General features: G+C 34.7%; 1 protein-coding gene across 2 annotated transcripts; it reads left to right on the top strand.

Moving 5' to 3' along the window:
• The first annotated feature begins 24,172 nt into the window (after positions 1–24,172).
• Positions 24,173–87,172, top strand: LOC149537468 (homeobox protein knotted-1-like 7). 2 transcript variants are annotated; one of them, XM_089798901.1, is made up of 7 exons: positions 24,173–24,296; positions 24,418–25,399; positions 58,880–59,000; positions 84,926–85,119; positions 85,330–85,461; positions 85,990–86,126; positions 86,283–87,172. In XM_089798901.1, exons 2-7 carry the CDS (start codon positions 24,542–24,544, stop codon positions 86,284–86,286), a joined length of 1,446 nt encoding a protein of 481 aa, XP_089655027.1. In that variant the 5' UTR covers positions 24,173–24,296; positions 24,418–24,541; the 3' UTR covers positions 86,287–87,172. The 2 variants fall into 2 exon arrangements, with proteins under 2 accessions (XP_089655027.1, XP_089655026.1); XM_089798900.1 differs by lacking the exon at positions 24,173–24,296 and having other exon boundaries at positions 24,385–25,399.
• Positions 87,173–142,433: the final 55,261 nt, after the last annotated feature.

Genomic DNA, 142,433 nt, shown 5'->3' with positions numbered 1-142,433 from the left:
TTGTGATATATATTTAGATATACATGTAACAATATTGATATATATATAATTTTATTCATATACATAAAAGTAACCATAACATATATATATATATATATATATATATATATATATATATATATATATACGTCTACACATGTATATATGTATATTTATATGTATATACAGATATATATGTATATATACATTATTATTCATATATACATGTATATATGTATATACACATACATACACGTATAGACATGTATATATACATTTTTATATATTAATCTTTTTTCTATTTTTTCCTTTTTTGTTTTGTTTTTTAGTGTTGTATTTTCTTTCTTTATATGTATGAGTGTTTGGGTTCTCAGTTCTCCCCCCTTATTCATTGTCATGCTCGGTGGATTTTATATATTTCTTTCTTCTTTTATGGCTTAGTCCCCTTTGATTTTTTGACTTTTCTGTAATTTTACATTTCTTGAGCTTCTCTTTTTTGCTCGCTTGGTTTTATTCAAGTTGATGCACTTTTATTTCGTCTGTGCGTGTATGTTCTCTCATCGATCCTTTTCCTTCGATTTTCTCTTCTTAAGTTAATTTTTGTGCTTGGTGGCTTCCTCTGATTGGTGTCTTTCTTTCCCCCTTCTATTCCCCCCTTGGATTATTTTTATTTTTAATTCATTTTTCTCCTTATGAGTTAGGTGGCATGTCTCATCAACTAACTCTCTCTCCTCCCCTTCCCCCTCCCTTCTATTTCTTCAGCTGGTTGGATCTGCATTCTAATTTTTCATGTTCTCTTTTCTCTCTAGCATCTTGATGATGGATCATGTAGTATGATCCGAAACGTTGATGTAAAAAAATTATACACAATCAAATATATGTGTATCTTGTTCTTTTTCTTCTTGGGCTTACTTTAAGGTTCCCTAAATCTTTCTATACCTTGGGCTACTAGTTACCAATACTTTTGGAAGAACTAATGAGACCCATTTAAAATAATTTTGATTCCTCTTTGATTAGAAGACCTGAAATGACATCAAAACTAGGATAAATAAATGCAGATTCCACAAAATATCAATGAGCATGAAAGCTAGAAACCAACACTAAATACTTAGACCAAACATGGATAACCCATTTAAACTCAATTATAAAACCTCCTTAATAATTGTGTGATTCTTTAGCTATGTTAGTTTCTTATTCTCCAAAATATAATATTGGAAATGGTCAAAAAATTTAATTTTGAGATTTATCAAATCATTATCAATCTAATATCTCCTAATTTTCTTAGTTTTGCTTTTATCTTATAATTATTTAAGATCTCCTTGAATATTTAGTATAGTTGATAAGTAGGAGATATTTTCCGCAACAAATCAAATTGTGATATTGCTATCAGGATTTAACTATGTAGTTTTTGAGTCAAACTCATTGACCCATGTATCATTAGTGATTCACACATGAATCCATCTCTCATGAGAATAAATGGAACACTCAAAACTCATTGGATCTAGATGATGTTCACAAAGGTGAAGCACCAAGACTTCCCAGGAAGTCACCCATCCTAGTACTACTCCAACTTGAGTGTGCTTAATTACAGAGTTCCCTCCATGGTTAAACCCACTCTTCTTGCGACCCCATTTACAAAACCTTCGCCAAGTGTTGTGCCTTATGAACCATTCATTAGAAAGCCCCTTAAGGTCATCAGATGATAAGTAGGAGATATTTTCCACAACACGTCAAATTGTGATATTGCTATCAAGATCTAACTATGTAGTTTTTGAGTCAACCTCATTGACCCATGTATCATGAGTAGTGATTCACAAATGAATCCATCTCTCATGGGAATAAATGGAACACTCAGCACTCATTGGATCTAGGTGATGCTCACCAAGGTGAAGCACCAAGACTTCCCAGGAGGTCACCCATCCCAGTACTACTTCAGCTCAAGCACGCTTAACTACAGAGTTTCCTCCATGGTTAAACACACTCTTCTTGCAACCCCATTTGCAAAACCTTCACCAATGTTGTGCCTTATGAACCATTCATTAGAAAGCCCCTTAAGCTCATAAGATGATCAGTCTAGGAGATATTTGCCATAGAAAGTCAAATTGTGATATTGCTATCACAATTTAACTATGTGGTTTTTGAGTCAAACTCATTGACCCATGTATCATGAGTAGTTATTCACTCACGAATCCATCTCTCATGAAATTAAATAGAACATTCAGCACTCATTGGATCTAGGTGATGCTCACAGAGGTGAAGCATTGAGACTTCTCAGGAGGTCACCCATCCCAGTACTACTCCAGCTCAAGCATGCTTAACTATAGAGTTTCCTTCGTGGTTAAAACCACTATGCTTGCAACCCTATTTACAAAACCTACACCAAGTGTTGTGCCTTATGAACCATTAATTAGAAAGCCCCTTAAGTTCATCATATGATAAGTAGGAGATATTTTCCACAATAAGAAATTGTGATATTTCTATCAGGATTTAACTGTGTAGTTTTTGAGTCAAACTCATTGACCCACATGTCATGAGTAGTGATTCACACATGAATCCATCTCTCATGAGAATAAACAAAACGCTTAGCACTCATTGGATCTAGGTGATGTTCATAGAGGTGAAGCACCAAGACTTCTCAGGAGGTCACCCATCCCAGTACTACTCTAGCTTGTATGTGCTTAACAATGGAGTTTCCTCCATGGTTAAACCCACTATACTTGCAACCACATTTGCAAAACCTTCATCAAGTGTTGTGCCTTATGAACCATTCATTAGAAAGCCCTATAAGCTCATCAGATGATAAGTAGGAGATATTTTCCACATCAAGTCAAATTGTGATATTACTATCAGGATTTAACCATGTAATTTTTGAGTCAAACTCATTGACCCATGTATCATGAGTAGTGATTTACACATGAATCCATCTATCATGAGAATAAATGGAACACTCAACACTTGGTGAAGGTTTTGCAAATGGGGTTGCAAGTAGAGTGGGTTTAACAATGGAGGAAACTTCGTAGCTAAGTGCGCTCAAGATGGAATAGCACTAAGATGAGTGACCTCCCGAGAAGTCTCGGTGCTTCACCTCTGTGAGCATCACCTAGATCTAATGAGTGCTAAGTGTTCCATTTATTCTCATGAGAGATGGATTCATGTGTGAATCATGATACATGGGTCAATGAGTTTGACTCAAAAACTACACAGCTAAATCTTGATAGCAATATCACAAATTGACTTGCTGTGGAAAATATCTCCTACTTATCATCTAATGAGCTTAAGGGGCTTTCTAATAATGGTTCAAAGGGCGCAACACTTGGTGAAGGTTTTGCAAATGGGGTTGTGGAGGAAACTCTATAGTTAAGTGCGCTCGAGCTGGAGTAGTATTGGGATGGGTGACCTCTCGGGAAGTCTTGGTGCTTCACCTCTATGAGCATCACCTAGGTCCAATGAGTGTTGAGTGTTCCATTTATTTTCAATAGAGATGGATTCATGTGTGGGTCACTACTCATGATACATGGGTCAATGAGTTTGACTCAAAAACTGCACAGCTAAATCTTGATAGCAATATCCATTAGTATAGTTCAAAATAAAATTGTAAATGAAAAGAAAATAATAAATAAATATATTTTAATATTTTAATTAGACTTTTAGAAAGTTTCATTTAGACACCTTAAGTAACCTTTTCCCATATATGAAATTGGGAGTTCAATTTGACATTTTTCCATAACAAGAAATTACAAAAGAAATGAAAGCAAACAAGACACGATGGAATTAAAAATTTAAAAAAAAAAAAAAATTATTAATATTTTAGACAGACCTTCGTCAGCCGTCATTCCCATTTAGAGCGTATGTTTTATTAGTAATATATTAAATTTGTCGGTTAAACATCTTTCCACCGCCACTTGATGGATTAACAAGGGAGACACCGATTTACTTGTGGTCGCTTTTAAATGATGGGATGTCATTGATTTATAAAGAAATGGGCCTTCTCATTTAAATATTTTAGTATTATTATTTTTATTGGGTAAAACATTTGTCCATGAATTATATCGTTGACTAGAAATTAAGTACAAGTAATTTTTAAAATTTTACCCTTTGTAGTACAATTTCAATGCTAATAGTTATATTCAGCTCGACGCTTCCCGTACCCAAGCTAGGCATGCTATTATGATTTATTCCATGTCAAATGAGATTTAAAATGTAATTGGACAGTTTTCCTTTTTCGGCTTGTCATGTATTTCTTAATTTGATGTTTACTTGATTACGGATCTTTTGTAGTTTAATTGATTGATTTCATCTTTTTATCGTTTTGTAATGATAATATTTTGTTATTCATTTTGATGCCGAGCTTTATAACTTTTCAACTTCGTTTTCATTAAATTTTGAAAAGAAAGAGGATTGAGTGTTTGCATATCTAACTCATTTGTCATCGGAAGTTTTCAACTCCGAAGTAAAATGCTTCTCTGTCTCGATCATTCCAAATAAGCAAAGGACATTTATCCCTTTTCCTAATTCTTCTTTTGGTCGTTTTAATTCATCTATTTCACACTGAAATTGGGTATAATACTTTTTAATCGATATCTCTAAGATATTTCATAATAATAGAGTTTAAAAAAATAAAAATTGAAACATAATGGGAATTGAATGTTTAATTAAATGTTATGTAAAATAATGATTTGTGATCTTTTTGATCAAATTGACATTTTATGATGACTAAAATATCATGAATAACACTTAACGTATGAGATGATTATGCGCACACATACATAAACACACACACAGTAAGTCAAAAGTTAAGATAATTAAAACTAACAATTTTAAGTTATTTTAAAGTAATTATGTATGAGAAGGGTTTGTCATATAGTGTGTTGGTTAAGTGGTGGTGTTTTTGTCCCGTCCAAGTTCAAACCTTGGCAGGCCATTGTGATTCTAGGCTTGTGTCTTTGCCAATTCAATGTGTTTGCAAAGTTTGGACCTAGTAAAGAGATGAGGCCCTCCATTTGTGGCCTAGCTAGTTCACATTTCTAGGTGAAAAGTGTTTAATGTGGACCCACATGTCGTACTATGCTAGTGTTATTAATTGTGTTAAAAAGTTTTGTAGACATCTATTATTTTTATAATTCAAATTATTGATTTTTTAATGACAATATAAAATTTTCAATTATCCTTTTATAATTCATTATTAAATTAGCATGTTAATTTTTATTAGGCATGAGACTTTGTAATGTTGTATACAAGAATACTGACTCTATAATATGGTGTATGACAATATAGGCCACACAACAACCAAATACCTCTCATCTAGTTCTTTGACTTCCACCCAATCACACTCTTGACACTTCACCATACAATTAATAAGGTCTTATGTGTGATGGTGTTCCTTCCTTCTCCATATGGCAAGATGGTTGGGTAACACATATGTAATGGTGTTGGAAGTTGCAAACTGCCTCTGTACAATGCACTTCTTAGACCACACACTAGCAATAGAAGTTGCAACAACCTGCAATCATTTAGGACACACATAGGCAATGGAAGTTGTTGCCACCTCAAGCTATGCCCTCCTTTAGGTCATAAAGTAACAATAGAAGTTATAACCACCTTCGTATAATGCACTCCTTTAGGTCATATGCTAGGTCATTTATGTAGTCTAATGATATTGTTTTAGTGTTGTATCTTATGTGGCAATGATGATTTCTTGTCCAATACATCGTTGTTGCAAGTATGATGAACTAGTCAAGAACCTTGAATGTTCAATTACAATCCATAGCAATGCTAAATAATATATAACACCAGAGCATATGGAAAAAACATAAATAATTTTCTAGTATTTTGAGACTTGTATTCTCATATAATATTTATATGCACAAATTTACATATTTGAAAGACTTCACAAATTTGGAGCCCAATGTAAGATATTGTAATCATATTTCCAGTAATAGACTAAGGTGAGGGATGACTCTCATTGAAAGTACAAATATGCACTAGAGAGGATTTTCCACCTCTGAAGCTACATACAACCAAACTACCTTCAACCTCCATCTTTTTGCAATAAATAGAAGAGTTCAAATACCATGATTCTTTATAAAGTCAAGCCATCCACTTATAATAGGCTTCTAAGAGATGTCTAAAAAGTTACAATAGGTCATAGGTCGACATTATTTTATTATTCATATCCCTTTATTCAATAATTAATTAATTAAGTCCTTATGATGTTATTTAAATTTTAGGACTACTGAATTGATTAACTTACTTAAAACACTTTATAAAAATTGGGAACACTACAGACTTGTAGGTAGAAGACGCCCAAGAAAACTTGGGAAGAAAGAACCTACATGTTCTACAATAAGGTAGGGGTAGAAACAAAATTACACTTCATCATAAAATGCACAATTAATGAGGATATATGTATTCGATATGCATTAAAAGGTTGGCAACATGCATCATTTATTTGAGGAAAAAAAAGATGAACCAAATGATCAACTTCCTTGGGAAGATCAATAATAGAAGGCCTACCATGAAAAGAATATATTATTAAATCAAACTTCTTTTTCTCTGCTCCATAAATTGTTTGGTCTAATGAATATTTTGACAATCTTTCTTTCATTGCTTCATTATATAAAATTATAGAGATGGTAACTTTTTGATATCTAGTAAATCTCTTATTTGTATATAAAATTAGGCCGTCCATCACATGTACCAATTAAATGTTGGTCACAATTGAAAATACAATAAAATAACCATTTTTTATTATAATAATAAATGGAAAATCAACTCCTCCTAAAGGAAACATCTCATCCCAACATGAAAGACATGTTATGATTAAGATAAGAAGCGAATACATCATAAAAGAGTAATATCACACTTGTGTCATATCATTTCCATGTCAAAATGAAAGAAGACACTAAACGAGTCATGATAACATTCTTTCCCCCAAAACAAAAAGGAGAGCCCAAAGCATACAAAGCTAGTAAATCCATGTATCATGTTTGCCTAGGAGCACGAGTGTGAATGAAATTTATTTCTTGATTTGGACTTGTTTCGAACAAATAATGATATTCAAGTAGAAGAAGTCCCAAAGATGGAGAACAAATGAGTCAATGTGTAATATGTGAAGGGACCGCATTAAGGACTTGTGTGACACCCGTGGTTTATAATATTAATGTACATCACGCGGTGCGTCAATTCGCTGTTGAAAATTGGAAACAATCCTTGTCCCGTTCAAGACCTTCAGCGGCTCCACGTCGCGTCATCAATATTTCTTTTTCACCTCCGTCACTTGATTTGACGGGTAGTAGGCGTCGATGTAGCGTTTAAAAGAGGGAAGGAAAATTAGGGTACTTTTGTAAAAAGATATGTACCTAGAGAAGAGCTTGGGATAGAGTGAAAAGAAAAGAAGTGTGTAACGTCGAGTAGTTGTTTTCGGTGTGTGGGGCAATCATTGAGAGCAGCACAAGCAATGTGTGGGATGACGGGCGGGCGGTCGAGAGGTCGAATCGCGGCCCCGCCGTGACATTTAGAGGGGAATGATTCGTTGGGGAGGACCAGTCGCTGTCTCCCAACTGCTTACAGGTCCTCCTAACATACCTGCTCCTGCGTCACTGTCCACATCATCTGCCCGGCTGTGTACCGGCGGATTAAAAAGTTCCTTCATGTTTTCATTGTTTTAGACGTCAAATGCTTCTGGGGCTTTGTATTGGCTCGGCTGTCTGCCGAACGACCAATTTCACTGCAATACCTATCTGCAGTATCTGTTATTTATGTACGTTTGTTTTTACTTTCTTTTTTTCCACTGAACAATTTACAGTTGATTGAGACTCTTTCCATTCTTTTGAACTTTATATGATTGATTGTTAGGGTGGGGTCCCATGGAAGGGGCTTTCTATAAGATAGAGGGGAAGCTTGCTTGCTAATTTTTAGGGAATATTTTAAAGCTAGCAGTCCATGACTTATGTTGTGTATTCAAGTTCAAAATTTTGAATCCAAAATTTGAGGAAGTATTCATTAAGAGAAGTTAAAATTTTCATTTTCTTCCAAAACTATATTTTAATTAAAAATCTAAAGTTTAGATGCTTTGACAAGTGGAAAAAAACATTCCTAAGCTGGTGGGGCTATTTCCAGCCCTACCCTTTTTTCACCCGCTTCCTAAAAATTAGAGGCTTCTACCTTTTAGGAGAAGATTCTAAATAAGTTTGGAGCAAAATATAATCTTGCTCATGAGACCACCCGCTTCCTAAAAAACAGAGCTTAAGCTCCCCTCATGGGACCACAATCCACCTTAATATAATGTCAAAGTTTTTAAATTTCCTTAATGGGTTTTTTGTATATTATTTTATCTAGCCAAAAATAATGTCTTAATTATAAAGAAAATAGAATGATATATTTACTGTGATTATGTGTAGTTTTTGGCTCGTGCTTCATCAGTAGCGGTTCACAAGACCCTAGCTTTCGTGAAAATAAATGGAACACTTAGCACTCATTGTATCTAGGTGATGTTCATAAGGTGAAGCACTAACGACTCTCCGAGAGGTCACCCATCTAAGTTTTATTTATGTTAACTAGAATAATTGGGTGTGGGTGGTCAATGTGGTTGCTATTCTTTTGATCGCAATCATATTTAGAAGCATTAAGCAACATTACATGGATTATGGAAATATGTTATCATTAATAGTCATTGATGTTCTTCTTGTGTTATTTGATAATGGTCCGTAAGGGTTCGTTTGGATCACGGATTTGAGTGGGAATTAGAATTTTGAATTCTAAAAAATTCCTAATCCACTATTTGGGTTTGCAAAATGGGAATTAGAATTTGGAGAAGTGCGGATTTGGTATCCCCATTTGACCCCCAAAACAAGAATTTTGTCTCCCTCAAAATACTTGTTATTTGGAATTCCCATTTTTTTGAAAATGAGGATTTCAACTAAAGTAAAAATTAATTGGGTTTGACATCTGGATGCCTATTTGGGAGCACCTATTTTTGCATGTATTTTTGAAATTTAATTGAGTTGAAACTGAGAGAGTGAGGTGTTTCAATAAATGATACCCTTTGCATCTACTTCGGGCACCATTTGAACACCATTTTGTAAAAATTAGCATGTCTCACTTGAAGAAATTAGAAAGATTATTGCGAAAATTCGTACAAATATAATTTTAATAAATTGGGGGAAAATTTTAGGCTATTGTTTTTTATTAAGCAAAACATATTGTTTTATAGGGTTTCCTTGTAATGTCCCCATCTTTTTAGCAACTCAATGAAGTTCTTAGCCTTTACATTCTTCGAAGGCTAAGTGAAGAAATAAGGAGAAATTGATTAAATTAATTTCTTATAAAGTCATTAAAATAAAATAAAATAAAAGGTGACTTTATATTTAATTAATTCAATTTTCTAGAAGCACGATTAATTATTGTATTGCAAGGGAGAAGCTTCTAAAGGGTGCATTTTCTAGAAATACAATTAATTATTGTATTGGAAAGGGGGAAGCTTCTAGAGAATGCAATTAAATAATATTTTATTTCCTTCTAGAAGGGTGAAGGAAAAGAATAAATAGAGGTGAGAGCTTCATTGTTAATCATCCAATTATTGTGAATTGCATTTAATATAAACTTGGGAGAAGAAACTAAGGTTTTTGATTTCAGTCAGTTATTGGAGAAAGTCAACTCTTCAGTGTTACAACCATTTGAGGTGGTGAAATATCCACTGAATTTGGTATTAAGGAGAACTTCAATTCAAGAGTTATGTTTGTGCTTAAATTGGAGAATACAATTATTGTTGGCTACTACAATACACAAGAAAAATGTCACACTATAATACTTATGCTTGATTCATCTCCATCCTTGGGCATCACTATTATTAGGTTCCTTTTCCAACTATTAGTAGTTAGCATTGTAAATTTTTAGGCATAAGATTTTGCTGTGATAATTCAGAATCAGATTTTGGCATTATTGTAGTCATTATTGTAAGCCCATTTGTCTTGGCAAACTCATAGAAACATTGTACATGAGAATGAATTCAATAAAGGAGATACATGTTGCATACCATTTGTTTGACGAAATGTCCATCTAATAGCATATATGATCAACATAATAGTTGTATGTCAATTGTTTGTCAAAATGTTAGTTGGCTGTAGTTATGCATTCCATATCTAGTTTCCAAAAGAATTGCACATTAAAAGGCAACATACAAGTGTTTGACAATATTCTTTGAGCTAAAATCAATCAGTTTGGGCAAGTGATATTGCATTCCTGAAACCCACCAGTTAATAACAAAAAAATTACTAAAAGTTTAGGTCTAGCAACTAAGCATCATAAAAACAATAGGCCTAAACTAGCCAACATACGAAAGCAAAAAAAAAAAGGCCAAAAGCCAAGAAACAAGCAAAAACTAGGAGAAATGATCATGGCACTAACTCTTTAGCCAGCTCCACTTTCTTGAGCTTCATCTCTTCCTTTGTCTCAGCCTCATCAGTCTTCGATTGGCTATCATCCTATGAAGCCTCATCTTCCCTTTTCCTCTTTTCCAGTCTCCTTTTCTTGCTCGAGCTCTCCCCCTACAAAGATGCATCCTCATCAGTCACCCTGGTTTCCTCAGTGTTCTTATCCTCATTCCCTTTTTATTTTCCTCTATCATCCTATGTAGATGAATGATGTTATCGTTAAGACCTTTAATAATGTTAAGGCTCTGATTATCTGAGCTATGGAGCATGGTCTCCATCCTTTCCACCCTTTTTTCAATATCTAAAACCCTAAGCTTGCCAATTATAACATTCTCATCCACCCCTTGTGGCCTTTCCTACCCCTACAGCCTGAACTTGATCTCTTCAATTTCATGGAAGATCCATTTAATGGACCAAAAATTGTCCACCAAACTGTTACAGGTGTTATTAAGGAGGTTCATACCCATTTCCTCAATACTGTCACTAAGAATCACCAAAGCTAGGTCAATAAGCTCTTCCAACTAAATTTTTCCATCCCTTCCCTCTAGCACCTCTGGGTTGATGTGTTCTCTAACAAGACCCATTTTTGTTGTACTGGCATGAAAGTTCCTCCATGCAAATTTCCTTCCCTTAACATCCAGAGAAATTGTAGTATTAACCAAGCCCTCTACCTCCTTCCTCTCTTCCAGTACCTCATAAGTGCTCTCCTTGCCTTTTTCGTGAGCCCTCTTAGCTTCCTTCTCCCCTCCTCTTTTCTTTTTGACGAAGCTATCCACCTTCCTGCTTCAAAAATTTGGGGGAAAAGTCCAATCCTATACCCCAAACCAATGGAGTAGGTATCTTGGCATGAAAGTCCAGTCCTATACCCCAAACCAATGGAGTAGGTACTTGGCATGAAAGTCCGGTAAGGGAAATTGGCCTACAACCATTCTCCATTGTGAAGGGGAGTCAAACCTGTGACATCAAGGAAGTAAACCTTAAGGCATAAACCAACTCACCTACAAGTGGCGACCAATTTTTTTTTGGCTATTGTTACACCTTCTCATATGTTTGGATTAAATAAAATAACTAGTACTACACATATCTAGCTTTCATCTTTCTTTTAGCTTTTTCTTGAATTTGTGTTTTGCAATGAACATCAACATTTTTGGCATGTGTGGAATTCAAAGCACCATGAATAGGTCCTTGAACAAATTAGAGATATGAATCTCCTTTTTCACTGTAACTTTTATATTTGTATTTTGAACCAAATAGTCTTGGAATAACAAATTCCATTCCAAATATCAAATATTTTTGGGTTTGAACCAAACAATCCTTAAATAAATTCTAGAAACCGTAATATGAATTTCAAGTTCTAGAATCCCAAATCAAGGATTTTAGATTCCAATTCCTAAATCATATTCCAACAACCAAATGAGCCCTAAGATTGAACTATTTTGTGTTCCTCTTATCAGACAACTATTTTTTTTTTAATGTATTTATAGTTTGTTGTTGTCCTTTAAAAGAAAATTGAAATCATAGTGTGGGGATTATATGTATAATCCTATGGAGTCTATTCATAGGGGGATTTGGGGATGAGAGATGGATTTTGATGACAATGAGACCAAAACAATAATGGTGGATGATGAAAAGAGATAGTGCAAAAAGACATATGGTACTTGCAAATATAATTACATTAAGACGTTTAAGGAATTGCATATGAAACTTTGGCAAATTAGAAAATTTAAATACTACTAAACTTTGAAGTGAACATTAACATTAATGAATGGAAATTAAAAATATTGAATTAAATTTTTTATATTGTATTCAAGATTTTATAATGAGTATAATAAAGTCAAAATATCAAAAATGATTGAAGTGGGGCCTTTGAATGTCCCTCTAGAAACTCCTTGCCATTGGACCAACTATAGAAGACCCATGGTGATCTGAAAACTCCTACAAAACCATATCAACTATCCCTATGTGTAACTATAACATCCTCGTCAATCTATGTTTGTTGGAATCTAGATGTACACATCCGACCATGTCATTGGGCTCTCTTTGTACAAAAGTGTCTTTTGCAATCAATAAGGTATAACACACTACATATAGCCACAAGATTCTTTTCTCTCCTAAAGGTAAGCATATTCATCTTAAGAAAGTGGATGAAGTTATTACAAATAGTTCCTTTCAATGATAGAAGAATTAAAAACTCAAGAGATAACAATCAAATGGCTAGAGTGGTAGTCAAAGAATTTTCCCATGTTAATTCCATAAAAAATTGGGTCATTGTGCACCATAGTTGCCCTATCCATCTTGGCCATATCAAATATCCCCTAAGAGTGGCAAATTTTGTCCACTTGATATGATTGTTATTAGCCTCTAGAAGATCATACATAATTTTATGGCCCTCATAAGCCCTAACTATTCTCAACTTCCTTTATGGGTATAATTCTGCTAGGCCTTTAGTTGTACATGTTGGGTTTCAATGCACATGCAACCATGTGTAGGGAATATTGAACTTTTCACATCTCTAATGAATGATTAGTTAAGTGTGGTCATTACAATATGCTAATTTAGAGTTCTTACATTGTCTTGGTCATTACAATATGCTAATTTAGAGTTCTTCCATTGTCTTACAACCCTCATTTGGTCTACCATGCAATCAATGTACTCATACACCTCTCCAAGCTTAGGTGCATTGGCATTCACATATTTAATAACCTAGAAATGTGGAGTAATTATGGACATCGTATAGTTTTTATTTACCCAAAGAATACCACTCTTTCCCACATCTTGCATTCTCTTGCTTCTGTTTGTCTTTGAATTAAACCACTAGTTTAATTATATTTTTATAACCATTTATTTTAATACCTCTTGAGACTCAATTATTCTCTTTGAGAGAATTCAATAGGATGCATATCTAGCATCAACATGTTGCATAAGTTACTTTTTAGAGAAGAGCTTAAAGAGTGCATGTTAACTGTGGTGGTTGCAAATAAAAAATTAATCATCTCTAGCATCATTGGTCATTGCTTTGATTCAATCAATATTTCACATGTTCTTGAGTGTATTATTCATGGCATTGGCATAAAAAAGATTCCATTGTATATGTATAAGTTTACTCAATTATTTCCTTGCAACATTGTGCACATTAGCCACATTTATTATTACTTGAACCACATTTTGTGGTCCACCCTCCTCTATAGTATTCTTGAGGATTTAAAATTTAAAATAAGCATCTTTGTAACACTTTAGATACTGATTTGCCTTAAGAAAGCATGGGCCCTCTAAACATCTAATAGTTGTATTGATGAGAGGACAATGTCTAATGTCTACCCACCCATCCAAGGCTACAATAAATCCTTTTGCCACCCAAAATCCTTCATTTTCTCTATTTACATATTTATCTTGGAGCATTTCTCATCCAAGATTACAATCCTCAATTTTGTCTTTCCTAGTGGCATGTATGATCTTATCCTACCCTATCCATTGACATTTTGTCCTTATAATAAGCAGATTGAGCCACAGAAAATCAAATATCATTAGAAAAGAAGAATTTGTTAATGATGCCATCTAAATAATTCAACTAACACATTAAGAGCATCAATTATCAACATTTTCCCTTCCCTAGTCTCTATCACATAGCACCTTAAAGTAGAAGAAGTTAGTGCATACATGTGAATTTCCTTATGAAGCAAAAGTAAAGTCATGCCCAACTAGAGTTGTAATAGAGATAAATGCTTATGCATTTGTAAGTATACCAAGAGTTAATCATATACATGTAGTGTCATATATTATATCCCTCTATAATTTCATGCTCTATTTAGGCCCAAGGGTAGCTTTAATATGTTTCTCTTTAGTTGAATTTCAAGCCTATTTGGGATTTATCACATCCCATTGTTGTCATATGTCAAGTTTGAGACCATATCCTATGTATTAGGTCCTAACACTCCCCACTAATATTTCTAGTGTCCTTTTGAGTGTAGTATGACACCTAACACTGTAGTCCTTCAAAAAAAGGCACAAATTTGAAAGTGCGCAAGTGTCAATTCCTTCCATTTAGGATATGATCCTAATATTTTTATTTGACCATTAAAAAATGGCCTAAATTAGGAGAAACTTGAGAATGCTATATAAGGCAATCATTTTTCACTCACAAATCCTAATCCACAAGTCACAAGGTACAAATATAACATTTCCAATTCTATCACTAAGAGTAAAACTAAGCACAAGGAGCAACCCACTAAAATAACCTAGCTTCAATTATGATTTCATGATAGATTATATTATGTTTTTCTATGTTATTTCATCAACAGTTGGAGGAGTTGTCTAAAGAGACTTGCATCATTAACATTATCAATCCTAAGGTATAATTTCTTTCCAATTACATATTTCATTTATTATTTTTCATATGTACTACTAGGGAAAGATCTCTCTCTTTTATCACCATTATTATTGTGAAGGTTGCAACACCAACACAAAGTCTAACTTCATAAGACAGTATACAAAAAAAAAAACTATTTTCATTGTTCTTGTGTATCCAACTATAGATTTGATAGTTAAAATTTATAAATTTGCATATATAGAAGATTGAGAGGGATAATCCAAGACTTTGATCATGCAAAAACCCCTAGATTATGTCAGTTACCTCACTCTTCAAACAATTTTAGGTTGATTATTAGTAAGGAAGATCTACAAATCCTTCCAATTAAAAACTTGAGGATCGAGCTATTAACAAGGTCACCCTTGGGATTCTGGTATCTATCTCCATAACGAGCGATACATTTAACTTTAAATTTTAGCTACATGCTCCTCTCTAAAATCATTTCTAAATTTTAGCTTCTATATTGGTTTACTATTTTGTATCTTTTCATTCATGCTAAACCTTACAAAAAAAAAAGTGGACTTCTTAACATAGACATTGCATATTCATATGAATCCCATATCAAACATCTCCTTCAAAAAAGGGGACAATTAACCAAATTGTTCAACTCTTCTTTGAATTGAAGTTGAAGCTTGTTGGTTTGTCTCCAATGAGGAATCAATTCATGTGGAAACAATAAATAAAATTATTTAATTTTTTAAACTCCCAAACTAAGACTCCTATAATTTACAACATTACAAACAAGACTTTGCATTATATTTCACTTTGCAAAAAATAAAACATGATTATAGAAAAGAGTATGTTGAAATTGTTCATCTCCTTTTCACAACCCCTACACACCCATTGTAAAGAGTACCTCATTTTCCTAGATATTATACAAAACTACAATCCACTACATAACATCCCAACTCCACTAACCAACATTGTTCGTAAATGGGCACAACAAAAAATAGCCTAAAATAGACAATTTACAAACAATATGAAATTGGCCTAGGGAAATATCAATCATGATATTTTTTAGTTGCATTCTATTTTCCATTCTTGAGAATTTTGAACCTCTTGACTTAAAAGAACCAAACAACATTATCACCAATGCAAGGGGACGTGCCTATTAGTGTGTCGATCAACAAGGTAGTCTCTTGGGATTTTTTGACATAATTTTTAGTCATTACTAGAGTCTCCATCTCTAGTCTACTTAGAGTGTGAGTTTTGATGTTGATTCCACTATCTAGTTGTGCTAATAAAACTATACAAGTTCGTTAATCTACAAACCAAAGAATAATCATTAGAGACTTGAAATCTTTCCTTGCTCCCCAATAATACTTGACATCATTGTTCTCATACTAAATTAGGAAGTTAATTTTATCCATATTTCTTAATCGCATCGGTGGAGGATACTTTATGATTATGTACTTACTCCACAATTCACTATTCCCTTCAACCCAATTGTAGTCAACTAAAACTTCAAAAACAACCTTTTGAGGTTCACCTATGATCTTGTAAATTGAACCTAGAAATGTAGATCCCCATTAGATCTTTATTGTACCTTTGTTTTCAAATCATTCAACTCTTTGGCTCTTAAATTTTCATTCATATTATTTCTTAGCTAATCTAGAATTCCATTTTTCTCGTCAAGCTCAAACCCTATTTCCACTCAAAGTAACAACTCGATATTAGTTCAAACTATTGCTCAACTATTTTTCTTCTACTTATGTTTGCTTTTTCTTTTTAAATTTGGTATGTTTTCTCATGTAAATTTGCATGCACCTCAAAATAGGAACAATAGGTAAGAGTGAAAAGTACACACCCTTAATACATTTTCTTCTTGAAAGTTTTGAACCACCATGGGTAAATGTTCACAACTTTAAGGGGGTCCTTCTAAAATTCATTGGTGTAGACACATGTTTATTTTCTTTAGTTGTAGGGGCCTTCAAGAATAGAATAATATCCACATGTATATTCATTTTCTTAAAAGAGTCCTTAATAAACAATAGGTTGTGTATTTAAAGGAGTCACCTCTAGGTCATATTAAAGAATAAGGAGAATAATGCATACAGTAGTCATTATTAGGAAAATCCTATCACACTTATCTATCACAAGAGACTATTTCACCTTCATTATTTAACATTTTGTACCAACCACATCAACATCTAAATCACCACATGGTCAAAACTTATCTCTTGCACTAGTTCATTCCAATATTTGTTGCATTGTATTCGATTACATTGTCTCAAGCGTCCCTCACCCAACATCATTGTATCCACAATGTTGGTAATATCTTCCACCTCTTTTTAAAATTGTAAAATTGATCACAAAGTTTGTCTAAGATAAAGATCTTCACACCAGAAGTTACTAATAATATTCTTAAGTACTATTTGATTTTTAAATTATGATACAAGAACGTGATAAAATGCATTTACAAGTAAAATGGAGAGTTCCATCTAAATATGAATCTACTTATAATAAAATATAATTTTGCATTACAAAAATGTCAAACTCCTTAAAATTAACCATACACAAATTAAGAAATCCATCTAATCTAGATTTTTTAATTTTATTTCTCTAAAATATTGACTAAATGCTGTCAATCACAATTAAAAAGTTATACAATATTGACCATCAAAATATGTTCAATATTTTCAATACTAAGTTGTTAAATTCTATCATATAATTGAAAACAATCCAAATTGAGTTCACCTCAACCTAAACCTAATTCTAATTATAAACCAAACAAGTGTTTTACTGTTTAGCTTGGTATAGACCGTTGCGGGAAATAGCTGTGGAATATTAAGTACGCGCAGATCCAGCTTAACCGGAAGAATAATTGGAGAGGGCCAAGGTCTGACGTCTTTGGACTCTACATAAAATACCAAATGGTGGATTGGGGGATTTTCTTATACAATAAAGTATCGAAGAGAAAATTTTATAATCACAAATGTTAGGACAAATTATGGGCCACACGCTCAAGATAAGGATGCCAGTTAAATCATGGGATGCGTTCTTCATAAAACGAATCGTACAGATATCACACACAATAATAAAAGTTTTTATTTAAGCATTGTCGTGGTATTGTCCATTATTTTTAAGTATTTACTATAACGGTGGTTTTCGGCAAACCATTTAAATTGCTAGGTTTCTTTTTAACATTTTTTTTGAAAAGTAATATAAAATATTAATTATGTCATGGGATTTATAGCTGTGTCTCTATCTTCTATAAAGACATGTACTTGTTTAAAAGGTTATGATGTAGGTCAAATTAGTGTTTAATTATTAAGTGCTCGGAAATTAAAAAATGTTGATTGTGAAATATGAAAAGAGAAAGAATAAATAAACAAGTAGAGTGATTTTTTAAAATTTAATGGTAATTAATATTTAATATAGTAAATTATATATATAGTAAATTTTATTTATATTATAAATTTGTTGGAAAAATGGATTTTTAAGATTTAAATAAATTAGGATTTTACAATGCAATTATGTTTTATATTATATATGTATGTATTGATCTATTTTGATATGGATTTTTTAAATAAAAATATTTATTTTTTCATTATCTTATTTAACATTTTAATTGAATGTATTTATTTTGTAAATACATTTCTTCTTCGATACAAATGAATGATTAAAATACATAAAATTGGAAAGAATTATTTATGTATTAATTTTATTTCTTTTCATCATTACAATAATGAAAATTTTCATTGACAAATCTGTAAGCGACAAATTTAACTATTCAATAATATAATGGTAGAATCATAATCAAAATCTTGTGGGGCCCACTTCTTCCTATGACTTGATTCACGCTGACTAGGTTATAAAGCTACAATAAACATCTTATTTGCATGATTCACTCAAATTTTCACATTGCCTATTGTTAATTTTATGTGCACTGAACATCATTTTTTTAAATAATTACATTGTTTTGTCAACATTTAATTGACTTAAACATAGATAATATCATTATTTAAATTTTATTTGCTCCTAAGCCACAATTTGCATAACAATTCATGAAATATGCACAATTATAAATTATCCTTTCAAGATCAATTTATCTCTACAAATATCCAACTTCAAAATGAATTTAAATATTAATATAAAAATATTATAACTAATAAACCATGTTTATATTATACTAAATATTATTCTATAATCCACAATTGAATGAGAATTTATATCATCATATACACATGATTTTTGCTACACAAACATTTGTACTAATAAAATAAAATGAGAGAGAGAGTGAGAGTGAGAGTGTGTGTGTGACAGAGAGAGAGATAATACATTTGTACTTTTTCTAGTTGAGAGATAATTGACATTAATAAACAATTATACAAATTTATATATAATGAATAACTCCTCATTTTAGGTTTAAGACTAGCTAAAAGTCATATTTACAAACATACAAGTATGTATGTATGCTACCTAATAATTACTTATATTGAACAACTTTGACAAAAACTATTCCATTTCTATTTAGATGCAATCAACATTTGGAAAGATTGCAATGTCTCTAATTATTTGATGAAATGAGTAATCTTTATTTACTTCATACATGATATTTTAAGATAATAATTATAAAAGAATAAATATTTATTACAAAATAACTTGGACCAAAACAAATATATTTAATTTAATATTCACAATCCAAAAAAAGATACCATAAAGAAACATGTAACAACCTAGGTTGCAATGGTAATTTGTGAGCCTTTCATTTAGGAGGTCTTGAGTTTGAGTCTTCTTGAACTTAATAAATGATAATAACAATTAATCTCTTCTTCAAACCATTAGCAATAAAATCATCTCTTTTTTGTTATAGCTTAAAAAACATATAATCAAAATTTACTCTCATTTTTGTTCTAGCTTAGAAAACATATAATTAAAAATTATTTTTACTAGAAATATTAATTTTATTTGTTCAAATTGATTAAACATTTTATATTGCTATTAAGATTCAATTTTATACCTTTTTTTAGTCAAACTCATTTAATCATATTTTCTATTTATTGATTAAATTTTTAATATTATATTTTAATTTACACAAAATTATTATTTTTACAATTATTTAGATTCAAGTCAATATTCTTTTATTTTATTAATTTAAATTAAATATATTTATATTAAAATATATATTTTAAATAATATGCCATATTATAAACTACTCAAGTGTTATCTTAGTAATATATATGATAACTATTATTTAAGATTACCAAAATAATAATTAAAAATTTAGTATTAATTTGTTACATGATATTCATCATTTTACAAATGTACATGTATTATCATTAACAAAACTTCTAAGAATTGTGCTAGAAATATTTTCCTTTATTAGATTTATATTTTAAAAATAAGTTCTTCTCAAAAAGTCAATAATTTATGGTCTATCATAAGACTCAGCAAAAAAATTGTTGAATATGAGAATAACCATTAATTGGAATAGTTTGGTAGTCATTTATAGAGATATATGGTTGTAGACCAATACATAAATTATTATTATTATTTTGATAGTAAAAGGAAATAGTCAAATAATTTTATTAATCTTAAACCTATATTATAATTTGACTCACTGGAGGCAATGGTAGAGAAGAGTTGAGTGGAGGAAACATCTAGTATTGCCCCATAAAAGAAAAAGACATTAGAAAGCTATTCTTATAATCATATCGATTTATGTAACCATGCTATTTGAGGTAGAGTCCTCATTACATACAATTTCACTTTTAGAAGGAGATTGCATTACACTTTAGATTGATAATTAGATAGAGATACACTTTAGCTATAAATTTACGCTAACTAATAGAAAAATAACTAATGACCATTTTAAATAAAGCTAAATTGCAATGTTCATGTTTGACTCCAAGACTTTATATTTTTGTTTGATCTAGTTTCTTGAGTCTTGTATAAGCTGCAAAATATTAACCTTTCCTCGCCATATGATTAGTAGCCACAAAATCTCCATTTTGTAAGATTTCTTCATTTTTGTAGATAAAATTAATCTCCTCCAATGACAATACATTTTAAGAAAAAACCTCAAGAAAACAGAATGGACATTCTTCTATTGTAACCAAATAAGTATAAAATTCCTCCATTCAACATTATATTTCATAATATAAGTTAACATGACAATAATACACATATAATACATAATGCAAAGGTTTCCTTTGCATTGTCATTGAATCGTAATGACATAAAACATAAATAAATGCTTGAACTTTGAAGTATACTAATTAAAAAATAAAATGATAATTTATTTAACAATTACAAGTATCTTGAGAAATGTATTAAAGATGGAATATCGATCTCTATTAGAACAAATCAAACCTTTGAAAGACACAAGTAATATTCTATGTTATTTATTATATCAAATGAGTCATTCATGTAATAAACAAGAATAATTTGGCTTTCATATAGTAAACAAGATAAATCAAGATAATAAAAATGAAAACAAACAATAATATCTTGATGGGGGAAAGAGATGGATTAGTTGTTTAATAAATGAAATTACATTTCCAAAAATGAGTGTGCTTATATTTTGTTATTTATGTAGATTTAATTATATGAGAGATTTTGTATCAACATTTTGAATGTGTGATCTAACATTACCATTTTCACCTCCCCTTATTCAATTCATCTCAAAAACAAATCATGAATGCACTCCAAAATATTAATAGAAAAACTCTCACACAATCTAATCCACAAGAACAAGAACATCAAAACATCACTTAGTTTCCTTAGTCCTTGGCTCTAAGCCAAAGAGGTTTCAGGCACGAGTGGGCCCGTATCGGGTTCCTAAAATGTCTAGGTGGCCTTCGTTGGTTGGTAGCTCGTAGGCTTCGTGTTTCGCTGGGCTGCCTTGCAGAAGTGAACCCTACATCAATTTTATTTTTTTAATATCAAAACTTTTGTATCTTATAACCTTACTGAACTTTAATGGACAAAGCATGTGTTTTTTTCTAAAATAATTTGTCCTTGAGTGTTATTTAATATTATCAAATGTGGAAAGCGTGGAAAGCCTCAAATCTCTTGCAATTATAGAATGCGTTAGTTGTAACTTGAGGAAATATCCCGAGCTTTAATTACCAATCTTTTACGCAATCGCTTTCAGCATTACGACCATGATTGGCGACGACAGGTTCCAAACTTTAGAATATCGAATTAATGGTTACATTATCCAATCTGCATTATTATTATATTAAACCGCATCGCGAAATTGAAGGCCGCAAGACGACAAAAACTAAGACGCCCGGTCGAGCGGAACGCCCATAAACCCCCGGAGTAAAAAAGAGCATCAGGTCTGGAATCCGTTCCGTTTCGCTTTCAGACGAGGGGGACCATTTTGCGCGGGAAGGACAAAGGAAACGGGAGCATTTAATTTCTGATGTTAAAAGTTTTGAAGCCGTGCTGCGTGGGAAACGAGAAGACCGTGGTCCCAGAATACATTACATTACAATACGAACGAGCGATTGCCTCCATAATGGCGCCGGCCATGCCAGAGCTGACCTGTCGCCGTCAATAGTTAGCCGCCGGCGGGTCTGTCAGACAAAATAGGAACGGCGGGCTCAACTGCGCCGACAGTGGCGTGTCTGATCCTGGACAAGTCAAACCGGACAACGCAGCTGCCGGCTCTTCTCCAAAGATGCTCCCCCTCCACGTGTCCTGCCCACCAGAAGGCGTGCTCGTTAAAAGTGCTGTCTCTGTAAAACACTCTCTTAATTCCTGCCTTCCAGATGGTCCATACCTTCTCCTTGCGACTCGTGGCGCTTCTGCCGCGTGACTGCCGGAGATTTGTCTGCGCTATGTAACTATAACTAGAGGCGGAGGTTTGTCTCTATATATATACCTAAAGATAAAGATGTGGCTGCGCTGCTGCTTGCGCCCTACTATAATATCAATTGTAAATGTATCCACTTCCACCTTCACATTCGCTTCTACCCTCTGATAAAGTTAGTCTAGCTGTCATATGTGACCTAACTTTTGCGGTCGGCTGTCAAAATTATAGCGATTTGCTTCGTTTAGAAAATTATTTTCATACCTTTAAATACTGATTTCTTAATTTTATTTTTATGTTTGAAAGTTAGTTTCTTTCTTTATTTTTTTGGGGAAGAGTACATTAGGTGTTATGGCTAATTTAGTATATTTTAGGTTTTAAAGGTGTATATCAAATATCTATGACTTTTTGTGGTTGTCTATTTATATTAGTTTCTTTATTTTATTTTTTGAGGGAAGAGTACATTAGGTGTTATGGCTAATTTAGTGTATTTTAGGTTTTAAAGGTGTATATCAAATATCTATGACTTTTTGTGGTTGTCTATCTATGTGACTTAAATGCTTATAGCTATTATTTTGACTTGTGTGTGATAAAGACAAATGTTATTTGTATGTGTAAGGATTAAAAAGTGGTCATTTCAAAGTATCAATATGAAATATCCTCTATTGTCTCATTATTTGTTTGCCTTCATAGCACAATTTTTTTACATAATTGATATACTCATGCATGAATGCTCCAATAATCTTCTATTCTTTGTGCAAAATTGGCTGTGTATTATTTGAGAAGAAGGGGTGGCAATTGACCCATTAGATAATTTGTTAGTAGCCTTTTAATTAGCAAAATCCAATGATGATAATTGGTTCATTGGGTGGCTATCAGTGCTTCTCCCTCTTATCTTGAAAGGATTTTATGTTCATATTTGTGATAGGATTCTAACTCCATTTTTTGTAAAAGGAAAAGACTGGAGTTTTGTAGTCCACAATACAAATCATTTGACTTGAGTTCATATATAGTTACACTAATGTTAGACTATTCCATTCTTGTGAAAGAAACCTAACTTTAATACAAACAAGACATACATACCTTGCCCTACCAAATTTAAACTTATGACATTACTTCCAAAAAAAACTAAATTAACCCATACTTTACATACTTGTAAAGTTAATATTTTAATAAATTATATATTATAAAACATAACTTTTATTGTGCTCATCACTTGAAGTGCAATCAACATGATACAAAACCAATAGATCAACCTAATATTTAAAGTTGCCGATTAGGAATCGGTTGCAAATTCCATACATTACAAGATTCCATCAAATATACTTCATTGGACTCGAGTTTGTTATTGTGTCTTAAATTGTTTGCTTCGAAAAAAGACGCCTCTAAATACATCGACAAATAGGCGCCAGACCGTCAATATGAAAAAACTAGTTTAAAAAACAATCGAGAAACAGGCCCCAGACCGTCAACTTCGACGCCGACGTATTTAACTAAAAGTGGAGGATGTATTGGGAAGTGGAATTTCTGGTGGTTTGGCTCAAATAATTTAATTAATCAGACGATCGCCAAGGGTTAGAGTTAGTTAGTTAGTTTGTTGCGGATGCTTGCTTAGTTATTTGGTTAAGTTAGATGGTGAAGTGAAAGGAGAGTTGGTGGAGCGTATTCATGAGCGGTAATTGAGGTGTAGTGTGGTCCCGAAGTGAGGCCAAAGGCGGTTTGTTTGCGCAGTGGCAGTGAAGAAGCGGAAGCCACAAAGGTAAAAATGGCATTGGCGGTTTTCATTTCCATTTTCCGCCCCCTCCTTCTGCTGAATAAATCCGCTCTCGTCCTTTCATTTATGGTTTGCTTACGGCATGCCTTTCCGAAGATTTTTGCAGGCGGAAAGGGGAAGTTGCGGCGCTGAGGAATTCGGCGCCTGAGAGAGAGGTACAAAAAACCTAGTGGCGGTGCGTGTTAAATTACTAGTGTTATACCTAGAATAGGCGTAGGAAGACGGATTTGATGGCATTCCACAGCCTCTCTCACAAGATGTCCGTGCCGCAGCATTCTTCAGAGCCCACTCCGCAGCATTTGGAGCGAGGCAGCCATGAACAGTTTCTCTTCCGGCAGAGGGAGAAGGAGGACGAGAAAGAAGACGTCTGCGGGTCGAATCTGAGAAGCCTTGTGCAAAGCGGTAAAGAATTGGGCGGAGGAGGAGGAGAAGGGAAGAATGGAGCTCCCACTTGGCTGAGCAGCGCTATTTTGCGGCAGCAGAACCAGCAGTATGCTGCGGAAGGCGGAGGAAGAGAAGAAGGCAGGAAATGGTGCGGATGCTGTGAGCCTGGCTCTCGCGGTTGCGTACAGTGCAGCTTTCTGAATCTTACCGCTGCGCCTTCAAATTCCGCCGCCGTGCCCGCTCAATGGCTTCCCAGGGCCTTTAGGCGTGGCTCCGAGGTTCTTGGAGAGGATGTGACCCCGGCAGAATCCATGATGGCGCTCTCTCACGGCTCCGCAGATGTGAAGAATCAGTCTGCAAGAGCAGGTCTTGTGGATCTTCAGTCGTCTGATACGGCTAACAGCGGAGATCTTCCAGTCGACAGTGGCGGAGGAGGGGGAGAAAGGGAGGCGGACGATGGAAATGATAATCACGCGGCCGGGTTATGGCAGAACGCTAAATTTAAAGCCGACATTCTCTCGCATCCTCTTTACGAGCAATTGTTGTCCGCTCATGTGGCTTGCCTGCGCATAGCGACGCCGGTGGATCAGCTCCCCAGGATCGACGCTCAGCTGGCGCAGTCGCAGCATGTCGTCTCCAAATATTCGCTTCTCGCCAGCAATAATAACCTTCTCGCCGACGAAAAGGAGCTCGATCAGTTCATGGTTAGCTTTCTGCCTTTCCTGCTTAAATTGCCTCTGGAAACCGATCCGTTTGCTTAGCTTTGATTTGTGACGTTTATCTAGCTTTCATTTGCACTGTTTTGGTAGAAATTTCTCTGCGTTGTCTTATTTTTATTGTTTTTCCTTTTAGCAATCTTACTTCAAATTGTGTTTTTCGAGAAAAAGCTGGTAATTTGGACTAATAATATGCACCGGATAAATCTCTGAAGGAAAATAATTTATTGGCGTAGACTCTAGGTTTAAGCCTCGGATAATTGATTCTCAATAAGGAAGAAGAAGAAAGATTAATTTTTGCCAGTATTTACCTTGAAAGTCTGAGAAAATCGATCATTGATGCATCTGGGAAGCTACAAATCTTCTACTTAAATTATGACCTGCAATTCCTGCCTTTCTGCTATGAAATTCTGGTTAAGGACTAGCAATCTTTTCTTCTAAATTGCGTGATTCATTCCAATTACCTACTGAATCGAAATTGTCTTCCTATTCTACGAATAAATCGATCTTGTCGAACGAGGTTACGATGCATTTGATTTCTAGGTAAGAATAGCTAAGGTTGCCAGTCTAGCGTACAAGGATTGATCTCTGGAAAAGGCTCGTGATCAATTTTGAAAACTTATACCAGTCAACATCATCATCTGGTGCTCTTTTATCAAATAAATAGAAATAATTTGCTGTCAAATTTCAATATTTCCTTGCCCGGGAATCCATTATCATGATTTAGTGCGATCGCAATCGTCAACAGGTTTTGAAGCTTAATCAGTCATGGAATGCTTACCTAATGAAGGGTTCTATAGAAAGACCGAAAAAGGCATCGGAATATTTAATTATTTGGAATACTAACCTGTTGATAATTTCCGCTGATAGTCCAAAAACATTCGAACATTTAAGTATATTCAGAAGATATACAAAGCAAAACTATCTGAACTGACGGTCAAAAAACAAAAGCTCTTATTGCTCTATTCCGGGCTGATCTGATGTGTGAACCTAGTTAACCTGGCCCGCTCTCTCGTCTAAGTTTGCAGCGTTTAGTTATCAAACCTTTAAAGTTTCTATGATCTAGAGAATAGCTTGGTTAATTGGGTGGATAAATTGATATTTTTGCCACGAATTTATTGAAATCCTGTTGTAAAATAAAAATATAATCGTAAGCTTCTCGAAGGAAGGTTGGTAGTTTTCTGAACAATCTGCTTTTTTCGTTTCGTCCAAATATCTTAACTTTGCCTAATATCCAGGGATGCGTTTTTTTCACCATTTCAGGATAGAGCACCTTAAGAGTAGTAGTTAAATTGTCTTATACTGAAGCTCATCATCAAAAATCTGAGTTGCAAGGAGAAATTGTTATCTTTTCCAAATTTGATTCGGGTTTTTTAATCCGGTTGTTCAACAATTAGCTTTATACTCCCCAAAATTACAAATCCTACTATATTTCAGAAATTTCTGGGATTCAATTGTTTCTTCATCTCCGATATGTTAAATTATAGATTGATTAAATTAGTGCCTTCAGCCCAACAATGGGTATTCCGACCTCTTCTTTGATTCGCATCAAAAGACCAAAGCTTGAAGGAAATTCTTTTTTTGAAACCGCATAATGGTGTTTTTAATGTTGACCTACAATGCGCTTAAGCTACATTTTCTACGATTAAATTTTCTCTCCTGTTTAAACGCTTCGAAAATCTCAACTCTTTCACTACAATCAAATATTCCTCGTGATTCTTAAAAATATTATCTTGTTGGGCTGAGATTTGTTTTACTTGTCATTTACAATAAGTTCGGTCCTTCGAATTTTAGGCGGTAGTTTCCATGGAGATTATCTTAACCCTTCACTACAGTATGCCTAATTTATTCATGAAAAAACGACGTCGAGGCTAACTTCTTGGGAGGCATGGCGTAAATCCTCACGTACAAATTTGTGGCTGCTTTTGGGCTTTTCTGTCGTTCCTTGTTTTCATAATTTTTATGTCGCCGCTTGTCATCATCGTTTTTTTTCTGTCGTCTTCAAAACTGATGAGTGTATTTGTTTATGGAGAGCCGAGCTCATGGACGGGCTTAAAATGTAATCAAAATCAAAGCGAAAAGTAGAAAACCATAAGTCAAAACTTGGTGGCCCAATTTTGATGAAAGAATAAAGATCAACTTACCTGTTTAAACTTATAAATTGCAGTTAACTAAATAATAATCGTTTTCATTTTTCTTTTGAAACCAAATTATATTGAGTAGCCTAAACTTGGTAGTAAGGTTTTAATATTGAATGAATTTGTACGAGTCAAACGTCTTTTCAAGAAGCTATAGATCGAAAGATTAAATTTATGTTATTACCTCCCCGTTTCTCCGCATTTTGCCTTAACAGAAGCAAATATTTTTAAAACTAATCAATTTCAATAAAAAATCTTCCAAATCATCGTTGGCTTTTCCCCAATATATATCAAATAAAATTCAAATGCAATGAGACGATTTGTAACAATTAGTTTCCTCTTCGAAGCGCAGCTACCACTACTGAAATCAAGTGGGTGAAGCTTTACGTCGAGATGCTCAGTCACTTCTGTATCTGATTTATATCCAGTTCGTCAGCTTCGTCATATATATTTTTCTACAACAGAGACGCATTTCCAATTATTCAGAACCATTTGAATACGTACGATCTCAATAGTTGTTTGCACAGACACTGTCAATTGCAAAGAGAAACGGCCAACAACTGCTTAGACTAATAGATCGAGCCGTATCTTTCTTTAAAAAATTGCCACTTTCTCCTTAGCTGGCCTGTAACGTTAAATTATAATATCATTTTAAGGCTAACCTATTTTAAATATTAATAACATCAATGTTAAATTGAACTTACGGAGTGCTGAAAACAATTTTGAATTATTGACCTTATCAAGCAACAAATGCCAGGTTATGAACCGATTCTAAAATCCATGATTAGAACAATTTACAAACTACAAACAGTTGTGGCTCACTTTAGACTTTCCTTGTAAGTTTCGAAAAGCTAAATGTAGTATTCAAACCGTTGATTCAACTCCAAACCTACACTCGGGCCTATTTGGCTGTAGGAATAGGAATACATATTCTGGGTTTGTTATTTGAGGAATAGAAAATAGGAATATGTATTCCTATTTTCTAATTGATAACACTTCTGATAACTCCATCTCGGGGAATGGAAGAAGTGAGTGCATGACCGAAGAGCAAGTGGTATGTCTTGAAGGAGCAGAGCATTGAACTTGAATGTGGTAAATCGAAATGGAATTGAATGTATAGCTCTTATAACACACCCTGTGGGTGGGAGTATAAGGGCGTAAATACACTACTCATTTCGCGGAGGTGGAACCAGATGAGGTTAAGTGAGTCAGAGGATAGAAGTTGTAGATTACCATAGTGTGTTTGGATATGTGGAGACCGAGTGGATTGGTTAGAGCCAACAAAGATTACAGTAGCACAATGTTACTTCACATTCACGGACCTTGGTAGACAATGACAAATGAAACCCTGGTAGATAATGGAGTTTGCAGATGAGCGTCAATATTTGGGCACCAAAAATTCATGGACCGAACAATTTCTTTTTGTTGTTGGAAAAGTTAAACATTGGAATAGGGTTATGTATTCCAATTCCACCTATTTTGGTGGAATAGAAAAATGCCAATTTTTGGGTAAAATTGACATACATATTCCTATTCTAAGTTCTCATTTGACGTATCCAAACAAAGCATTCAATTTTTTTGGAATTTATGAATGCCAATTCTGCCCGTATTTCGATTGCCAAAAAGATTATTGAAATTTTTTATCAAAAAGAATGGAGATTTGATATATAATATGTTATTTTGTGGTAGGTTAGTATTATTGTATTCACTTGTTGGTGATTAGAATTAATTTATACCAAATAACTATAATTATTTTTTTGCAACTTAAATTTCTATAAAGTTTAGCTATTTACTTATGATTATCATATGTTATAGAATTTTTTTTTAGGAAAATAAAAATACAAAAGGATATATAATAAATATTTTCAACACATTAAAACCAATCAAAACATTCAATAACCAATCAAATTTTAAATAAATAATTTTTATTATAAAATAAAAAATAAAAAATTTGCAAACTAAAGTATTATCAATTTAAAAACTAATTCATTAATTACCAAAGCATATTATTAGTTCTTGTCATAGACTATAGAACTACAAGCAACAACATGAATCTAACTACTAATTAAGATTCAGAGTTTAAACCAATCAAACTTCATCAATATTTTGAAAAAAATATGTTTTAAGTATTTAATAAAATTAGATGCAACATATTAACTTTATTCATTTGCAAAATTATTTCTCAAACATCTCATTGGTTTAAAAGAATAGAGTGATAAGGATGGATATTTGGAAAATGTCCACTACATTATACTTAAGGATAAAGTTTAACTATTACAAATATGTTTGAATTGAAATAATATAGTTGTGGTGGCCTTTTATATATATATATATATATATAGAAGTTCCTATTGAAGTAAAAATTATTTGATGAGTTTATTTAAATTATGATAAGTTTAAATTTTTTTTTTTTTTTTAAATATTAATATTTAATAATTTTAAGGTAGAAGTCTACAACACAATGGTAACTTGTGAGCCTCTCATGTGGGAGGTCTTGGATTCTAATCTACCCTTTCTTAACAAATAATAATAATTAATTTTAATAAATAATAATAATTAATCTAAGCTTCGACCGTTTACCAATAATTTATTTTTTTGCCATGGTGTATCTTTTCTATATTTAATATTCATTTTAAGTAAATATAATTTTATTATATATATATATATATATATATATATATATATATATAAATTTTCATGTAGATTTTAAATCATTAAATACACTTATTATTTTTATAATAAAAATTAATTGTCCCATACAATTTATAAATAAAATTATATTTATATATTAAGTAAGAGCCTACAATACAATGGTAAAATTGTGAGTCTCTTACCTAGGAGGTTTTGGGTTCGAATCTACTTGAGATGAATAATTTAAAATAATTAATAAAAACACGTAATATGATATTAATTTTTTAAAATATTTATATAAAATTATTTATCTATAATTATAAAATTTGAAAGTAACTATACAAACAAATAAGTGTAGATACAAGTAAATATTTAATTATAATTTAAAGTAAATGTAATTTTATAATATATATCAATTTTTCATAAAGGTATTGAATCATTAAATACATTAATAATGTTAATAATAAAAAGGAATTGTTCTATACAAATTATAAATAAAATTGTATTCATATAAAATTATTTATCTATAATTATAAATATCAAAAGTAAACTATACAAATAAATAAGTGTAAATAAAAATAATTATTTAGTTTTAATTTAAAGTAAATTTAACTGCTTAATATATATTATTTTTTACCATTTGATACAATAATAATTTTTATAATAAATAATAATTGTTCTATACAAAGACAAATACTTTCTCAGTAAACATATTAATGATAAAAATATCATTATTGATATTTACATTATTTATGTTTTATAAAATAATTTTATTATAAAAACTTACAATCCATATGGCTTATGGCATACGTTTTAAGTTGTTGTTTAGACAATGCCCCATTGCTTTTAGAAAAAAGCCACCAGAGGTATAATAATTGATTGGATGTTTAAACTTGTTTTTCACGATCAAAATTTTTAAGTGTGCTTTATAGTACAAATTACATGTGTATTTAATGCATAAACTTAATTTCATTTAATAAACTTAAGACAATCTATTAGTTTTGGGACAATTATATGTTAGCTATAAATATATGACAATTTCCTTTAATAAACTCGTTGATCCATATTTCATGAGTACCAATTCACATGAACCCATCTCTCATAAGAATAAATGAGACACTTAGCAATCATTAGATCTAGGTGATGCTCATAGAGTTGAAGCATCGAGACTTCTTGAGAGGTCACCCATCCTAGTACTAGTCCAGCTCAAGTGTGCTTAACTATGAAGTTTGCTCCATGGTTAAACCCACTCTACTTGGAACACCATTTGCAAAACCTTTACCAAGTGTTGTGCCTTATGAACTATTCATTAGAAAGCCCCTTAATCTCATCAATTGATAAGTCTAAGATATTTTCCATACCAAGTCTAATTTTTGATATTGCTATCAGGATTTAACTGTGTAGTTTTCAAGTCAAACTCCTTGACCCATATTTCATGAGTAGCGATTCACATGAACCCATTTCTCATGAGAATGAATGAGCCACTTAGCATTCATTGGATCTAGGTGATGCTCACAAAGTTGAAACATTGAGACTTCCTGGGAGGTCACCCAATTTTAGTACTACTCTAGCTTGAGTGCACTTAACTATAGAGTTTCCTCCATGCTTAAACCCACTCTTCTTGCAACCTCATTTTGGTGTCTTATAGGTCATTTTGAACTTGAGGTCATTTGTCTCATAATGATTAGATATCCCTCGTAAATGTATTATGCATAGTATTTTGGTTTTGACAATGCAAAGTTTTATCCTTGTCATTTTGAATCAAATTTTATGTTCCTTCATCAAAAAGAAGGCTAGACGCGAGAATAATGTAAGATTGTTATTACACCAAGCACAATACGTTGATGGAGCTTGAATAATATTCAAATGAAGGATATAATAGTTAAATGTTGAGATTGATTCTACAAAAAGTAAAATTATTATAGTTGAAGTTGAAGTGTTTTGATAATAATAAAGGTTCAAGTATTAAGTCATAACCAACTAAAACTTAGTAAGACTCAAGAGTGATCATGCTTGTGTAACAAATGATGATCCATACAAGTACACAAATGACATGTAAAAGAAGTAAACATCATAGTGATTAAAGAAGCAATTATCATATGATAATAACTAAGAGTATTAATATACTCATTAAATTAAAAAACAAAATGCTACAAACTATTATATATAAACTTGTAAAAAAAAGATAGTTTGAACTTGAGAATAGTATCATCTATGTTAGTGCTCATGGAAAAATGTTACATGTCATAGTAGGATAAAAATCAAATAGGCACTTCAGAGTAAGATACACAAGGATGTAAAAGTGGCATGGGTTTGGTTTTGGGTGTTGATTTGGTACTCATGAAAAACCAAAGTTTAATTAACTAAAAATGACAAAGCCATGTTAAAATGATGCAAGAATGTGTAAATACATTATTTGCCTTGTCACCATCTAAGGTTTTAGTTGAGTTGTATGTATATAGCTAAACATATATATTAATCAATTTTCAACATTATTTGAGAATTAAATAACCTTTTATTTGAAAAACTAATACCGTTATATTTGAAATTAATGTTTTAATTAAATACTCTTTAAAGTGAGTTACATCAAGAAAATAAGAAATTGTGTGCTTGGTGTTGGTTTAATACACAATGTAAGGGATTTCATAAATATGCTTTGGAAGTGGTTTTGGAGAAACTAAGTCACATTTTAAAGGGATTTTTTCCTCGTAAATCTCTTATGTGCAATGAGCAAATAGAACAAGAACTAGAGAATAATAAAATACAAACTACAATATTACCCTTGACCAATGCATGTTCTATGACATTGGAGATTGAACTATAGAAGGAGGTTGGCCGTAATGTAGTTATCTTTTAAAACTAGGTCTGATCGATCAATTTAGGGGATTTTGATATAGGTGATTGATCTTCATAAATGGATTTCAGAAATTTGGGAGCCAATTCTTGAAGGTTGTGTTTAGATTTACCCCACAACTAGGGGTTTCTTTATTTTTGTTTTGAGAATGTATATGATATAAATACGATCCCATTTGATTATCAATGGTTTAAGGAGAACAAATTTGCTTTGATGTTAAAGCCTTAACATTTAGACTTCAACCCTAATAAAATTTTCAATAAGATTTTGGCATGGGTGAGACTTTCCAACTTGCCTATGCACATTTGGTTTGATTGTTGCTTTGAAGCTATAGGTAATGCTCTAGAGAACTTTTTGATCATTGGTGAAGGATCTCAAATCTGCCCCACTCAATGTTTGTTAGTGTTTAGGTGGAAATGAACATTGCTAAGGGGTTACCTATACAAATTATGATCAAAACCTTAAGGGCAATTGGATTTAGTCTCTAGATTATGAAGGGATTGTTTTTAGACATAGGATTTGTTCTCGAACTAGGCATATGGTGGCTAAGTGTGACAAAAGAAGAATGATCAAACTAAAATTCATCGTGTAAGGATGCTTCTATGAAACATTGTACAATTAAGAAAAAGGTAGAACAATAAGAGAGTATTTCTCAATAAGTATCTAGGGGTTGGATGTAGAAGCCTCCAAAGGAGAAGGTGAAATGGAGGTTGTCGGTTTTGAAAGGGAGGACTTGTAGGGTAATGGGGCTTTTATAAGTCGAAAGAGAAAAAATTCAAGTGGGGGCTCAAGATATGGAGGATGACCTAGTTACCGGGTCAATCCCAACAAGAGGAGGGATGCTGCAATGATTAGACACAAGCTTCACTGGTTTGTTCAATAGATTGGCAAAATGAAGTCACTAGACTAGAAGAGGGTTGACATATTGTTAAGATAAGAAGTGCAAGAAAGCGAGTTGGGATTCTTTGACATGATTTTGTACTCTTATACAAAGGGAGACAAATACAGTAAATCTTGATTCTAGTATGTTTATAGATCCTTTTTATTGATCTTTTGTCTAGGAAGGTGGATTGCCTTGATGTATCCATCCTTGGTTTGGGCTAAGTTCAATTAATCTATACTAAATAAAATCATATCTATTATCGATATATATTAAATAGCCTTCAACTTAACATAAATACTTGAAATAAAAATATTTTTATCAATTATTTTATTAAAAAAATAATTAATGTAATTCCAAATAAATTTAACTAAACCACTATGATAGAGTGGACCAAACTAAACCACTATGATAGAGTGGACCAATATTAAATATTTTCCCCAAATAAAATTCATAATTTACTTCTTTATAATATAGTGAATTATTTTATTTCAAAAATATGTTATGTTTAATTTTGAAAGATCAAGACTTGTTAGTTGTACCTCTACTAATAGTAACATCTAAAGATGATTTTTTTAACATAATCAAAGAAATTCAAAAGCATACAAAGATAGAAGGGAGCAAATCAAAGTCATACTAAATATCATGCAAAATGGATATAAATGTGCAATTTTTTGTTCTAATTTTGAGGACAAAAGAAAGAAATAACATATAAAAGAAATTAAAAATATGAATAATCAATTGTGCAAATCATTGCGCAACTACTATAGAAGTTGTTTTCAATCATTTTATGGACATCTACTAACGATTCTTAGAAGAAGCCTCTATAATATTTATTGAGGGATTTATTAGGTATTTTATACCAATCCTTGCCAAAATAGATAAGGAATAACAATAGAACTTATATATAGGAACATTACAACTAAGGAGTTCAAGATGCAATTGCACAGGTTACTAATAATGAGAAAAGCTTGAGAATAGATGGATGGTCACCTACCAATTTTTTGTAAGTCCTTATTGCCTTATATTAGAATGAACTTTGTAATGCACTTGGGAGCCTTTCAATATGATTCCCTATAGCCTAAATTAACTAGGGACTCATTCAACTTCTTTGTAAAGGTAAAAAATTTAATATTTTTAATGTTCTTGGTTGGAGAAAAATGGCACTACTAGAATATATCATATAAGAGAACTGTTAATGTTATCAAAATTCATGTTAAGCTCATCACTCAAGTTAGTTGATTAGAAACTATTTCCTTACAAGAAATATTCATTTTGGGTAATGATGTTTCAACTTTAGACTTGGGTCTTGTTGCTAGTACTGTTAGGGTCAGTCATGGAATCATCTACTTGTGTTGTCCCTATGTGGGTGGCTCCTATAACTATCTTTGGCCTTGGTTCTCCACAACTTGTTGGCTCTATTGCCTCTTCTCTTAATGTTGGTTACACTAGCTTTCTACTCAGTGATGACCTCTCTTCAATCACTTCAGTGTTAAATTCGTTGTCTTATAGGTGGAGGTTGCTAAAGTCAAAGAAGGTTGGATTAGTATCAAAGGTAAAAATTTCAAGACCTCTCCTTCTTTTGGCATGACCCTTCAATGGATACAAAGGGTAATTTTGTTTTTTTGTTTTAGTTGTGTCATGGTTTGTCTTGTTCTTTTATCTTTTTTTTATTCATGCAACTTCTCTTCTTGGTTGAGAATCATGTTGGTCTCCCCCCTTTTCCCATCTTTGTTATGTCTTGTCTTATCCCGTTTCAACTAGTGCTCAATTTTGATTATATTTAGCTATGGCATTTTAGGGCCCCCTCAAACCTAATTGCAAAGGGTTTTAGGGCCCCTTCAAAACCTAAATTCACTTACTCTCATTTGCCCTAGGATATAATAGGGGTGTAGAGAAAAGATGCAATAGTAGGGGCCTAGAATAAAAAACTTGAGACATGGTTTAATATGCATATTAATTTGCAGAATGAATACAGTTCTTGTTAAACTAGATTTTGCTAAATCCTATCATAGAAATAGATGGCAGTGTTAATAATACTTAGATGACTAGGTTTTGTTCAAATATTTATCTCTCAAATTTAGATCCTCTTCAAGGGTACTAATGCTCAAATAACCGTTCAGTGGTCATTGATGAAATCATTCCCTCTTCAAAGTTCCACCAAATAGTGATATTTATTAGATACTAACCTTTACATGTGGTCATAACCAATGTTATTAGTCGTCTCCTACAACATGTCCATGAGCATAATCTACTCTATTATGCATTGCTACTTGACAATTCTATAACACTAAAGCTTTATTTTATATACAATAACACAAGTTTACTATAACATTTGACAAAAGGAGAAAATTTAGTACTTTTAATTTGTTATGCATTTATTGTGTCATTTTCTATCTTAAAGTTTCTAATGAATAAAATAAAACACTTAAGACTTTGTGTACCTTCACAACAATAGATCCCTTAGGAATGGAAGTTTCTTGAATATGGTCTATTTCTATATGCCTAGGCATCTCATTTAGTTGAGGAGTTTCTTTAAGGGATGTGTCAAAATGCCATTTAAATAACTAAAACTTGAATTTTTATCTTGGGTAAATTTGTTGCTTTTTATGCTAGACATTATTGAAAATAAATCTAGCTAGTTATATGTACATTTTATCATGTCAAATTCCCTCTAAACCATGTCATCTCAACAAGAAAAGATCAGCCAGAGTATCTTTTGGGATAATTAGGATAATAAAGGGATGCTTATTTTATCTTACTTTGAAATGCATGCTTCCAAGTTCCAAATAAGTGTTCAGAGCATTTGGAAAAATTGTTAGGCTATCACCTTCTTTTATGTTCTAGTAATTTTTTAATTATAATTATAATTTTCCAAATTAGTAATTTTTTAATTATAATTATAATTTTCTAAATTCTTCAATGTAGTGAAATATAGGGCTTTAACTACATGATAGCCCTATACATTTATTAAAGAATTGGAGACAGGGCATATGGGGCGGGGGTGAGGTGTTGTTCAATAAAGGTGTGTATAACTTTGTTGATATACAAGTTATCAACAATGAAAAAGGAAACTAATAATAGTCTTAAAATTGAATTAAAATGACACATACTTAGTTTGAAATAATCTTCATTATATTTGATCTCTTATCCCCCTTGGCTACAAACTAAGCTCTAAACACTTATATGAATTTTTCAAAAAAGTTACAAATTATTGGTTGAACATCATCCAAAACCTAAAGAGATTTTATGTGAAGGATTTATTTTCACAATTTAATATAGACTAGATACTGAGTTCTTAATCGGTATTCTCCTTCTTTATGTGATGTCACATTTTTGGAGGAGTTAATTATTTATAAAGTTATCAATAAATAAAATAAAATTACAAGGTAAATTTATATTTAATTAACTTAATAAAGTGATATATTTTATTAAATCATTAAATAAAACAATCTTCTAGAGGTTGTTGGAAGAAGCAGAGAAAAAATTAAAAAGGAGGCTGACCTATCGAGAAAAAAAGAATAAATAGGCATTGCTCCAAGGGCTCATTGCCTATCATCAATATTTATTATTGACTTTTGCTGATGTGTTTTGTGGAGCCTAGGGTTTCTGCAAATAGTCACAATTGGCCATTGAGAATGAAAACTCTGAATTGGTACACAATTTTGAGGGTGTGAAAGATCACCTAAATTCTTGCAGCTGTGGGAAGGATATTTCAGTCCTTTCACTTGTGCTTAATTGTTTGTTTGGAGTTTCAAGTGGAGTTGCACTACACCATATCATCTTCAGTAGTCAATCTCCAGTATATGATCAATCCAAGTTCTTCATTTCAGTTTGTAGTTGTAACAAGTTCTCAATTGTATACAGCCAGTTAGGGTTTGTCTGTAATGTGCCATGTCATAATGTTTCAGTGCTGAAAATTGCCATATCATTTGTAAAAACATTTGGTTTTCATTGAATGAATACATTGGCACTATTATTTCCATATTTCAGAAATATACTTTAGTAGTGTATTAAATTTAGGGTTTTGTTTAGTGGCCTATTGGAAAGGGGGTCATTACATTGGTATCAGAGCAGGTTTCCTCCCAGCTGATAGGGTTTATCTAGCCAATTTACATAGGGAACCGGCATAACTAAGAATATGGTTGAGAGACGTTCTCAAAGCCCATCTAGAAGTGTGCAAGATGATGAGACTTTACAGCATCAGGAGAGGCTTCTACAGTCAATAGAGGCAAGTACACAGGCAATGATGGTTATGATGCAACATTTGATTGGAGAAAATAGGAGAAATAATCATAATAATGACCAGGATGACAAAAGCATAACAAGATCACAACATAGGACACGGTTTGGAACAACTGACGAACCCACACATCTACATTCAGAGAAGAAACTCTAGCACGCACACCTGATGCTATGGTAACAGATATTGTAGATAAAATTTGACAAGTGAGGAATGAGTGGGATTCATTACCAAAATATTTACAGGATGGATGGATATTTGACAGGTACCTGAAATACAGAGTTGTCAGGCAAAAGAAGGTAGATAAACACAGTGAGTTGCAATAGGTCACCAACAAGTTGGTATTACCCACATTTTATGGCAGTGGAAAAATGACTGGTTGTGCTTGGATTCATAAGGTGGATACTTTCCTATCTCTGAAGACTATGACAGAATTTGAAGCACTCAAGTATGCCACTTTACACTTAGACGGGGTAGCACATGATTGGTGGACACATGGCATAATCACATTGCAACACAATTAGGTAACAACTTATCAGGAGTTTGTGGATAGATTGATAGAAAGGTTTGATAAAAAAAATCTTGAAGTTTATTTTCGAGAGTTAGCCCAACTGAGACAGTCGGAAAGCTTAGAACAGTTTATCAATGACTTCCAGAATCTTGCAGTAATGGTGCCTGACATTTCAGAACAGAGGCTAGTCATTTTATTCACAGAGGGATTAATTGAACCACTCAAGGGGTGGGTAAAGGCTTTTGATCCTCCTACATTACAAGAAGCCATGAAGAAAGCTCGCAGTATGGAACTTCCTGCTCCGACAAATCGGTTTAGTTCGAAGGGTTCTTCATCATTTAGAGATAACAAAGGGGAATTCGACAAGGGTAAAGAGAAGGTTAGTGACTCAAAAGGCAAGTCAACTGTACCCTTGGATAAGGAAACACTTAATGACCTATGTAGGAAGAAGCTATGCTTCTTTTGCAAAGGTCCCTATGAGTTTGGTCATGATTGTCCTATGAGGCCTAAGGGGAAGGCTAACCGGGTGATGTGGGCTTATTACGAAGGTTCAGATTCAGACATCTCAGAGCACCATGATGAGGATCCTAATGAAGCAGAGGGTGAATAAGAGGTAGATAGTGCTGAGAAAAAAGAGGCTCCAGAGCTACATTTATAGGAGGCACGTTTGTCTAGTATTCAAAGAGAGGGATCTTTCAGATTTTGGGGAGTCTTGGCTAGACAGAAGGTTATTACTCTATTGGATACAGGTGCCACGCATAATTTCATTGATGCACGATTTGTGGAGAGGCGTGGACTCATTACTGAGGAGTTTGAGGGACTGAGAGTTAAGGTAGCCGATGGATATACTCTTTGTTGTGACAGGATGGTGCGAGATTTACCTTTGTGCCTGAACAACTATGAGTTTAAGGCGGACTATCATGTGGTCAACATGGGTGACATGGACATTGTACTTGGGATGCAGTGGCTACATTCTTTGAAGGAGGTCACCCTGAGATTGGAGGATATGGAGATACGATTCGTGGTGGATGGCAAGACTCATGTGCTGAAGGCTATCCATAATGGTGATGTTAGGACTATCTCATTTAGACAGTTGGAGAGATTAGCCAAGCATAATAATATAGAGTGGGCAGCAATATGTGCCTTGATGCCTACCCTGGAGGAGCAACATAAGACTGAATATCATCTAGATATTCAGAAATTGAGAATCAAGTATGAGAAGGTATTCAGTGAGATTCCACTAGGCAAGCCACCAGACAGAGGTATAGAGCACATTATCGAGCTGGAGGAAGGCACTAAGCCTATCATGATCACACCATACCAGTACCCAAAACGAATCAAAGATGAGATTGAGAGAACCATCAAGGAGTTGCTAGCAATGGGACACATCAGACCAAGTAAGTCACCTTTTGCATCTTCTGTTGTTTTGGTAAAAAAGAAGGATGGAACTCTACGAATGTGTATTGATTATAGGGTGTTGAATAAGAGAACTATAAAGAACAAGTATCCCATCCCACGCATCGATGAGCTGATAGACGAATTACATGGGGCTTGTTATTTCACAAAAATTGATTTGAGATTAGGCTATCACCAGATTAGAGTTCGAGAGCAGGATATTGAAAAAACTGCTTTCAAATGTCATTATGGGCATTTCAAGTTTGTAGTCATGCCTTTTGGTTTGACTAATGCACTTGCCACTTTTCAGTCCACTATGAACAAGGTCTTCCACCATCAGTTGAGGAAATTTGTGCTAGTGTTCTTTGATGATATTTTGATCTATAGTAGGACATGGTAGGAACATTTAGAGCACTTGGAGACAATAGTGAGCATTTTACAGAGGGATTCCTTGTATGCCAAGGAGTCCAAATGTGATTTGGGGATGACAGAATTGTTGTATCTTGGATACATCATTAGTGCAGAAGGAGTGCGAATGGATCCTGAAAAGATCCATGCTATTGTTGATTGGCCACCATCGGAGAACCTTACACAGTTAAAGGGGTTCCTTGGTCTATGTGAATTCTATCGCAGGTTTGTCAGTGGCTACTCACGACATGCAACACCCATGACAGATTTTCTAAAGAAAGGGGGATTTGTGTGGACTTAGGAGGCACACAACTGTTTTATCTGGTTCAAGGAAATAACGACTACATGCCCAGTATTAGCATTGCCTAATTTCATGAAGCCATTTGAGCTTCAATGTGATGCTTCTGGAGAGGGAGTTGGTGCTGTACTCATGTACGAAAAGCATCCTATAGCTTATGAGAGCAGGAAACTCAGAGGGCCTGAGAGATCATTCAACATATATGATAAGGAGATGTTGGCCATCATGCATGCCTTGGCCAAATTCAGACAGTATCTTATGGGCAGCAAATTTTGTATTAAAATTGATCATAATAGTTTGATGCACTTTTTGGGACAGCGGGACCTAAATGATCGTCAGCAGAAGTGGGTGAGTAAGTTACATGCCTATAATTTTGATATCACCTTTGTTAAGGGGACACAAAATATTGTTGCATATGCTTTATCCCATAGGCCACACCTCACTTCTATGATTCAAATATCAAAGGATTGGCGACACTTGATTGTAGCAAAATATGCCAGAGACACATGGGCCTCTGATATGATGGAGGGAAAAGTGATCGACACTAGGTACACTCTCATAGATGATTTGATCATTTACAAGAACAAGATTTACTTAGTCCCAGGATCGAAAGTGAAGCAGTTGATTTTGAGAGCATTCCATAATTCACCTATAGCAGGCTATCTTGGGTATTTCAAGACTTACAGGTTAGTAAGAGAGTGGTTCACTTGGAAGGGACTTAAGGCTGATGTTTTGCAGTTTGTGCGTGAATGTCAAGTTTGCCAACAGAACAAACAAGAGCACACTTATCCAACAGGACTGCTACAACCACTTCCTATTCCTGACAGGAAGTGGGAGTGCATCTCTATGGATTTTATCATGAGCTTGCCCAGGGCCCAAGGGTGTGATTGCATTTCTGTGGTGGTGGATAGGTTGACAAAATATGCTCACTTCTTCCCTATCGCTATTACATACTTAGCAACTCAGGTGGCAGAGGTCTTTTTTAGGGAGGTTTTTAGATTATATGGTTTGCCTCGGAGCATTGTGAGTGACAGAGACAGTCACTTCATGAGTCACTTTTGGCAGGATATATTTTGGTTGTGTGGCATTGAGCTTACACCTAGCACCAATTATCACCCATAGACTGATGGTCAAACTAAGATTGTAAACAAATGGGTGGAAGGGTATTTGAGGAATTATGTGGTAGATCAACTGTGAGCTTGGGTCAGATGGATATATCTTTGTGAGTATTGTTATAATACTACATATCATATGACTATACAAATGACACCCTTCATGGCACTTTACGGTTATGAGGCACCTAGTTTCTTAGATTTGTTGTTGGGAGACAGTCGAGTACCTCGTGTAGGTGAACTATTACAAGAAAGTAAGGATATAGTTGCTATTCTCAGAGACAACATTGCTAGAGCTCAGAACCAACAAAAGCAGTATGCAGACAAGAAGAGGATGAGCATAGTTTTGAGGTAAATGATATGGTTTACCTCATGTTGCAACCATATAAGTAGTCCACTCTCAAGAAGAGTGGCGTAGAGAAACTTAAGCCACGCTATTATGGACCATTCAGGATCATCAAGCGAGTTGGTGAGGTGGCTTATGAGTTGGAGCTTCTCACAGATAGTAGAATGCACAATGTGTTTCATGTATCATGCCTCAAAAAGGAGTTGGGTTAGAATGTGATGCCTTCTACAGTATGACCTCCCTTGGATGATGAGCAGAAATTGATCTTAGTGCTAGAATCCATTCTGGATAGTAGAGAGAAGCAGCTTCGTAGGAGAGTAATCAGAGAGTATCTAGTTAAGTGGAAAGATTTACCTGTTGAAGATGCTACTTGGGAGGGAGAAGTGATTTTGCAGCATCCAGTATTTAGATTGCTTGAGGCCAAACAATTTTAGGAGGGGCGGACCTGTAATGTCCCATTTTTGGAGGAGATAATTATTTATAAAGTTATCAATAAAAAAATTACAAGGTAACTTTATATTTAATTAACTTAATAAAGTGATATATTTTATTATGTCATTAAATGAAACAATCTTCTAGAGGTTGTTGGAAGAAGCGGAGAAAAAATTAAAAAGGAGGCCGACCTATCGAGAAAAAAAGAATAAATAGGCATTGAGGGCTCATTGCCTATCATCGAGATTTATTATTAATTTTTGTTGATGTGCGTTGTGGAGCCTAGGGTTTCTGCAAGTAGTCACAATTGGCCATTGAGAACGAAAACTCTCAATTGTTATGCAATTTTGAGGGTGTGAAAGATCACCTGAATTATTGCAGCTATGGGAAGGATATTTCAGTCCTTTCACTTGTGCTTAATTGTTTGTTTGGAGTTTCAAGTGGAGTTGCACTTACACCATATCATCTTCAGCAGTCAATCTCCAGTATCTGATCAATCCAGGTTCTTCATTTCAGTTTGTAGTTGTAACAAGTTCTCAATTGTATACAGCCAGTTAGGGTTTGTTTGTAATGTGCCATGTCATAATGTTTCAGTGCTGAAAATTGCCATATCATTTGTAAAATCATTTGGTTTTAATTGAATGAATACATTGACACTATTATTTCCATATTTTAGCAATATACTTTAGTAGTGTATTAAATTTAGGGTTTTGTTTAGTGGCCTATTGGAAAGGGTCATCACACATTACTACAAAATGATTTACGCTAAGCAACTGATATACCTCGGAAGTCAAACACAATGTACACAAGCCCAAGTTTTTACTTTGAAATTTCTACAAATTACTAATTGATTGTTGGTGCTAATTTGTACTTGCTTCAACTACTACCCTCGTGTCATTTAATTTATAGAAAAGGAAATCCACAAATTCTTAACCAATTGCCTTCTCTATTAAACTATCCTAGAAAGATGCCTTATCAAGCGTAAATACTTCTTCCCATATTATCCTTGAGTCATAGCTTTGGGAATCACAATAACAATAACAAATTAAAAAGGGTTAACATTATTTTCGCATGACATCATAGCTGTAGGAATTGTTATAACAAATATGTTATCTATCCTTTTTAGGTTGTCAATCTTGTGATTATTTCCCCTAGTTTTGTATAGACCAATATAGAGCTCAAGAAGGCAAGATCCTACAACACGTTGGTAATTTGTGAACCTTTCATCTAAGAGGTCTTGAGTTTGAGTCTACTCGAGATAAACACATAATAGTAATTAATCTTAACAAACAATAATAATAAATCTAGGATTCAATCCATTACCGATCAAAGGAAAAATATCGAGCTCAAGAAATATATGGATGACATTTTGGATTAATTTGGTGTTTGTGGGTAAAGGTGATTTGGCTAAGAAAATTTTAAAAGTAACTATAATTTTTTTTTATCTTTATTCAAACTACACATATGTTGTTTAAGAAAGGTGTGTATAAGTTTTTAGATATGGGAGCTATAAAAAATGAAAAAGAAATTTAATAATACTTCAAATTGAATTTACCTATCAAATTCTTAGCTACAAATAAGCTACATTGTACAATCTACAATGCTTCTCTGCGACAAACTAAGTTCTCCTCTCTTATAAGATTATTTTGTTAAAATTGATCATGACCTTTTGGATGTAGCATCATCCATTACATAACAAGAGTTCATGTAAAAAAAAAATTCCACCATTTAATATAGATGATATAATGAGTTCTTAATGGAAGTCTCCTTGTTTACTACAAAATAATTTCAGCTAAGCAACTAATGTACATTGGAAGTCAAAGAAAATATACACAAGCCCAATTTTTAGCTTGGAAACTTCTCCATTACTACTTGACTATTGGTGGGCATTTTCACTTGCTTCAACTAGTACCATTGTGTTGTTTATTTTATGGAAAAGGAAATTCACAAACACATGCTCCACTTTTGTATCCAATCCAATCATTGTGGTAGTTTATCTCCCTTTCTCTACTAATTGCCTTGCCTATGAAACAAATCTATGAATATGCCTTATCAAGGTTTAGTACTTCTCACCACATTGTCCTTGAGTCACTATTCTAGGAATTGCAATAATAATACAAATTAGTAGGGTTAGCGTTATTTTCAAATGACATCATATCACTAGGATTTGCAATAACAAATGTTTAAAGTTGCCAATCTTGTGATTATTTTCCTGATTCCTATAGACTAACATGAAGCTCAAGAAACATAAAGATCAAATTTGGATCTATTTGGTTTTAATGCAAAAGTCAAGGTGATTTGGGCAAGAAATTTAAGAAAGTAGTTACAAAATGTTAAGTTTTATTCAAAACTTCACAAATTGCCTTGCATTGAAGGATTAACAAACTAGACCACATACATAGTGTACTCATTGTCTCTTTAATTTTATGTTGGATTTTGAATATTTTTGTAGTGCTTGAGTTATTCTTTTCAGTGTTAATCATTCTTTGTTATTTTGTTGTTGGGGATTAGTCCTCACCATACCATCTTTGAATAATGTCAAATGATCCATTCTTCTAGAAATAAAAATGTTCAACATTACTTTCTAATGCCATTTATAATTCGTGGATTTGTAATAGTGCATATAGCATGAAATCTTATTTTCCAGGTTACCAATCCTACCAGTATTTTTCATGATACTTGATAGGCTAAATTAGAGAAAGAAATATATAAATGACATTTTAGATCAATTAGATGTTACCGTAAAAAATCAAGGTGCTCCGGCTAAGAATATTGAAAATTTGAATATGAATTTTGATGTTTATTCAACTCTACACACTCAGTCCACACTTTGCAACTCAAATTTAAAATTCTAAATTGTTGATTGATGCTCTTGTAATGCACAAATTAATATATTGACCCTTATTTATTTCAAATATGTTTTCTTTCAATTAAAATATAAAAAAATGATACCTATTAATTATTAAATATTTGTTTAGTATTAATATAATAAAAACAATCTATATTTAAAAGTGTTATATTACTACGTTTGAAAGTGTTATATTACTATGTTTGGAAAACAAATCCTATCAAATTTCAATTGATTTAACTTATATGAAGTATATTAATAAAATAAAATAAAATGATGTAAGAATTATTTTTTATATACAAGTTGTTAGCTAAGCATTGCGGTAAAAGCGACCAATAAACACGCCAAATTGGCCGTCTCTAGCAGGCATCGCCTCGCCCCACAAACCATGCCAAACTCCATTAACTAGTGGCGCACTTGTTTACTTTATAATCATTCCTTAACCAACCGTTGATTATTTTAAATAGCTTTGTCATCAACGTTTGAAAATATTGGATGCGGCATGAGATTCATTGTGCGCCATGATTAACTTCATAACTAATTTCTAAATATGTCACTGAGAGATAGGTTTTTCTGAGTTTACATTCTTTGTTTTTTAATTCTCTTTTGCATATTGTCCTCATAGGCAACAACCATTTGCGGAATGGGCGGGCTCATTCATGCATTTTACTGGTTTAACTATACAACTTTAACTGGAAGCACTAAACTTTCTCAATCATACAACTAAGCACGTGCATATTTGTGCCATATTTTATATGTCCGAAGATAAGGTTCAAGAAAGTTTTGTCGGCAAAGGACACTCTTCTTTTAGGTTGTTTGTTGTAAATTTCTATTTCTTAAACTGTCCCGCTAGATATGACGGTGTGCAAAGTTAACGAAGGATTGATATGTCACATCCTGCGATGCGTGCTTTTATTAAGTCTAAACGATCTTAGATATGATTAAGGTGCCGAGATTTTTAAATCGAATAAATGTATAGAAAAATTATAACATCAGCACTATTCAAACTAAACAGCCATACAACAAATTAAATGTTCGATGTTCTCATCAGCAAGACAAGAATATAAATAGCTATTAGGCAGAGGACATAGGACCATGCGAGGTAGGAATTCTGAATTTGAATAATCCTTTTAGCTGTCCGGAACAAATAAGGTTTTCTTTGTGCAAATGCAAAATTGATCCAAATGACTTGTGATCGTAATATGTTTGCATTCTTCGACATTTGTTTTGATGATGGATCATGGAGTACGATCTTAAATGTTGATGCAAAAAATTCTCACAATCTAATAATCATGGATTGTGGAAACTTACTTTCATTAAGAAATAAATTAGATAGAAAATTTGAGTAAAACCTTAAAAATCTAGGCTCCGTTTGGTTACGGGAATAAGAATACATATCTTGGAATTGTTATTCTAGAGTAGAAAATAAGAATACGTATTCCTATTCTTGTTTGGTTTGGTTAGAATTTCATGGGGAATTCAGGGACCCAAAAATTTATGTTTTCTTAAATAAATAAAATTGGAATAGGAATAGGAATATGTATTCCAATTCCACCTATTTAGGTGGAATTGCAAATGATCATTTATGGGCCAAAATTGGAATACGTATTCCTATTTACAATTTCGATTTGGTGCACACAAACAAAGAATTTGAAATTTTAACAATTTGCATATGCCTATTCCACTCATATTCCCATTGCCAAATAGACCCTAAGTAATTAAAAAATCTAAACAAACACTTGCTCTCGCATATACTCAACAAAATAAAATGTAGAATAATATTTGCCACAACAAATAATGAAAACAAAATGATCAAGAGGGCTTCCTTCCAACACAAAACATGATAAAAAATAGCAATTTTTTCCTCCTTCTAATGAATAGTCCAAAACATGTGTTTCATACTTTCAAATCTTTGACAAGAAGGGCATTTGATAGGTTGAACAATCATACACTTTAATCTGTCTCTAATAGCCAACTTAAAAGGATTTTCCAAGCCAAATTTGAGCAATAGCTTCAACCCTTGCCTTCTATATTTGATCGCTCAATTTTCCTATATCTTTTCATGTAATCAACATTTTAATTTTTGGTTCAATTTATAATTTTAATGCACACAACTTTAGAATACGTAAATAAATTATGTTTTTAAGAAACAAAAGAAATTAAACTTCAATAGCCATTATCAATCTTTCCAAACTTTACATTGTAAGGGAGAACATAGTTTCGTACCCAACTCCATTAGCACTAGAGATTTCAGAAAGAGTAAAATCCCTTTACAACTCTTCTTCATAATCTAAGAAGACTTTTAGAACATTGTCAAGATGCCCGATTAGAGTATTAAAATCTCAAGATCACTAAACCTACAAACACCATTCTTAAACAAATAAGAGGCCTGACTTGGGAAGGCAACAAGAAAGAGTTGACCACGATACTAAATTAATTAGTTCCATGAAATGGAAGAGGTCACAAAGTTGAAACCATGTTGCAAAGATAATTTTTTTAGCTCAAAAAATTTACTCACATGTTACCCCACCTTCCAAATTGAGTTTAAGGGAAAAGAAGTTTTTACATGGAAGAAGGGAGGAAGCAAAATCTAATCAAGACATCAAAATTCTTACCATTTCTTCTCGACTATAGCAATCATAATATGGCTATGGATAGAAATTTTATATGGTTCATCGCCAAACACAATCTCAACTATCCATTTCACTACTAGACAAAACCCTTGAGTTTTGGGGTCAAGTATGCTCAAATGATCTTTAGTCTTAGATCAAATACAATGCAACCATGAAATAACTATAAAACCATCTTGTTCATCCACTTAGACCGCAAAAATTGTTTAATGAGTTCAATTAAATCTTCATAACATTTATTGGAAGGCATCCAACCTGACGAATAATGTATATGAGAATCTATGAAAATTATATTATCCATTTGAATTTTGCTTTCAAATGACAAACAATATTTCCCCAAGTTTTTTTTGAAGTATTAGCTAGCAGCTAATAAAGATAGAGGGCTGACCCCAAAGAACTAAAGGGCTGAAGAATCAGCCAGAGGTTAATTTGCCCAAGTTGAAACATATTTCCCCAAGTTGAAACATGTTTACGTGTTAATTCTCTAATGAACCACTAGTACATCTTATAAAAAGGAACCCTTGGACAAAAAGAAATGCCCTGATAACATGTTTCCATTCATTAGGAGTTCATAGAGGCACACGATCATCTTCAACCATAAAAAAAATAGTTTTAGAATTTGTAAAATGAGTAAATAGTCATAAGGAATGAAAGTATCCTTAATCAATTCAGCTAATTATTATTTATTCAATAGATACCTGAGGGTATAAACTATAAGGACATATTTAAGAAAGGGGTTGAGGGATAACCTTGCTTGATAGAATGCTACAAGGGGAAAACATTAAACAAAGAATTATTGATAACTAGTTGATCATTTTCATCATTGAAGAACATATGGACGTGCTCACATGATTTGGGACAAAACCCCAACGATTACAAAATTTTCATGTTTTGTCATTAGATTTATTGAAATCAAAGGCGCCCATTTGTAGTCTAGGTAATAAAGGGTTTATGAGGCTATCCAACATCTATTAGAAGACATCAACCACAAAAGTAAAAGTTCCTAAATTTTGATCTATGAAATTTCAACTTACAAAAACAATTGAAATGCTAAGTATGCATCTTCATATGTTTCTTCCCTTGGATTCAATGTTAGTTCAACATAAGCTAGATATGGAATCAAATATGCTCATGACTCACTCTCAAACTCGAAGAAATGTGGTAGGCTAGTAAACAAGACAAGGGTGTACACTTTTACTTTACACCTACTTAAGTTATTGTATACTTGTCGGATATTGTACTTTAGGTTTCACCCCTAATTTAGGTATAGGCTAATCTCTAGACAAAATGCACTAAAGACAAAACAAAGTCAAACTTTTTTTTTTCCAGATTCACGAAAGTGTAGTGTGATTTATTTTTTCAAATTTTTTGTTGTTTTCGACTACAAACCATGCAGATCATGAAGATCAAGTGCTAAAATTTTCAGAAAAATCTATGATGTTTTTGATTTTTTGAAAATTAGTCAACCCTACAGTTTGTAAGGAGGATAGCTATGTCCAACAAGTAGATGCCTTTTTTTAGTTTTCCATCAATTTTCAAATCTCTAATTTTCAAATCTCTAATAATCTTTTAAAATTATATTGTATAGTCTCCATAAAAAGGACAATCAATGTAATTCTTTCAGCTTTCTTCATTAAAAAAAAAAAAAAAATGTAACTCCTTGATCTGATTAGATCAAAATCTAAAGAATTTGTTTGAAAATATTTAATATAATTTAATTATAACTCCAAATATACATTTTACATACATTATTATCAATTGTTAACTCCTAATTTATAATATTTAACATTTAACCTTTGGTAATTTCTTTTGTTAAACTGTCTCAATTATTATAAATTGAAAGCATACTCACATTAATACATTTATTCATGCAATTAAAACTGAATCAGAAACTCAAAACTGAAGAAATCCACATTCTAATTAATTCACAAGAGTACTGTTATGCTTCTCTTTAACTGTCTACTGTACTCATTGAGCTCTTTATAAACCTCTGGATAAAAGTCCGGACTTGTCGATGAAGAATTCAAAACAATGTATCGACCACACTCAATACCCAGAAAATTCTCTGATGTCTGCCACCAAGAAGATATCATTCTGATCGAGGACGCCAATCCATGATACGAAACATGACAGAGCCCTTAAATACTTGTTTTATTATTTTGTTTGTATATAAAATGAAACACTTCTAAAAACATACCTGTCGTTGCCGAGAAACAACAACAAACGTGGAATGTTAACTGCAGCGGTGAAATACATGTAAAAGACGGTAGGGAAGAGCTGCATTTGAATGGCATCAAATCTCCGCGTCAGATCCGTCCCGTCTTCCAATTCTCCGTACACAAGAGTGGGAAGGTGGGATCCATCGATATCATCTTTCTACATTTTTAAAGCCGCGCTGCACGGGAAATAAGAAACATCGAGGCAGCTGGGGCTCCACGCAGGATCGTAAATTAAAATTTGACGCTGTTTACACGTCGTTCTTGCTTTTTCAGAAAATAATTATAGTGTTTGTAATAGCTTAAAAAACGTATTAACACGATGAATCTCACAAATTTAAGTATACGCCTTAACTAGAAACGTGTTAAGATGAAGAATCTCATTAATTTATACATTTAACATTTACTAAAATCGATCATTTTAGTAGAATTCAGCTATTTCCACCCGTACAACAGAATGTTAGAAATAATTATAGTAGTGAAAACAAAGCCTAAAATTCGGCTACCAGCATAAATGACCGCTGAAGTTAAAATTGGAGCACGACAGCCTAGAAATGGCGTCGTTCCGTGGACTCTGACCTGTCACTATCAGAAGTTTACCGCCGGCGGGTTGTCAGGCACCGACAATAGACAGAAAAGTCAAAAGGAGCTGTCCTATCAAGATGCTTTGCTTACGTGGCATTCCGGACTCGTTAAAAAACGCGCCGTAGATCCTTCCCCTCAAATGGTCCATGCCTTGTGCGATCGACACGTGGTGTACGGTCTCGTGACTTGCAGGGACATGTCTGAAAACCATATTAACCATTAGAAGATGAAATTAAAACTTTAAAGTATGCAGTAAATCTAAAACAGGGACGGATTTGGGGTTTTGGGCGGGGAAAAGGGTTAGCTGAGAGAAGGTTCGCCATGGCTTTATCTCAAAGTTCAGGAGAAGAGAAGAGCCATTCAGCTCTTCTTCATCTCCATTCACCTGATACGGGGGATAGCGGAGAAGGAGGAGGAGGATTTGAAAAAGAAGGAGCTGATGATGCGCCGGGGTTGTGGCAGATCGCCAAATATAAGGCGGACATTCTTTCCCGCCCTCTTTATGAGCAGTTGTTGGCGGCACATGTGGCGTGCTTGCGTATAGCAACGCCCGTGGATCAGCTTCCCAGGATCGACGCCCAGTTGACGCAGGCACACCATGTTCTTTCCAAGTATTCGCTTCTCACAAATTCCGATAGCCTCGACGTTGACCAAAAGGAGATCGACCAATTCCTGGTTCGATTCGGTGCCCTTTTCCTGTTTTTCAAAGAAAAATAATATCCATCACTGTTAATCTGTCTCAGAATATCGCTTTTGGTTGTACCCTTAGGTGTGTTAACTCTGAAAATTAGTTTTTCTTGGCAAAGTTTTTCAGTACCTTTTGTTTGCTATCTCGATGCCTGTTAGTGTACGGTCATTTTTTTTCACTTCTTTTTAGTGTCAACTACACAAATTTAGTGTTTATTTTGCCTAAATAAAAGATTTACGGTGAACCGCAAACTAGTCTCTCGACCTAGTACTAGACACAGTGGTAAACAGAACTTCAATTTCATGGTGTTGTAAGCATGTGTTATTGTAGGGAGGTTTTAGATTTAATTGTGTAGCTTTAGGAGATTTTTTCTGTAACAAGTTAAATTGCAATGTTATTGTCGAAATTTAACTGTATAATTTTTGAATTAAATATATTTATTTATATTTAATAAATCAATTATACATTAACTTGAACAATAAATTTTGGAGGTCTATATAAAAATATTCAGGAAATTTTATTGGACGGGAGATTTTTTTTTGAAAATTCCAGTGTATAACAGCCTAAAAATATTTTACTGAATAGCCCCAGGTATAAGTTCATGCCCAGAAATTTAGAATTGAACCTTACTAATTTTAGACCAGGAGACAGAGAATTGCAGGATACTTTCACATCTGCCTAATCCCTTACCATTTATCAGTAGGCGGTTCTGCAGCGGCTATAGGCATGAAAAACGTCAGTCATAACAACTTCAATAGTTCTAATAAAAATTAACAGTTACTAAATTTATAATTGGTACCGTGGATTTTGAAATTTGCCTCATAACATGACAAAATTTAAAGTACGGTCCACTGATCATCAATTAGCAGCGCTGGTTTAGGCATTTAATTGCAAAATGAACATAAAGTGTGGTACAAATCACTGACACCGGTCGTACACATTTATGGCGGACGGCTGCTGAGCCTGAAATCATTTCTGGCTGTCGGCAGTTGAACTGCAACATATACTGTAATTAATCTACTCTTTAAGCCTTTATACCATTCTGTTGACTGTGTCTTGGTTCAGTTGCCACTTCCAAGTTATTTCAAATGCACGATCTTTGAGGGAATTTTCTAGTTCAGTTGGTGACACTAACAAGTAAAGTGCATTCATCCACCATTGTATTAAATATAGGTAGTAGCGGTCTTTTATTTTTTCTTGGTTGAGTTTTGGTGAGAACATCGCTAAATTCCACTACTATTGTCCGCATTACTGGAACAGTGGCACTCGAAAAGAAATGCGGTTTTTTTTCTGCCTAGTGAATTCTCGTATAACATACATTATAACAGGGCGGACACGCTACTAAAAAAACATCCTAAATACCAGCCAAAAGTTCAAACAGTACAGAGGTTTACCCCGCCCCAAAAATCTCAGCTTAATTCAATGAGGTTGCATCTGTCAAAGTTTACAATGGAATAAGTTTCGGTGTTGTATATATATGTGTATCTAATTGCAGTTCAAATTTCTTTCCCCAGTTGACCCCTATGGTTTTATTTTTTTAAAGCTTAACACAAATTTTAAAAATATCTTACACCGAGGCTGGGGTGTGTTTTGTTTGAGAATGGACTAAACGTAGTCTGTAGCCTGATTTTAGTCGGGACAAATTGAGGTAAGCTTATCCTACCTTTATTAGCTTTTCTTCATTTGGATAGGTTATAAAAAGTTGTATTGTTTTGTTGAGAGGTGTTTCATTGTTAATATATATTTTAAAAGAAATTAAAATTATGAACACAAAAGTATAAGCAACATAATTAATTATAAAAAAAAAAAATATTTTCAAATAAAATAGATTAATGTGAAATAAACATTATCATTATTAGTTTTGATAAGTTTGGTAAAGTAAATTAGTTTATTGTTGATATCAATTTTCAATATTGAAATATTGATGCTTTTTCAAAAATGAAGTGAGAAACAATTGTATTAAAATTTTGAATTCTACAAATGAATAAAAATAAGCTTTAGGGCCTGTTTGGTTTGTGGAAGATGACGAGAATTGGCTTTTTTCATAATTTAGATTTGAAAACAATTATGTATGTTTCAAATTGGAAAAATGGAATTACAATAGTAGACTTCTAATTTTGTCTCAAAACCAGGGTATTAGACTTCCTGGTAGCAACTAGGAATAAAATCAAAACATGGTTATGCTTTTTGAGGAGTAAAGGTAAAGGTAAGGTGGTTTTATAGTCCACGACACTATGCCATAGTTTTTGGGTTTACATATGGTGACAGTGATATGGGACTACCTCGTACTCTTTTTCGAGAGGCGCTTGGCGCTACAAACGAGGCGTACATACCCTACCCCCCAGTGGGATTTGAACTTGTGACCTCTCTTTCAAGAGTACAAGTTCTCCACCACTAGGCCAACTCAGGCTGTACAAAACAATTAGATTCGACTATTTTTTGGAGTCTACCTTCAACTCCAAGCTTACACATAAAAATGTATCTTTCCACTCATCTTTTGAGTGAAACAAATGGTACAAGTAAAATCCCAAAAATAGGAATGAAGATTTGCAAAACCTTGATTTGGCTGAATCGAGATTTGTAGAAATCTTAAATTCCACGAACCAGATAGACCCTTAATGAAGCATTATAGGGGGGGAATATAGGACTTTCTAGACCTCGTTGTGTAGTAAGAAATATAAAGGCCTATCTAATTATTGCCACTTTAGAGAAATTGACTCATGATATCAATAATAAAGTAAAGGTCTAAATCTTCCTTTTTGACCTTCAAGTTTACTACTACTTTGTGGGGTGTTTCCTAGTCTTGAGCTATTCCTTATACAATGGTCTTTGTGCAATGTTGCTTTGTGGGGTGTTTGCTAGCCTTCTGCTAATTCTTATACAATGATATTTGTGCAATTTTTTTCTCAATGAACCTAGGCATATAATTAGCATAGTACTGTCTCTATGTTTATGGGGGTTCTTTTAGATGCAAGAGTGGAAGAAGAGATGGTGAGAATGTAGCATAATCTTTCTTTAAAGGACTTGTACTTGTACCCTTTTAAGTAAATTGAATAGCTTGAAATATTTATTTTTGTTATATATTGATAACTAAGTCATTTTCACAATTTTTTTATCAAACAAAATCTAATACTATGAATCTTCTTTTATAATTTAAGATATATTCAACATTAATATATAATTATGAAAAAATATAATGACCAATAATTCAAAAATTGAAACACGTCACATTTCCTCCTAATATAATATGTCATGAACAAAATATTTTATTATTGTTTTTTTTAAACCTTGTGCTTGAGATAATAAGTTTCATTAATATTACTTTTAAATAGAATATAATAACATTCATATTTAATTTAAATTTTATTGTTTGTAGAGATTATAGTTAATTAATTTTTAAAAATTATTTTGCAAATTAATAAATTATAGTACAGGAATATTTGTCTTACAAGGTTTGTATCTTGAAATTTTGACATATTTTGAATTATATATATAGTAGAAGATAAATAGTTGTAAACAAACCTTTAGTGTATTTGCAAAGGAATTTTTATTTATTTTTGCTGGATTTGGAGTAGTTCATTGCAAATTGTGGTAGGTTAGATTGTAAAAAGTGGTGGCATGGTAAGTAATTTGATTCATATTAAATACATTTCTCTGTGTTGAACATATTAGAAATATTTTCAATTGGTTTTGTTAGAATAAAAATTCGTAGATAGTTCCAAAACAGATGGGTTCAAGTTTTACATTAAAAATTGATGTCTATAGTGAATAATAATTAGAAAAGAATTAAGCATATTATTCATTTTTTTTCCTTTCAAATTTTTTATATTGTTGATTTGTTTAAATGTAGTTGTAATGTTCATTGTGGAAAGTTGGGTTGTGAAAACTAGTGGTACTAAAGGTAATTGGGTTCATACCAAATGCATTTTGCTTTGTGTTCAACATACTAGAAATATTTTTAAAGTCCATTTTAACCAAATCAAAATTTGTTTTTAGCTTAAAAAAATGAATTCAAGTTTTAGATTTAAAAAGTGACACTCTAGTGAAACATATCCTTGAAAAAAATGGAATTTTTAATTAAGTTTGAATTAGATTGATAGAAAAGTGTATCACAGACCTTTAAAGTTGAAATATAAATATAATGTTTTTAAAATTTAATCTTGACATTAACATTGATAGGTTTTTTAAAACAATAATCTTGATGAAACTTACAAAATTGAACTTGATGTGAACATTATAGTACTACTCAATTGTATTATAACTATTAAAAATGGGAAAATTTTGAAGAGTCCAATTTTTGAATCAATAGTTTTGGGTTTAGATTGTGTATGATCTTTGTTTCAATATGAGTTGCGTAAAATAAAGAGATGTGACTCATATTATTTTATGCATCTCTTGTTTATGAGCTTTTTTTACATCAACATTTTAATATGAGTTAATATGAGTTGCATAAAATAAAGAGATGTAACTCATGTTATGTTATGCATCTCTTTCACTTGCATCCTGATCGATCCAAAACGTTGATATAAAAAGCTTGCACTCAATCTAAACCAGAAACTATTTGTTCAAAATTCTAATAGATTGTGGAAAATTGATAACACTCAATCCAATTTTGAACATAATTTAACACTAAATTGAATTCATACTATAACATCTAATATATATTAATAAAAACATAAAAGATTATTCCACCTTTCACTAACCATAAAATCAAACAAAATAAAGATTCCATCTTATATGTATTATCTTAATACTTCTGCAAATTAATGTATAGCTTATTAAATTTTAGAGGTTAGAAAAATTAAATTGGTAATTTGATATACATTTTAAATCTTAACTCAATTTTCAAAGAATTTGTAGACATATACATAAATATTATCATTTCTATTTCAATAGGAAAAGATTCCTAAAACATTAGATAATATTATACTAATTAAGCAAATTTCGAATGACTCTTATGTCAATGTATATTATAACAAATATTTGTGAGCAAAATGAAAATTTTCTAATGTAGGACATGTTTAGATTAAAATCTGAAAGGAGAAGTTCTAATGGAAGATGTGCCCATATTAAATTCTAAGATGCAAGAGATATATGTAAGATTCTATGATAGGCAAGGGTTCAACTATGATAGGATAACAATTAGCAATATGGAAGAAGTATGTGTAGGAACAATTATAAGGAAAAGTAGATTATAGATGTTGAAAATCTATATTATGTAAGATGTGGATTAGAGAGTTGCTAAAAAAATACATAATCAAACAAGAGTTCAACCATAATAGAAAAACAAGTAGCAATGAAGAATTATCTATAGAAACAATTAAACATTCTATAGATTAGGAAATTGTCAAATTAACAAATCTTCAACAAACAAATTTATGCACAAATCTGTTAATAGAATAAAATAAACTTTTCGCAGATTCTTTAAATAATTTCTTTTTAAAAATACATTCTTAAACAATATTTTACAATCAAATTTATTTTTTACAATAAGAAAATAAGCATATTTTTATTTTTGTTAATTTTAAAAAAATATCATTTAATTAAATAACCATTGACGATCAAATTTAGTTTAAAAAATTAAACAATGTAATAAAAATAAAACAAATGAACTTATATTTTAAACAGCTTTTATAATTACCCATCTTTTCGCATCCTTTAAAAAAAGCACATTACTGTCAAGCTATACCATATATCTGAACAGTTTTATAAATTATACCAACAGTCTGAACAATTTTATTATTAGCCAAGAAGTTTTACCTATTGTCTAGACTCTAGACACTATACGTGTCAGAGTTCCTGACAGATAGCTAGTGATATTACCATTCCCATCGGCTTATGTTTACTATTATTTTGAAGAATGACGCTCTTTCCTTTTGGAGATTCTTTGTACACCCAAACGAATTTCTGGTATTGTCTTTGGAGTAGCTGCTGCAACTTACTAACAACATTTTGATGTATGAGAGTTTGATAGTGATTGTTGTATTTCTAACAATCAGATGACAAACTCAATCATAAATATATTCTTTTAGTGCAACAGCCATCCTGACTATTTAACAATTCCAATTATAAATTCGTGGTTGCCACATTTAAAATTATATTAATTCCAACTGCCTTCCTTTCTTTAACTCTTGAAGTAATGTGCCATGCTTAACATTTTTGGAAATTCTTGTAGACACCATGAAAGTAATTTCTATAATTTTTTTCATCCATTTTGTATGTTAACTTTGAGACATTATACTGAGATGTTTGAGATTTGCATTCATTCTCTCCTTGTACCCTATATAAAACACAGATTTAGAAGTCTCAATGCTCAAGTCTGTTGCGACTTCCTCTATGCTACTTTTGATCTACACTGTCACATTTCAGTTTTTTAAGATTGATTCTTGTATTTTTAAGAGATTTTAGACAAACGAATCTTGTTTTCTTTTAATTCTCATCTAATGATCAAGTTTGCATCTTTCATTGATTATTATAACTAATCCATTCCACATCCCTTTTATTGTCTTTGTTTCATCTATTTGAAAAAGTTCATTGCTATTTGAACTTAATTTCTTTGTCTTTTTTTAACTTTCAATCAATGATCAACAATCAAATGAGTTAGTGGCTTGAGTAGATTTATTTTCAGCTCTTTTATTTCAACAAAAAATTATTCATTTTTTATTTCTAAAATTAAAACTAATACTAAATCAAGAAAGAAATTAAACTTTAAAAATATGTTAACTTTGATTATTTAACACGTTTAATCTAAAAATCAAACCTTAATTTATAATATTTAAACCATCTACTAATACAGTCAAAATATTCGAGACATCAAAAATTATGCTACAACTATTTCTAACTTTTATTTAAAAAGACTATATTAAAATATAATTAAAAATGTATTCACAACTTCTTAAACAGGAAAACAAATCTTGAAAGTTAAAAACTCAACTTAATTTTCTTATACCTATCTTATTTAACTCGATTTACTACACCTAAACACACATTTTGTGTATGTTGTTTTTATTGAAAACATGTATCTTAATAATTTGGCTCAACACTTTGCCCTACGCATAGTAAAACATTAATTAAGTGCCCTGATGTCGTCTCTCCAAATTTGCAAGCTCATTGCTGGCTCTGATGCATGTTTCACGGAATTCCTACTTTAATGCTTATAGTTTATGTTTGATACGTAATTATATTTAGCGGTCTAGCTTAATTATTGTTCTTTTTGGTGCTTATTGGATGGATGCATTTTTGTTGCATTGTAGACGCACTACGTTTTTCTGCTTTGCTCTTTTAAGGAGCAACTGCAGCAGCATGTTCGTGTTCATGCGATGGAAGCAGTAATGGCTTGCTGGGAGCTCGAGCAGTCTCTTCTCAGTTTAACAGGTATGAGAAATTATGCACAGGAAAAAAAGAACACGCTTGTTTCTGATATGCTTTGGTGAGTTATCTTTGAAAAACGGCTTCATTTCACATGAGTTATACTAAGTGTAGAAATATATGTTTATTGAAATTCTGACGAGGCATGAGAGATTTGCACCTATTAACTTGATGGTTTTGGGAATCTTTCTTTCCTTGGAAGTGTCACAGTTTGGCAAGCGGTAAGACTCTGTGCAATTTCAAGATGTCGGCGGTTTTCTTCCCTTAAGATTCCTGTCTTGCTTTCATGTATTGTTTGATATGTCACGAATAACCACAACAGATCAAGTTGCATTTCTTTGAACCTTATTATAATCTTCTGTTATGCTTCACTTTTGGTCATTAGTGAACGATTACGTCATCTGAAGTAGAGTTAGATATTTATTCAACACGATCATTCTTTTTTCTTGACTCGTATCAATCAATGTTCTTTATAGGTCAGTAACAACCCTAACAGATCAACTAATATCTTTATTTGAACATTGGAGCATCCTTAATGTTTTTCTAATTATTACGGAAGACTTATATAATTTGAAATAGGGCCGATATTGATTTACATAATTTCTTTTGTTTTTAGAACTCCTCTATTCCTTTAATGCACCATTTGATAGGTCAATAATAACCACAACAGTGTAAGTTATGTATTTCATTGAAACTTGGAGCATCCTTAGCTCTTCTTATTGGTCAATGGTAAACAATCACATTACTTGAAATAACGCTGGTATTCAATCTTCATGACTTTGTTTGTTGTAAGCACTGCTTAGACCTTCATGTGAAAGCTGATTAAAAGCATAATTGTCATTCATTACCTTAATGCATTTTCTACAATTTAGTCTAAATTTTGTAAGGTAAATAATTTTCAATTTTTTTGACCTCAAACAAGATGATTTGAATTATCTTTTACAATTTGTGATCCCTACAACTTTTCAAGTCAAATTCTCATTGATGGAAACCTTAGTTACCGATTCTGGCTTGGAAGCTGAGATGGAGCTGAGTGACCTATGGATACAACCCCTTGACATGCATTTGAGCACCCATGATGTGCTTCGATTGGCATCACCCGAGCCTAGGGTCTAAAAAGACGTTTTTTTCTTAGAAAAAAAACACTTAAAGCACATTAAAACATTTTCTATTTACATTTCTTCCCCCCCTCCCCCTGACCCTGAAAGAGGCCATTCCATTATTTCCCATGTCATTGTGGTTGCAGCTAGGCTCTCTTCTCATTTGGTCTCCATTTTGGCATTTTTAAGAAGGTGATTGTTTTTGAAGAGGATCTTTTGTGGGGTGAGGGTATCTTTCAGAAAGGATTTTTTAGCATCAAATATAAGCATTTAATCCCATTCCTAGTCCTTTAATGATTTTTTTAAAGATTTTGATGAATATTTCAATTTTGAGAAGAGATTTTTCAAGTGTTTTTTTCATTTTAAAAAAAAAAAGAAATAAAAAACGAGTTTAGCTTTCTATTTTAGTATTTTTGTATCATTGTTTTGCACTTGTATGCTTGATGTTAATAGTTTTTTTTTTCTAATTTGAATTTATTTAATTCCTTATTATAGCGAGAAATTAGATTGTATTGTGCAAGAATGACTCCCACCTTAGTCAAAGTTCATTGGTTAAAGGTGGCCCATATCTTTGGAAGTGTAATTATTGTCAAAGTAACAAATACAAATCATTCAATAGTTTGTATTCTGGGTGAAACTTCATTTTATGGGCCCTTCTACAATGGAATGACAATGTGCAAAGGCACAGATGGGAAGGGGATGTCTAATGCACTAATAGCTTCATATGTAAAAGGAGGTTGTGGATAAATTGGTTAAAAGATCAAAAAAAGTTTTTATCAACCTTCACTCAAAAAGAAAAAAAAATGCAATTATCCAGTGAACCAATTGTATCCTCCAAACATCCATTTTTGCAAGTACATGTATCAGGAGAGGAAGAGGAAGAAGTAGAAATTACCACTTGCAAAAGAGGCCCATTGGACACTGCATTTAAGATGAAGGCAAGAGAGCTTGTTGATCAATAAAGCAGTAACTCATTACATGATGTTGGAAGGAAATGGTGGCAGCCATCAATAAAACATTGACTAATAACACAAGACCCGGGTATGAAAAGGTGCATAACAGTCTATTGCGAAAAGAGAAGACTTGCGTAGAGAAAGCTATTCAACCAATTAGAAATTCTTGAAAAACTTCAAGTGTTTCCATTGTTTCCAATGGATGAAAATATACAAAAAATTGGCCATTGATTAATGTGATTGCTGTGTCACCTAAAGGGACAATCTTTTAAAAGGCAGTTGATTGTGAGGGGAAGTGAAAGATTCGTGGTTCATGTTCAAAATTCTCATAGAGATTGTGGGTAGTAAGAATGTGGTCTAGGTGATTATAGACAATGCCAAAAATTATAGGGGTGCAGGTGCTTTAGTTGAGGGTTGATAAGACCATATTTTTTGGACACCATCCACTGTACACTCCCTAAACTTGGTCATACAACAAATTGGCACTCAAATAGATTGAGTGATGCAAATTTACCAAGGGGGGAGGAGATACAAATGTTTGTGATGAGCTATCACATGTCAAAATTGATATTTAGGTCATTCTCCCTATTGGAGTTTTTGAAGGTAAATTGTTAATACTAATTATAAATTTTCTGTTTAATTTGAATAAGTTTTATGTCACGTTTAGTAATCAAATTGTAGATATCTTTTCTTAATATTTATTGACATATTGTTATTAACTTCCTTAGGTGGTTGAAACCGGATTTGGTAGCAGTGGGCCCAACGTCCTTCACTGGATTTGCGACGTGGTTTAACAACCTCTTGTGTCTTCAATAAGTCTAGTGGTTGTATCGGGCATGGACATGTTGATCTTTTGGTGCAATGACAACCCTAGCAGTTAACAAGTGGTATTAGAGCTTGGTCACAAGTTTGATTCTTTGCACGCTTCGATGAGTAATGCTAGGAGGGGATCTTTAGTAGTGGGCTAGTGTTTGCAAGATTTGTGAGATGGTTTAACAATCTCTTGTGTCTTCTATAAGTGTAGGGGTTGTATTGGGCATTGACAAGTCATTCTTTTGATGAAACAAAAACCCTAGCGATTAACACGATTTGCATATCATACTATTGTTATAAGATGACTTGTCAAGGTGCAAGGGACATTAAGCCAAATGGTTATTTCTAGCCTATGGTATATGCAAGACTTCAAATTCAGAGAGGGTCCAAAAGGTAAAGACATTAATCTTGGATGATAGTTGGTGGGCTCGTGTGCAATTTGTATTAGATTTCATGGACCGTATCATGACTATGCTCCACTTTGCTAATACAGACTAACTTTGTTTGTGGGATGTCTATGATGCAATGGATACACTAGTGGAGAAGGTAAAACTTTCCATACAAACACATGAGAATGTCCCCGCACAATTTGAAGCCTTAAGAAATTAGCTAGAAATAGTCATTCATCATTGTTGAGAAAAAATGACCACCCCATTGCACCGCCTCATATATGTCTTATCTCCAAGGTACTATAGTGAGGAAATACTTGTTATGCAAATAAAGTATGCAGATGAAGAAATTGCTAGTGGGTGCTACAAAGTTTTTTTTACTCTCCTAAGATGATGACATGCACAAAAAAGTTATGACAAATATATCATAGTCCCATTGTAATAAAGGACCAAAATGACATGGGAGTTACCACATGGTGGTATCTCTATGGTCAACTATTAAAGGCATCTACAACCTTTTGCAATCAAAATCTACTCACAAGCAAGTTTTTTTTGTTTGTTTACAACTTGTATTCTACAATTCCTTAAATTGCTTTTCATTTTTATGTTTACTTTAATGTTGTGAACATTGTCCAAGTTGCAAGTTCTTCTGTTGGTGAACAGAATTGGAGTACTTACTCCTTTATCCACTCAGTGAAGCATAATCAACTGGGTTAAAAAAATGATGAGGACTTGGTTTGCATTCATATCAACTTGCATCTTTTGTCATGTAAAGAGGATCACTACAAGGAAGGGGCAATCAAGCTTTGGGATGTAGAACCTAAGTGTGTGAACTTGGATGCAATGATTCAAGATCTTACTACAATCATGGTTGATGATGTTGATGACATCCTGGTGTATAATGCATCTAGCACAGGTGAAACCATTTTCAGTTTAAATGATTTTGAACTTGCAACAGTTGGAGGAATTAGAGATGATGAAGATTTTTTTTGTGAATCCATATGACTCTAATTCAGATTGATGAACATTGAATCTCAAACTATATTTGGATTTTGTAATTGTAACGATTTTCTGATTTGTATCCAAAACCTCTCCAAAGAATTTCATGCATCCACGAATTTGTTTCTCACATCCGCATCTGTATCCACAATCAAATCGACAACTAAGATGGAAACAATCCCACACAAAAATCCTCTAATACCAATCAAATGGTTCACACCCACACCTACACATACTATGGCATCAAACAATACCAAATTTGTGCATGCAAAAAGTATTACAGTGAATAAACAGATTGAGTAATAACCAAGAAATTGATAACCCTCCCTCTTGATGTCAGTGTTTCCCAAAATCATGAACTAAAACCCGCTATTTCTGTCCTCATGACAACAAAGAGCCTAAGACATAAACAAAAAATAAAATAATAGAAAAGATAGGAATACGACACTTCGGAAATTTAACAAAATTTTATTGTTAGGTTAATCTTCAAATATATATCTATTAGAACTGCATAATGTTTGATTCCCTTTTAGGAATCATATTTTCATTTGATCCAATACATAGATTTGCAAACAACAAAACTACGTGACACATTCATCTCTATTTGTTGTTGGCTTTTGCATGTCCTCCTTTTCTAATAGACAACTCTTCCCTTCAAATAATGTTTCTTTTTAACTCCACTTGAACCAATTCAACTTCCTAAAGTTTACAACTTTTATTATATCCACCAAGGAGGTTGTTGAGAAACCATTTAATTTCCATCAACGAACAAAAATCAACACAAATTGTTTTTCCAATCTTTTCTCCTCTTTTATCATTGCAATGACATGAAGTCTACATTGACACGGTTGATCAATATTCTTATCACTATATTTCCAAGAACTCCGTATTAGCATTTAAGAACCAACCAAAATTGAACAAAAGAAAACCAAAACTTGGCAAGAGTGGGATGCTTGTGCATTTGACTCCCTAGGGGATAAAAGAGAGCACGTACTCTTGTACATGGGTTCACCAACTTCTCATTCCTTTCTTTCTCTTTTCCCAACTTTGCTGTGTAGTAGCTGCAATATTGCTTCCACTTTGTTGCTCACTTCTTTGTTCCATTCTCGTGAGATTGTTACCATTGTTTACCATTTTTCTCCAATCCCTTCTCATCCATTAATCAGCATAAACCTTCATATGAAAATTTAAGACTTCCATGTCCTCAAACCTACTCTCCCCATACATTGGCATTCCAATATCATCAATATCTATTACATTTGCACTTACTATCACATCTTCTTCCTCTATCAACCTTTCTCTTGTAATGTCCTTCATCAATTCATTCTCCGCTACTTCATCCGTTTTGGGTTTCACAATATCCATAGACAAACTTCTACACTCTATTCCATCTTTCCTCTTTGTTGCAACAATTTCTTCACCCTTGGATGTAATCTTCCTTGCTACCTCTTTCATTGTCCCATGTGTCTTTAACTTTTCAATTTGTCTTCCCATTCTTGTTCTATTGTTGCTAATTGTGGCTACATATTATCTTCATGCTCACAGAGGTTAAGTCCTGATGCTTCACTTTTGTGAGCATTAGCTAGATCCAATGAGTGTTCCATTCATTATTGATGCAAGAGCATCCTAGGTGTAAGAACAATCTTGCATCATCCAAAAATATTTTTATTTCAGTCCTTTCTATTTTAATAAGGACTAGTAGACAGAGTGGTTACTATTTATGGGAACTTGCTATTTTTAGTAAGTTTGTCATATGAGCTCGGAATGTTCTCATTTTCTACAAGAAGGTTCATTTTAAAGTTGTAAGCCTACCATAAGAATCTCATTGCTCAAGCATAAGTATTGGAGAAGTTATTGCGGATTTTCGGTGGAAAAATTTGCAGAAAAATCTTTAGGCTCACCGTTGGAGGCCTTAGAGTGCCCGAATGAGGTCCAAAAACTCGATGGAAGCGTGCTAACGTTGTTTCGAGCCTATAGATTAATAGCTAGCATTTTTGAAAAGTGGTTATAATAGCGAATCGAAGCAACAGTTCGTGAGTTATGGCCTTTTGAAGTTGGGCAATCCAAAATATCTAAAATAATTGTCAAAGATGTATTTGGCTAGCTCTATATGTATTGTTAGGGTCTGTCGGCCCTAGGTATTAAGTTTCAATGTTTAGAACCTTCTCAGGCAGCATAAAATTGCCTATTTAAGAAAGGCCCGAACATTGTCTAGGACAGCTTTGGATGATAGTTCGCAGCTTGTCTTGCAAATTATTGTAATGAAGGCGCCCATGTGGGTTAGCATATTGTACTTATGAATTCTGTAATACCACATTTGTGGCACAAATAAGAAGTCCATATTTTGTTCTCGCATTTGCTATTGTTTTTTTGTTTTTGTTATGAGTTTATGGTATTAAGGGGAGCACCCTTCATCAAGTAGTATCAGAGCTAGAGTTCTTGAGTGTGTGGACAGATCGCCGATTGCGAGGCAGTTCTCACCAGGATCGTGGTTTGGGCTGAGCATGTAGATAGATTGCTAATTGTGAGGCAATTTGCACTAGAGTTTCAACATAAGTGCGAAAAATGCCTCCACGAAGAGAGCATGGCGGAAGAGCTGTAGGTGTTACACCTGAGGGTTTCTGAGACCTCCAAAGACAAATGCAAGCATTGGAAGAACAAATGCGCAGAGGAATAAATCTTCCTGTAAGAGATGAAAGCAAGGATGAGGACAAAGTAGAAGAAAATGCCGAAGCAAAGGTAGTTCTAAACTCAGAGGAAGAGAGGCTTTTTAGAGCCATCTCCAAGATTGGAAAAAGACCTAAGTTTGAAGTTCCCACATTTACAGAAAATCTTAATCTAGAGGAGCTGATCGATTGGATCAATGAACTGAAGGAGTACTTTGAGTATGAAGATATTGAAGATCTTGATAGGGTCAAATTTGGAAAGGCAAAACTGAAGGGACATGCGAAGATCTGGTGGCAGGAGGTTCAGTTGGAGTGAAATAGAAAGGGAAAGGACAAAATCACTAGATGGGAACGGATGATAGCTAAACTAAAGTGACAATTCACTCCTGTGGATTATGAGCTTGATTTGTTGAAGAAAATGCAAGGGTTGAAGCAAGTGGAAAAATCTGTTCAAGAGTATACTGAAGAGTTCTACTGAGTTCTCATTAGAACCGGCTATGCAGAAGCTGATAAGGAGAAAGTGGCCTATTATCTTTATGGGTTAAGGCCAAGCATTTAGGATGAGCTGAGTTTGGTTTGAATGAATAGTATTGAGGAGGCATACCAATTTTCCCTCAAAGTTGAGGAGAAACTCAGTAAGAAATTTGGCAACAAGAATAGCGGAAGAGGTTGCCATGGAAGATCTGGCAGACGATCTTATGGAGGCCGTAATGATGATCAAAAGAATAAGGATAAGGATGGAAGTAGTAGTAATAACCAGAGGGGAAACAATTCCAATTGTTTCCATGATCAGAACAATAGAGATTAGAGAGGAAGAGGCAGAGGATAAGGATCTGGAAGAGGAGGCTTCCGTGAGAAATGTTTTCATTGCGGAGAAGAAGGGCATAGAGCATTTGAATGTACCCAGAGCCAAGGAAGGACAGATTGAAAAATAGAAGGCCAAGCCAGAATTGCACATGTTGATGAAGATGCCAGATCCTCACATTATGAAGATGTTGAAAGAGGAGTCCTAGTTAATAGAAGAGTCCTGCTGAGTGGTGAGAATGAACCTAATCAAAGGAGGAGGTTATTTTGCACAAGGTGCAGATGTGAAGATAAGTGTTGTGATGGTGGAAGTATTGACAATCTGGTGTTAGAAATGATGGTCACAAAGTTGAAGTTGAAGAGACAGAAACACTCGTGTCTATATCGTATTGCTTGGGTGCACGCTGACCACAAGGTCATGGTCAATGAGTAGTCCTCAGTGAAGTTCAAGATTGGAAGCTACCAAGATGAGGTACTATGTGATATTATACCTATGGACATATGTCATATGTTGCTAGGTAGGCTGTGGTAGTTTAACAGGCATGCTATACATGATGGGCGAGCAAATACCTACACTTTGACCAAGGATGGAGTGAAACATAAGTTGAAATCATTGAAGGAGAAAGAAGAAAAGGTATGTAGTGCTGTCAGAATATGTTTTGTTGATGGAAAAGAGTTTCTTAAAGGTATGAAACATGAGCATATGTGTTTTGCTATAATTCCTAAAGATAGTAAAGAAGAAGTAAAGGAAGTGCCTGCAGAAGTTGCAGATATGTTGGGAGAGTTTTTTGATATTGTATCAGATAATGTACTTGATGGATTGCCCATAATAAGGAAGATCAGTCACCAGATGGATTTGGTTCTAGGAGCCAGTTCAAACAAGGCAACGCACAGAATGACACCAGCAGAAAGTGAAGAGTTGAACAGGCATGTTAATGAGTTGTAGAAGGGGTTGATTTGAGAGAGTCTGAGTCCATTTGTTGTACTAGCCGTATTAGCACCAAAGAAGAATGGCGAATGGAGGATGTGTACAGATTCTCGCGCTATCAACAAGATCACAATCAAGTATAGATTTCCATTGTCAAGGATGGATGATATTATGGATTGTTTGAGTGGAGCTAAATATTTCACAAAGATAGATTTGAAGAGTGGGTACCATCAAATTCGTATTAGAGAAGGTGATGAATGGAAGACTGCTTTCAAGACAAAGGAAGGATTGTATGAGTGGTTAGTCATGCCTTTTGGGCTAAGCAATGCATTAAGCACTTTCATGGGGCTCATGAATGAGGTACTGAAGGAGTTTTTGGGTAAGTTTGTCATTGTTTACCTAGGTGATATTTTGATTTTTAGTAAGACATTGGAAGAGCATTTGATTCATATTCGCAAGGTGTTTGATAAGTGGAGGGAAGAAAAGTTGTTGATAAACTTGAAGAAGTGCAGTTTTGTAAAGGAGGAGTTGGTGTACCTGGGATTTGTAGTTTCAACTGAAGGTCTAAAACTGGACCCAAAGAAAGTGAAGGCAATCCTTGAATTGCCTACTCCATGGAGTGCGACAGAGGTAAGATCTTTTCATGGACTGGCTAGTTTTTACAGAAAGTTCATAAGAGGTTTTAGCAGTATTTGTGGACCCTTGACTAAAACAATGAAAGGGGATATGAAAAAATTTAAGTGGACTGTATGAGCAGATAAGAGTTTTAATCTGTTGAAACAGAAGGAAATTGAGCAGCCTGTTTTAGCACTTCCTGATTTTAACAAGGTATTTAAAGTAGACTATGATGCTAGTGGTACTGCAATAGGAGCTGTTATGAGCCAAGAAGGTAGACTTGTTGCTTATTTCAATGAGAAATTGAATGATGCAAAAAGAAAATATTCTATTTATGAATTGAAGAAGTGGAGACACTATCTTCTTCCTAAGGAGTTTGTTTTGTATACTAATCATCAAGCTTTGCAATATTTGAATAGTCAAGGAAAATTGAACCAAACCCATTTGAAGTGGGTTGAGTTTTTGCAGAGTTATACATTTGTTTTGAAACACAAGAGTGAGAAGTCTAATAGAGTTGTAGATGCTCTTAGTAGAAGACAAGTTTTGCTGATAGAAATGCAGATAGAAGTAGGAACTTAGTACTTTGTATCCGGATGATCCTGATTTTGGTGAAGCGTGGAAGGCTTGTACAGAACTTGTTACAATTGACAGGACAAAGTGGTTGGATTTTATGATCCAAGATAGTATGTTGTTCAAAGGAAGCCAGTTTTGCATTCCAAAAAGTTCAATGAGAGAGAATCTCATTAAAGAGAAGCATAGTGAAGGGTTGGCTGGACATTTTGGTAGAGATAAAACCATAGCTTTGGTTGTTGAGAATTATTACTGGCCACAGTTGTAGCAAGATGTGAAGAAGTTTGTATAGGGTTGTAGAGTATGTTAGTTGGCGAAAGGAGTGAAGCAAAATACAAGGTCGTATCAGTCATTACCTATACCAAAGAAACCATAGGAGGATGTCAGCATGGATTTTGTTCTTGGATTATCGAGGACACAGCACGGGCATGATTCTATTTTTGTGGTGGTTGAAAAGTTTTTAAAGATGGCACATTTTATTCCTTGCAAGAAGACTAGTGATGTTGTTCATGTAGCAGAGTTGTTTTTTAGAGAATTGGTGAGACTACATGGTTTGCGAAAGATTATAGTTTCAGATTGAGATACCAAATTTGTTAGGTATTTTTGGCGTGCATTGTGGAAGAAGTTGAAGAGAGATTTAAAGTTCAGTTCATCACATCATCCACAGACTGATGGACAGATAGAAGCTGTGAATCGCAGTTTGGGAAACTTGCTGAGATGTTTGGTTGGAGATAAACCAAAAGGATGGGATATGATTTTACCACAGGAGAAATTTGCATATAATAATTCTATTAATAGGAGTACTAGTAAATCACCATTTTAGATTGTATATGGGAGTAGTCCCAAAAATGCTTTTGAATTGAGGTAGTTGGATAAAGAAGAGATAAGTAGTGCTGAAGCAAAAAATTTTGCTGAACATTTGAAGAATATCTATGAGGAGGTGAGGAAGCACATTACAAAGATGAATACATAGTACAAGGCTAAGGCATATGTGAAAAAGAGGTATAAGGAATTTCAAATTGGAGATGAAGTCATGGTTCATTTGAGAAAGGAGCATTTTCCAGTGGGTACATATAATTAGCTGAAGATGAAGAAGTTTGGACCGTGCAAGATAGTGAAAGGCATGATTTTGGAAATGCTTATGAAGTGGAGTTGCCTATTGAATTGAATATTTCTCCAGTATCTAATATTTTAGATTTGACAAAGTAATATGGAGGAGGTGATGGAGATGAAGTTGCAAAAGCGCAGTGGATTATTCCATTAGCTAGTTCGGCTACAAAATAGATTGAGGAGATACTGGACAGTTGTGTTGAAAAAAGTACAAGGAATAGAACTGATGAGGAATACCTGGTCAAATGGAAAGGGAGGCTAGTAGAGGATTCATCATGGCTAGCAAAGGAGGAGGTTAACCATTTTGGTTTTCCTCTGAACACTTGAGGCGTAACAAGGTCACTTCTCAAATTACCTTGGGTGTTTGATGCAGGAGCATCCTAGGTGTAAGAGCAATCTTGCATCACCCAAAAATATTTTTATTTTAGTCTTTTCTATTTTAACAAGGATTAGTAGATAGGGTAGTTATTATTTGTGGGAACTTGTTATTTTTAGTAAGTTTGTCATATGAGCTCGGAATGTTCTCATTTTCTATAGGAAGGTTCATTTTAGAGTTGTAAGCCTACCATAAGAATCTCATTGCTCAATCATAAGTATCTAAGAAGTTATTGCAAATTTTCAATGGAAATATTTTCAGAAAAATCTTCGGACTCACCGTTGGAGGCCTTAAGAGTGCTTGGATGAGGTCTAAAAACTCGACAGAAGGGCGCTAGTAATGTTCCAAGCTTGTACATCAGGAGCTAGCATTTCTGAAAAGTGGTTATAATAACCAATCATAGTGACAATTCGTGAGTTATGGCCTTTCAAAGTTGGGCTACTTGAAATATCTAAAATAATTGTCAAAGATGTATTTGGCGGACTCTATATGTATTGTTAGGGTCTATCGGCCCTAGATATTAAGTTGAAATCTCTAGAACCTTCCCAGGTGGCATAAAATTACCTATTTAAGAAAGGCCTGAACATTGTTTAGGATAGCTTTGGGTGATAGTTCGCAGCTTGTCTCGCAAATTATTGTAATGAAGGCACCCATGTGGGATAGCATATTATACTTATGAATTCTGTAATACTGCATTTGCAGCTCAAATAAGTCCATATTTTATTCTTGCATTTGCTGTTGTTTCTTTGTTTCTGTTATGAGTTTATGGTATTAAGGGGAGCACCCTTTATCAATTATCATGAGAGATGGGTTCAATGAATCACTACTCATGAAATATGGGTTAATGAGTTTGAGTGAAGAACTACATAGTTGAATCTTGATAGCAATATCACAATTTGACTTGTGGAAAATATCTCCTACTTATCAATTGATGAGCTTAAGGGGCTTTCTAATGAATGGTTCATCAGGCACAACATTTGGTGAAGGTTTTGCAAATGGGTTTTCAAGTAGAGTGGGTTTAACCATGGAGGAAACTCCACAGTTAACTGTGCTCAAGCTAGAGTAGTACTGTAATGGGTGACCTCCTGAGAAGTCTTGGTGTTTCACCTCTATGATCATTACCTAGATCCAATGAGTGTTAAGTGTTCCATTCATTCTCATGAGAGATGGGTTCATGTGAACCAATACTCATGAAATGTTGGTGTTTTGAAACACTACAGGTTTCAAATTACCGCGATGAGAACAAGACACATCTAGGGGCAGCTAACTCCCATCCTTAACATGTCCTTTTAGACACCGGGCCAACTATAAGGCTTGACCCTTCTTTTACTTCAGGCTCTGCAAAATCGAGGCAGGTGGACCTCAGATTCAATTTATATGGTACCAGTGCTAAACATATTCTTGAATCTTTTAACAACAAATTTAACCCTTATTTCTCCTAATGACTCATGCAATAACATAGATCTGCACTAGCAAGTTGCAACTCTATGGAATTCACAAGTTGAGTGAGGGCATCCTTTTCAGCTCTTCAACATGAAAGGGAAAGACGTTTGATTAATAATGTTGATTTTCAACAAAACCCCAAATATGCAATAGTGAAAACAAGTTGATCCTATAGCCGATCAATGCCTTATCCATTGGGCATTTTCATAAATCAAATACATACATCTGTGATATTAAGGACATATTTCATACACCAAAATATCATATCCGTCTAATCACTTTGTGAATCAGAGATCGGTGTTCATAAAGACCTTATTCTTATGAAGTATCCTCAAAATAACCAACAATCCTATCAAACACATCAAGCATTTACCTGGCCCTTTGTTCCAACAACAAAACATATTTGACATACAACCTTAAAGGGATGCAAATGAGTCTCAGTTCTTTGTTCCTAGACCACATAAGATTTGCAGATTACTGAGATAGGAGACGAGAATCAGAATGAAACTAAAGAAATTCTTGCTCATTTGTATTCATTTCTTTGAAACAATACATTCAAATGCATGAAATCAAAACAGAAAAACACCTAATAGATTTGAACTTTCTCTATAATCTTCACTACTACTATTCATACAAGAGAATTATGCTGAAGAAAATTGGTGTCACAGTGATGAGAACACATCAAGACTGGAACATGGTTTCACAAATCTGAGAAAACTCTAGATTAGAATACACACGATATCACAACAATGAGTCATTTTTTCTCCAAAACTAGAACCTCTACAAACAGTGAGAAAGAGAATGATATAGAGGAGAGTGAATTCTCGGATTTGTTGTGCATCTGACATGTGTCTCACTTGGAAATCATCTCCTAGCAATGAAAAGAATCTCTCTAATCTCTCTCTGCAACTAGTAAATCAAATCCTCTGTCATTTGGCCTACCAAAAGTATACAATTATTTCAAATACTTGATGGAACAATAACTGCTTGTTGATGCCAGATCTAGAATCAAGGAAAAGGTAAAAAATCAGTTAAAGATGACCTCTTGAAGCCAAGAAAACTTTTTAGAATTACTTTTTTCCACATTCAGGCTTCAACAAGGTTTTATATCTGCCTCCTAACAAATTTTGATGTGTAATGGTGAATTCTGCCCATTTTGCTGAGAATGCCTCAGAAATTACAAATTCACTTATAGACTGAACTGATGAATAGTTGTGCAAAATCTGACTTCATATTTGGAAAATTCGTTTCCTCCCAGTTCCAACAGTATATTGAAGTGCCTATTTTCGACAAAAATTGCCCCTCTAGTGGCTATTTGAAAATCATGCTCCCAACCATGGCCAGAGCAGTTAAAAGGAATGAATTTTAAAAATTTAAAACTATTTCTATAGTTTAAAACTATAGAAAATTCATTTTTTTAAAACAAATTTTTCAACTTGGATACTGAACGTTCAAATTGAGGAGGATATTATTTTAGTTTTAAAAAACCCCTTATATCTCCTCAACCACTCACAAGATGCCACATGTCAATCTGTGATAGGTCCTCTGGTCACTGTGGGTCCCACATATACGTGCCGTTTTTTGAATTTTTCGGCAAGTTGCCATGTCACTTGTTGGAAAACCTCCCATTTTTCAGTGGCGACATGGCGACCACTGGATTCTAGCGAACTTCCTTTGACCATTCATGCGGTGTGACTTGTCATTCTGTTATTTGTTGATGCCGCCAAATCACCTAGATGGGACCCATGTTCTCTGCCGGTTTTTTGCATTTTTTGGGAGGTTGCCATGTCACTACTGGCGAGATCCTCCTGTTTTTCGGTGGCGACATGGCGACATGGTGACCATCGAAATCCTCAACCTTTTCTGGCGAACTCCTTCCGACAGTGCATTTGGTCGAAATTTCCTTGGTTTTCACACCAGGTAGCTCTTCATAGGCTCCACCACATGCCTTTGCCTTTCAAAAGGCTCGTGTCTTGAAGACACTTACCATATAAGCGCCTTTGTATTAAAACACAGAGAAAGACTCCCACTTTGGCAATGTGGGATGAAACTCAGGAGCTTTCATTTCCAAAATATAAGTTAAATACGGGAATCAAATCAAAGCTGCTACCAGATTTGGTCCTATTCGCATCGGCTTGGATTTTAATCATTTCCAACATCATTGTATCTATTCTGACAGTGCTAGAGCCGGATTTGCAATCAGACTGAAGCGGATAGTAACATTCATTTCAATGTGAAAAAGACAACTCATTTTTCGGGCATGGATCGATTCTTGGTTTCAAAGAAGTCGTTGATGGTTATTGTTGTGGGAGAGCATTGAATGGGTTTTTGCCGAATACATCCAATTGACCACCAACCTTGAGAATCATTCTTTGGACTGAAACTTACAACATAACTGCACACATCATTGGGATTACACAATCCATAGGATCCGCAGATATCATTGTCACTGCATTGACCTCTGTATGTCTGCCATTACTGACTCTACGATCCATCATCCATCCCAAAGTAAACTCTCAGTTACACCATTCTCATCTAGCCGGACCAGCCCTACTATTTGAAATGCAAATCCATTAATGTGGGGCTCCCTGCCTTCTCCAGCTATGGGCTTTTCTTCTCACGTGGACCCTTGCTCTTATAGCTGCGGACTGATGCAGCTTCCTCCCCTTCTTTAGCTACAACTCTCTATCAAGGCGTGGTCCTTGACCACTCCTTGCAACTTCTCTATTTTGACGTGGGCTAAGGCATGGTTTGACCTAATGCCACCTCAGCTTCCTCTCTGTTTCCTTGCCCCGGTGGGACGCCTTCCTACGCTGCGGTTGCTCCTTGCTCTTTGACTAGCGGCTTTTGATATGAGATGGTTCCCGCATGTATCATTGAAGATTTACAAAATGCTTTGAATATCTTCTTGTGGCGCAGACAGAGTGGGACTTATTTATAGCCTTGGATATTTCTCATTGTATACTTTCGTAACCCATACCTTTGTTAAGAATCCATTGCAATAATAGTGCAATCAGAAAATGAAAAAGCTCCAATTTGGCCTTACGGAAGCTACATTGGGGTGCAGTTTTGCCTTGTGTGGGGATTGCCCTGCTTGGTTTGCAGTTGTGATTCCCTCCTTCATGCAGCGAATTTTTCGAGCTATGGTCTGCTCTGGTAATATTCTCCGCCAAAGCCTCCCCTTTTCTTTAATACAAAGGAAACATTTTATTGGCATGCTCCTTTTTAAATGCCTGCCGCTAAGGATGGTGTTCTTCTAACGTATGTGGAGTGCCTTTTGAAATGTGGCTTTCTGCCTTTTTTCTTTGGATCATCCATCAAAGTTAGCTCCTCAACATCTTCTATTCCATAGTCCTTCAATTTGCTTCCCAGATCATCCTTTGTCCAAGCCGACTGCCTTCCTTTATACCTTTGCAGCACGTCTAGAATGAAACTAATCTCTCTTTCATTCAAGAGCTTTCTCCACACGTGGCACCCATATATCTTTACCTATAATGTTGCAGATTTCATTTACCTCATTGTCTATATTTTTTCTTGTTCCCTGGTATTGTTGCGCTCACCTCCACATCCAACTGGCTTTCTTTGGCCAAATGATTGTAACACAAAGGGGAAGAATAACAGAAAGAAATATGGAAAAAGGACCCGACCACAAAATTATTGAATGCAAATATGAGACAATTTTCCCTGGAGTGTGAACAAAAGTATTCCAAATACTTTGACCCTTTCCATCCTCATGAGCTGTAGCAGTGATTTTCGAAAGAATCTTAACCTTGCAAACTCCACTCATGTGCACAAACTCCCTAGTAAACTTACTGAATAAACACCAGGATGATGTTATAGAAAAATTGAAAGATCTCATTATATGACTCTATGACATTTTATTTGACATAATCTTTATTGCCAAAAACTAGCTTATATCTTCTGAAAATACGATTTTAGAATGTGCCAACTAAGGTACTATAATGACTAATATCGTTATAATCCCTCTTCTAAAACATCTTTTATTTCCTTAGTTGTCATCAGTTTGTTGAAGTTAGTCGAACCCCAAAGTGGGTCTGGCTAAATTTTTTTTCGTTTTCAAACAACAAATGTTTCAAACTGATCCATTGAACCTGTTATCTTGATTAGAATCAAGTTTGACCGCTGAACAATCAAATAAAACTCATTTTACCATTGATCTACAACTTGTCAATTTTGTGCCAGGAGGTCTTTTGACCAGCTTTAAAAACTGACAAAAACACCTGACCATGCTCTGAAATCCGACATATTGATTCTTTGTTCCGCATACTCCTACCCTGTTGAATCTTGTCTCATGAGAAATTCCCAATCAATAGATATTGACTGTCAAAGTTGCCCTTTCAGAATTGCCTGCAAGAAAACATGTTAGAAAACAATAAATCGTGTTCGGAATTGGCTTAAAAAACTAGGCAAATTGACACTTGGGAAAACGAAAAATGGGGCATTGGTTCACTGTCACGAGGAGAGTATAAATCTGCAATTTGAGCTCATGACAAATAACAAGACGAATTTGGCGAGCGGTCAAAATGAGCTACTCAAATTTGCAGACTGGAAACACTTGACAGAAAAGTGGTTTTTGCAAATGGAATGGACTTGGGAAAGTGTGCAGACGGATTCGTCAAGATTTGAAAATTGGCACATTTGAAGTATTTTCAGAGGAGAACATAGTGGTACAATCCATTTGACCTCACCTATCACGGATTCGAAGTTATAACATCACGAATAGGGGTTCCAACAAATCTGCATTTACTGACACTAGTAAAACGTTACAAATTGCATTTGGAATCGTGTTTGAAAATTGATCAAACAGATTCGTCATAAGCTCAAAATTGAAACGTAACATGTTTCTGACCCTTACAGGATGATGCAAAAGGAAATTTCTTATTTGGGTCAACTGGTCAAAAGTTATAATAGGTCAAATAGGGTTTCCCAGAATTTAGAACAAATTGCATTAGCATGACAACAACAAATAACCAACTTTGAGGAATTCGAAACCTAGTCAAACAGATTTGAAATGACTCGAAATTTGAAACATAGGCTCTTTGGTATGGACACTAAACACTCCCAAAGCGGAAAGTTATGAAACATTACTGGGTGCGAGATATTCAATTGCAAACACAGTCTCCTGTCGCTGTTTGACATAGGCAAACATGCAAATTTGACAATTGCTCAAAACAAGACTTCACAAAATACCTCGGAAAGGCAGTTATTTTCATGGAACACATAGACGCATTGAATGCAAGGTGCTAGAAACATTAAACACCTCTTAGGCCTCAAACGGATAGTCGGGTATGCATGACTTAAAAGCACGTAAGGGCTTAATTTTCTCAATGGTACTCAAAATTGGGGCTTCAATTTTGAGTGCCAACACATGGGTCAATGAGTTTGACTCAAGAACTACACAATTATATGTTGGAATGTGTAATTTACCCCTCAAATGAAATTGTAAAAAACATACTAGAGGAATCTAGAAACTCTAGCTAGATTAACGAATAGTAATAGGTAAAATTAGTATTTAGGTTTGTAAAGTTTTAGAGGTTATTTATGTTTAGATAGTTCTAGGAAAGTCTATTTGTCCTATGTTGGTTAATTTAGATATTTTCGAAAACAATCAAAACCTCTATAAATAGAGGCATCTTGTAATGTTATTGATATGGACAAAATGGTTAATCAAATATATTACTGCCACAACACATTGAATATTTTTCCATTTTAGTTTATTTTGTCCATCCAACTTTTACAAAGTGTATCAAAGTTGTCTTGGGTTTCTACAAGTGGTATCAGAGCCAAGTTAAGAAAATTCTGTCATCATTTTATGACAGACGAATCAAAGCTAGATTAATTGGGAGAATCCCGTCACCTGTTTTGATAGAAGCAACTAATCAAGGGATAGCTGAAGGAGGAAGGAATTTGTTTGTCATTATTTGTTACAACAAAGAGATTTTTTTATTTTGCAGAGCAAGGTTATTTGGAGAACCCTGTCACCATTTGTGACAAATGAAGCATCAAGGTATAGTTGAAAGAAGACATGAATATGATCACGGTTATTAGTGAAACCTGACACCGACATTTGTGACAGATGAGGCAAAATTATCAGTGGATCCTATGAAAAGAGGAAATAATTGGTAGCAAATTGCTAACAAAATGTTTATAGAAATTAAAGGCTGCAGCCTTGGAACAAACTATTCATGCATTAATAGATATGAAGATTATTGGAAAATAGTAGCTTGGCATTAGGCAAAAGAAAAGATTTGGATTTGTTTGCAACAACATTTGAGGCTGAAATTAGGGGGGAGTGTTGGAATGTGTAATTTCCCCCTCAAATGAAATTGTAAAAAACATACTAGAGGAATCTAGAAACTCCAGTTGGATTAACGAATAGGGTTAGGTAAAATTAATATTTAGGTTTGTAAACTTCTAAAAGTTATTTATGTTTAGATAGTTCTAGAAAAGTCTATTTGTCCTATGTTGGCTAATTTTTAGATGTTTTCAGAAACAATCAAAGGCCTCTATAAATAGAGGCATCTTGTAATGTTATTGATATGGACAAAATGGTTAATCAAATATATTAGTGCCGCATCACATTGAGTATTTTTCCATTTTAGTTTATTTTGTCCATCCACCTTTCACAAGGTGTATTGGACTTGTCCTAGGTTTCTACATTATAATCCTAATAGCAATATCACAATTTGACTTGCTGTGGAAAATATCTCCTACTTATCAATTGATGAGCTTAAGGGGCTTTATAATGAATGATTCATAAAGCACAACACTTGGTGAAGGTTTTGCAAATGGGGTTTCAAGTAGAGTGGGTTAACCTGTGGAGGAACTTCATAGTTAAGCATGCTCAAGCTAGAGTAGTACTCAGATGGGTGACCTCCTAGGAAGTCTTGGTGCTTCACTTTTGTGAGCATTATTTAGATCCTGAGTGCTAAGTATTCCATTCATTTTCATGAGAGATGGGTTCATGTGAACCACTACTCACGAAACATGGGTCAATGAGTTTGACTCAAGAACTGCACAATTGAATTGTGATTGCAATACTTGCTGTGGAAAACATATCCTACTTATCAATTGATGAGCTCAAGGGGCTTTCTAATGAATGGTTCATAAGGCACAACACTTGGTGATGGTTTTGCAAATGGGATTTCAAGCAGAGTGGGTTTAACTATGGAGGAAACTCAATAGTTAAGCATTGTCAAGCTAGAGTAGTACTAGGATGGGTGACCTCCCGGGAAGGCCCAATACTTTATCTCTATGAGCATCACCTAGATCTAATGAGTAAGAACTATAGAGTTGAATCTTGATAGCAATATCACAGTTTGACTTGCTATGGAAAATATCACCTACTTATCATTCTCACTTATGTTTACCTCGGCAATAAACTGCTGTCTGGATTCTCCTTTGTTCTTGTCAACTTTTCCATTTTGCAAACTCCTTTCCTTCATCTGCAAACATCATCTAAAGCATCATAGGATTATAGGGCATCTTCAAAAATTCTAATTTCATACTCTTTATTTTTAGGTAGTATCTCTTGTGTGTATGGTTACCTCATGTCCTCTTGGAAAACTGCTGCAACTACTCTTCTCTTATTCTTCTCAAAACTCTCTACAAGTGCTTTACTGTCCTCTCATCACCTTCAAGCTCTTATTGTTGACTTTCCTTTTCAGACTTCTCATGCTTGTAAACACCCATTCTTTCTTATTTCCCTTCATGTTTTCCTCAATGATAACCTCCTTCACCTCATCTAGGGTATATTACACTTTTGACAGCATTTTGTTTTTCAAACCCCTTAGGGTTTTCCTCATACTCTCATCTTCTCTTAAGGAAGCCATCATTTGCCATTTTTTTTTTCCCAAGAAACTCTATATATTTCATCTTCATTCTCATTAGTCAAACCCATACAAATCTTGGCTTCTTTTCTCAATCCACGACTCTAACAAAACTTTGCACAACTCAAAATCATTTCGTAACTCTGCTAATTCTCTTTCAAATTATGCATCTTGCCTTGCCAGATTATCTTTCTTCCCGTCTTTTCTTTTGAGGCTTTCTTTCTTTGTTTATTGTTGCATCTTTCCTTCCCTATCTTTACTAATTGGTACATCATCTAGGGCTTTTATCATTTCCTCTTGCCCGGTCTTTTGGTACCCCCTGTCATTTTGCAACACATCAATCTTTCCAAGAGTCCACAACATTAAACTGTCATGCTCATACTTCACCAAGGTTTAATAAAATGTTTCAATTTACTTGTCCAGATCTTTTGGGCTCTGATACCACTTAATGGCAACAATTTCACACAACGATCCTCTGATACCAATCTGATGGTTCACACCTGCACCCACACATACTATGCCTTGAAAGAATAAACAGATTTCTGTAGACTGCCTGTCAAAACATTGAAAGTGAACTGTCCAGAAAATTATAGTTTTTCAGATTTTTAACACAATCAAGTGTATGCAGCAATTATTTCAGTGAATGGACAAAATGAACAATAACCCTTCTCTTGATGGGAACATTTCCCATAATCACAAACTAAAACCCAATAACTTTTCCCTCTTGACAATAGAGTGCCAAAAACATACACAGAAAAGAAAAGAATAGAAAAGATATGAAATGACAGTTGAAAAATTTAACTTAATTTTATTGCCAGTTAAATTTACGAAGATACATTTTTCAAAACTGCTTAATGTTTGGATTCCCGTTATGAACCTAATTTTCATTCACTCCAATATACAGACTACAGAGAACAATACCACTTGACACATTCATCCAATTTTCAAAGATACATTTACCAAAACTGCATAATGTTCTGATTCCCCTTTATGAGTCTAGTTTTCATTCGTTCCAATACACAGACTTACAAACAACAATACCACTTCACACGTGCATCTCTCCATTCACTATTGGCCTGCATATCCTTTTTTTTTTGACAAACTACTTTTCCTTTCAAATAATGTTCTCTTTCAACTCAACCATGAACCAACCCAGCTTCCCAAAATTATCAACTTCCCTCAAATCCACCAAGGAGGTGGCTGAGAAACCGTTTAACTTCCAGTAACAAACAACAACAAAAGCTGGTTTTCCAACATTCTGTTTGTCTTCCTGTCGTCACATTGACATGAAGTCTGTACCAACATAGTCTGTCAGTTGTCATGTTGCTGTATTGACAGAAACTCTGTATTAGAATAAAAGAATCAGCCAAAGTGAACAAAAGAAAACCAAAACTTGAAGAGAGTGAGATGCTCTTGCATTAATAATCATCAGGAATATTAGTATTTACATCAGCAGAGAAATAAATGTAGCCATATATGTATCTTTTCTGAGAACTTATACCAAAACAGATCTAGGAAGTTCTGTACAATCAGACGAATGGAAATAGGGTGAGCTTTCTGATGTTTTAACAGTTATCACATAGATTTTTTGTCAATCTCACCAGTCTAAATTTCATGAGTCATGATTAACAAGAATCCATCTCTCATGACTGTGAATGGTCCTCATTCATTGCATAAAGGTGATGTTCACAAGAACAAAGCATCTTAAATTTTCTAAATGTCACACATCTCCATATTACAAATAAAGTTTACTTAAAGAAGAATTTCCCCACGATATAACTCACTTATCACCCCATTGCAAAACCTTGAAATAGCAGTCTAACCTCAAAGTAAAGAATGTCTTATTAGAGGAAGCTTCCTAGGTTTCGGCCCTCTCTTGCTGCAAGGGAGTGGGATGGTGTGATTAGTTCTCACCAGAGGCTGAGACGCAGGTTTTCCTTCTATTAAAATAGTTAAATAGCAGATTTAAATAGATCATAAAGCACATATTCTGATTGCAGATCTAGTTTTCTTGAAGCTCGTTGAGAGAATACTGGTTTCATGCTGCTTCAGTAGTGGAAGATTTTGTTCAAATGGGAAGAAAAAGGTTCCTGGAGAAAGGTTTTTAACAAGCGGAAATTTCGTCATGAATCTGATTGCATATTTATCTTCCGTGTGGAAAATTGTTAGGAATCTATTCTAGTTTCTATGCTTATTGGAAAATTCTTTGTTTTGTCCTTCAAAAGTGCCACTAAAGTTTGGGAAAGATTAAGGACTCAGGTACTTGCAAATGGTCGTGTGATGGATCATGTAATGAAGGAGGATGGGGTCGGTGGATCATTGGATATGACAGGGGATTTAATTCAGAGAAAGCAGTAGGAGGAACATTTTTAGGAGATGGTAGGGATGATAGTATATATAAAATTTTAAAACACATACAGAGATTCAAATTTTTACAAAATAATAAATATCAGGATAGTATAGTAGTATCGATATAACATGATACTGTTAAATGTTGTTTGCAGAAGCCTTTATGAAAATCATATCATAAAATGAAATTGTTTCTTTGAATTCCTTGCACAGCACCACATTTTATCAGACTATGGGCAATGCACCTTTAATCTCTCTTACAATGGCTATTATTAGTAATTCTAATACAACATCCAGAATTTTGGAGTTTGCAACCTTTTCCAACAATGAAATAAGAAATGCAAATTGTTACTGTCAGTGTTAGATGTTATATAATATCATTAACAATAAATCTGAACCATGATGTAAATATTGCCTTACAATTTACCATTGCATTGTAGGCTCTTGCCTTACAGTTTTTTGCCATTACTAATGTCATGATTAATTTAATTGTTGTTATAGTGCTTCCATGATATATTTAACAGTTCTTTTTAGTGTCATGAACAATTTTTTTTAACATTTAAAAAAATTAATTCTTCATAGGCTTGGGATCCTTGGGATGGTCCTTCGTTGTCCCCTATTTCTCGACATACCCTACAATGTTGATGTGTTTCTGAGATGTTTCCAATTCTTTTTTGATTGGGAAGGATGGCTAGGGCTGTCCCCAAAACACCCAAGGGGACGAAGAGTTTTGAGTGGTGCAAATGTGTACCCATGTAACACAAGATATGTGTTGTATACCTTGTGTGTATGCTTTGTTTTTAATCATAGTAAACACTTTTAAACAGAGCTATGAACTAGAAGAGCTAAACTCGTAAAAAGAAGAGGAAAAAGACATTTGACTACCAAGAATAGGAAGGAACCACTTCTTAGGTGGTTCAAATACAGAATACATTACAAAGCTAATGGAAATAAATTGTTGTAAAGTTGTCGATTAATAAATTGAACAAATAGAAGATAGGTGAGAGTAAACAGAAGAAATGGCCTTGAAGAGACTCACTAGTAGAAGAAGACTAGAAAATGTGAGATCAACGGTAAATACGCTCCTAAGCTAATTTCAAGTAGAAAAGAAGAATGCAGCATGGAATATTACTATTCACCACTGTATTTGATGTGTTCAAACGAATTAAGGGTGGTAGGGAACTTTTCAAGATAAATAAAATAATTGGCAATGCCAAGGAATTTTTGCAATTTCAAGTTCAAAGTCGATCTTAAAGGGGCATGCATTGCTTGTCCCAACATGCACAATTGTATGACAAGTTGTACATAGGTGTTAGATTTAGGTTGCTTGAAGATGATTTGGCTATGATATTTACTTATATACCATTCATAGCAACATAAAAGGAGCATGCTTGTGCTCTATTTCCTCTACCATGGGTACCACCTGCTTTTTGAGATCTATGACCAATTCATAGATGATTTTCCTTGCTAAACATGAGATCCTCAACCCTGGTGATACAATTGACTTTGGATCAACCACTTCTAAAGTGATGCAAGATAAGTCTGCCCAATATTTGTCTATGATAGAGGCAAAAGTTGTAATGAACATAAACAACATCATTCAACCTTTGTTCCAACAACTCATTGTGTTTTTTGGAGTAAATGTGCTCAAACACACTCCAATCTTGTCACATCTTGAAAACACTACATGGTTGGCTCAAGACAAATCACAATCTTCAATGTTGTCTCGAAGATTCAGCATCTTAGCATCTAATTTTGCCAACCTGCATATTAAATGAGAAAATATTAATATCATTGTCAAAACTTTGAGCTTTAAGTTCAACATCAATATAGAAAAAGAGCAATTCTAATTGTAAACTCAAATGATGCCCTTAATAGACTTACCTAGTTGCAACGCCATTTGTATTGTTTTGTGTGAATCTGCACAACGAGGTACCCTTGTGCAAGTATATCAAAATCAATCTTTAGATATTTTCTTGCTTCAAACTGAGGATTAAGCACAATTTGTTTATTATTTTTAAGTAAGGATATGCTGTTTTCTTATAATGATCTCTCTGTATAGTTTTATCTCTGCGACTTTAGAGAGCTCTTCGCTGCAAATCCCAATGCGTGCACACATTTGCGAATAATGTTTATATCCCTTCTTTGGTTTTAATTCCTCTTATTGCAGCTTGGCTTAGTTTTCCTGCTGCTCCTTGGTTTCATTTACTGTCCTTCAAGAAATCTATGCACGCATATGACATATACATGTCAAGTTCTTGAAGAGAAAAAATAACAGTGGCAGAAGCAGAGCTTCTTCATATCAGCTCTGGTTTCTCTGATACTAAACTGATACAGAGAACCTCTATGTCTGCCTGTTTCACTCCATGTCTTTTGAGTTCTTCCATTTTACCCAGAAAAATCTGATGTAGTATTGAGATAAGGCAGAGCATGTTTAATTATTTCCTGCTTTGTTTGCGTTTAAACTTAAAATAATAAAGGATAACTTGATTTTAGGTTTCTATATATACTGTTGTACTCATGGTTCCTGTTTTAATTTCATATTTGTCCCTTTTCTGCAACTTGGAGTGAAATCGAGCAAATAGATCTGCAACAAAACATTAAACAGAATTACAGAAATAAATTATGTAGCTGTTGCACCAAAACACGAGACTATTTCATTAGTGCATTACCTAATTACAGCACAATTAGGAATATTAATCTCGGTAATGAGCCAAACTGCCAAACCATAATAAATTTGTATTGCAATGCACCACTTCAAATGACCCTTAGATTTCTCCTTTGATCCTCCACTATTCAGCAAATATGTTTACAGATCACTATCATCACTGCAGGAATGTTAAAGAAACGATATTGTAGTGTGTTACTAATGTTTTAGAGGATTTATATAAGCTGAACAATCTGAATATAAGTAGTGCATAGTATAAATGACTAAAATATTTAATTGTTAATTTGGTCTGTAACAGGGGTGTCACCTGGGGAAGGTACAGGTGCAACCATGTCTGATGACGATGATGATCAGGGTGACAGTGACACCAATCTTTATGATGGAGGTCTAGATGGACATGACACAGGAGGATTTGGACCTCTTATACCAACAGAGACCGAACGTTCTCTTATGGAACGTGTTAGACAGGAGCTCAAGCATGATCTCAAACAGGTGAATTGACTTATTTAATGTAATGCAGTTTCCTGTCTGAATTATTAAAGCAAAAGTATGATAAGCACATGGGTTTTGCGTGACAGAGAGATCCACTGTACATACAATCTGAGATGGCTATGTTTTGTGAAAATTTGATGTTTTACTAACAGCTTCAAATATAAAGTGAATCCTAAGACCTCGTTTCTATCGCTTGTAAATTTCATACAGGGATACAAAGCACGAATTGTTGATGTAAGAGAGGAGATCTTACGTAAGCGGAGAGCAGGAAAACTTCCTGGAGATACCACATCTCTGCTGAAGGCTTGGTGGCAGTCACATTCAAAATGGCCTTACCCAACTGTATTCGTCTATCTCTGCTTAGTTCTTTGTAGATATTATATGGATACTTGTAGACAAGAATGTCATTATATGGAAATCATTAAATGTTATCCAGGGTCTGGCTGTACTCCATTCGTGATAAATGTATAGAACATTCAGCAGAATTCAATTCATAATTTTGTAGTCAAACTGATTAATAAAATGGTAGGATAAATCGTTTTACTCAAAAAGCAACGGAAGGATAAGAAAATTGAAGTTAATTTTATTCATGCCTAATTTTATTTAGGCTACTTTATGGTGGTAGTGGTAGCAATTCAGTTTGCACTTTGCCTTGAAAAGATGTCTAGAAGTTTGATCCCCAATGTTGGAAAATAGCCAAAATGATTGCATACGACAGATATTCCCAGATATCTGAATCTTGGTATTATTTTCAGTAGTAACAGTACTTTCATGAAGTTATAACCAAGCCCGGGTTTGTAATCTGCTATTTTTATTTTTACAAAACATTGTAGAGTTGTGCTTATTGTTTTCTGTTTCTGTTGCTCGCAGGAAGACGAAAAGGCAAGACTTGTACAAGAAACGGGTCTGCAACTTAAGCAAATCAATAACTGGTTCATCAACCAGCGCAAACGCAACTGGCACAGCAATCCTTCCTCATCTAACGTTTCAAAATCTAAACGTAAGAGGTATGTTGAACCGGATGGCTTAAACATCACATACTAAGGTTTGATTCCTAGGCTAAAATTTGACCTTAATTCCTAAAGGGCTTGGCAGTCCCGGATTTAGCATATTTAAAATTAAAGTACAAAAAGCTGAGAGAGCTTTTCCATTTTGTGCTACAGGTGATGAGGCTTTAGCAGTATGTGATAGCAGATCAAACTTATACTTCACCTGATCGGTACTTATGCACGTCACTGTATAAACAGCATGCTGACTCCTGCTTGCTTTTAGCACTATACATTACCATCCAAACATGTATCTGCGATTGTAGCCTAAATATATTAGAACTAGAAGGGAGGTGTATCGAATTTGCAGTGCCCTGAAGTGATTGCAGGGGAAATCATATTGATTCCAACTGAGCTGAAGTTCCAATGACTTTCTAGAGAAAAGGCGAGATCACAGGAAAGAGGGAATGAATGTGGAAAGAGTATATCCCAAAATTTGCTGGCCACACCATAGTTTGGCATTCTCTTGTTAGATATAATACGTTAAGCATATAGTTAGTTCTATGAAGAAGCAACCTAAGCTCAACAATGTACAAGAAGCATCATAGAGAGTCAAGAAATTCATATAACAATTTTATAACATTTGTTTTTTTCATGGATTGGTGGAATGGGACATTCAAGCACTTCATCAATTCAGCCTTCTTTATCAATAAGAAGCTACAGATCGAGGCGTGCATAAAGTTATTCACAGCTCCACTGTACAAACTGTTAGTTACAGAGTTTTTATTTATATGTTCAGAGGCTTACGAGGGCCTTCGGGCGCTTCATTTATGTTAAATCTTTTGTGCCGTTACAATTAAATAATTGCCCGGAACGACGCAGTTCTGAAAGATTTTAAGATCATAGCAGCCTCTTCTTGCGATTTAAGAGTTCATGCTGGGGATTACAAGCCCCAACAAGGGGAGGCGTGTGTCCTCATTAGGAAAAAATCTGAGAGCTATATAAAACGCTTTTCTCAATAAATGTTAAGTGGGTCCTTTAATATAGGATTGTGGCTTTTAGCAAAATTCCTCTGCACCTTTTTGTAGTCATGGAATTCTTCAATTAGGCAGCTTAGACTGGTTAGGTAATTTTTGCAGCTTTTTAAAATATTTTTTTTATAGAAATATATAGATATCTGTAGTTTTGTTTCTATATAGTTATTCAGATGTCATACCTGGCAGAGGTTTGGATAGACTACTTTTTCTATTCCACATCATCATCTTCACCAATGGTATCCAATCAATCAATTCAATTCTAATTTGTTATTCATTTCTATTTATTTTTAAATATTTGTCTTTTTAAATAAAGAACTGATATACATAAAGATGACATCTTATTACTTACTATCTGATGCAGCATTCTCCATCTTTGTTGACAGCCTGGAGCTTATACTATTACTCTTTAACTAGGATTCCATAAAGAAATCTGTCATGCTCCTCTTCATGTCAATAATGGGACCTCTATAGTCTATATATATAATAGCTATGCATGTGGGGTCTTATCCAATTCAAGATGTTATTCTTTTTGACATTTCTGGTAAAGAAAAAGCGAATGGAGGAGGATATGTGACTATCTTTTCCATATCTTATTTTATGCTTATTTATGTTTTAATTGGAAAAATGTTTCTTCGTTGATTTTTCGTTTTTCATTTTGCTAGATGGATCATGGGGTGATTTAAAACATTGATGCAAAAATATTACACAACTTAATTAGAAGTATCTAAATCTGATTTAAAACATTGATGCAAAAATATTACACAACTTAATTAGAAGTATCTAAATCTCGATATCATAGATTACGGAAACCTCTCATCACCAAAATGCATATATTCAAAAAGAAATGAAGTACAATAAAGATATTTTGAGAGACATGTTATAATACTTTGCTAGGGAATCGAAGAGAAATTAACCTATTTAGATTGTGTACTGATTTTATTTTTCAAGTTTATGCAATATCAAGATAGCAATGAAGAAGCAATATAACACATACACATCAACTACACATAATCAATGCAAAATAACAATTTCTATTTCTAAAGGGTTCTTTCACGTCGTGGCACATTTGAATAATAATAATTAATTAGACTTAATCTTAAGAACAATGTCTATATTCATGATAATATATTAGATACATGATCTCGAAATAAATACATAATTGATATAATGGAGTACATCCCATTCACATCCTTTGCAAATGTCGCAAGGTATGTAATGGTAATAAAAGTACAATACATAATCACCCAAAAATGGTCTAGTAAATAATAAGACCCCTCTTGCTCTTTTAACATTATTCTAATGGTAGACTATAAATCATTTATCTTGATCAAATCTATTTATTTGATTATAACTTATGGTTTGACTATTTTATCGTAAGTCTCTTATTTAACTAAAAGAACTTGCTCATTTTAATTAAATAAGAAGTCCCACTTTTCACTTATCCGAAGTGTGCACACACAAAACATTATTCCTATTTTAAAAATAAAAGATTTTTTTATTTTATTTTACACAATGCATAATTTTCTATGTGAGGAATCTTTTATTTTAAAAATAACTTCAATTCTCTTCCACACATTTTAAACCCTCTCAAAAGTCAACTATTGATTGTGATTGGTGGAGATGCTTGTGCACATGAATCACTCAAGATGCATTCTTCTCCCTTGATTATGCTTCTTTTGCCTCTTAATCTCAAATGTTCGTTTTTCTTCAAAATGAGGGTCTCTCCCCATTCTTGCAAAAAGTGAAGGAGTTTGAGCTATCGTTATGCTACCGGTTTGAAGTCTTAGTGCCTTGGAGTCTCATTGCATTCTTGGTGTCTTGGAGGTTCCCCTCATCTTGCATGTTGGACCTTGCTCATCATGGTTAGGTTAGCATCTATCCATCTTGCATTTCAATCCCTAGATTAGCTTGTTGTCTTCATTGCATTGCATTGTACTTTTACTTTCATCATAGCTAGGGTTTGCAACTCATTTAGCTTAGATCTTGCATTTCATTTGAATCTTTTGTTCCACGGTGCACCTTGCAAGGGTTTCTTAAGTGGGTTCATTTGAGAGCCATTATCATATCGTTATTTGCTTGATTTAGCCTTGCATGTCATAGATAGCAAGTTATAAGCCACTTTTTGAAATGGTTTTCATCATGGGTATTCTTAAGTATAATGGTTTATAGAAGTGTGACACATTTTATACACACATTTTTTACCACCACTGTGGGGCTTGAACTAGTTTTTAGCTCTAAATTTTTGGATTTAGCATTTTAAAAATATTTTCTACAATTACAATCAAAATGGTGCTTTTGTGCAATGTTTCAATGCTTTTGCTCCATGTACGGATGAAATAACGCTTTTGATTGGTCTTTAAGTGCATATAATCACTTCTATAGCGCTTATGTATTTTGTTTGGTCATAATGTTGTCATTGGGGTTTTAGTGCATTTACTAGGTCTTTTAGCGCATCTAAGACTTACTGTGGCACATTTGACCATTACTGTGGCACTTTCGAACATTTCTATCACATGTTTGATTACTTTTATAGTGCATTTAATTTGCATATTGTTAGTTTTCCTTCTAAAGGGTGTGCTTGACATTTGAAAGTGTTTTAGTGCTTTTGATCATTCCTCCAGTGCATTTGACAATTTTTGTAGCACATTTGACAGTTTCTGTAGCGCATTAGACTATTTTTGTGGCGCATTTGATCATTTCTATAGCACATTTGACACTTTCTGTTGCGCATCTATAAGTTTTTATGGCGCATTTGTAAGTTTTTGTGGCACATTTAAAAAAAGTGTTCTGAGCAGTTTTTTGATCATCTTACATATCGTGTTGCAGCTTTGGTATTTGTTATAGCACATTTGAGATTTGTTTTAGTGATTTTGTAAGTTTCTGTAGCGTGTTTGTTGCTTTCCATGTCACTTTTGCTACTTTCTATAGTGCTTTTGTTCTACTATACCTTCTTGGGGATCAAATTGCTTTCATCCAATTCTCCAATTTTCTGACAGGTACTACCACTACTTTTGTAGGGATTTCATTTGGTTTTATTATCTTTTTGATGCCCTAACTTGGTTGTTTTGTAGGGTTGCCTAAACTGCTTGCTAAATTGCTCATAGAAAAGAGCACATGCCAAAAAGGGCTACTAATACTTGTTTCTAGGGTTGCCCTAGCTTAAAAAACAAAACAAAACAAAAAAAAATTCATTTCATGCTTTCATGTGTCTAGTGTGCTTGCCTAGTTTAAGCTAGATCTCATTTTTGCATAGGCACACAATTACTTTCTTTACAAAATCTTGTCACTCGGTAGGAGAGTATGCTCTTCACCTTTTAAGTGAATAAAAAATCTTGACCCATTTGATATGCCAAGGTGGAGTAAGGGGTACATGATTTTTTCTTGGTGTGTTTGGGGAAAGTGATTGGAATAGGAGAGTATCCTCTTCATCTTGTGGTGAATCAGAAATCTTGACCTCCAAAAGTGGATCCATTTTGTTTAGTCTAGAATCCTTTACTGGGCTTGCTCTTGAGTGATCAGGAGGAAGGACCCAAGTGGAGACAAGTGAACTTGACTCTTCCAACCCACTATAAACTCAAGACTATCACGAACACAGAACCTTGTTTGACATAGTGCTTGTCTTCATCTAGTGAGATTACTTGTGGGATTAGGACCATGAGGAAATCACTAGATAAAAATGCTTAAGGTACTCTTATGGCTGCAAGGTTCGTTACTTGTTGCAAGGTAAGGTGTCTCATATCAGGAGCAAGAGGGGTACTATGAATGAAAGCCCTTACTAGACACCTTAGGATTAGAGGCTACCCTATTTTTTCGCTCCATATCTGGGTGCAAGGATCAATCCTAGTGGACTACCTAGATCACCCCAAGATTTGACTCACCATATGTGTTCCTTTAGATGTGGGTAACCCATCTATGACAAAGCCAATATCTATTGTGGGCAACCACTTTGTGTGAGGCAAGGGACCATCAAGTTGTGGGCCAAGGTATTGAGTATTGAGTTGTGTCCTTTAGGTAGATATTGCTTAAATGTGCTTCGAATGTGTTAGACCAGTGGAAATCTTTTGAACATAGATGTGACAGTAGTTGCAAAGGGTTAATTTTCTAGAGAAGACAATTGCTTGTCTTGGCAAGGTTGCTTTTTCTCTTGCTAAGTGTTTCTCCACAATTAGATGCTTTCAAAACCCCTACTATCTTCAAACTTGCTAGAAACTAATATTCAAACATCATTGCACTATCTTTTGGTCAAAATGAATCGTCAAACTAGGGTTCTATCCTTACAAAATTGTCACTTACTGTTCTCTAGTGAAGCATTACATGATACTAGTTTGTTGTACTATTCTCACCTAGGTTGCAAAATATTGGAACACCTTGTTGAGCTTGAATTAGGGTTTGATTTCACTTAATCTAGGAAGTCTTCCCTCGATCCTTGTTGGTATTTAGAAACTGATAAACATGTCTACAAATCATTTGAATTGGATTTGTTCCACAACAACACCTTGACTATATTCTCACTTGGAAGAGTTGTCTACTTGCTATCTCAATCCGGGTACCTTACTACTCCTAGATGTTCTAGCTAGTGCTTTGATAAACTATCTATTGGCATCAAGTTACACGTCATAAATTAGTTGAGCACATTGTTAGACACACCACATATACTTGATACTCTTTATCACTACTTACTTGATAGGTAGACAATTAACCTCTTGATTTTAGACACCAAGTTGTCTTGTGTTACTTATTTGGTTTATTATACTTCTCTTTTCATGTTCATCACAACTAGATTTCAGCTTGGTCAAGGCAGTCACACCTTAGACTTGGGAGAATTACCCCTTCCTACTAGTTTTCTAGGTCAACAACGAGTTTCAAAACCTATCTTTGATAAGGAATGGGGAGAAGATACTTGGTTTAATTGCACTAGTCACTTTGGTAGTGGTTCTATTCCACCTATTGACACACCTAGGTCCTCCAACGGTTTGTCTTACACCATGGCTAGAGAGGAGAGAGATAAACAACTTACGGACCTCTTTGAACAAAATATACTACAGAGAGAGGCTAAGAGATTCAACACTAATATCTTTGGGGCTCAATTCACCAACCCTAAAGAAAACAACTACCAAGAATATGTCAACCTATATGGGGCTACTCAAGATCACAGTACTAGGAGTCTCCATAGTAATCCTTTTAGGGATGAGAACATTGGCAACCAATTATCTCCAAGATCTCTAAATATCTCACATAGATCCTTACATGGAAGTGAAATATACCATGGTGATATTGATGAAGAGGATCTTCTCAAATTTCAACAAGATGACCATCTTCAAAAATTGATGATGAAAACACTAGAACAAAATGGAGATGAATACTATATGCATTTAGCTTCCAAGGGACTAAAATTCTCCCATAACTTTGATGTCCAAAGGCTAGTCCAAAAGAAAGAACTGTCACCTATGGAAATTGCTATGCAACGGATTGATGATATACAAAAAAATTGGTCAGATTGGAAGTAGAAAAGGTGAAGTCCAAACTCCCATTAATTTTGGAAACAATATGCACTTTTCCTTTTGAAAAAAGTCTATACATGATACCTTTCCCAAGGGACGTTGATATCCCAAAATATGAAATATACAATGGGAATGGTGATCCACATGATCATGTAAGGCAATTTTATGCTATTAGCATGGATTTTATGTAGGATGGCACTTATCTCATGTTGTTGTTTCCTAGAAGCCTAAAGGGCGAAGCTATGGAGTGGTTCACAACTACTAACCATCCATTAAGGATATTTGATAAGCTTGTTCAACAATTCTTGCAATAATATTCATACAATATTCAACACCCTGTCACTATGCCCAACTTGTGAAACATTAGACAAAACCAAGGGGAACCTTTTGCTACATTTTTATAATGTTCGAGAAGATTACTTTCTAGATATCCCTATCAACTTCCAGAGAATAAAAAGATAGATGTCTTTGTTAACAACAACATTCCTAAATTACATTATGACCTTAGAAAGCAACTTTTCCACTCCTTAAACAACATGGTTGAAAGCACTTTGAGAATTGAGGATGTCTTGGTTAAGAAGGGAGATATTATTTTAAACAAAGATAAATCCCACAACAACAACAATTATGGAAAAGAAAAAGGAAAGAATTGGAACAAGAATAAGTATGTTGTAAATGATGGTGTTGTTGATCTACCTAAGAACAAGGAACCAACCTTTAGTTTGGCTAGGAAGCAATAAGAGACTGAAAATAAAGACAATTCCAACACTTCTACTAATTTCAAGCAATTTTGTCAAACAAAGATTCTAGACCCAGGTGAAATTTTACACAATCGGCTGATTCTTATGATACTATACTCAAAGCTTTGGTTACCAATAACATCATTACATTGTCTACACATAGGTCATATGATCCTAAAATCAAACCTCCTTGGTGGAGAGATGATCATTTTGCAAATTTCACAGAAACAAAGGACATAAATCAGACAATCGCATCACTTTCAAGAATGTCATTGAAAATTTGATAGACAAAGGCAAGATTGGTGTGGATGGACTTATTAAGAATTTTGATCACAAAGCCTTTAAGGACCCTAAGCCTAAGTATGAAAAAGAGAATTCATCACATGACTATAAGAAGAATGGAAACACAATGATCAAATACACTGATAATGTGATTAACATGATGAGTGGAGATGATAATGAGAAGCCTAAGCTCATGTTTCAAAGCCTTAACAAAAAATGAGAGTAGCCCCCTTAGCACAGTTAGAGGTACAAATTCTTATTCCTCTTCTACCCATGGTAATACACTTATTGTCGTTACTAGGAGTCAACCCAAGATTGTCTTTAAGGATGCCAATCTATCCAAATAGACTAATCATAACCAAGTGGTCTTGTCTTCCAAGCAAACTAGTTACAATTACAATCTTGTTGATCAACTACAATGTACCCCTACATAGATCTTGTTACTAGAGATCTCGCCTTTGCACAAAGAGATCCTTGAGAAAGCATTACGCACTACTAATGTACCAAATGATTTGGATGCGGATCAATTCCACACTATGGTTAACTTATCTCCACTACACATCACCTCACTTTTTCAGAAGAAGATGATAGAGCTCCTAGTCATCCTCACAACTTAACTCTTCACATAGAATTATATGTATATAGAACTTGAGTCAGACGAGTGTTGATAGAAAATGGTGTAGGGTTGAGTATTTATTCTTAAAATGTTGTTAAACAATTGGGATTGTTAGAATTCACAATTGATTTATCCAAGAAAATTATGATCAAGGCATATGATGAGGTTGAAAGATGGTTTATAGATTCGATTGTTTTGCTAGTTCTCGTTGGACCAATTGAGAAGAATGTTGTCTTTCAAGTCCTTGATAAACCTCTTGCTTACAATATCTTACTAGGATGACCATAGATACACAACATGCAAGCGATCCCCTCAACTTATCATCAATGCATAAATTTTCCTTTTAATGGTACACAAATTTTGTTTCTTGGGGATAGTGCCATATCAATTAATGCCCTTACTACTGTAGAGTCACTAGTTCTTAACATAGAGCTTCAGAAAATGTTACAACTTCTCTTATAGAATGTAAAAAGAAATTGAAACTTATGAACATTGGTATGGGGGAGTACACTCTTGATTCTATTGCTACATTACCTGTCTCTCCTAAGACGTATGGAAAACCTTCACAAGAATTGAAGCTGTCATCTTTTGCTATGACTATATTTGGTACATTTGTGTAATCCTCTATTTCTTTAGAAGATGAGAAAGAAGATCAAGAAGTTTAAAATTGGATTTATAGGGAAGAAGTCCATATTGAGCTCGAATTAACTACTCTTATCTCACCTAAGCACTATGACAATAGTTACAAACTCCTTAAGAGTATGAGATATTCTGGATATGGTCCCTTGAGTATTAAAAAAATGCACTTGTAGAACCTCTTAGTCATCTTGATGGGAGGAAGAGTAGAGATACTACTAGATTAGGGTATGGTGCTCTTGATGGGCCTCATGTTTTTGATAGACCATCATATACATCTATTGATTTAGATGATGAAGACAATCAACCATTGTTACACATTGCTACCACTACTAAGGAGGAGGACTTTGTTCCTTCCACTTCTCTTCTTTTGGGGAATATTACTGGCAATACTATTAAACATGTTGATGATCACAATGAAACAACCTCTCTTGGACAACAATTTAATGGTTTTGATATAGAAGATCCAAATGTAGCTATAATTCATAAAAAATTGGCTCGCTTAATGGAACACAAAAACATCAACTCTAATGACTACGAAGGTGATTTCTCCATGGAAACTATGGATTTGGGAGTAGATGTAGTCCATTCTTATTCAAACCTAAATGAGGTAGTTGATGAGTTCCTTGATAGTCTTGACGAGTTGAGTCCTCACATAGAATTAGTGGATCAAACTGATCTCTCTAATTCTTAGAATGATTTAGGCACCTCTAGAGTAGATCTTATAGATTTTGACCTTCATGTCACTAGAGATGAGTCCTTTCACATAAAATCCTTGGACTAGCCCTCTGCTTCAATTTCACTTGTCAATCCTAATCTTATAGATTGGTCTACATTACATGAAAAACATCAACTACAATCCTTCAAAAATGTTTATGAGATCACTTTCTATCTTAATGCCATTGAAATCGTACACTCTTCCACTAGTGAACCTGCTAGAAACATGATAGAGTTAGATATTAAGTACCTTAGTCAGTGTTAGAACCAAAAATAGTAAAAATAAAAGATGTATATGTTAGAATTTGTATAACAAATCCTGCAGGAGCCAAGATTATAATTCGAAAGAAAAATACAAGATACAAGAAGAATTGAAGCATGAACACAAATAATAAGAACATAATTATAATATGTTCAATATGTGTTGGTCTAAGCCATCTTGGTCATCTATTACATGTGAGATAGCCTATTTATATAGGCAAGAGTCAAAGTTGGGCACCTACTAAAGGTAGGTGGCATGTGAGAAATGAAGACGTGTTTAATTCCTATGAGGAATTAAATATATGTCTCATGAGATATCTTAATAATGCCTAAATAAATAAACTAAACTCACCTAAGTAAACTTAAGTAAATAGAGAAATTGGGAAAATCCAATTTACTGTAACACCCCCCCTTAAGTGCAACTTAGGGAGACATATTTAAGCTTACAATGTAGCTACTAACAATGCATGAAAAAAAAAGGTATCTACAATGAACTTGGGTCCTAAAAACAAGGCCTAATCAAGTACCCAATCACAACCAAATCTCTAGAAAGTGGAGAAATAGAGAAAACCCAATTGGAAAAACTCTACTCCAAAAAGAGATAGCTGAAATAGAAAGTACAAAGTTTCAAGAAACTCTCTCAAAGCCATAAGTACAATAATACCCCCTAGAGAGAGTCTAGCCCCCTTGAACGATAGAACTCTAGTGTTGCTGATCAAACCAATGTGGCTCCAAACTGGAAGAAATAAAGGTAAAGGACAATGAAGAGGCAACCCTGGAATGTGAGGAGAAACTAGAAGTATGAGCTAATGCTCAAAGGATTATGCATGAGAATCTTGAAATGGAAGCTTCAATGTTGATTTGATAACAACAAATGCTAAATTTGTCATCAGAGAGGAGATGAATATCCTCTGTAATATCTACAAAAAATGCACTAGGTGGCTCAATGAAAGAAGTTGCAATGTTAGGTAGTGTTGAAGAGGAATCCCATGTGATTTGAATAGGAGGTGGAGGTGTGGAAGTCTCAACATAAGTCTTGGGAATAATACAAATGTTCAAGTGACCTGACTTCACCTCAATTGGCTCTGGTGAAAAAGGAGAGCGATTCTTTGAAAATGGAGATGGTGGACCAAAATGTGAAAAGGAGTACAAGAGGGAAGTATGATCAACAATCCAGGTGCCAAAAATATGTCTTGTCTCATGGTCTTTGATGTGCACTAAATTAGGGGTAAACACAATTGTCTTCCTAGTTAGTGTAAATGTCTGAAGGCCAAACATAGTCCAATGCCTACAAACAAGATTTCTCCCATGAGGAAGAAGATATACCATGTATAAATGTAGGAATGCTTCCCATTGTGGATAGGAAGTAAGAAGAGAAATATCCAACACATGAGTTTGATCATACAAAACCACGCAATGTGACTTCTAAAGTGAAGTTGAAGATTCGTGAATGCCAATCTCCAAAGACTCAGATATATTCTCTGTATAGATGTCCTCCAAATGTGTTGGAAAAGTATCTTTAATCACGTCAAACTCAAAGGAATGATTCTGATGAGAATGATGAGAGATAGAGTATTCTCTCATAATAGCTAAAGGAATAATCCTCAAAGTGTGACTCCACAAACAATCCTGCAATGTCCATAAGGAAGTCATCTAAAGGAATAATATCTAGAAGACAAGGAATAACCTGCTATAAAGGATCATTGGAAGCTTTCAAAGAAGAAACACTCAATTCTGTAGAAGCAACAATAGAAGAAGGATCACCAAATTGACCATCCAAGTGAGATGTGTCCAAATGAGATGGGGTAAAAGAAGTCTTAGTATCATCTATAGAAGCCTAGCTATCTAAGGAAACATTACTTTCAGACAAAGATCCAACATCTCCATACAATTGTTGGATGATGGTCCAAGCAATGAAAGGGCACTTTGTGTGCTCAATATGATGTTAAATATCCTCATATATAGTAATAGATTTTAGTCCATAGAGCATGTCATTAAAATTCCACCATGCTATTTTCTATTCATAATTACTTGGCTTAGGAACTTGTCCTAGGAAATAGGGTAGTAGATCTTGCTCAAGGCAATGATTCATTATCCCTTGTTTCCATAACATCTAGTTTTCTGAGTTTAGCTTAATAATAGAAGGATTAAAGTAATCACAGGACATGATTAAATTCCCCAAATGATGGAATGCGATGTTAAGAGTATGCAAAAACACATGAGAACCACACCCCCCCCCCCCCCTCACTAGATCAAGAATCACCCCACCAAGATGCAATGATTTTGGCCCTTTATAAATTAGTGCTTATACAATTGCCACTTTGTGAATTTTAAAGAAGGCAAGATTGGAATAAAGCACTGCAAGAGCTTTCCAATGCTGCTTCATTGGCCAAAAATGAAGCTAAGATGAACAAGGTATGATATCCAAAGTGCAAAAAACAAGGTTTGGCCTTAGAAAAATATCAGGGGTGGTGGCTACAATGACTATGAGTGGAACTATTGTGCCCATGAGCTGCGATTGGGTGATGCTTGTGAGCATTTGGGTGGCACCTGTGAGATTTTGAAAAAAATATTGGGGTGGTGGCTTGAATGATCGTGAGTGGCCCTGTGGTGGTGGTGAGTTGCGATTGGGTGGCACTTGCGAGCATTTGGGTGGCACCTATGAGATTTTGGAAAAAATATTGGGGGCAAAGGCTAGAATTATCATGTGCAACACTTTGGTGGTTGTGAGCTGCAATTGGGTGGCACTTGTGAGCATTTCAGTGTTGCCTTAAAGATTTTGAAAAAAATATAGGGGTGGTGGCTAGAATGACCATGAGCAGTGTTGTGGTGGCCACGAGTTGTGATTGAGTGGTGCTTGTGAGCATTTGGGTGGTGCCTATGAGATTTTTAAAAAAAAGGGGTGGTGGTTGGAATGACCATGAGGGGCGTTGTGGTGGTTGTGAGCTATGATTGGGTGGCTCTTGCAAGCGTTTGGGTGGTGCATGCGAGATTTTGAAAAGAATATTGTGGATAGTAACTAGAATGACCATGAGCAGTGCTGTGGTGGTTGCAAGCTATGATTGGGTGGCTCTTGCGAGCATTTGGGTGGTGCCTGTGAAATTTTGCAAAAAATATTAGAGGTGGTGCTGGAATTAATGTGAGCGACACTGTACTGGCTGTGAGCTGCGATTGGGTGGTGCTTGCAAGCATTTGGGTGATGCCTATGAGATTTTCAAAAAAACTATTAGGGGTGGTGGCTAGAATAATTATGAGTGGCACTGTGGTGGTTGCGAGCTACAATTGGGTAGTGCTTACAAGCATGTTGGTGGTGCCTACAAGATTTTGAAAAAAAATATTGGGGTGGTGGCTAGAATGATCATGATCAGCGCTATGGTGGCTGTGAGCTATGATTGAGTGGTGCTTGCAAGCGTTTGGGTGGCACTTGTGAGATTTTGAAAAAATATTAGGGGCAGTGGTCGGAATGACCATGAGCAGTGTTGTGGTGGCTACGAGCTATGATTGGGTGGCACTTGCGAGCATTTGGGTGGCACCTATGACATTTTGAAAAAAAATAAGGACATTGGTTGGAATAACCGTGAGTGGCACTATGGTGACCATGAGCTGTGATTGGGTGGAACCTATGAGATTTTGCAAAAAATATTAGTGATGGTGGCTAGAATGATCATGAGAAACATTGTAGTGGCTGCAAGTTGTGATTGGGTGGCACTTACAAATGTTTGGGTGGTGCCTATGAGATTTTGAAAAAAATATAGCAGGTGGTGGCTAGAATGACCATGAGCAACACTGTGGTGGCCACGAGTTGTGATTGGGTGGCGCTTACGAGCATTTGGGTGGCGCCTAGGAGATTTTGAAAAAAATATCAGGGGCGGTGGTTGGAATGATCATGAGTAGTGTTGTGGTGGCCACGAGCTATGATTGGGTGGCACTTGCAAGCATTTGGGTGGCACCTGAGAGATTTTGAAAAAATATTAGGGGTGGTGGTTGGAATGATCGTAAGTGGTGGTTGCAAGCTGCAATTGGGTGGTGCTTGTGAGCATTTGGGTGGTGCCTATGAGATTTTGAAAAAATATCGGGGGCGGTGGCTGGAATGACTATGAGCATTGTTGTGGTGGCTGCAAGTTGCGATTGGGTGACACTTGCGAGCATTTGGGTGGCACCTACAAGATTTTGAAAAAAAAAATTAGGGCGGTGGCTAGAATGACCATGAGTAGCATTGTGGTGGCCACAAGCTATGATTGGGTGGTGCTTGCGAGCATTTGGGTGGTGCCTACGAGAATTTAAAAAAAAAGAAGTGGTGGCTGGAATGACCATGAGCGGCACTGTGGTGGCCACAAGGTACGATTGGGTAGCACTTGTGAGCATTTGGGTGGCACCTCCGAGATTTTGAAAAAAATATCAGGGGCAATGGCTAGAATGATCATAAGTGGCACCATGGTGGTTGTGGGCTACAATTGGGTGGCACTTGTGAGCGTTTGGGTGACGCCTATGAAATTTTGAAAAAAAATCAGTGGTGGTGGCTAGAATGACCATGAGCAGTACTATGGTGGCCACGAGTTGTGATTGGGTGGCACTTGTAAGCATTTGGGTGGTGCTTGTGAGTTTTTGAAAAATAATATTGGGGTTGGTTGTTGGAATGAGCACAAGTGGTACTGTGGTGGCTGCGAGCTGCGATGGGTGGTGCTTGTGAGATTTAGAAAAAAAATATTAGGGGCAGTGGCTGGAATGACCGTAAGCGATGTTGTGGTGGCCATGAGCTATGATTGGGTGGTTCTTGCGAGCATTTGGGTGGCACCTACAAGATTTTGAAAAAAATATCAAGGGCGATGGATGGAATGACCTTGAGCGACACTGTGAACCTGCAAGCTACGAATGGGTGGCATTTGTGAGATTTTGGAAAAAATATCAAGGGTGGTGGCTGGAATGACTATGAGTGCTGATGTGGTGGCCATGAACTATGATTGGGTGGCACTTGCAAGTGTTTGGGTGGTGTCTATAAGATTCTTAAAAAAAATTGGGGGTGGTGGCTGGAATGATTGTGAGTAGCTCTGTGGTGACAACGAGTTGCAATTGGGTGGCACTTGTGAGCATTTGGGTGGCACTTGTGAGATTTTGAAAAAACATCAAGGATGGTGGCTTGAATGACCATGAGCAATGCTATGGTGGCCGTGAGTTGCAATTGGGTGGTGCTTGCTAGCATTTCGGTGGCACCTGTAAAATTTTGAAAAACATATTAGGGGTGGTGGGTGGAATGACCATGAGTAGTGCTATGGTGACTATGAGTTGTGATTGGGTGGCACTTGCAAGCATATAGGTGGTGCCAGTGAGATTTTGAAAAAAAATAAAGGGCGATGGCTAGAATGATCATGAGCAACGCTGTGCAAGCTACAAGCTACAATTGGGTGGCACTTGAGAGATTCTAACAAAAATATTAGGGGCTGTGGCTAGAATGACCATGAGCAAAACCATGGTGGCCATAAACTTCGATTGGGGCAATTGCAAGCATTTGGGTGGTGCTTGTGAGATTTTGAAAAAAATATTAGGGGCGATGGTTGGAGTGACCATGAGTGGTGTTGTGGTGGTTGCGAGCTGCGACTGGGTGGCGCTTGTGAGCATTTGGGTGGTGCTTGTGAGAGTTTGAAAAAATATTGGGGGCGGTGGCTAGAATGATAATGAGTGGTGTTGTGGTGGCTATGAGCTGTGATTGGTTGGCACTTGCAAGCCTTTGGGTGGTGCCTGTGAGATTTTTAAAAAATATTGGGGCAGTGGCTAGAATGATTGTGAGTGATGCTATGATGGTAGCAAGCTGCGATTGGATGACACTTGTGAGAATTTGGGTGGCACCTGTAAGATTTTTAAAAAAAAATCAGGGGTGGTGGCTGGAATGACCCTAAGTGGAAATTTAGTGGCCACAAGTTGCGATTGGGTGGCGCTTATGAGATTTTGAAAAACATATCAGGGGTGGTGGCTGGAATGACTATGAGTGGTGCTGTCATTATCATGAGTTATGATTGGGTGGCACTTGTGAGTGTTTGGGTGGCGCCTAAGAGATTTTGAAAAAAATATTAGTGGTGATGGCTGAATGACCATGAGAAACACTGTTGTGGCCATGAGCTACGATTGGGTGGCACTTGCAAGTGTTTGGGTGGCGTCTATGAGATTTTAAAAAAAACTATTGGGGTTGGTGACTAGAATGACTGTGAGAGGCACTATGGTGGCTATGAACTGCAATTGGGTGGTGCCTGCAAGATTTTGAAAAAAATATTGGGGGCAATGGCTAGAATAATTGTGAGCAATGTTGTGGTGGTAAGAGCTGCGATTAGGTGGTCCTTGTGAGCATTTGGGTCATGCTTGCAAGATTTAGAAAAAAATATCAAGGGCAGTGGATGGAATGACCTTGAGTAGCACTATGGTGGCCGCAAGTTGTAAATGCATGGCATTTATGAGTGTTTGAGAGGCACTTGTGGGATTTTGAAAAAAAATAAAGGGTGGTGGCTAGAATGACCATGAGTGGCAATGTGGTGATTGCGAGCTACTATTGGGTGATAATTGCAAGCATTTGGGTGGTGCCTATAAGATTTTGAAAAAATATTAGGGGTGGTTGCTGGAATGATTGTGAGTAGCTTTGTGGTGGTTGCAAGCTATGATTGGGTGACACTTGTGAGCATTTGGGTGGTGCTTGCAAGATTTTGAAAAAAATATTAGGGACGGTGGCTTGAATGACCATGAGCAGCATTGTGGTGGCTGTGAGTTGTAATTGGGTGACACTTGCTAGCATTTCGGTGGCACTTACAAGATTTTGAAAAAAAATAAGGGCGGTGGGTGGAATGACCATGAGCGACACTATAATGGTTGTGAACTATAATTGGGTGGCACTTGCAAGCATTTAGGTGGTACCTACGAGATTTTGAAAAAAAATCAAGGGTGGTGGCTGGAATGACTGTGAACAACACTATGGTGGCTGCGAGCTGTGATTGGGTGGCACTTGCAAGTCTTTGGGTGTTGCCTATCATATTTTGGAAAAAATATCATGGGTGGTGGCTGGAATGATCGTGAGTAGCACTATTGTGGCTAGGTGCTGCAATTAGGTGGCACCTATGAGATTTTGAAAAAATATTGGAGGTGATGGCTGTAATTATTATGAGTGGTACTATGATGGTTGTGAGTTGCAATTGGGTGACGCTTGTGAGAATTTGTGTGGCACTTTTGAGATTTTGAAAAAAGTATCAGGGGTGGTGGCTGGAATGACTGTGAGTGGCATTGTGGTGATTGCAAGATGCAATTGTGTGACACCTGTGAGCATTTTGGTGATGCCTGTGAGATTGTAATAAAATATTGGGGGCAATGGCTAGAATGACCGCGAGTGGTTCTATGGTGGTCATGTGCTATGACTGGGTGGTGCTTGCGAGAATTTGGGTGACGCCTACAAGATTTTGAAAAAAAATTGGAGTTGGTGGCTGGAATGATTGTGAGTGGTGTTGTGGTGGTTGTGAGCTATGATTGGGTGGCACTTGTGAGCGTTTGGATGGTACCTATGAGATTTTGAAAAAATATCAGGGGTAGTGGTTGGAATGATTAGGTGGTGCTTGCGAGCATTTTGGTGGTGCCTATGAGATTTTGAAAAAAATATCAAGGGCGATGGCTAGAATGAGAGCTGTGATTGGGTGGAAATTGTGAGAGTTATGGTGGCACCTATGAGATTTAAAAAAAATTAGGGGTGGTAGCTAAAATGATCATGAGCAGCATTGTGGTGGCTATGAGCTGGGATTTGGTGGTGCTTGCAAATGTTTGGGTGGTGCTTGTGAGATTTTGAAAATAATATCAATGGCAGTGGCTGGAATGACTATGAGAAGCGTTGTGGTAGCCACGAACATTAATTGGGTGGTGCTTGTGAGATTTTGAAAAAAAATCAAGGGTGGTGACTAGAATGATTGTGAGCGGCACTATGGTGGCTATGAGATGTGATTGTGTGGTTCTTGCGAGCATTTGGGTGGTACCTATGAGATTTTGAAAAAAATATTAGGGGTAGTGGCTAGAATGACTGTGTGTAGTGCTATGGTAGCCATGAGCTGTCATTGGGTGGTGCTTGTGAGCGTTTGGGTGGCATCTCCAAGATTTTGAAAAAATATCAAGGGCGGTGGTTGGAATGACCATAAGCAGCACTGTAGTGGCTGTAAGTTGCGATTGGGTGGTACTTGCAAGTGTCTGGGTGGTGCCTGCGAGATTTTGACAAAAATATCAGGGGCGGTGGCTGGATTGACCATGAGTGGCACTATGGTGGCCGCAAGCTATGATTGGGTGGCAGTCGCAAGTGTTTGGGTGGCACCTATGAGATTTTGAAAAAAATATTGGGGGTGGTAACACCTAGAATTAGTGGATCATGCTGATCTCTCTAATTCTCAGAATGATTTAGGTACCTCTAGAGTAGATCTTATAGATTTTGAATCTCATGTCACTTGAGATGAGTCCTTTCACATTAATTCCTTTGACTAGCCCTCCACTTCACTTTCACTTGTCAATCCTGATCGTATAGATTATTCTATATCACATGAAAAACCTCAGCTACAATCCTTCAAAAATGACTATGAGATTGCTTGCTATCTTAATGCCATTGAACTCGTATGCTCTTCCACTAGTGAACCTGCTACAAACATAATAGAGTCAAATATTAAGTACCTTAGTCACAAAATAAAAAGAATAAGTGTTCTAATGGTGAAAGCCACATTGTTGTAGTGTCAGAACCAAAAATAGTAAAATTAAAAGACATATTTGTTAGAATTTGTATAACAAATCCTGCAAGTTCAGGGATTATAATCTGAAAGAAAAATATAAGCTACAAGAAGAATTGAAACATGAACATAAAGAATAAGAAAAAAATTACAATATGTTCAATATGAGTTGGTCTAAGTCATCTTGGTCATCTATTACATGTGAGATAACCTATTTTTATAGGCATAAGTCAAAGTTAGGCACCTACCAAAGGTAGGTGACATGTGAGAAATGAAGAAATGTGTTTAATTCCTATGAGGAATTAAATATATGTCTCATACTATATCTCAATAATGCATAAATAAATAAACTAAACTCACCTAAGTAAACTTAAGTAAATAGAGAAATTGTGAAAATCCAATTTACTCTAATAGTATCCAAAGGTGAAAACCACTTTGTAGTGCGTAAGGATGAGGTACCTGGTAGTTTTCGTAGTTATTTTCAAGATAGATCTTCAGTTCTTATTTAACCTACATAGCTTATAAATATTGGCATAGAGGAATTTGCTAAGATTATTCATGTTTCTCAATCACTATTAGCTGAGGAAAGAGAGGAATTCACTAAGTTCTTCCAAGAAAAGAAAAGAAACTTTGCATAGAATTATTTAGATATGCCTGGCCTAGACACATATCTTATCATGCATCACTTATCTATTGCTCCTGGTGTTAAACTTGTCAAGGAAAAATTGATAAAAATGCATCCACATGTTGCTTTCTTGGTTAAAGCAGAAATAAAAAAACTCTTAAGTGCATCATTTATTAGAGCAATTGGCTATGTTGAATGGATATCAAACATCGTACCTATCAAAAAAATGACAAATCCATTTGTGTATGCATTGATTTTAGAGATTTGAACAAGGCATGCCCTAAGGATGATTTTCCACTTCCTAACATAGACATGATAGTGGACATGATTGCAGGTTATGAGATGTAATCCCTAATGGATGGGTTTTTCTAGATATAATCAAATTAAAATTTCCCTTGAGGATCAAGAGAAAATGAATTTTACATGTGCATGGGGTACTTTATGTTGGAATGTCATGCCATTTCGATTAAAGAACACACAAGACACTCACCAAAGAGCCATTACTAATATTTTTCATGACATTATGCGTAAAAATATGGAAGATTATATTGATGATGCCTTAGATAAATATAAAAAAAGAGAAAGGTACCTTGATGACTTGAGTGTGATATTGAACTGTATGGAACAATTTCAACTTTGGTTAAATCCCAAGAAGTGTGCTTTTGGTGTTATGTCTGGAAAATTGCTAGGTTGCATTATATATACAAAAGATTTAGAAGTTGATCTAGAAAAGGTGCAAGCTATTATGGAAATTCCTTCTCCTAAAAACATCATCCAAATAAGAAGTCTTCAAAGACATCTTCAATCTATTACAAGATTTATATCATAGTTAGCTAATAGGACACAACCATTCAACAAAAACTTACACAAAGGATCCACATCTTTTTAGAATGAAGCATTTTAGAAGAACATAAATCAAATCAAAGAATACTTGGCTAAACCTCTAGAATTGATGCTTCCTATACTAGGGAAACCTTTGATTTTATACATATCAGCTATAGATCTTCCTTAGGAGCATTACTAGCACAAAGTGATGAATATGGAAAGGAATGTGCTATATACTGCATTAGTTGTACCTTGGTGGCCTATGAAGTAAGTTATAGTAACATCAAAAGGCTTGTCATGCTATGGTATTTGTGTCTCTAAAACTTAGACACTACATGCTTTCTCATATGATATATCTTATTGGAAAATATGACCCTCTTAAATATCTAGTAAGTAAAGCTACACTTACTGGGCAATTTGCTAAATAGATGATGATTCTTTCAGAATTTGACATTTAGTATGTCAAATGTAAAGCCATTTTTTGGTTAATAGTTTGTCCCTCTTGCTAACTTCGCTTTACCTTGACTCTAAATGCCTAGAATGTGAGGAAATAAAAGGATGTCACCAAAAAATGGGTCATTGTATGTGTTATATATGAATGGCCTTTGAATTATAAGGTAAAACTCTCTTATATGCAAGATATGCAATGAATTATGTTTTAATAGATCATTGGGATGGAGGTATGCTCTTAACCTAAGAGTAGAAGAAGATAAATTAGGATGCTCATAGCTACAAACAACCTAGGTAGAAATAGATTTGGGCAACCTATAACACCCAGTGGAGTGGATATCATAAGTTACCTTAAAGCCATTCTAATACTTCTCGTACTCTAATCTAAATGCAGATTAGTCCTATTAAAATGCAATCTAGGAGAGAGCAAAGATGCACATGAAAGATGAAGTGGAATTTTCCTTAACTAATAACCCTTTACCAAAATAGAATATGACAAGGAATTAATAGCTCCAAATGCACTAGTCCTACAATCCCATAGAAACTATTCTAAGATGCAGGTTAGCTCAACTAAAGGAGAAAATGAAATGAAGCTAGGCATGTTAGTCCTAAATGGAATAAGAACATCACATTACCTAACTGCAAACATCATACAAATCCTTCATTCCATTTAACTCTTTGATTGTCACTCAATGTCTAGAAATGTAAGGGGAAAGTTGGACAAAATTGCTGATTCTTTCTATTAACTTGGAAAATTACACATATAGCCCCCCTCTTAGGGTTCTTGGCCAGTTATAGATTCATTAGTTACATTAACAAAGCATTTGAATCACTTAGAAATCCAACAATCACCAATTACAATTCAATGCATCAGAGAAAGAAAATAGAATTTATTAGAAACCCTCAAAATGGTTCACATTCTTCTCTGATCTGTAGTAGTCACCTTGGTGACAAATCCATATAATTTGAATCTCAAAAATCACACCAGGTTTAAATCTCTACTGTCTATCTCCTATCAACAATCATGATTAAAGCATGGAAACCCTTTTTACATTTTCTCTTTTTTCTTCTTCGCAACTTTCATTCATACAATGCCTTCATTCGATGTGATGACTAACCTAGTTTTCTGTTCATAGCTTCACAACTCAGAACTTCTGCTTATGACTTAACCATGTCATGATGCAATAACCATATGAAATTGACTATTATCATTTATCGTGACTTTGCAACTTGGCATGCCTCCATTCTACTAATCGTAGCTACTTAGCAATAATTGCACCTTAACTGTGATTGCACATTTGCAACATTGAATTGAGAGTTTAGCTGATTGCGTGCAATGCTATGAAGATTGGCTTTCAATGCTTCTTTGTGTTGACTCAAGGTTGCATTTAACCACTTATGACCATACAGACACATACGTTCACTCTATCATGAAATTAACCTTAGATTACCTTCAACTACATGTGACCATGTGATCTTTGGCATTTGTAGCTTCACAACTCAAAACAACTTTAATGTATTCTAACCTATGACCTTGCAATAACCATTTGAGTTTGACTATTATCACTTTCCCCAGGTTATAACTTAAAATGTATTGAATGCTTCTTAGTTGGTGATCTTGCAAAAAGTGTTTACCTTAACCGTTGTCATCTTTTGCATTGTCACAACCTTAACTTCACGTTATCCTCAACTACCAACGACCACACAATCTTTGGCCTTCGCAGTTTTGTAACTTGCAAACTATTAACTGCGTGATTAGGTGCGAAGATGCGATCACTGGCTAGAAGACTATTTTCACTCTATCGCAGCCCTAACTCATGGTCAATTAAAAGTACCAGTGATGATGCAACCTTTAGCTTTTCACTGCATCATAACCTTAACCATAGGTTACTCTTTATCCATTATGAAGATGCGAACACATGGTCTTCTCTCTATCGTGACACTAATCTCAAGTCATCTTTAACCCCCTATGATGATGCAAGCTTTGGTTTTTTCTATTTTGCCACATTAACTCATGATTTATCTTTAACCCTTGCAATCATGAGATCAATGACTTTTTGCTGCTTCGCTACATTCACTCATGATTTATCTTTAACCCTTGCAACCATGCAACGATCATTGATCTTTAAGATTTAATGACTAAGAAGATACATCTTTGAGGACCATTATAATTTCATCTTAAAATTCCATATGTTGGTCTAGTCTTCATTTGACGATTTGGATTTAATCACTAAGCCATTTGACTTGTCAACTTTGCAATGTAGATGCATAGATGAAATATAAGCCATTGATTAGATTTCAAAGAGAGTCATACCATCTTTGACCAGGTTCTTTCACCATTTTTGATGATTTATCTACTTCTCCTACATTTGATTTGACTTCTCTAGCTTTCATGATGTTCTTGTAATCTTCACCTTGGACTTGAGTTTCGATCCAAATGTTTTTAGTCGCCATCTATTCTGAATGCAATGTGATCTTCTTTCAGATGTATCATGCCATTAATGAAATAATTGATCATAGAGTTAGGTTTTCTGAACAACTTTCTTCTCATCTAGGAAATTCATAAACTTACCCTCCCTTTAATCACCTACTATGAACCAATGCATTAGATTTCTTTTGAATGCCCACCCAGGTGTACAAAATGGAATAGATGAGAAGAGAAGTTTCTTAAAGGTAATCTAGACATAGACATGATATTGTATTGATTCAACCCTAGTTTTAGAAGCTTGAAAAACATAGGTGGTTTGAAATCATGGTAATAGCTGACTCTGACTGGGGAACTAGGCATGTTAGTGCCTAGGCAGGAACCTAGCAATCTCTAGTTTCACAAAAACCTCGACAAAAAGATACAAAGAAATAGGCTGCCTACTTTATTTATTATAGAAAACACCAAATAGAAAATATTAATGCCTTATCCCATTAGGTTGTAGAGTCCTAAATAGAATAGGGAGATACGCATTTGGATGATGGGGAAGCAGGCAACCAAAACAAAAGAAAAGCAAACACACAAAAAGCCAAAAAATAAGGAAAGAAGAACAACTAAACTAATCACACACCTAACCTATCATATTTATAGAGGTGAGATGAATCTCACCTTATGAAACTAGCAACAAAAGATACTCAAGGAATCTACTTACTAATTGATTGAAGTAGGATCCCTTCCTCCATAATTGATTCTACTTTTTAAGAAGGATCCCTACTTGTAGCAAAAACAACAACATGGAAACTCCACATGATTCTTTGATGACAAGAACTAGCTAGCCATATATCCATTTGAGTCCAAAAAACCATGCCTGTTGTAGATTACTTCATTATCCCCCTTTGTATTTTTCATGTTATTCTCCTGATGATCTTCTATTATGTCAAGGAGGGGAGGAAAGACATACACTTCTTATAAGAAAGTGAGCTCATTTTTGTAGTGGTATATACTTTCCTCATGAGCCTAAGAATAGGAAGATGTCACCTTCACCATGGAGTCCACTAGTTGATGGTTAATCACCTTATTGCTTTGAAAAACCAAGTCAATTTCATTCGTCCTCTCTTTCAGTGTATCATTATTTCTTACACAATTTGAATGCACAAAAGGAGACTCACAAGCCAATGATCTTTCTTCAAGTTTTGGTTCCATAGCTGATTCATCTTAAGAGGGTTCATCCACTTGGAGGGGTGATAAGAATTCATAGACAATCTCCTCTTCCTCACTATAAGAAAATGTTGCATCTACCAATGGAACTAATTCTTGGCAGTTGATCTCAAGACTGTTTTCTTCAATCACATATTTATCAAGGATAAGAGTCTTACCAGTGGGTTCATGAAGTTCCTCCTCATGCTAATACAACTATTCTTCAGGATGAACTACATTTCTTCTTTTTTCAATTGGAGTCAGAAGTGTAGCTATTGGCAGATCACAAGTGGAATTTTCTAGTGTAGGCAGATGATCATCACAAGATTATTCTTCAGAGGACTCTAATAGAGTATTGTCTCCTTGATCTGTAACATTTGGAATAACCTCTTGTCTACCAAAGATTGCAATAATATGATAACTATAATTAGGTGACATTAACATGGGAGCTTCATAATCAGGTGTAGATGTTATCTTTAGCTTTAGCTCCTTTATTTTGTCCTTTTGATGCTCCTTCAACTTGTGTAATTGATTGTAGACATGGTCACATATCTTATTACTTTTGGTTCATCTCATTTGTTGAGGCTCTTTGCAAGATTCAACAAGATCTTCTGAAAGACCTTCTCCTTAGTTGTATGGAGTTCTTCAAGAGTAGGCTCAAACCTTGGCCTCCTTGGTGTTCACATTAGGAATATTCATCTACTCTTTAAACATTTGAAAACCATAAGGAATAAAGTTCGTTGACCTTGCGAAGGATTTTTTATATTCAACTATCTGTACCTATTTCAACTTCCTTCTTTCACTTTCTTATAGGTATTTGTGTCTTTGGAAATGGGTACATATGTGATTCCAAAACATCTTTTACATATCATCATCTTTTATGCTAATGCTTTCTTGAGCTACATACGACATGCTCTCTCTATATTGGTCAAAAAGCTCATGAAGCTATTGGAAGGATGAATGCTAATGATATTCCTATGGGGGATTTTTGTAGAAACATGATTACATCATTACCATGATGATATGTTACGTTCATGATTGTGTTTGTCATTGATGTCAACATAGCAATTTTTTGTGGTATTTGATAGAAGAACAACAGAAAGATCAAGGTCGTATGGAGAGATCATTGAGTAATTTCAGTAGTGAGGTTAAAAAGAGATACTACTAAGTGTCTACTATATACAACTAACCTTAAAGGCATAAGATATTAAGTTCGGAAAAAGTTATACAAGTTTTGGTGAAGACTATTTTGAGATAGAGTTTACAGAGGCATGTTATGGTAAACTTGTTATATCTCTTAGCAGATTTGTTATTCTAAGAAGCCAAAGTTAAATATGTGAAGAAGACATTCTGGAGATGACGTAGATAAGCTCACTCATCATAATGATATGTGTACAAAAATTTATTTAAGTTGTAAGGTCGAAGATTAATGTTATTCTTAAGTGTAACATGTTCTTAATATGGTCCTATAATAATTAATTGAGAAGGTGTAATAGTTGACTCAGGGAAATTTTTATGGAATCAATATAAAGGAAGGACATTTCCTTTATCATGTATGAGATGGATAAAGTGATTGTAAGCAACATAAAGAGAATAATGGGAAGTTAAGCTAAATAGAGTGAAGGTGAATGAAACTTCATTACTAAGGTTTTATTGTGTGATTTGAAGTTTGATACTTGGATTTGAGGTTTGTGACCTGGTCTACAAGGTCTGATAGTGATTGGTTTGGTTGACAGGATAGAGGAATGAAGTTAAAGTATAATACATACAATTATTTTGCAAAGAATAGTTGAGAGATCAGTTGGATAGTGAATTTGGTGATCTTTCCCCAGAAGCTATTTGGATAGTGGGTCCTTTTGTCTTCTACAACTCCTAATAGGGTTAGAATCTTCTAACAAGGATTCAAAGTCTCCTAACAAGGATTCATATGTACTAAATATTGTAATAGACCCCTAATAGGGTCCATCCTCTAATAAGGAATATTTATATTAGTACATCATCTTATGGGCATCATTCCCACCGAGGTTTTCACTCCAATCAAGGGTTTCCCTAGTTAACATATCTAGTGTAATTGCCTATGTGCATCTTGTTATGGTTGCTATTTACTTTGGTTAAATGAATAAGATTGTTTAAGGTTGATAAATGTTTTAATTATTGGATATTTGATTCAACCTCCCTGCCCCCCAGTTATCTTGGTGGACTATTGTTTCTAACAACTAGTACCAAAGCATTAGGTCCTTGAAGATAAAGTTTAACAACTTTGGGTGATCCATGGCGAACATGTTTAGGAAAGATAGTCTGAAGTTTTATGGAATAAATTATGACAGCTAGAAGGAAAAGATGAAGACACATATGTTGTTTATGAATCCAGGATATTGGATTTTGACAAAATTAGAAAAGATAGTCATTGCTGAAAATGATTTGGAAAATTGTACTGAGGAAGAAAGAGATCTTTTTATGTGTGACATGAGAGCTAGAGAAGAACTATCATTTGCACTTCAAAAATTGAATATAATTAGGTAAAGTCACATATTACTTCTCATTTGATTTGGAAAGCTTTGGAAAATAGTTTTGAAGGTGATGAAAATTCTAAGAAATTGAGGCTACAAAGTTGGATTTGTGCATTTCAAGATGCTAAAATGATGGAAGATGAATCTATAAGGACATATGTAAGAAGGATATTAGAAATTATTGCAGGTATTGGATCTCAAGGGGTCACCAAAGAAGATGATGAGGTAATATGGAAGATATTAAAGAGCTTAACACCACCATTTAAGTTAGTAGTTCAAATGATATAGTTCTTGATCTCTTGTACCAAAGATTTCATAAAGGAAACATTACTTAGAAGATTTGAAGTAGTTGAGAATGAGCTTAGACAGTTCAAAGAATTGACCATAATAGAAACAACTTTTATTGCCTTAAATATTCAATCTAGTTTATCAAGGAGCACAAGTGCTAGAGGAGACTTTGCTAGAAGCAACATATTTTATGAGGACATAAAGATTGAAGGAGTAGCCCTTTTGGTAAGAAGAGAAAAGTATGGTAAGAAAATCTTTAAATGTTGGACTTGTAATGAATTTGGTCATTATGCATCTACATGTCCTAAAAGTGAGAAAAAGTATAGAGGTTAGGGAATGTTTGTATGCAAATAAACAAGATGATTTTGATGAACAAGCAATAAGTGCTAGTGATGATGAAATTGGATTGTAGCTATTGAAGAAGAAAGTCCAGAGAAAGTAGCTTTGGTATCATAGGTTGAAAAGAAAGCTGATTAGATAATTGATAGTGGTTGTTTACATCATATGACTGGTGATATGAACAAATTTGTTAACTTCAAAAGTTAAGATGGAGGTATTAATCCAACATGCCAAGTTAAAGGTATTAGATCTATAACTCTTGATGGTAAGACTAACATCGAGAATGTATATTTTTTTGATGCTTTGAAGCAGAATATTTTTAGTGTTGGAAAACTCGTGGATAAAGGTTATTAGTTGTAGTTCACAGAAAAGACATGCATGATCAGAGACAAAGATGGAAAGGTAATTGGAACAAGAACAAGATCTAGAGGTAATGTATTTCAGCTAAATCCTACTAAAATGACATGTTTGGTTACAAAGGTAGATGATAGTTGGTTATGGTATAAGAGATTTTGTCATATAAACTTTGAGAGTATTGTGAAGACTAGTAGTATGTTTGTAGTTAGAGATTTTCCTAAGATTGTAAAGCCTACTAAGACAATTTGCAAGGAGTCTATATTGGCAAAGAATAACATAACTTGTTTTCCCAAAAATAAGTTTACTACTATAGAAAAATTGGAGATTTTACATATAGATCTCAATGGTCCTATGAAGACTAATAGATTCTATGGTGAAAGGTATTTCATGATTTTAGTTGATGACTTTTTTAGAATGATGTGGGTTGTATTTCTTAAAGAAAAATATGAGGCATTTGATAAGTTCAAGATATTCAAGGATAGAGTTGAAAATTAGGTATGAAGATTAAATGTTTAAGATTAGATAGAGGAGGAGAGTTTACTTCAAATGAGTTTAAAATCTTTTGTGAAGCTAATGGAATCAAAAGATAGTTATCAGCTCTGAGAACCCCTAAACAAAATGGTATAACAAAAAGAAGAAATAAGTTAGTGATAGAAGCAACAAGAGCTATGTTAGCTAAGAATGATGTATCCAAGATGTTTTGGAGAGAAGCTATGAATACAATAGTCTACACTATGAACAAAGTGCAAGTCAAGAAAAATACAAACAAGACCCCTTTATGAATTATATTTTGGTCAGTCACCTATAGTTAAGTATTTTAAATTTTTTGGTAGTAAGTTTGGTATTAAAAGAGATCATGATATTGGTAAGTTTGATGCTAGAACTGATGAATGTATGTTTCTTGGTTATTCATTGAAAAACAAAGCTTATAGATGTTATAATTTGAGAACGAAGACTATTATGGAAAGTGCAAATGTAAGAGTTGATTACAATTTAGATGATGATGTTGTTACTAAACCAAGGAATGATGAAGTATTCCTTGAGACTAATAATGATTTGCAAAATGAAGGAGAACCAAGGTAGGAACAAAGCTCAAAAATTTTAGAAGAGGCAAGAGTTGAGATAACAACTCCTACTTTAGGTAAGAATATGACAAAGAATCATCCACCTAAGAAGATCATTGGCAGTAGAGATAAAGGTGTGATGACAAGAAGTAGAATCAATAAAAAAACATGTTTGATATCTCAAGTTGAACCAAGGAATGCAGATGAAGCATGCAAAGATAACTATTGGAAATTGGCTATGAAAGAGGAATTGGATTAGATAGTAAAGAATGAGACTTGGGAAGGGTCCCCAGACTAGTAGACAAGAATGTGATAGAAAAAAAAAGGGTATTTAGAAACAAAATGAATGAAAAAGGTGAAGTTGTAAGGAATAAAGCAAGTTTGGTATGTAAAGGTTACTCATAGTAAGAAGGAATAGACTATGATGAGACCTAGGTTCTTGTGGCAAGAATAGAAGTAGTAAGGTCATTCTTAGCATATGCAACATATAAAAAATTCAAAGCATATCAAATAGATGTCAAGTCAACATTTATAAATGGAGAACTTGAAGAATAGGTATACATAGAACAACCTGAAGGTTGTCCTTTGAAAAATGACAAGGACATAGTATGGAAACTAAAGAAATCATTGTATGGCTTGAAGCAAGTGCCCAAAACTTGGTATGAAAAGTTAGACATGCATTTGACAAAGATTGGATATAGAAAAGGTATGATAGATAGTAATCTCTATTGGAAAGAAATTGATGATCTTGGTAATATTTGTTGATGATATCATATTTGGAGGAAATGATGATGAAAGTGACAAGTTTGTAGAAGAAATGAAGAAGGAATTTGAAATGAGCATGATAGGAGAAATGAAACATTTTATAGGATTACAAATTGTATAGGATAAAGAAGGAATCTTTATTTTGAAATATTTACTAAAAAGGTTTGGTTTGGAAACATGTAAACCCCTTGGAACACCTATGGTAACTGGACACAAGTTATCTACAAAGGATGACACACCTACAGTTGAGAAAAATAAGTAAAGATCTATGATTGGAGGATTGCAATATCTGACTCACATAAGGTCAGATCTAGCAAATGTAGTTGGAATTGTTGCAAGATTCCAAGATGATCCCAAAGAAGCACATTATGTAATAGTCAAAAGGATATTTATATACGTAAAGGAACACAAGAGTTTGGATTATGGTATGATAGGTCTAATGATTTCACTCTATATGCTTATATTGATGCTAATTGTGTAGGCAATATGGATGACAGAAAGAGCACCAGTATTGGATCCTTCTTTCTTGGAGGAAGATTATTTTCTTGGCTAAGCAAGAAGTAGGATTGTACCTCACAGAGTACAACAGATGCAGAATATGATGCAACAACAAACAATTGTAGTCAAGTTGTTTGGATGAAACAAATGTAGAGGGATATAAGGATAGAATTCAGTGAACCTATTGTCATACATTGTGATAACACAAATATAGTAAATATGTCTAAGAATCTAGTGTTGCATTCTAAGACTAACCACATTTCTATCAAGTATCACATGTTGAGAGAAAAAGTTGCAGAAAAGGAAATTAGATTGAAGTATGTAAGAATGAAAGAGTAGATTGCAAATATTCTCACTAAGCCTCTTCCTAAAGAGACTTTTGAGTATTTGTGAGGTATGCTAGGGGTTATGCCCCTTCCTACATCAGAGTAGATGATGCAAGAGTGCATTAGTCTCATGTAATAAAGCACTATTATTTGTCTAGACTGAATGTTGATGCTTCCTATATGGGGGAGTATTTGTGATGGAAAAGTCATCTAGGACTCTTTTTGGATGTTGTTTTTGAATAGCATCTTTGGACACTTGAGCTAGTTAGAAAAAAATATTTCTGAGTTTGATGGTTACTAAAACCTTAGACATTGATGTCAATGGGGAAGAAGGTTAACATGAAAAATAGTGCATGGAAAAATAGTTCGAAAGGCATGGAAAACAAGTATAGCATGTTAAAAAAATTAGTTGGAAAGAAGTATAGTAGGAAACGTACAACATGGGAGAAATAATGATAAAGAGGATTTGGAAAGAAAGGTTAATAGTCTTTTGCAGTTGGTATTCTTGGAACTAGATGTTTTTCATCTATGTTGCCATCAATGCCAAAAGGAAAGATTGTTGGAAGCATGAATGTTGATGATATTCCTATGAGGGAGTATTGTAGAAACATGATTAGATCATTATCATGATGATATGTTACATTTATGATTGTGTTTTTCATTGATGTCAACATAGTAGTTTTTTTGTGGTATTTGTCAAAAGAACAATAGAAAGATCAAATTGGTGCACATAGATTGTTGAATACTTTTAGTAGTGATGTTAAAGGGAGATACTACTAAGTGTCAAGTATATGCAGCTAACCTTGAAAGCATAAGATATTAAGTCTGGAAGAAGTTATGCAAGTTTTGGTGAAGACTATTCTAAGATAGAGTTTATAGAGGCATGTTCTAGTAAACTTGTTATATCTCTTAGCAGAATTGTTATTATGAGAAGTTGAAGTTTAAGATGTGAAGAAGACATTTTGGAGATGATGTAGCTAAGCTCACTCATCATAATGATACGTGTACATAAATTTATTTAAGTTGTAAGGTGGAATATTAATGTTATTGTTAAGTGTAATGTGTTCGTAATGTGGTCCTATAATAATTAATTGAGAAGGTGTAACAATCAACTAAGGGAATTGTTTTATGGATTCGATATAAAGGAATGGCATTTTCCTTTATCATGTATGGAAAAATATGAATGATTGTAAGTAGCACAAAGAGAAAAATGCAAAAATATGTAGAGTAGAGTGAAGGTAAAGGAAAAATCATTGCCGAGGTTTTATTGTGTGATTCAAAGGTGGGTACTTGGATCTGAGGTCCGTGACCTAGTCTACAAGGCTTGCTAATTATTGGTCTAGTTAATAGGATAGATGAAATAAGTTAAATTAAAATACATACAATTATTCTGCATGGAATAGTTGAGAGATTAGTTGGATAGTGACTTTAGTGGTCTTTCCCCAGAAGCTATTCAGACAGTGGATTCTTATGTCTTCTACAACTCCTAACAGGGTTGGTACTGTGTACACAAATATGTTAGCAATAAATACTAATCTATTTAAAAACCAAAGCATTAACTAACAAAATTAATATAAACTTCAAGAGAGACAAAGTGAGGTCCTCAAATGAGAATATGAGCCATGGATAGGCTCTCTCAATGAGGATGATCACTTGATTTGGAGATGTGTCTATTATGTGGATTTGGGATGTATGCTCAAGCTTCAATTTGCTTCAATGGTAGAATTTATGTGGATTTTGGTGTGGATATGTGAAATTGGTATGAATTTGGCTTCTCAAAATGGTATGGTAACTTTACTTGATAGATTGTGATTAAAATGGCTTGGGAGGAGATTCCTTAAATAGGCAAAGGGCTTGAGGGATCGATGGCTAGGATGGAAGGAAAGGAGAAAGCTTATGGAGGGCTTAGATTGAATGAGACACATGGATTGTGCTTCTTTATAGCCAATCAAGGAGTGACACATGTCACAGGGTCATTGGTTAGAGAAAGAGGGGTTGAGGGGTCAACAAAGGAGGCTCAAAGCTCATAAAGACCCTCATAATAGCTTGTAAGAGCAATAAATGGGCTTGTAAGAGTCATTTATGGCTTTGTGGGAGCACTTATGGCTTGGTGGTTGGGATATTTTGAGGGGATAGACTTTGGCTTGGCTTAAGAAAGTCTTAATCTCATTTAGGATTGTGCAAATGATTAGGGGATGGGTTAGGCTTGGGTTAGGATTAGATTAGGGATGTTAGAGATGTGCAAGTGGATGGTATTGATAAGGGTGGGTGAGTTAGTGGCTAAGCTTAGTTAGTATGGGTGGATAGGGTGGATTAAGCTAATGGGGGGATTTAGGATAGCTTTAGAATTATTAGCTTTTGAAGGCTTTATTTATTAAAGTGATTTTAATAAATAGAGATTTATGGAATTAGATAGGAGAATAGGATTAATTGACAAATAGTGGTTTATTTGATTTATCAATTAGGACTATAGATGGTTAATTAAATTAATCAGCTAGGGGATGGAAAAGGATTAATTAAATAAGAATTTAATTAATGATACCTTTAGAGATAACTAAATAGGATTATCGAAGTGGTGTAATCAGATTTAGGTGTCTACATTTTGTCCCTCTTTGACATAGTGTTGAGACAACACTATTTCAAAGAAGTTTGAATATAAACGACATGAGAAAGATGTCTTAGCAAAAAAATTGCCCCAATCTTGGCTAAGAAGATGAGAGACTTGACTACGAGATGCCCCCTCAAGAAGGCGGCAGAGAGAGAGGATGAGGCTTGATGACTTCTTAAAAAGCATAAGAATTTGAGATGAGTAGAGACATAGATTGGCAAAGAGAAGGGGCTGAATTAGCTCAAACTCTCACTACGAGAGAATGATAAAAGGGAGGGTAGATGCACAAGAGGAAGTAAGCTTAAGATGATCCAAGTTTGGGGGGAGGACGAAGGAGTGGAGGACTATAAAAGGAAACCAGGAGGAGGGGAGGGATGATGGGAAGAGAAAGCTGATGCAACAAGATTTCAAAGAGTCAGTTTGATGGAAGATGGGTTGTGGAGATCTTAAGGACTAGGATTGTGGATCTTGAAAGATGAGGCATGGTGGATTGATTGGATTGGTGGATCCCTAAGATGAAGATTGTGGATCCCTAAAGCTAAGAGTGATGATTGATTCTGAGAGATAATTGATACAGAAGTGAGGGTGGGAGAGATGGATGCTGGATATGGATGGGGGATAATGGAGATGAAGGGAATCCATTGGAGCTTTTTGAGCCGGGGGATACTTCAAAGAGAAGTACCACCATGTAGTTGAGCACTAGATTTTCTATAGGACTGTTGGTTAATTGCCAAGGGTACCAAGAACATCAAGGCCTTTTCACCAACTGTCTAGAGGACTGACGGACTGACTCAAAATAAACACACAAGGATTGCCCCAGTAGCACACATGAAACCCTGAGGAAACAACATGGAACTGACACTGGGTAACCCACAAGAAGAAAAGAAAAAAAAATGAAAGACCTGATCAATACCTTACGCTCAAATTGCCCCATTTGTAGCATACCATGATATGGAAGATCATGGAAACCATGAGGAGGGAACAAGGAGATTGCTTGGAAAAGATACTTCAAGAACCAAGCTGGAAATTTGGAAAGGAAAATAAATCGAAAGAAAATGTAAATCCATAAAAAAGTTAACCTTTTGCCAAAGAGATCGGTAGGACTGGATACTGACGAACCAAGATCAGACAAGAGGAAGGATGCATCCTGCAAGGATCTATCAGTAATATCAAGGACTAGGGTGAGCTAGGCAAGCAAAACTCTTTAGGACAACATTTTGATGACAAGGGATCTCGTACAAGGATTCACTAAAGCACTTAACCAAGAGAACTACAAGTTACGATCGAGCATGAATTGACATGAAGAGATGAGAGATATAAAATGGGACCAATATAAGGACCAATGGGAAAGGAATAGATAGCTGATAGATCCAAGGATGTACAAGGGATTACTATACAAAAAGCTCAGCATGATAGGATAGCAGCAAGAAAGATAAAGATGAAGAGATAGTGGACAAAAGGATTGGGATGAGGAGAAAGTGGATGAAAAGCTTGAGATGGGGAAGTAGAGGAAAATCATGGGATAAGGAGATAGAGGGGATGAAAATCTCAAAAGGAGAAGATGGTTTGTGAAAAGCTTAAGATAGAGGGATTAAAAAGCTTAGGATGAGAAGATAGCGGGTGAAAAGCTTAGGATGAGAGGATAGCGAATGAAAGCTCAGGATGAGGGATAGCTAAGGGCTAGATACCAATGACAAGGGATGTACCAGGTGATGGAAAGATGGAGGTAATGCTGGGAGATGCAAGGATAGATGAAAAAGGGAACAGTGGATAGAGGGAGTTGGGTAGAGGAATGCAAAAAGATAAGGATTGATGGAAAGATGGACATGACACGGTCTCCAAGGAATAGAGTGCCCCCATTTATAATATGCCATTCAAGAGGATTTTTTATGAGGGATGGTGGTAGGATTGAAATTTGGTCAACAAGAGGATGAGGGAGATAGATGGAAGCTAGGATGTGAAAGGTTAATGAGGTAGAGGATAAGGAGGATGGGTGGATGAGGCCAATGGAGGGATTGGATGGATGAAAGAATGGGTAGATAAAGGATAGGTGGATACAAACTTTGATGGAAAATGGATGTCAAAAGGATGATCAAAAGCATGCATCTGGTGGTGGACTTTATTTCTATCAAGATCAAAAGGAGGATGATGGGTGAAATGGATAGGATGTGGTGGGTATGGTGGGATGAGATGGGTATGATGGGTGATGGAACGTGCCCCCAAGTGTACAGAGCATTTGGATGGAGTGATTATGCATGACACTTGTTTGCCAAGTTTTCATCATGGTACTTGTCTAAGGCGCCTGAATTGCTAAGTTTTCACCATTGGATGATTTTTTTGTTTTTTTGTTTTATTTTTATTTTTTTGACTTTTTTGATGCATTTTTACTCATAGATGTTGGTAGGATGGATGGAAAATGATTGGATTGAACAAGTGGAATGGTGGGTGGGAGTTTGGTAGATAATGGATGGGAAGACATAAGGCTTGTGGGTAAATGGATGAGGAAAATGGAAAGATCATCATTGGCACACACCTTGAGAGGTGATGAAGTAGTGAGAAAGATGATATTGAGCAAGGTTGAGGAGAAAATGGAGGAAGAGAAAGATAAGGACTAGAAGTAGAGTTGGAAGATGGAGGATGGGAAATTTAGGATAAGAAGCATATGGACTAAGAGTGGTGATGAAGGATGTATATATGGGGATTTGGATAAAGGATGGATGGATGAGGCTTTTTGAGTAGCATGAATGGATGCCAATTGAGATTTTTCTTTGAGATGCATTTATTTTATGAGCATCTTGGGTATCCACATGATTTTTGACTTTTGCAGCTTGGGCCTTTGTGGCCTCTTGACTTTTTCTTTGATTTGGATCAAATGTTTCTCTTCTTGAACATGTATTTTAGAAGGGACATGTCGAGACTTGGATTTTTGTGGATTGGATTTATGCTTTTGTATTTTGGCATCCAATATGCTTTTATTAGCCATGGGATGGGAATAAGAGCATGGAGGAGATGGAGGGGTAATGGATGGAGTGATAGGGTTTAAAGTTTGGAAGGGATTCAAGGGTGAGTGCCTTTGATGATCTAGCTGGTGGATTTGAGGAGATGGAAGGGTAGATTGGAACATAGGATATGGATGGATATAATTGCCCAAAATGGATGGAGGGAATTAAGGATATGGGCCTAAAATAGATGGAAACAAGGAAGGTATAGGTCCCAAGATAGATGGGGGGGATAAAGGATTCATATTAGGTATATAAGGCCCCAAAATGGATGGAAAGGGTGGGGGATTTGGATAGGGGGTATATGGACCCAAAATGGAGGGTTGAAAGGAAGTAGGATAAGGGCCCAAAATAGATATAGGATAAGATGGATGGGAACTTTGGGGTGGAGATGGAAGGACTTGTGACAATGCAGGAATAGTAGGGATACCAAGATCTACAGACACATTTTTATTTCTCTCTTCAATATGATGTTCATTATTTGGAACACAAGATGTGAGTCCATTATTAGCTAAAGGAGTTGGAGCTTCGGATATGGTAGTTATTCCTTCCTCTATCGATCTATCATCATGGATTATGGGATTTGTATGAGCATGAAGTAGAGGGGATGGAAGGATAGGATCTTGAGTTGGATGGGTTGATGAAAATGGATCTTGAGATGGAGTAGGTGTGATGGTGGGATTCAGATATGGAGGGGATGGTAAAAGTGGATCATGTAGGGGAATACATGGGATGGCAGGATCTTCTTTTGTGTTAGGGGATATTTCAACATGCTTTTGGACAAGATCATGATAGGAATGGATGGGAGTGGATGGTATGATAGGAGAAGTATGGATGGTCTCTTTAAGTGAGGTAGATGGATGGGTAGGAGGTTCTGCAATGGGGATGGTTTGATGGAGGATGGACTCATTAGGTTCATTATATGGGATTTGGGTAATGCTAGGAGGAGGAGATGTGGATGGGATTTGGAGGGATTTGATAGATGGGAGGTGGGAGATGGAAGGGGTTTGATAAATGGGGTGGATGCGATAGGGATGGTAGTGATAGGACGAGGTAAGAGGAGTGATAGGGGTGGGAGATGGAGTTGCTTTGGGCTTCCTTGTAAAATTCCTTGGAGACAAGTGTATTGGACTAGGAGGAGTAAGGGGATTGAGGTGATGTGTTGTATGACTAGGATTGGTTGGAGGATTTGGAGGAGATTGGGATGGTGGATTTGGACTAGGGATGTAGCTACTAGAATTGTTTTGGAATGGTGGAGGCTGGGAGATGAAGGTAGAGGAAGATGGAGATATGACTGATGTATAAGAGGAATATGTGGGCACAATATAGGAAGGAGGTAACGATGAGGATAATAATGGATTTCCCTTGTCAAAGGCATGATATGGAGTACTAGTGGGTATGTTTGGAGGAGGGATGGAGTAGTTGGGAGGAATGTTTAGGTTTTGGAGGATGTTTGGAAGAATATCTCTAAGGCTTTCAATATACCTGTCATAGTCGACAAGATCATCATCATCATTGGAATAGGATGGGGTGGGAGAATAGGTAGGATGAAAAAACTCATCATAATAAGAGTGTGACATGATGCTCTAATGATGAGTGGGATGGGGATGAAGGATGCTACTAGTTAAGACATGGAGAGAAGAGAAATACTCTATGGAAGACCTTAGGAATGATGGTACTAGAGGAAGGCTTAGAAGCTTGGATAAATCTTGGATGAGGTAGTGACTATGCTAAGTATGCCTCTCATTTGGTTTAAAGGATTGACCAATGGTTGGGTTGTTGCAAATGGACTTGCTAACAACCATTTCAAAGGATAGACAAGTGATCTCTTTAGCAAAATGATTTGATTTTCTCTGAAACATGGGGAGGATGTTGAACATGCAAACACATCAAACACACCAATAGCCCTATAAGGTTTTTTCTAGGATATACAAGATTAGCTAGGGGTGTCCTCGATATACACAAGGTACATGAGGCCCAAATCCGTAGATGAAACCAAAAAGATGTCACACAGTCGAGAGGAGCAGTAACCCACTTCTCCTCTTTCACTTCTCAAGGGTATAAAGTTCCTTGAGGCTTAGCCCAAGTGACAAAATCTTGATCCCAAGAGAGGTGTCTTTGGATTCACCTCCCAATTTTTATACTTCGTTGGAATGCTGGAGTTGAGGTCATCCCAAGGGGTGATGAAATCCCCAAGTAGGCCCCCTAAAACTAAAAAGACAAGATTTTGGATTCTAATCTTATGCACTCAAGATGGCCTGCAAAGGCGACAAGGAGAGAGAAGACTTGGGTGATCTTGGGCTAAAAGACAGATGTTCTTTTCCACTGACACTTAAGTTGTCTAGTCTAGACCTTGCAAACACACATGTTTAGGATGCAAATGTTCAATTCCAAATTGATATACATGAACAAAAGAAAATGCGATTGAAGAATCAATACACAAAGGAGAGTTAGGGTCAACATGAAAGTAATCCCATGTGCCCAGAGGCCCTCCATGTTAAGTATCGATTTATTTCCTTTAAGGCATTCAAGAGTTGGTGTTTGTTCATTTTAAGGCTAAAACAAAGATGTGTGTAAAACTCGATTTCAAATGCGCGCTCGAAGGCCCTCCACATCAAGATTTGTTCAAATTTTTATGCCCAAATGAAGTGTTAGCGAGACTAATGTTCATTCAAGAAATTTTCTATCCTAGAAAAACCAATAAAAACCCAAGTCAGTGGAGTTTGATTTTTGTGGAGCACTTAACACCCTCTTAGGTAGACCCATCCCCATATATGGTGTCAATATTGCAACCAATGGTTAGAATGATGGGTGATTAAAGAGGGTGAGTCCAAAAACAAACTCACTCAAAGTTTTCTTTATTTGTTTTTATAACTTAGAAAGTTTCTAAAATGTGGATTCTTTTTATGCCCCAAAAGATGAAGTGTGTTTGCAAGATTGTTTTCAATGTGCAACTAGAGGCCCTTCACGACAAGATGGTGTTCATTTTAGCTTTGCATTCAAGATTGAATTTGAGTGAACATACATTCCAATAAATAAAAACATTATTCATTTTAAGCCCGAATTGAGACGTGTGCTTTGTTTGTGATTATGCATATATGTTCATTCCATATGATTTAACCATGCAAGATAAACAAAAAGATAATGACAAAGACCAAACTCTATAAAATAGATAGCATTCTTGCAAAGAAAATGAGAGAAGCAATGTTCTCGCGAGGTTAGCATTCCCGCAAGCAGGTTTGTGATCCCATTGGAGTTTTCTTTCATGGGGATGCATTCCTGTAGATTTACCTAGGCACAAGAATGCCAAGAAAAACTGGTAAAAACATAAAAATAAAATTAAAAGCACGAGCCAAAATGTGTACATTAATATGTTAGCAACAAATACTAATCTATTTAAAAACCAAAGTATTAACTAACAAAATCAATATAAACTTCAAGAGAGACAAAGTGAGGTCCTCAAATGAGAATATGAGCCATGGATAGGCTCTCTCAATGAGGATGATCACTTGATTTGGATATGTGTCTATTATGTGGATTTGGGATGTATGCTCAAGCTTCAATTTGCTTCAGTGGTGGAATTTATGTAGATTTTGGTGTGGATATGTGAAATTGGTATGAATTTGGCTTCTCAAAATGGCATGGTAACTTTACTTGATGGATTGTGATTAAAATGGCTTGGGAGGAGATTCCTTAAGTAGGAAAAGGGCTTGAGGGATCGATGGCTAGGATGGAAGGAAAGGAGAAAGCTTATGGAGGGCTCAGATTGAATGAGAGGAGAGCACATAGATTGTGCTTCTTTATAGCCAATCAGGGAATGACACATGTCATAGGGTCATTGGTTAGAGCAAGAGGGGTTGAGGGGTCAACAAAGGAGGCTCAAAGCTCATAAAGACCCTCATAATGTCTTGTAAGAGCAATAAATGGACTTGTAAGAGTCATTTATGGCTTTGTGGGAGCACTTATGGCTTGGTAGTTGGGATATTTTGAGGGGATAGACTTTGGCTTGGCTTAGGAAAGTCTTAATCTCATTTAGGATTGTGAAAATGATTAGGGGATGGGTTAGGCTTGGGTTAGGATTAGATTAGGGATGTTAGAGATGTGCAAGTGGATGGTATTGATGAGGGTAGGTGAGTTAGTGGCTAAGCTTAGTTAGTATGGGTGGATGGGGTGGATTATGCTAATGGGGGGATTTAGGATAGCTTTAGGATTATTAGGTTTTGAGGGCTTTATTTATTAAAGTGATTTTAATAAATGGAGATTTATGGAATTAGATAGGAGAATAGGATTAATTGATAAATAGTGGGTTATTTGATTTATCAATTAGGACTATAGATGATTAATTAAATTAATCAGCTAGGGGATGGAAAAGGATTAATTAAATAAGAATTTAATTAATGATGCCTTTAGAGATAGCTAAATAGGATTACCGAAGTGGTGTAATCAGATTTAGGTGTCTACAAGCACAACTCTTAATAGGGTTGGAATCTTCTAGAAAGAATTCAAATTCTCCTAATAGGGACTCATATGTACTAAATATTGTAATAGACTCCTAATAGGGTCCATCCTCTAACAAGGAATATTTATATTGGTACATAATCTTGTAGGCATCATTCCCATTGGAGTTTTCCCTCTGATCAAGGGTTTCCCTAGTTTATATATCTCATGTAATTGTTTATGTGCATCTTGTACTTTGGTTGAATGGATAAGATTGTTTAAGGTTGATAAATGTTCTAATTATTTGATAACTAACTTACTTACCCCCCCCACTCATAGTTATCTTGGTTGACTATCATTTCTAATAGAAGTACCTTGTCATTCTTAGTGCAAAGTTTTTCAAGAGTAAGAATGAGCTTCAGCCTTGCTTGCTTCAACCTAAACTGCTCCTCTTGCATGTATTTCAATTTATAGAATTAGGAGCACACATATTTCCATAGGGATGCAAAAACCTAATCATTTTCAATACTAATACTCTTTTGGATAGCATGTGAGATGCTTTCTTTATAAAAAATACAAGCTCTTGTTTCATCTTGTCAGTAGTCTCATTGAGTTCTTCGAGAGTGGGTTTAGGCCTTGACCTTCTCCTAGTCTTTGAATTTGGAATGGCCATTGAGTTACACTAGACCTTCTTAGACCAAAGGAACAAGTCCTTCATCCTAAGGAAGACACCTATAGATTTATGAGAAGGAGAAACCAAACATTGGGTTTAGAATCCAATCCCCAATAGAGTCACCAAAAACTATTGGTTAATAGTTGGCCAGTCTTGCTAACTTGGCTTTACCTTGACTCTAGATACCCATAGTGTGAGGAAAAATAAGGATGTCACCAACAAATGGGTCAGTATATGTGTTATTATTGATACGATTGTTCAATTGTGTGTTGTCTTTGATGTTACACAAATGTCATATCAGTTATCAGTCAGTGTCTACCGAGCTCATCAGCAAGGCAAAAGACAAAGTTTATCGAGTTTAGAGGGTTAGCAAAGAAAGTTTAGAGTGTCTATTGAGCGTTCTCAGGCTTTACCTTGTACATATAGTTGTTATTGAGCTTTCAAGGTTAATCAAGGAAATTCAGTTGTTACCGAGCTCACTCAATCATCAAAGGGAATTGTGGCAAAGACAATTCTTATTGAGCTCTCATGGTTAGCGAAGAAAATTCAATTCTTACCGAGTCAACTTGGCAGTCAAAGGATTTTGCAGTATTAATCGAGTTGAGATGGTGAACTCAGGAAATTATTTTTGGAGTAGTACTTACCAAGCAGGGTCGGCCAATGAAGGATTTCATTGTTTATGAAATAAAGTATATTTGTTCAATATAATACATGTAGCAGGCTGATGTATGGTTTATTGGTAAATGTAACTTGTGGATGAGCTGACTTGATAATCTGAATGGTATATATATGAGGTCAAGCTATGAATTCTAAGTGTGTGATGAATTTGATGTAATGTGAATGAGAAGAAGGACTAATTATTGTGAGAGAAAATTTTGAAGGATGATCGGAGATCATTGAGGAGCAACAAAGCTATATTTGATCGAGAAGGATCTAATAGTGTAGAATAGAGATCTATAATCAACAAATTCAATTGCATCTTATTCAAGTCAATTCATTGTTACTTTCTAACCATTGCAATAGTGATTTCAAATCTCTTAACAGAGTTGGTTTAATAGCCATTTTGTAAATCCTCTAACAAGGTGAAAATTTAGTTAAATTATTCTAAAGACCTCTAGCAAGGCCACTCTTAATAGGGTGATTAAATCCTCTAACAGGGTCACACCTAATAATGTGTTTTGTAACATTTAACTAGGTTGGTTTCTAATAGGGCTCGCTTTAGAAGAGTGGAAATTGGTAGCTAGTTACTTGGTGGTTTTTCCCATATTGGGTTTCCACATTAAATTTGGTGTACTTTGTGTTCATGCTATTTAATTTTGCATGCATATTAATAATAATAAATGCTTGGAGACCAGTAAAAAATCAATCTACCGTGTTATAGCATTTTGTGAAGTGATTATCAAGTATCAACAGTAACTAGTTATTTAAGACATCTAAGGGATTTGTGAATTGTTTTTGTAGTAACTGACTCCCCCAGCCTTTTCAGTTACTCCATCTATAATTCCAACAATTGGTATCAGAGCTTTTGGTGCTTGCAGGAAGATTTCAAGGATCTAAGCCAAAGGTCAGGATGTCTTATAATAGGGAAATTCCAAGACTTAACAGGAACAACTTCTTAGCATGGAAGGGGTTGATGAGACTTCATCTAGCTTCTATTGGTGATATAGGACTGAAGTACCTTGATTAAAAATATGCAGAACCTACTGGTACATTATCTGTCAATGATATTGCTAAAAAGAAGACTCACAACAACATGATGATAGATATTGCTTCTACCCTAAGTTATGAAGAATTTGATGATATCAAAGATTGCAAAACTACTTTTGAAATATGGAACAAGCTAAAAGAGATTTATGTTGGTGATGACAATGTAAGAAGAGACAAGGCAGAAAGTTTGAGAGGAAAATTTGATCAAATGAAGATGAGAGAGGATGAAAACATTGTAAAATATGTTGAAAGAGTTAAAGCATGTGTTAGTGTAATCAAAGCATCTGGAGGAGATATCAAGGAGGAAACAATTATAAGTAAAGTTCTTAGAACTCTACTTCCTATTTATGCAATTAGAGTTTCTACAATTCAAGAAAGAAGATGTGAAGAAAATCACAACATAAATTTGGAAGCCATAGTTGGAAGATTGACTACATTTGAGCTAGATAACTATGACAATTATGTTCTAGTTACCAAGAACGATGAATCAACATTTGAAGCCAAGGTTTCACTCAAGGAGAAAGGTAAGAAGACAAAGGATCCTTAGTTAGATAGTGATGAAGAATTAGAATAGAGTTCAGATAGTGATCTTGAGGTGGTTGAAGCTCTGCTAGCAAGGAAATATTCAAGAGGCAAAGGGAAATACAAAGGTAAGGTACCTCTAATCTATTTTTCTTGTGAAGAAATTGGACATATTTCTGCTAGGTGCCCAAATAAGTAGAACAAGGATGAGAAGAAAAGTCACAAGTGAAATGGAAAGAAAGACTTCAAATCATTAATAGATAAAGGTAAGAAAACATGTTTCATGGCTAAAGATTCTAATGATTCTAATGATAAAGAAGAAGATGAAATTGTTTACATTGCTATAAAGGATGAATCTAATAATGATGAGGAAATGGCTCTTATTTCTCCTATGAGAAAAATGATACATGGATTATAGCTAGTGGTTTCTCTCATCACATGGTTGGTGATAAAAATAAGTTTGAACATTTCAAAGTTTATGATGGTGGCAGTGTGAGATTTGGAAATAATGAACCTTGTTGCATAAAAGGAAAATGAAGAATCTCTCTAACCAAAGAACTTGTATGCGATAATGCATATTGGGTAGAAGGAATAAAAAAAAAATTGTTGAGTGTGGCACAACTACTCCATAATGGATTCAAAGTGGAATTCATGCATGGAAAAGTAAGACTGCTAGATGACAAAGGAAAGCTGATTGGATCTGGCACTCAAACAAAAGGTAACTTGTTTTATCTTGAACTTGGTGAATGTTCATGTTTTATTGCTCAAGTTGAAGAAAGTTGGTTATGGCATATGAGGTTATGTCATGTGAACTTTCATAACTTGGTAAAAATAAGTAAATTCAGGAAAGTAAGAGGCATTCCTAACATAAAGAAACCTGAGGTTGGTCTATGCAAGAATTGTCAAAATGGCAAGATGGGAAAGACTAGCTTTAAAAGAAAAACTATTAGTCTGAAGAAGTTTTAGAAATTATGCATACTGATTTATGTGGACCTATTGGAATTGAAAGTTATATTCGTGAAAAGTTATTCATTCTTTTTGTTGATGATTACTCAAGAATGATGACTGTCATGTACCTAAGAGAAAAATTAGAAACATTTGAAAAGTTTAAATGGTACTTGGCCAGAGTAGAAAAAGAAATAGGTAAAAGATTGAAAATTTTAAGGTCAGACAAAGGTGGTGAATTCATTTCACATGAGTTCAATAAATTTTTCATTGAAAGGAGAATTAAAAGATAGGTTTCAGCACCTGGAACCCCTGAACAAAATGGAATAGTTGAAAGAAGGAATAGATCTATCATGGACTGTGCAAGAACCTTAATGATTGAAAAGAGCATTGCTATCAAATACTGAAAAGAAGCTATTAGTACTATAGTTCATACCTTGAACCGAGTACAATTGAAGAATGACTCATTCAAAACCCCTTATGAGTTATGGTATGGCTACAAACCAAATCTAAGTTACCTAAAAGTATTTGGAAGCAAATGTTACATTTTGAAAGAATCTAGAAAAGGTAAATTTGAATTAAAGGGTCATGAAGGAATATTTTTAGGATATTCTTGCAAAAGTAAAGCATACAGATGTTTGAATTTGTCTACTCATAAAGTCATAGAAAGTGCACATGTGAAAGTTGATGAGTTTGTAGAAAGAATTGAAGATGAAAGCAGAAGAGAACCAAAAGATTATAGGAAATTTGTTTACATTGAACCTGATATAGTACCAAATGCACCTATTAATCAAGAATCTTCAACTCCTAAGTCTTCAGTAACTGAGTTGGAGGAAGTTCAAACCGAGCCAATACTTACCGAGCTGGAAGAACCTGAGTTGCAAATAAAAGCTACCAAATCAGCAGTTACCAAGCCCAAGCAACTAGAACTTGAAGCTAAAATGCAAGAGGTTGAAAATGTAAAGTGTTCAAAAGGAAACGAACCTATATTAGCCAAGTATGTCAGAAGGCATCATGCTTTGGATAAGATCATTGGAGATAAATCTGAAGGAACTATGACAAGAAGTAAGTTGAAAGGCACTTGTTTACTTGCTGATTTTGAACCAAGAAATGTCAAAGATGAGCTAGAAAATGAAAGTTGGATTGAAGCTATGAATGAAGAAATAGAGTAGATAGAGAAAAATAAAACATGGACTCTTGTACCTAGGCCTAAGGACAAAAATGTGATTGGAACTAAGTGGGTATTCAGAAACAAGTTAAATGAAGATGGTAAGGTATCAAGGAATAAAGCTAGACTGGTATACAAAGGATACTCTCAAGAAGAAGGTGTAGATTATGGAGAGACTTTTTCTTCTATTGCAAGATTGGAAGGTGTTAGAACCTTACTTGCATATGCTGCATACAAGGGATTCAAAGTTTATCAAATGGATGTCAAGTCAACATTTCTCAATGGTATACTAGATGAAGATGTTTACAAATAACAACCTGAAGGTTTTTTTGATCCAAACAAATGGGACATGGTCTGTAAATTGCATAAAGCTTTGTATGGTCTAAAAAAAGCCCCTAGAGCATGGTATGAAAGATTGCATAACTATCTTATTCAGATTGGTTTTCAAAGAACTAATGATAATAGTAGCTTGTATATCAAGGAAGGACCAGATAATAAGATTGTTTTGGCAGAAATATTTGTAGATGATACTTTGTTCACAGGAAATGATGATCTTTGCAAAGAATTTTTAGAACAAATAAACAAGGAATTTGAAATGTCAATGTTTGGTGAGATCAAATTTTTTGTTGGTCTTCAAATTTAATAGAATAAGAATGACATCTACATCACTCAATCTAAATACATCAAGGAGATACTAAAAAAGTTTGGTATGGAATATTGCAAATTAGTTGGGACTCCTATGTGTACTAGATTGGAACTTACCAAAGATGATGAACCAAAGCAAGTGGATCAGACATTGTATAGATCTATGATTGGAAAGTTGCAGTATGTAGTGCATACAAGACTAGACATTTTCTTTGTAGTAGGAATTGTGGCAAGATTCCAAGAAAAACCAAAAGAAAATCACATGATGGCAATCAAAATGATCGCGAGATACAAGTTGAAAGGAACTGAAGATTATGGATTATGGTATAAACTTGGAGGAAATCTGGATTTAAAAGTATTTATTGATACAAATTGGGTAGGGAAAGTTGATGACAAAAAAAGTACAAGTTGAGGAGCTTTGTTTCTTAGAAAGAGGTTGGTTTCTTGGACAAGTAAAAAGCAAAACTGTACTTCCCAGTCCACAATAGAGGCTAAATACGTTGCTGTAGCAGTAAACTGCTCAAACATTGTTTGGTTCAAACAATTATTGGAAGGTATGAAGGAACAAATCAAAGAACCTGTTGTTATGTTTTGTGACAATACAAGTGCAATTAGCATATCCAAAAATCTAGTGATGCATTCTAAAATTAAGCATATTGCTATAAAATATCACTTTGTTAGAGAATTGGTGCAGGATAAGGAAATTAGATTGGAATATGTCCATACAAAGGAACAAACTACTGACATATTCACAAAGCGTTTACCTAAGGATGCATTCTTGTACCTAAGAGGTAATTTAGGTGTCATTCCCCTATCTGAAGCTCACTAAAATACAGTTTTAGTGATGCATCAATAGGCACAAAATTGAAGATTTATCAGTTGATGCAGCAAAGTAATGAAGACATTGCATATAAATCAATACTTAAGGTACATTAAATTTAATTTAAGTTGTGTTGTCTTTGGCATGTGCTATCAAAGAGGGAGAGTTTACTATCATATCTTTCTAAAATTTTCAAGAAGAAGAGAGTTTATGTAAGAAGGAGAGATTACTATGAAAGAGGAAGATTACTATAGTTTGTGGAATGAAATGTAAGAAGGAGAAGCATTCTATCAGAAAATATTGTTTTCAAATTTCATTCTGCTATGACATGTTGTGTTGCCATCAATGCCAAAGAGGGAGATTGTTGGTACAATTGTTTAATTGTGTGTTGTCTTTGATGTTACACAAATGTCATAATAGTTATCAATCAGTTTCTACTAAGCTCAATTGGTCAGGAAGGAAAAAGATAAAGTTTATTGAGTTCAAAAGGTTAACAAAGAAAGTTTATAGTGTCTATTGAGTGTTCTCAGGCTTTACCTTGTACAGACAGTTGTTATTGAGCTTTCAAGGTTAATCAAGGAAATTCAATTGTTATCAAGCTCACTTGATCATCAAAGGGAATTATGGAAAAGATAGTTCTTACCAAGCTCTCATGGTCAGTGAAGAAAACTCAGTTCTTACCGAGTCAACTTGGTAGCCAAAGGATTTTGTAGTATTAACTAAGTTGACATGGTGAACTCAGGAAATTATTTTTGGAGCAATACTTACCGAGCAGGGTCGGCCAATGAAGGATTTCATTATTTGTGAAATAAAGTTTATTTTTTCAATATAATACATGTAGCCAACTGATGTATGGTTTATTGGTAAATGTAACTTGTGGATGAGATGACTTGATAATATGAATGGTATATATATTAGGTCAAGCTGCGAATTCTAAGTGTGTGATGAATTTGATGTAATGTGAATGAGAAGAAGGATTGATTATTGTGAGAGAAAATTTTGAAGAATGATTAGAGATCATTGAGGAGTAGCAAAGCTATATTTGATTGAGATCTAATAGTGAAGAATAGAGATCTGTAATCAACAAATTTAGTTGCATCTTATTTAGGTCAATTCATTGTTACTTTCTAACCATTGTAGCAGTGATTTCAAATCTCTTAACAGATTTGGTTTAATAACCATTTTATAAATCCTCTAACAAGGTGAAAATTTAGTTGAATTGTTCTAAAGACCTCTAGCAAGGCCACTCTTAATAGGGTGATTAAATCCTCTAACAAGGTCACACCTAACAGTGTGTTTTGTAACCTTTAACCGGGTTGGCTTCTAACAGGGCTCACTTTAGAAGAGTGAAAATTGGTAGCTAGTTACTTGCTGGTTTTTCCCATATTGGGTTTCCATGTTAAATATGGTTTCCTTTGTGTTCATGTTATTTACTTTTTCATGCATGTTAATAATAATAAATGCTTGGAGACTAGTAACAAATTAATCTACCGAGTTACAACATTTTGTGAAGTGATTACCGAGTATTGACAGTAACTAGTTATTTAAGACATCTAAGGGATCTATGAATTTTTTTTGTAGTATATGACTCCCCCTCTTTTCAGTTACTCCATCTATAATTCCAAAAATTATATCATGACCCTCTAAATTATAAGTTACACCTCCCTTATATGCAAGATATGCAATGAATCATGTTTTAATAGATCATTGGGATGGTGGTATGCTCTTAACCTGAGAGTAGAAGAGCATAAACTAGGATGCATGTAGCTACAAACACCCTAGGAAGAAATAGATTTTGGCAACCTATAACACCCAATTGAATGGATATCACAAGTTACCTTAAAGCTGATCTAATACTACTCCTACTCTAATCTAAATGTAGATTAGTCCTACTAAAATGCAATCTAGGGAGAGAGTAGAGATGAACATGAAAGATGAAATATAATTCACCTTAACTAATAAACTTTTACCAAAATAGAATCTAACAAGGGATTAATTGCTTCAAATGCATCAGTCCTACAATCCCATAGAAACTATTCTAAGATGTAGGTTAGCTTAGTTGAAGGAGACAATGAAATGAACCTAGACATGCTAGTCCTAAATTGAATTAGAACATCACATTACCTAACTACAAAAATCATAAAAATTCTTCATTCTATCTAACTCTTCAATTCTCACTCAACATCTAGAAATGTAGGGGGAAAATTTGTACAAAATTGTCAATTCTTTCTATTAACTTAGAAAATTACATATGTAGGCCCCCTCTTAGGTTTCTTGGCTAGTTATAAATTCATTAATTACATTAACTAAGCACTTGAATTTCTCAAAAATCCAATAGTCACAAATTACAATTCAATGCATCAGAGAAAGAATATATAAATGATTAGAAACCCTCAAAATGGTTCACATTCTTCTCTGATCTGTAATAGTCACCTTAACACCAAATCTAGATACTTTGAATCTTAATGATCACAATAGGTTTAAATCCCTGCCATCAATCTCCTATCAATGATCATGATTAAAGCATGAAAACCCTTTTAACTTTTTCTATTTTCTCTTCTTCATAACTTTCATTCATATGATGCCTTTACTTGATGTAATGACTAACCAGGTTTGATGTTGATAGCTTCACAACTTAGAACTTTAGCTTATGACTTAACCATGCAAAAATGTGACAAGAGTATGAAATCAATTATTATCATTTATTGTGACTCACAACTTGACATGTCTTAATTCTACTAACCATAGTGACTTAGCAAAAATTGTACATTAACTATGATTGCGTGTTCACAACATTGAATTGAGATTTTAGCTAATTGTGTGTGATGTTGTGATGATTTTCTTTCACTGCTTTGTCATGTTGACTTAAGATGGTATTTAACCACCTACAACCATGTGAACACATACTTTAACTCCATCACAAAGTTAATTTTAGGTTACCTTCAACTACCTATGATCATGCGATCTTTGGCATTCGTGACTTTATAACTTGAAACAACTTCAATGTATTCTAATGTGCAACCTTGTGATGATTGTTTGAGGTTGACTATTATCACTTTTGCCAGGTCTCAACTTAAAATATATTCAATGCTTCTTTGTTGGTGACCTTGCAAAAAATGTTTACCTTAACCACTATTGTCTTTTGCACTGTCACAACCTTAACTTCATGTTACCCTTACCTACTAGTGACTATCCAATCTTTGTCCTTCACGGCTTCACAACTTGCAAACTGTTAACTGCATGATTACCTGTGAAGATGCAATAACTGGCTAGAAGACTATTTTCACTCTGTCATATCCCTAACTCAAGGTCAACTTAAATTGCAAGTGATGATGTGACCTTTATCTTTTCATTGCATTGTAGCCTTAACCATAGTTTACTCTTAACCCTTTGTGAAGATGTGAACACATGCTTTTCACTCTATTGTGACACTAACCTTAGATCATCTTTATCCCCTTATGATGATGCAATCATTGATTTTCACTAGTTTTCCACATTAACTCATGATTTATTGTTAACCCTTGTGACCATGCGATCGATGACTTTTTGGTGCTTTGCTACATTCACTCATGATTTATCTTTAACCCTTGTACCCATGCAATGATCAATGATATTTAAGATCTGACAACTGAGAATATAAATCTTTGAGGACTGGTATAATTTCATCTTAAAATGCCATCCATTGATTTAGTCTTCATTTGACAATCTAGATTTAATCTGTGAGCCATTTGGCTTTTCAACTTTGCATTACAGATGCATAGATTAAATATAAGCCATCAATTGGAATTCAAAGATATTCATACCACCTTTGACCAAGTTCTTTCACCATTTCTAATGATTTATCTACTTCTCCTACATTTGATTCAACTTCTCTAGTTTTCATGATGTTCCTGTGATCTGTACCTTAGACCTAAGCTTCAATCCAAATGTTTTTAGTTGCCATCTATTTTGAGTGCCATGTGATCTTCTTTTAGATGTATCATGCCTTCAATGAAATACTTGATTATAGAGCTAGGTTTTTTGAACAACTTTCTTCTCATCTAGGAAATGCACAAACTTACCCTCCCTTTCCTAATAACCTAATATGAACCAATGCATTAGATTTCTTTTGAATGCCCACCTAGGTGTAGAAAAAGGAATAGATAAGAAGAGAAGTTCCTTAAAGTCAATCTAGACACAAACATGATATTGTATTGAATCAACCCTAGTCCTATAAGCTTTAAAAATATAGGGGGACTAAACTCATGACAACACCATTAAAGGACAAGTTATAGCTGATTAACTTGTTCAGTTTCCATTACAAGACAATGCTCCTATGCAGATTGAGTTCGCTGATGCATCTGTTATTCATATTGACAATATATGGAACATGGAAGATGTATTTTGATGGATCCTATACATGTATTGGTACTAGTATTGGTGTTTTATTTGTTACCCCTCATGGTTATACCATACTTAAGTCATAAAAGTTGCTTTTTCCTTATACAAACATATAGTAGAATATGTTGCTCTAAAAAATGGACTAAAATTAGCTATTGAATGGCATATCACTAAGTTGAAAATTTATAGAGACTCCCAACTTGTGATAAATCAAATAAATGATGACTATCAAAAAAGGGATGAAAAATTGATTCCTTACAAGAAATTAGTTGATGCATTAATATAATATTTCATTATTGTGTCATTTGAACAAATTCCTAGATTAGAAAATAAGGTTGTAGATGATATGGCCACACTAGCATCTATACTACAGTTTGTAGAGCATGAATAAATACTTGAATTCCTGGTGGAAGAGCTATGCTATCCCGCTTATGATTCCCCTAAAAACCAAGTCATTTATAATAATGTTGGTTATGATTCTTCCTGCTATGATAGCATCTAATCTTAGTTGCATTATAACATTATGCTTGAAAACTTTCTCATAATGAGAAATGCCAACTCCTCCATAATGCTTCTCGTTACACTCTTATCTCTGGTGACTTGTATAGGAGAAATCTATATGGTACAATCCTTAGATGCTTATAAAAAGATGAGTATGAGAGAGCGTTAGCTAAAGTTCACGAGAAAATACGTGGTTCTCACTCTAATAGTCTGTTAGTCACTCTAAAACTACTTTGGGAAGGTTATTATTGGCCTACAATATAGTTAGATGCAATACACTATGATAGAGCTTGTAAGAAGTGTCACCTACATGGGAATTTGATTCATGTACCCAGTAGAGAGTTGATACCATCAGTTATACTTTGGCCTTTTCAACAATGTGCTTTTGACTTAGTTGGTCAAATTCATTGTAATTTTTCTAGTGGACACAAATTTATCATTACTGCTACCAAGTACTTCCCTAAGTGGGTGAGATCATTCCCCTTTCTATTGGAAATGGGAAACAAGTCTCCTTGTTTATCTTGAATCATATCATATGTCATTATGGAATACCTTCTTCTATAGTTATTGATAATGGAGGATAGTTCAAGAATAAAGACCTAAAACAACTATGGAAGAAATTCAAGATTAAACAACATTAGTCTTCTATTTACTACCCACAAGGAAATGGACAAGCCAAGGCTTCAAATAAAAAATTTCTTAAGATATTACACATAATAGTTAACAAATCTAGTAGAGATAGGCACTTGCAAATTGATCCAACTTTATGGGCCTATTGCACTAGTATTCATACACTTACATGTACTACTTTTACTTTGGTCTATGGTTATGAAGCTGTGTTGCCTCTTGAGGTTAAGATTCCATCACTTTGAGTTTCTTTGAGAGGCCTTAGTACTGATGATGAATATGGAGTCATGAGAATACACAAGCTTGAATTGCTTGATGAGTATCTTAGAGCTACATTTGACCATATGAGAATTTATTAGAAGTGTATGTCCACCACTTACAATAGGAAAGTTTACATTAGAGAGTTTCAAGTTGGTGACCTTGTGCTTAGAGAGAATCTAAAGAATCAACAGAATTGAGGTTAGAAAGGAAAATTTGAACCTAATTAGTTAGGCTCTTACATTGCTACTATTGCTTTTGGGTATGGTGCGTATAAGTTATCTACACCCAAGGGAGAATAACTGCTTGAACTTACCAACATTATTCATCTCAAAAGGTTCCACACCTTTTGTTTAGAGCATATGTACATACTTTATGATCCTAAAAAAAATCCAAAAAAAAAATCATAAATGATGCTGAAAAAATCCTAAAAAGAATAAAATATCCTAAAAAAATGATCATTGTACTGAAAACCTAGCAATAGGCACTTTGATGTATCACCGAATTTTTTTATAAAAGTCCTAAGAAATAAAACATGCCAAGTGGTGAAAACCTAGAAACAAGCACTACTTGAGACCCTTATACTTATTTCTATTAGCAGATTGCATTGCCCTATGAGATTAATCCATTTCACTTCATATGTCCATTTAGTATTTTTGTTTTGGAGTTGATCCTAGTCTAGGTCTAGGGGGCATAGGTGGTGTTTTGCATTATCTAGGGACTCTTTGTTGCATTGATGTTTCTTTGGCAACTCTTGCAAATAGTGTTTTTCAACACTCCCCTTAACATGAAGTGTTTCTCAACACTTATTGGATAATTTAGATATAGTCTAGGATGTTGTGATGCTTCTCATTGGTATATTTGACATCTAGGAAGATAGACATGTGACCTACACACACTCATTTGAACTAAATATTGGCTGAGACTTGTTGGATTATTTTTCTTTGTGTGTTGTCTATGATGATTTCCTTGCTAAGTGTTCCCTCCCTAATAGTCTCTCAAGAATGTCATGGACTAGAGGGCTAAGGCATGAGGCATGTTTTTCTTTGATTTTTGTTTGCGAGTGTTCTCTTTGATTTTATCTTTGGTGTCTTAAGCATTTTTCTCAGTCCCATGGACACTTCAGATCAATTCAAAGGCTTCATCCTTGTCTATTTTGTGAGTGCATAATTATGGTCATCTCAACTTTCTTGTGTCTTGATGCAACCATAATCTCACTATATTACAACTAGGGAATATGATTACATAGTCATCTTGATGTATATGTTGGATTCCCACATTTTTATTTGATATAAATCATATTCCTATCTTCATAGGTCATCCTAGTGATGATTGTACGATATTTTGATGTCCCTTATAAGGATTGATCATAAGAAAATACCTAAAAAAAGGATCTACTTTCGCAACCCTTGCATCATGTAGCTTGCATTTTAGGGTTTATTCTTAGGAGTAGTCTTACTTTTTAAGTATTGAGAGAACATCCTTCATCTTTTATGGACTTATAGTTGACTGTGTTCATCTTCACTTTCTTCTCAATCATATATTTTCACTTTCTTGATCTTTCATATCACCTTTTTGCTATCACGTTATCAAATGAGTTAATCTTTTCATCATATTTATCTAGCCTTTTGAAACTTTTATCTGATTTTGACGTTTTGGATCCATTTTTAGGCTCAAAATTGAAAACCAACTTCATCTTGCCTATCAAATTGGCATTTCCAAATTGTCTCTTCCTCTACATAGTTGACTATTATTTTGAGACATTATCTAATCTTTTTCATGTGTTTGACCTGATTTTAAAGATCTATCATTCTTTGTCAATTTAGTTATACTAGGGCATGTTCTGTCATTCTAGTGGTCACTTATATTCATCAATTAATCTATTATCTTTGACTTAATTCTTTATTGATTTGATCAAATATATCTATTTGGGTTTCTGCATCTCCTCTATTATCATTTTGATTTCAATCTTGAGGGGAAAGATATGTCTATTGCTTGATCCTTGTTCTTCTTTTGGGGTAGGATCTTTTCTCAATTTCTCATTTTTCTCATTTTTCTTATTTTTCTTAGTTTGTCAAAAATCGATTGGGATTTCTTAGTCTTTTCTTATTCTTTGACTTACTTTGTTCAGTCTTTTTCAATCTTTGATATTTTCTTAGTCCTTCATCAATCTGCTCAAATCTTGCATAGTTTCCTCATTTCTTGCTCAGTCCTCAATTTTGCTTTGCTCATACCCCTTTGCTCAGCCACTTGTTCTATTCTAGGGCAAGATCTTTCTCTTTTATTTTGGCATCATCATTCTTTGACATAATGTGTTCCAAAATCAATCACACATTAGTAAAGAGGGGAAAATGTAATAACTCAAAAATGGTCTAGTAAATTATAAGATACCTTTTTCTCTTTTAAAATTATTCTAATGCTAGACCATAAATCATTTATCTTGATCAAATCTATTTATTCAATTATAACCTATGGTTTGACCAATTTATCCTAGGTCTCTTATTTTAACTAAAAGAACTTGCTCCCTTTCAATTGAATAAAAAGTCCCACTTCCCACTTTTCCTAAGTGTGAACACATAAAACAATTATTCCTATTTTAAAAATAAAATAAAAGACATTTTTGCCTACACGTGAATGCACAAATTTTGGTGTGAGAGGAATCTTTTATTTTAAAAATAACTTTAATTCTCCTCCACACATTTGAAACCCTCTTTAAATTCAACTATTTATTGTGATTGGTGGAGATGCTTGTGCACATGGATCACTCAAGATGCATTCTCTTCCCTTGATTATGTCTCTTTTGCCTCTTAATCTCAACCATCCATTTTTCTTTAAAAGGAGGGTCTCTCCCATTCTTGTAGAAGGTGAAGGAGTTGGAGCTATCATTATCCTATTGGTTTGAAGTCTTGGTGCCTTGGAGTCTCATTGCATTCTTGGTGTCTTGGAGTTTCTACTCATCTTGTATCTTGGACCTTGTTTATCATGGCTAGGTTATCATATATCCATCTTGCATTTCAATTCATATATTAGCTTGTTGTCTTCATTATATTTCTTTGCACTTTTACTTTCACCATAGCTAGGGTTTGCATCTCCTTTAGCTTAGATCTTGCAATATTGCATTTGAATCTTCTATTCTATGGTGCACCTTGCAAGGGTTTCTTAAGTGGGTTCAATTTAGAGCCATTATGATATTGCTATTTTCTTGCTTTAGCCTTGTACATCATAGATAGGGAGCTATAAGCTACCTTTTGAGATGCTCTTCATCATGGGTATTCTCAAGTATAATGGTTTATATAAATGTGACACATTTTATACACACACAATATAATACAATACATCTTGTAGGATCTCAATATATAAGTAGAAGATACATAGATACATCATTTGAATAGAAAGTCTCCAAGACATAAGATGATTAATGGTAAATTTCATCAAAGGAACATCTAACATTGATGCCAATCTATTCATGTTTTGTACCTCCACTTAGAAGAAATGTATATATAAAATTAAGAAAATCATTTTTAGTTGTTAAGGGTTGAAACTTGATCAATGATTGGGCATGAAGAGGCACCTCTTCATGGGACATACCCATGTATGTCCATGTTACTCATGAATATGTCTATTCATATCCTTTATAATGTAGATTGTTGGAATAATTAGAATAACTGAGGCGGGGGGAGGGGGGGGGTGTATTGGTTATCCAAGGTCCAAACTTATAGAGAAAACTTTTCAGTACTTAACAAATACATGTGCATGCATTGATTAGATCATCCAATATCTCAAACCTTATATATTACTATCCTAGGTCAAATAAACTTTGAAGAAATGTAAACATGAAATACCACAAATT

Source organism: Cupressus sempervirens, chromosome 9 (genome assembly GCF_028749045.1).
Source record: "Cupressus sempervirens isolate cs-2001-9-10 chromosome 9, ASM2874904v1, whole genome shotgun sequence".
NCBI lineage: Eukaryota > Viridiplantae > Streptophyta > Pinopsida > Cupressales > Cupressaceae > Cupressus > Cupressus sempervirens.
Note: the sequence above shows the minus strand (reverse complement) of the source record. Positions and strands in the feature narration are given on the sequence as shown.

Excerpts from the sequence above, each read along its gene's own strand:
- LOC149537468 (XM_089798901.1), top strand. The coding sequence starts at position 24,542 with ATGGCATTCCACAGCCTCTCTCACAAGATGTCCGTGCCGCAGCATTCT. Across the intron at positions 25,400-58,879 it reads AGGAGCTCGATCAGTTCATG|ACGCACTACGTTTTTCTGCT; the intron begins GTTAGCTTTCTG and ends GTTGCATTGTAG. Across the intron at positions 85,462-85,989 it reads CAAAATGGCCTTACCCAACT|GAAGACGAAAAGGCAAGACT; the intron begins GTATTCGTCTAT and ends TGTTGCTCGCAG.